At 44.6% G+C, this 108723-nt stretch overlaps 1 protein-coding gene across 1 annotated transcript; it reads left to right on the forward strand.

The window, feature by feature from the left end:
- The first annotated feature begins 1386 nt into the window (after positions 1 to 1386).
- Positions 1387 to 75546, forward strand: LOC140491830 (sialoadhesin-like). Its single transcript, XM_072590225.1, has 10 exons — positions 1387 to 1462; positions 19196 to 19552; positions 21614 to 21898; positions 36919 to 37200; positions 51584 to 51865; positions 55170 to 55451; positions 64953 to 65054; positions 67854 to 67903; positions 70581 to 70772; positions 74449 to 75546. The coding sequence occupies exons 1-10, from the start codon at positions 1387 to 1389 to the stop codon at positions 74617 to 74619; spliced, it is 2079 nt and encodes a 692-aa protein (XP_072446326.1). The 3' UTR covers positions 74620 to 75546.
- Positions 75547 to 108723: the final 33177 nt, after the last annotated feature.

Below are 108723 nucleotides of genomic sequence, written 5' to 3' on the forward strand. Positions count from 1 at the left end.
AAGAAATGTGGTGCTGGAAAAGCACAGCAGGTCAGGCAGCATCCGAGGAGCAGGAGAGTCGATGTTTTGAGCATAAACATTCCTGATGAAGAGCTTATGTCAACTCTCCTGCTCCTCGGATGCTGCCTCACTGGCTATGCTTCTCCAACACCACACCTTTTTGACAGCTTCCATTCACTGTCAGGCCTACCTGCCAATGCCCCAAGTGTGCATCCTCCTTCATGCTTTACTTGCAGCATTGAGTATATCGACACACTGGGGCTATGGAGCAGGAGACATTGCTCTCAAGGTGTGAATGAGCCTCCCTCCCTCCTACTACAGATCATAGACTCACAGAGTCAGACAGCACAGAAACAGACCCTTCGGTCTCACCAGTCTATACCGACCATAACCCCAAACTAAACCAATCCCCCCGCCTCTGCTTAGCCCATATCCCTCTAAACATTGCTTATTCTGCCATGTTTGTTTGAGCTTACACTTGGAGACTTCAGTCCATGACCTCCCGCCCTTTGAGCATCTGACAGCCTTTATTCCATCATCTCCGATATTTCGATGATCAGTTTATAAAAGTGAATGAAGAATGTTTTGTAATGCATCATTTCTTGCATACAGCGGTGAAATTTCCTCTTGGATTCTTCCCTGCACGATCCAGATTTTTAACCCTTTGCTGGATACTTGATTCATCCTCTCCAGGCACTGAATTAATTGCTTGCAGAGGTTTTAGATTTAGATTTAGATTTTATTGTTCAGTATTACTCAGGTGCAGAAGTACAGGAGTACAGTGATAAGTGTGTAATGTCACCACACAAGGTGCCATCATAAGTACCAAGGTACCTAGGTATGAAAAGACTTAGCTACAAAGTAGTAAGAGGAACAGAGTTAAAAAGTTAAGCGTTACTTCAGAGAATAAGTAGAAAATAAAGAAATAAGGTAATAGTTAACATTAAAGTTTTTCTTAATTACAATAGTCACTTAATTATTGTAATATCCTGAAGGAGGTGTAGACAGGGTGAGAGTCCACAAGTACAATGAGAGATCAGTTCCTGTTCTGATATGTGTAGCAGTTCACTCAGCGTCCATTGTTCACCCGGTTGTAAATCATCTCTTTGTTCACTGTGGTCCCTTGTCTATTGTGCAGGTGTCAATGAGTCTGATTGTCACCATCTGCTGCATGTACATGTCCCATCGAGGGTGAGATCTGCACCATGAGCACATCACACTGGACCCTGGCACTTATAGTTCTATGTCTCATCCAGGGTGAGTATCCAATTCCACAGAGCATTATATCAAAACATTAATTTGTGTTTGTATTTTTTCCAGTGTTTTTTTCCCTGTCTTCTAATGAATCTTTTGACAACATGATAATTTACTGACTTGATGCAAATTATGGGCAGCACAGTGGCTCAGTGGTTAGCACAGTCGCCACATAGTGCCAGGGACCCAGGCTTGATTCCAGCCTCAGGTAAGTGGGATATTAAAGCTATTACAGAAACACAGCTGAGGGAAGGACAGGGCTGGCCCCTCAATGTTCTGGGGTACAGATGCTGTGGAGGGGGAGTTGTATTTTTGATTAGGGAGTATATCACAGCACTACTGAGAAAACGTTCTTGAGGATTCGTTCACTGAGTCTATGTGGGTAGAACTGAGAGATTAAAAGGGGGAGATCAGTTTGATAGCATTGTACTGTAAGCCCTTCAGTAATCAGCTGGAGTTTGAAGACTGAATATGTAGGGAGATTGCAGATAGCTCAAGAATAAGAAGATTGTAATAGTTGGGATTTTAACTTTCCTAACATTGACTGGGACTTGAATTGTTGGGCTCCTAGCGGAGATATTTGTATCATCGTCAGCTTCAGGAGGAGTACACAAAGATTGGAAAGTGGCCAATGTTGTGCCATTTTTTAAAGAAAGGCTGCAGGGAAATACTGGGGGATTACAGGCCGGTAAGCTTAATGTCTCTGTAGGTTAGATGTTAGAGAGAGTTCTAAGAGACAAGACTTACAGGCATTTAGGGAGGCAAGAAATCATTTGGGATAGTCACAATGTGCTCTTTCAACATAGGTTTTAGCAAAACCTTTAACAAGGTACATATGGTGGTTTGTGAGTAAGACTAAATCTCACAGGATCCAGAGAGAGTTAGCCAATTGGATACAAAATTGGTTTGAGGGTAAAAGACAGAGTATGGTGGTAGAGGGTTGTTTTACAAACTGGAGGCCCTATGACCAATGGTGTGCCACAGGGATTGATGCTAGATCCACTATTATTCATCATTTATATCAATGGTTTGGATGAGAATTTAGGAAGTATGGTTAGTAAGTTTGCAGATGACACCAACATTAGTGCTACAGTGGACAGTGAAGAAGGTTATCTGGGAATACAGCGAGATCTTGATCAACTGGGCCAATGGGCTGAGGTTTAATTTAGATAAATACAAGGTGCGGTACTTTGGTGGTTCAGACCTGGGTAGGACTTACAGAGACAATGGTCGGGCTCTGGGGAGTGTTATAGAACAAAGTGATCCAAGGGTACAGGTTCATAGCTCCTTGAAAGTGGAATCACAGGTAGACAGGACGGTGAAGAAGGCTTTCAGTATGCTTGCTTTCATTGGTCAGAGCACTGAGTGAAGGAGTTGGGATGTCTTGTTACAGCTGTACCAAGACGTTGGTGGGGCCACATTTGGAGTATTGTGTATAGTTCTGGTCGCCCTGCTATAGAAAGGATATTATTAAACTCAAAAGAGTGCAAAAAAGCTTTATTAGGATGCTAACTGGACTGAAAGGTTAGCATTTGGATAGTCTGAGACTCTTCTCCCTGCTGTGCAGAAAACCGAGGGATGATCTTATATCAGTCTACAAAATCATGAGGAGCATAGATAAGGCGATAGCCAACAGCTTTTCCCCAAGGTAAGGAAGTCTACACTGAGAGGAGAGATACAAAAGAGCCCAGAGGGGCAATTTCTTCCCACAGAGGGTGGCGAGTGTCTGGAATGGGAAACTGGAGGTAGTGATGGAGGTGAGTACAATTTTGTCATTAAAGAGACATTTGGAGTTACATGGATGGGATAGGTATGGAGGGATATGGACCAAGCGCAGGCAAATGGGACTAGATTAATTGTGAAAACTGGGCAACATGGACTAGTTGGGCCGAAGTGTCTGTTTCCATACTATAAACCTCTATGACTCGATGACAGTGTTTCTCAAGGGAGTTGAATAGTAAGACCTCCATAAAAGACTGTTGTGTTCACTTCCGGCCATCACACATCAAGAAGGAAACATTAACCTTTGAACGACTGCAGGGCAGACTTGATGTGTCAAACCAAGAGTTAGAGAGTTGGTGATGGACTGTTTCTTAGACCAACGTGTCACTGGAGCCAACCCAAGAACTGGTTATTTTAGGTTTGGTATTATTAGATTAGATTACTTACAGTGTGGAAACAGGCCCTTCGGCCCAACAAGTCCACACCTATCCGCTAAATTGCAACCCACCCAGACCCAGTCCCTTACATTTACCCCTTCACCTAACACTACAGGCAATTTAGCATGGCCAATTCACCTGACCTGCACATTTTTGGAGTGTGGGAGGAAACCGGAGCAAACCCATGCAGACACGGGGAGAATGTGCAAACTCCACACAGAGAGTCGCCTGAGGCGGGAATTGAACCCGGGTCTCTGGTGCTGTGAGGTAGCAGTGCTAACCACTGTGCCAACGTAATGAGGAAGGATTGGTAAATGGTCTTGTTGCTAAAGATCCTCTTGGAGGGAGTGATCACAATGTGTTCTACTTTCACATTCAGACTGAAAGAGTGAGGACAGAGTTATCACACTGATCCCAGGGGTGAAAGGGCTGTCATATGAGTTGCAGGTGAACAGCTTGGGCTTGTACTTGCTGGAGTTCAGCAGAATGGGGGAGAATCTATTGAGGTACATAAGATGCTGAAGGGGATTGATAAAGTGGACATTGAACAGATGTCCCCCTTACACTCTCCTGTGGGCAGCATGGTGGCTCAGTGGTTAGCACTGCTGCCTCACAGCGCCAGGGAGCCAGGTTTGATTCCAGCCTCTGGTGACCGTGTGAGTCTGCACATTCTCCCGGTGTCTGTATGGGTTTCCTCTGGGTGCTCTGGTTTCCTCCCACAGTCCTAAGATGTGCAAGTTAGGTGGATTGGCCGTGGTTATTACAGGGTTAGCAAAGGGTAGTAGGTCCGGATGGGATGCTCCTCAGAGAGTTAGCGTGGATTGGCTGGGCAGAATGGGCTGCTCCCATACTGTAGGGATTCTATGATTCTTATGGGACAGTCCTGAACAAGAGATCACAAAAATAGAGAGGAAGGAGAAGCTACTTCTCCCAGAGGGCTATGAATCTGTGGAACTCAGTGCCTCAGAGCGCAGTGGAGGCAGAATCAATCAACAGATTCGAGAAAGAAATCGATATGTTTCTGATGAAAATTGGCCGAAAGGAATGGAATCATGGATATCATCAGCTGGGATCATGGCGGAGAGGGCTCAAAGGGCTGATTGCCTACCCCAGCTCCTAATTCCAATGTTCCTATAATTGTCTAGCTGCCAGAACAAGGTTTATATTCTGTTGAATGCAGAAGCTGATGTGATTAAGGATTTTGATAGGTTAGAAGCACATTAAGGAGGAGAAAGTGAGGACTGCAGATGCAGAAGGGCTGATGCCCGAAACGTCGATTCTCCTGTTCCTTGGATGCTGCCTGACCTGCTGCGCTTTTCCAGCAACACATTTTCAGCTTAGAAGCACACTAACTACACACTCCAGAATGAGGAAGAAAAATTGGCGGATTTTTGTCAGGGGACCACAACCGTCTAAAGATAACATAGTTCACGGTGTTTGGTTGTAAAACTGCCCAGAGTTTATCACAAAACTCTAACTTTAGATCTAAGTTTGCACTTAGTGAATATAGAGTTAACACTCTGACAATAGTTCATCCTTCCACACCAGTCTGATATTGAAATAATGTTGCAAAGCATAACTTCAAGTAATTTATTTAGTCCTGTATCTAGCTATAACAGGGTGAGTGCCAAGCCTCAGGCATATGTTTCCCTTTAGTAACGCTCTACTGACCAAGTAGCAAATCTCCTGGTACAACATGCTTTCAAAATGAAATAGAAGTGTCTGTTTTGAATATGCAAGTATTTCCCAGCTCTTCAATTGATGCAAGCAACCATACTATCTCTATATTAATGAAAGAGAAAGCCAGAACTCAAAGCTGCTATTTCAATAAAGAAACTCTGATCTCAGCTGCAGTTTACTTCACAGCAATGAGGCTGTGGTGGTCTTGAAGTGAAACTTTCAGAGGAGAATAATCAACATTGTCAGAGAAGGTTTAAAGGGTGCAGAGGAGATAGCATGAGTAAGGTGCACAAATTGAGGGCGTAGAAAAGGACAGAGTACAATATCTGAAAGGGGCAGACGATAGAAGATTATGATGAAAATTAAGAGAGGCTTTGAATTCACGGGATGATCTTAATATAATGAGAGGACACCTGGCCAAGGTAAAATAGAAACAAGCACGGACAGGAACACTGGAATGAAACAGCGGATGGCTTTTAAGAAGATACTTGAAGTTTTGGGCATAATTCTACAAGGGAGAAATATATTGGAAGCAGAGTCAGGATTTCTCAGATAATAAGAGAGATGGAGGACATAGGTATGACAACAAAACAGAGGGTGAATGTCAGATGAATTCCAAATGTAAGAGCCCCGGACCAAATGCAATAAGTTGGGAAGGGGAAGTGAGAAGGAAAATGAAAGGTTGGATATAAGGAAAGAATGTCAAGCAACATAAAGGGAACTCAAAACTCAGCGACTAGCCTGGGAATGGTAAGAGGTGGGATGGGTCCTTTCAGGGATTAAGTGGGTTTAATATATTCAGGCGTGCAAATAGCGAAAGGGTTTGCCGTAAATTTCAAAGCATCTCCATATGTGGAGGAGATGCCAGAAAATTACACACAACATTTTGGTTCAAGGCGAGTGGAAAGACATTTCTGTTAGCTCCAGGTCAATCAGTTTGCTAAATGCTTGCAAACAATGATGGGAGTGATATTCACCACCCATCTGAGCAGCAATGAATTGAAGAGGAACAACATGGATTTGTAAGAGGCAGATTGTGCTTAACTTCATGGGAGTTTTTGATGAAATAATGAAGTAGGTTTTTGTCAGGAACGCGGTGGATTTTGTGTCTAGGGGTTTTAAGAAACGTGTGACATAGTCATGTCATAGAGTCATAAAGCTGTACAGCACAGAAAAAGACCCTACAGTCCAACTCGTCCATGCTGACCAGATATCCTCAATTAATTTAGCCCTATTTGCCAGCATTTGGTCCTTATCTCCCTTGACCCTTTCTATTCATGTACCCATCCAGATGCCTTTTAAGTGTTGTACCACTTTCTCTGGCAGCTCATTCCTCTGTGTGAAAAAAATTGCCTTTTAGATCCCTTTTAAATTTTTCCCCTCTTACCTTAAACCTATGCCCTCTAGTTTTAGACTCCCCTACCCTTGGGGAAATACCTTGATTCTTCACCCTATCCATTGCCTCTTATGATTTTATAAACCTCTATACTGTCACCTCTCAATTTCCAACGCTCCAGGGAAAACAGCCCCAGCGTGTTCAGCCTCTCCCAATAGCTCAAACCCTCCAACCCCGGTGCCATCCTTGTAAATCTTTTCTGAACCCTTTCAAGTTTAATATCATCTTTCCTACAGCAGGGAGTCTAGAACTGAACACAGGATTCCAAAAGTGGCCTAAACAATGCCCTGTACAGCCACAACATGACATCCCAACTCCTATACTCAATATTCTGACCAGAAAAAGCGAACATACTAAATGCCTTCTTCACTACCCTGTCTACCTGTTACTCTACAGTCAAGGAAATATGAATCAGTACCCCAAGGTCTCTTCGTTCAGCACCATCCCTCAGAACCTTACCATTGGGTGTATAAGTCCTGACATGGTTTGCCTTCCTAAATAGCAGCACCTCATGTTTATCTAAATTGAACTCTACCTGCCCTCCTCGGCCCTTCAGCCCATCTGATCATGGTCCCATTGTACTCTGATATAATCTTTTTTCACTGTCCACTACACCAACAATTTTGGTGTCATCTGTAAACTTATTAACTATACCTCCTATATTCACATCCAAATCTATATAAATGGCAAAACGTAATGGAGCCAGCACTGATCTTTGTGGCACTCTACTGGTCACAAGCCTCCAGTCTGAAAAGCAACCCTCCATCACCACTCTCTCCTACCTTCAAGCCAAGCAGCTAGCTGCCCTGGATTCCATATGATCAAACCTTGCTAACCAGTTTACCACGTGGAGCATTGTCGAACACCTTACTGAAGACCATATAGCCCATCTTACTGAAGACCATCACTTTGCCTTCATCAATCTTGTTTGCAACTCCTTCAAAAACCTAAATTAAGTTAGTGAGACATGATTTACCACACACAAAACCACATTGACTATCCTTAATCAGCCCTTGACTTTCCAAATATATCTAAATCCTGTCCTTCAGGATCCCCTCCAACATCTTGCCCACCATTGATGTCAAGATCACTGGTCTATAGTTCCCTGGCTTTTCCTTTCCACCTTTCTGAAATAGTGGCCAACCTCCAGTCTTCCAGCACCTCATCTGTGACTATCAATGACACAAATACCTCGTCAATGGGCCCAGCAATCACTTTCCTAGCTTTCCACAAAGTTTGGGATACATCTCATCAGTTCCTGCGGATTTATCCACCTTTATGTGTTTTAAGATATCCAACATCTCGTCCTTTGTAATACGGACACTTTTCAAGATATCACTGTCTATTTCTTCAAATTCTCCAACTTCCAAATCCTTCTCCATGGTAAATATAGATGTTAAATACTCATTTAGTATCTCATTCATTACCTGCGGTTCCACACCTGGATGGCCTTGTTGATCTTTAAGGGGTCCTATTCTGTCCATAATGTCCATAATGTATTGTCCATAATGTCTTTTGTCCATAATGTATTGCAGAGCTTCTTTGGATTCTCCTTAACGCTGTTTGCCAAAGCTATCTCATGTCCCCTTTTGGCCCTCCTGATTTCCCTCTTAAGTGTACGCCTACTCCCCTTATATTCCTCTTGGGATTCACTCAATCCCAATTGTCTATACCTGACATATGCCTCCTTTTTCTTAAACAGAGCCTCAATTTCTCTTGTCATCCAGTATTCCCTAAACCTACCAGTCTAGCCCTTCACACTAACAGGAACATATTACGTCTGAACTCACATTACCTCATTTTTGAAGGCCTCCCACTTTCCAACCATCCCTTTATCCTGAATAGCCTCACAATCAACTTTTGAAAGTTATTGCCTAATACCATCCTAGCTGGCTTGTTTAACAAAATTTGATGTCATGGAATAGGGAGCAAGTCCTCTCTTCAAGAAAGGAAATAGGGAAATCCCCAGCAATTACAGACCAGTAAGTCTCACGTCTGTCATCTGCAAGGTGTTAGAAAGGATTCTGAGGGATAGGATTTATGACCATCTGGAAGAGCATGGCTTGATTAATTGCAGTCAGCATGGTTTTGTGAGGGGCAGGTCATGCCTCACAAACCTTATTGAGTTCTTTGAGGATGTTGCAAGACAAGTTGATGAGGGTCGAGTGGTGGATGTGGTGTATATGGACTTCAGCAAGGCATTTGATAAGGTTCCACATGGTAGGCTCGTTCAGAAGGTCAGGAGGAATGGGATACAGGGACATTTAGCTGTCTGGATACAGAATTGGCTGGTCGACAGAAGACAGCGAGTGGTAGTGGAAGGAAAGTATTCTGCCTGGAAGTCAGTGTTGAGTGGTGTTCCACAGGGCTCTGTTCTTGGGCCTCTACTCTTTGTAATTTTTATCAATGATTTGGATGAGGAGATTGAGGATGGGTTAGCAAGGTTGCAGATGACACAAAGGTTGGATGTGTTGTTGACAGTATAGAGGACTGTTGTAGGCTGCAGCGGGACATTGACAGGATGCAGAGATGGGCTGAGAGGTGGCAGATGGTGTTCAACCTGGATAAATGCGAAGTGATGCATTTTGGAAGGTCAAACTTGAAAGTTGAGTACAGGATTAAAGACAAGATTCTTGGCAGTGTGGAGGAACAGAGGGATTTTGGTGTGCAGGTACATAGATCCCTTAAAATGGCCACCCAACGTGGACAGGGTTGTTAAGAAAGCATACGGTGTTTTGGCTTTCATTAACAGGGGATTGAGTTTAAGAGTCGTGAGATCTTGTTGCAGTTCTATAAAACTTTGGTTAGACCGCACTTGGAATACTGTGTCCAGTTCTGGTCGCCCTATTATAGGAAAGATGTGGATGCTTTGGAGAGGGTTCAGAGGAGGTTTACCAGAATGCTGCCTGCAATGGAGGGCTTATCTTACGAAGAGAGGTTGACGAAGCTCGGACTTCTTTCATTGGAAAAAAGAAGGAAGAGAGGGGACCTAATTGAGGTGTACAAGATAATGAGAGGCATAGGTAGAGTTGATAGCAAGAGACATTTTCACAGGGCAGAAATTGTTAACACGAGGGGTCATAGTTTTAAGCTGTTTGGCGGAAAGTATAGAGGGGATGTCAGAGACGGGTTCTTTACGCAGAGAGTTGTGAGAGCATGGAATGCGTTGCCAGCAGCAGTTGTGGAAGTGAGGTCATTGGGGATATTTAAGAGACTGCTGGACATGCATATGGTCATAGAAATTTGAGAGTTTGTACATTAGGTTTACCTTACATGAGGATCAATGGTCGGCACAACATCGTGGGCTGAAGGGTCTGTTCTGTGCTGTGCTATTCTATGTTCTATGTTCTAAGTTTCAGCTTGGTATAATAAAGTTAGCTAAAATCCAGAAACAAATACATCACCACAAATGTTTACTCTTCCAGACTGGAGGATAATGTTTCCAAAGGCACGAGGAACACTATATATATATATATGATTGGACATTGCAATCAGAGTAAAATTTCAAAATTTGCCAATTATGCTAAAATTGAATGTGGAAATACTGATTTTGGATCGGGGTGGACAAAGTTAAAAATCACACAACACCAGGTTATAGTCCAACAGGTTTATTTTGGAAGCACTAGCTTTTGAAGTGCTGCTCCTTCATCAAGTAGCTGTGGAAGAGGATCATTAGACACAGAATTTATTGCAAAAGATTACAGTGTCATGCAACTGAAATGATATGTTGAACAAACCTAGACAGAAATCTAGTGCTCCCAAATAAACTGTTGAACTATAACTTGGTGTTGTGTGATTTTTGCCTAAACTTGAAGGTATTGCTGACAGTAAGGATGATATGAATAAACCGCAAAATAATAGCAGAATGTACAGGCAAGTGACAGATAGAACCTGATAAGGTAATTGTGTTGTGATGCAATTTGGCAGAAGTAACAGAGGGTCAGAATATAGATTGGCTAGACTTCAACTGGAATGTTGTACCTAGTTATGGCCACTACATGCTAGAAAGGATGAGAGAGTCTGTGAGAAAGTGGGGAGCTTCATGAAGCCAATGGTAAGAGATTTTAGCTACAAGTTTGGGTTGGAGAATTTAGGGATGTTCTCCACTGAAGAAAAGGGGATGAAAGAGATTTAATGGATGCATACAAGATTATGACAGACTTCAATAAGGCAGACAAAGAAAAGCTGAAACAAAAAAACCCAGAAATTGATGGATAAGCAGGTCTGGCAGTATCTGTGGAGAGAAACTGTGGAGTTAACATTTCAGGCTGAGTGGTTCGTCTTCAGGACAACTGTTTTCATATGTTAATGTTCAAAGAGCAGGGGACTCACGTTTAAGGTGATTTCTGCAGTGGGATGGGAGAGGAGAAAACCCAGAACAGATGGGCTGAATGGCCTGTTCCTGTGCCAGAATGACTCTTTAACTCACAGTGCATTCATGTAATTAATGCAGTTTTGTAGAATTATTTTAAGAGTTGGCTTGAGCAATGCAAAGGGATCTCTTTCAATATAGAAAATGGAATATAGAAATAGAAAATATTTGCATAAATTTCCTGCTTTCTGTCACATTTGTCTTGCTAATGTTTCAGGTGAATGACTTTTCATCACAACAAGCAGAGATTAGAAATGAACAGTTTTTGAATAAGTATAGACACAAGGGAAGGATTGTTTGCATAGAAATAGCAGAGGACAGGTTTGGAGGCCAGGAGTGATTAAATGATGAAAGGGGATTGTGGGAAAAGACAGTGAGAATAGATCAGACGTTGAAGCAGCGAAGATAGAAAACAGTTACGGAAGAGTTGCCCCCACCCCCATAACTGAAACAACATCAGAACTTTTCAATATTCATAAAAAGGATCTAAGATTTACTTGAGGGCACCACTCTGAAATGTTTGCCTTGGGCAGCCAGTACCACTGTGGATCCACTCATATCTAGGAATCTTCTGTCAACCACAAAGTTAGTAACTTTCCTGAACTGTGCTGTGCTGCTGACGTTGACCGAGTTCCTGCTGGTAATTCATTTTGCAATGCTCAGTGTGAAAAGCCTCTGTGCTTAACTGTAGCTCACAGTGTACAATACTGGTTATCACACATCCAAATTTACTCATATTTATCACTCATGTTTAGCTGAAGATTTGTACTTCCCATATTGTGTGCTTTGTTATTGTCCTTTGCAATTAGTTCTCGGTGTGAATTTACATTACATTTGCACTTGACCTTTTTCTGAGACCATGAATGTTGATTATTCAGCTCAGAGCATGTGAACAATGACAGCTCTTGATGGAGACTGCAGACTCCATTAGAAACATAGAAAATAGGTGCAGGATTAGGCCGCTTGGCCCTTTGAGCCTGCCCCACCATTCAATATGATCATATTGGATCATGCAATCTCAATATCATATTCCCACCCACTCCTTTGATCCCTTTAACTATAAGGGCCACATCCAGCTCTTTCTTGAATATATCTAAAAAATAATGGCCCCAACAGCTTCCTGTGGATGAGAATCCCACAGGTTCACAACTCTCTGAGTGAAGACATTCTTCCTCACTTCAGTCCTGAACAGCTTACCGCTTACTCTTAGACTGTGACCCTGATAGTACAGCAAAAAAGCCGGTTCCTATCACCAAGTCACCCTTTACTTACCTGTGCACAGTACATTGGATGTGACCAGACAGCTCGGAGTCAGACCTCAACTGAGAAGATTCTAATCTTGTGTTTATGACATACTTTAAAATCCCGATACGGTCTCCCCGGCTCCCCAACTCCCAGAAGACGGGTGCAAGTGAGAGTTCTTCAGGCAAGTCCAGCTTTCTCCAATCGCCACTAAAATAACTCCTCAGAGGCCCAATCCTATCAAAACATCACCCTTTTTTTAAGAGTGCATGGTCCATTAGCTGTGGCCAGGTAGCTCAGAATCAGTTTTTGAATTGAGATTCTCATCTCCTCGTTATACTTTTATTTTCTGTATCGGAAACTTCAGCTTGAGGCCTATACACAAAGATCTCGACTACACACAGAAAGCTGGTCCACATACAAGGGTCAACCCAGGGCCTACACACGAAGACTGAGCACTGCGCCTACACACAAAGGCCCAGGCATGGCCTTTACACAAAGGCTCAGTCTGAGGCCCACATATAAAGGTTCAGTTTTTGGCCTACATACAAAGGCTCAGTCTGGGACCTATACACAAAGGATCAGTTGAGGCCTACAGAGAAAAGTTCAGCCTGGGGCCTACACACAAATGCTCAGCTCAGGGCCGACACACAAAGACTCAGCCTGAGGCCTACATACTGAAATAACAGCACAGAGGCCAAGTCCTATCACCAAGTCACCCTTTTTTTTGTGCACAGTACACTGGCTGTGCCAATGAACTCGGAGTCACTCCTCAGTTGAGGAGATAAACTCGATTGGTTATCGTGGTCAATCAAGGCATTCCTGATTGGCGCAGGTTATCAACCCCAATGAAGGATCTTATAGTCAACATGGCCCACCTGGTCCCAATCACTACAGACCCCTAGTCTGGGCTTCCCCAACATGGGGAAGATTCTTCTCACATCTAACCAGTCCACTCCCATCAGGGTGTTTCTGTGGTAACCTCCCTCCACTTTCTTCGAAATTACAGTGAGTACAAGCCCAGTCGATCCAGTACATCAGTCCTGCCATCTCAGGAATCAGTCTAATCAACATTCACTGGACTCCCTCAAAGTCGAGTGTCCTTCCTCAGACCAGGATAGCAAAGATGTGGCCTCACCCAGTCTAACTCCAGCAAGACATCCTTACTCTGATACTCAAATCTTCTTGCTATGAAGGCCAGCATGCCATTAGCTTTCCTCACTGCCTGCTGTATCTGCAACACAACCGTCAGCGACTGTTCCACCGTGACACCCAGGTCTTGTTGTATCTCACCTTTTCCTAAACTGCCACCATTCAGATAATAATCTGCCTTCCTGTTCTTGCCACCAAAGTGGATAACGCTACATTTATCAACATTATCTTGCATTTGCCGCACATGTGCCCACTCAGCCAGCCTGTGGTTGGCTGTTCCCAATTAGCACACCACTTGATCAGGAGGGGAAAGCAATCAACCTGAAGTCAGCAACATTCCAAAATGAATATCAAGGAATGAGTCAAGAGTGTGGTGTTGGAAAGCACAGCCGGTCAGCAGCATCCGAGGAGCAAGATAATCAACATTTCGGGCATAAACCCTTCATCAGGAATGTCGATTCTCCTGCTCCTCAGATGCTGCCCGACCAGCTGTGCTTTTCCAGCACCACACTCTTCAACTCTGATCTCCAGCATCTGCATTCCTCACTTTCTCCTAGCAAGAAATGACCCTTGACTCTATCTAACCCCACAGCCACGATATCTGCATCATACATAAGCTCCCCCTTCTAGTCAAAAATCATATGACCATCTGAGGAAGAACAAATTAAAACTTGAGTCAGGTCGGAGTGAAAATAAATGACGAAATCTCTTCTGAACTCCATTAGACAATGAACATTTGACCACTGTGCAAGTTCTATGCAGCGATCAGCACCCCAGTCAGATATAGGTCAAACTTTCCACTTAAAAGAATATAGTGCATCAGTGTAACTGGCCAAACTATAGGTCCACTCTTCTCAAATAAAAACCATATCTTGATTTCTAACCTAGTTCCAGCCTTACATTACTTCATATCATGATGGTCCCGAAACTATTCAGTTAAAACAAACCATCAAGAGGGACACAACTTTATCCCTTCATCATCTTAGAAAAGTCGATCAAGTCACCCTTCAGTGTACTAAAAGCAAAATACGCTGTAGATTTCAAATAAAAACAGAAAGTGCTGAAGTCAATCAGCAGGTCTGGCGAAAGATTTACGAACAAAAGGATTAAACAGGATTTGAAATGCTAGTGTTGTTTCTCTGCACAGATGCTGCCGGATCTGCCAAATTCTCTCCAGTATTTCCTGTTCCTAATCAACCTTTGAGTACATTTGTCTCCATGGTATTGAAGAAAGAAGCATATTTATTACAGTTTACTGTTATGAGCATGCATTATATACACAGGCATATAAATCTGCAGGATAACATTACACTTTGAGATTACAACAGAGACTCAGAGCAGCACCTCACAAAAAATAGAGTATGAGATCTTTATGCCTTGGCTCCACAGGCTATGATAGAGTGAAAATATCATGACCATGTCTCTTAAACGGATACTGACATATTGGCTCTGAGCCACCACACACCAACCAGAATATACATTCAATAGACTATCTTCCACCATTCCAAAAAGATGCAGCATGACGTTATCACCAAATTCACCTTCCCTTCTCTTCAGTTTTGGTATTTCAAAAGAACTATTCAGAGTCAAGAGTGTAGTGCTGGAAAAGCAGAGCAGGTCAGGAAGCAACCAAGGTGCAGGACTGTCGATTTTCAGGCATATGCCTTTCATCAGGAATGATCTTTCATAGATCTTTGAAGGTTGCCACTCAGGTGGATAGAGTTTGTAAGAAGGCCTATGGAGTATTATCGTTCATTAGCAGAGGGATTGAATTCAAGAGTCGTGAAGTGATGTTGCAGCTGTACAGGACTTTGGTTAGGCCACAGTTGGAGTACTGTGTGCAGTTCTGGTCGCCTCACTTTAGGAAAGATGTGGAAGCTTTGGAGAGGGTGCAGAGAAGATTTACCAGGATGTTGCCTGGAATGGAGAGTAGGTCGTACGAGGATAGGTTGAGAGTTCTCGGCCTTTTCTCGTTGGAACGGCGAAGGATGAGGGGTGACTTGATCGAGGTTTATAAGATGATCAGAGGAATAGATAGAGTAGACAGTCAGAAACTTTTTCCCCGGGTACAACAGAGTGTTACAAGGGGACATAAATTTAAGGTGAAGGGTGGAAGGTATAGGGGAGATGTCAGGGGTGGGTTCTTTACCCAGAGAGTGGTGGGGGCATGGAATGCGCTGCCCGTGGGAGTGGTAGAGTCAGAATCATTAGCGACCTTTAAGCGGCATTTGGATAGGTACATGGATGGGTGCTTAATCTAGGATAGAAGTTCGGCACAACATCGTGGGCCGAAGGGCCTGTTCTGTGCTGTATTGTTCTATGTTCTATGTTCTATGTTCTATGAGCTTTCTGCTCAAAGGAGCTATTCACACAGTAATACCTTATCCCACTTCTCAATCGCTCAAATCTCAGTCACCGCTGCAATAGCACCAATTACGCCTCATCTTGACTTGCGCAAGAATTTGCAACTCCTGTCCCTTTATCTCCTCCTTTCACACACCGCAAGGTGTGGACTCTAATTTCAGGTCAAAGAGTGATTTCCTTACACTTGTTTGTATTTGGTATGATGTATTCACTGCTCACAGTGCAATTTCCTCCATAATGTTGTGAATGCATGGAATGTGTTGCCAGCTGTGGTGGTGGAAGCAGAGTCACTGGGGACATTTAAGCACTTCTGGACATGCACATGGAGAGCAGTGAGTTGAGGGGTGCGTAGGTTAAGTTAGTATATTTTACATTAGGATTAAATCTCGGCACAACATCGTGGGCCAAAGGACCAGTTCTGTGCTGTACGTTTCCATGTTCTATGTCTATGTTTTAGATTAGATTAGATTAGATTACTTACAGTGTGGAAACAGGCCCTTCGGCCCAACAAGTCCACACCGCCCCGCCAAAGCGCAACCCACCCATACCCATACATCTACCCCTTACCTAACACTTCGGGCAATTTAGCATGGCCAATTCACCTGACCTGCACTGTGGGAGGAAACCGGAGCACCCGGAGGAAACCCACGCAGACACGGGGAGAATGTGCAAACTCCACACAGTCAGTTGCCTGAGGCGGGAATTGAACCCCGGTCTCTGGCGCTGTGAGGCAGCAGTGCTAACCACGGTGCCACCGTGCCGCCCACGTTCTATAATATGTGACCAAATGGTAGTGTTCTGTGGCAAAATGGTAGTGTTCCCTACTTCTGAAGTAGGCAGACTGGGTTCAAGTTCTTCAGAGGTGTGCAGTGATATTTCTGAACAGATTGCTTAGAAATATCTCTTAAGTTGCAAGGGCATGCTAAAACCATTCAGAATATGGAAGCAGTTCATGAATGTAGCTGATTATTGTTTACACAAGGGCACTTGGGGATGAGCGATAAATACTGGCCTGGTCAAGCTCACTCAAATCCCACAGAGTAATATTAAAAGGGCAATTGGTCCATCATACTAGAGTATAATGATCTTGTCCTCATCTTACATGAGGTATGACTTCACTGATGTAATCTCATATCAAAGTATTACGGGCAATATTCCAGCGGACAGCTGGAACTGACAACCGGAAGCGGCAGGTACAAGTCACTATAAATGCTGGAGGAAACAGCACAGAAGCGCTTCACAGGAGGCTCCCAAGCACTGAGGATGTCACCTAGACAGGGGACGAAACGTCTGCAACACAAATTCCCGGCTCGACGAACAGAACCACAACAATGAACACCCGAGCTACAAATCTTCTCACAGACTTTGAGCAGTATTAAAGCAATACCTGAGAAAATTGATTGATTTGACCATACAGAGTCAAGCCTGGCATAAAATAACAGGTCTGAAAAATGTGTTGCTGGAAAAATGCAGCAGGTCAGGCAGCATCCAAGGAGCAGGAGACTCGACGTTTTGGGCATAAGCCCTTCTTCAGATTCCTTACCTGACCTGCTGCACTCTTCCAGCACCACATTTTTCAGCTCTGATCTCCAGCATCTGCAGTCCTCACTTTCTCCTAGTTGACATAACAATAGGTCATTTACAAGGGAAAAGCAAAACCAAATGCATTATATCATAATACCATGTTGGCCCAGGAACACAAAAGCATTGAATGCATAATGTGGCCTGAATGCTATTGGGTCTGCATGCAGCCAGACGAGTGGAGAGTATTCCATCAAACTCATGGTTTGTGCCTTGCAGATGGTGGATAACCTTTGGGGAGACAGGAGGCGAGACTAATTTTATTTATTCATTTGTGGGATATGGGAGTCACTGGTTGGACCCAGCATTTATTGCCCATCCCCAGTTGCCCCTTAAGAAGGTGGGGGTGAACTGCCTTCTGACCCACAATGCCATTAGGGAGGGAATTCCAAATTTTAGATCCAGCAATAGTAAAGGAAGAGTGATACATTTCCATGTCAAGACAGTCAGTGGCTTGGAGGAGCACTTGAATGTGGTCGTGTTCCTACGTATCTGCTCCCCTTGTCCTTCTCGATGGAAGTAATCATAGTTTGGAAGTTGCTGCCTGAGGATCTTTGGTGAATTTCCACAGTGTATCTCTTAGATAGTAAACACTGCAGCTACTGATCATTGGTGATGGAGGGTGGATGCTTGTGGATGTGGTGCCAATCAAGCGGCTGCTTTGTCCTGGATGGTGATAAGCATCTTGAGTATTGTTGGAGCTGCACCCATCCAGGCCAGCGGGGAGTATTCCATCACACTCCTGACTTGTGCATTGTAGATGGTGGCCAGGCTTTGGGGAGTCAGGAGGTGAGTTACCTGCCATAAGTATTCCCAACCTCTGACCTGCTCTAGGAGCCACAGTTATTCACCACAAAATTTCAATTCTCTGACCCTCTTTTGGAGCCAATGTTTACATGGCTGGTCTAATTCAGTTTCTGAAATATGGTAACTGACAAGACATTGATCGAGTGATTCGAATTCACTGATAAGGTACAGTCTTTTGCTTTGCAATTATGTTCCCATATGAGATACCTTTTCTGTGGAAGAGTTCAAAGTCAATGGAAATGACCGAGAAGCAAGATTAAGCAATAAAGCTTACTACCGACATAATGTCTTGATCTAAATTTACAGTTTTACCCATCTCCAGTAGCTAACTCTTAACAGGAAGTACTGGTGAGCTGGTGGGGACTGGATTCCTGACCCAATTCTCAATAAGGACATAACGACCAACACATCAGTTCTAGGGTCTATTGAGTGATCCAGGACACCAAGTAGAGATCCCTTCTCCTCTTCAAAACGTCATATACTCCTAGAAATGTACAGCACGGAAACAGATCCTTCAGTACAATTCATCCATACTGACCAGATATCCTAAATTAATCTAGTCCCATTTGCCAGCATTTGGCCCATATTGCTCTAAACCCTTCCTATTCATATACCCATCCAGATGCCTTTTAAATGGTGGAATTGTATTGGCCTCCACCACTACTTCTGGCATGTCATTCCATTTGTGCACCACCCTCTGCGTGAAAACATTGCCCCTTAGGTCCCTTTTAAACTTTTCCTCTCTCACCTTTAACCTATGCCCTCTAGTTTGGGACTCCCCTGGTTATTTACTTTATCTATGCCCCTCATGATTTTATAAACCTCTATAAGGAAACAGCTCAGCCTCCCACGCTCCAGGGAAAGTAACTGTTGTGAGACTTTTTTTAAGTCTAACTGAGGGCTTAGCCCTCATTCAAAAAACTGCACCTACAACAATGTAGCACTTGTATAAATGGGGCATTTTTGCTCAAATCTTTCTCAGATCTTTGTCGTGACCTTCTGTTGGAATGAGGTAAGAGCACTACCATTGAGCTTCAATTTCCTTGGTCTTTATCTTTGAATTAAATGCACCATAAAATTGTGGAAAATGATTAAATGATGTAAAGCCAATTGGATTTAATGCTGACAGTGGGTTTGAGTTCAGTGATATCAATATTTTCTTTTTTCTTTTATCCACTCCCTACCCAGGATGTTTGTCTGTGGATCAATGGGGTGTTTCAGTTCCAGGATCTCTTTCTGCATTGGAAGGGTCATCTGTGATCTTTAAATGTTCTTTCTGGTATCCTGAAAAACAGCAGCCTGTACACAAAATAACTGCCATTTGGTTAAAAGACCCATGCCTCGTTCATTCTGAAGAACTATACAACAGTAACAATCCGAATCGGAACCCTGGGATAGAATGGATTGGAAATCTGGGTCAGAAAAACTGTTCTCTTCGAATTAATGCTGTTCAGAAAAAGCACAATCACAGTTTCTGCTTCAGATTTATAATAGTAGGTGAAGACAAATGGACAGGAATGCCAGGCTTGCAGCTCATTGTTTACGGTAATTATTCCTGCCTGAGAGGTATTTTCATAGAATCATAGAATCATATAGAGTGCAGGAGAGGTTCTTCGGCCCATCGAGTCTGCGCTGACATGTGAGAAACACCTGACCTCCAACCTAGTCCCGTTTACCAGCGTGTGACCCATACCCTTGAACTTTATGGTGTGCCAAGTATTCAGCCAGGTACTTTTTAAAGGGTGTGGGGGAACTCCCCTCTACCACCTTCCCAGGCAGCACATTCCAAACCATTGCCAGCCTCTGGGTAAAAAGGTCTTTCCCCACCCCCCCCAAAACCTGCTGCCCCTCACCTTGACCCTGTGTCCCCTCATGACAGAGCCTTCAACTGAGGGGAACAGCTACTCCTTATTCACTCTGTCAATATCCTTCAAAATCTTCTACACCTCAATCAGATCCCTTCTTAGTCTTCTCTGCTCCAATGAAAACAACCCAAACCTGTCCAGTCTCTCCTCATACCTTAGATCTCCATCCCAGGCAGCATCCTGGTGAGTGCCCTCTGCACTCCCTCCAGTTCAATCACAAAGCCCCTGTCATGTAGCAACCAGAGGTACACACAGTACTCTAGCGGTGGTCTCACTAATGCTCTGGGGTAGGACACTCCAGCCAGAGACGATCCACTCTGCCTGTTTTTCTTCACCTTTTCTTCTTTCTTGTCTCTTTTTTTATCCTCCTAGTGCTTTTCTTTCTTCCTCTCCTTTTTTTCTTCTTTGATTCCTGGCATCCCTGATGATTCCTGACCTTCCCAGCCTGGTGCTGTGGCCTCCCTGTGTGGCATGGTGGCAGCCCTGGCCTCGCAGCATGGGCGTGGCAACCTCCCGGCATTCCAGAGTTGGCGTAGTAACTTCCCGGTCTCCCAGCATTGCTGTGGTAACTTCCCAGCCTCCCAGAATTGGTGTGTCAATCTCCTGGCTTCCCAGAGTTGGCGTGGTGACTTCCCGATCTTCTGGCCTCCCAGTGTTGGTACAGTGGCCTCTCAGCCTCTCAGAGTTGGCGTAGTGACCTCCTGGCCTCCCAGCATTGGCATAGCGACATCCCAGCCTGGTGCTGAAGCCTCTTCCTGCAGGGGTCTCTCAGCATTGCAATCTTCCCCCCTCCTGCAGTGGCCTTTCAGTGTGGCATGTGGTGTGGAGCCAGGACGAGGTTCGGATTGGAAGCTAGTGCCAGCGTGGTCTGCTGTACTGAACTCTTTTCTGGAATGCTGGGCATATTTATTTCTGTAACAAATCTTGAACTTTGTCTCTGTACTTTTGTATCTAAATCACCACTGTAGTTGGTGACATACAAACATTTCACTGTATTCATTGGGTACAAGTGACAACAAACACTATTCTATTCTATTCTATTCTATAGCTGGATTGATAAAGATAAGTCTCCCTTATGCCTTTTCTCACCACCCTCCTGACATACCCTTCCAACTTCAGAGACCTGTGGGCAAACATACTGAGGCCTCTTTGTTCCTCAGAACTTCCTCATGTCATGCCATTCATTGAATACCTTCTTGACAAATTAATCCTTCCAAAGTGGATCACTTCACATCTTTCACTCCATCTGCCACTTACCTTCCCAATTGACCACCCTGTTTTTAACTTCTCCTTACCCAACACACTCAACCTCATTGTTAACTGCCCAACCAATCTTTGTGTCATCTGTAAACATACTGATTGAACCCCCAAACAGCCAACTATGTAATTTCTGGATTAGTGGTGCTGGAAGAGCACAGCAGTTCAGGCAGCATCCAACGAGCAGCGAAATCGACGTTTCGGGCAAAAGCCCTTCATCAGGAAACGTTGATTTCGCTGCTCGTTGGATGCTGCCTGAACTGCTGTGCTCTTCCAGCACCACTAATCCAGTATTTGGTTTTCAGTATCTGCAGTCATTGTTTTTACCTACTATGTAATTTCTGTCAATGATGACTAATAGGAGACCCAGCACAGATCCCAGTCTTGTACAAATGTCACCTGCCAATGTTCATCACTTATTTCATAATCGAGGAGGCATGAACTAACTTGAAAGTCTGTCACTTATCTTTCTATTATCCTGCAGCCCGTCCAAGAACACCCGTCATCTCACTCTCAGAGTTGGTTGAAGGGGTCAAGACCAATTTGAAGTGTTCCTCCTCTAATATTGATGAAAAGACAAAAACCAGTCTAAAGTGGTATGGTCTACCTGACCAGCCAGCAGAACAATGCAGTGATGATCCAACAGTACTCAGCAGCTGTCTCCGTTTCATCCCTTCGTATCAGGATCACAACAAGATCATCAAATGCTCAGTCACCTACAGTGCGTTCGCATATTCTGATAAAGCCAGCATCACTCTCAATGTATCATGTAAGTTCCTCGCTCGAAACAAACTCAACTGTTACAATAACCACACTGACGTGTCTCCAGTCAGAGATCGCCTCTGGCATTTTCTGCAGGTGAAAGAAAAGTTTGGTTGTTGGGTCAAAGGAGATGCGAGAGAGAGAGTGGTCAAAGATTTGAGCAAAGTTTGTTTTTCAAGAAGGTCATGTAGCCAAGCAAACCTCATCTTTATAAATCACACATTCCACAACCTCAAGGTGTTCCAACAAATTCCACAACTGATTCACCATTTTGAATTAAGAGTTTTCAACAGTTGTGAGATGAAGTCTAGATTAGAGTGGTGCTGGAAAAGCACAGCAGGTCAGGCAGCATCCGAGCAGCATGAAAGCGTCAATTTTCCTGCTCCTTGGCAGACTCTGATCTCCAGCAACTGCAGTCCTCAATTTTGCCTAGTTGTGAGATGGAGACATACAAGTGCCCCACAAAAAGCAGTGTGACAGTTGAAGAGATCATTTGTGTTATGTGTTGGGTAAATGTTGGTCAGGATACTCAGAGAAACTCCCCGCTCCAATTACATTTACTGAGACTTGTAGTCCATGGTTTCACTCAAATGAAGAGACAGGTAGAGGAACTTAACGGAGGAATCATATTAATGGTGGACCAATGGGAGTGAGAGGTGCAAGAGAGTGTCATGTGAGAAAAGGAGGGAGTTCAAATCATTGCATTATTGCTTATACTTTGCAGCACCTTCATTTCCCTGTGTAGAAATGAATATAGGGGTTGGGAGGTCATGTTGCAGCTGTACAGGACATAGGATTACCCTCTTTTCCCTTGTAAGGAATTAAGATCTCATGGATTGAGACTGCACCTATTAGATAAATTCCGTTATGAAGCCATTGAGGTAAGGTATCTCTCAAGGGTTGCCTTGAGGAGACAGTGGTTGGATCTACTCAGCATTTACAGCACTCTGTTTTACTTCCAATTTGCAGGAGTAATTTGCTGTTATTTCTAATCATCTTCTGAAACTTATTTTTACAGATAATTGCAGGGAAGTAAATGAGGGTGGGGTTGGTTCTGAAATATGCTGAAAAGTGCATTTTTGGTTGGAGCTGTTAGAAATCAGCAATATCCTTGGCCAAGCAATAGGTCTTCTTTAACCTTCTGTCCTACGTCTCTGTCCATGTGAGGGATGATTGAATACAAGAGCAGGGTCTGCCTGAGCAGCAAGTCTGAGGGTCAAGGATGCAGGCAAGTTGCAAAGGAGAAGTGAAGGTTCATTCAGTGGGCACTAATATGGAAAATGGAAGATAAAATGGGGAAATGCAAACTTCTCCACTTTGGAAGGAAAAAGGAAAAAGAAACAGAATACTTTTAACATTGTGAGAGTTCAGGAAATGTCACTCAGAGGGAAGTGGGTGCTCTCACACAAGAATCACTGAATGTTCGAGGAGAAAGTGAGGACTGTAGATGCTGGAGATCAGAGCTGAAAATGTGTCACTGGAAAAGAGCAGCAGGTCAGGCAGCATCCAAGGAGCAGGAGAATCCACGTTTCTTCCTGAAGAAGGGCTCATGCCCGAAACGTCGATTCTCCTGCTCCTTGGATGCTGCCTGACCTGCTGCGCCTTTCCAGCAACACATTTTCAGCTCAATCACTGAATGTTTGCATGTGACTACAGTATAAGGATAAATTAGGATAATAATTGATGGGTTAGTGTTTATTCTGTCCTTTGTAAATTTGGGGCCATCTGATGCTACCAATGATACAACTCATATCAAATGTCACTCACCAAACCCCTTCCCCCGTACTCACTGAGCTACATCAACTTACTTTGGTTTATAAATTCTCATCTTTATTTGCAACGCCCTCCATAACCACACTGCTCCTACCTCATGTATCTCTCCCAGCCGACATGTGGCTCAGTGATTACCTCCTGTGTGGTTCAGTGATTCGTCCTGCTGCCTCACAATACCAGGAACCCAGGTTCAATTCCAGCCTCGGGTGACTGTCTGTGTGAAGTTTGTACATTCTCCCTGTCTCTGTGTAGGTTTTCTCCCCCAGTCCAAAAGTGTGGTGGTGAGGTAAATTGGCCATGCTAAATTTTCCAGGGATGTGCAAACTAATTGGATTAACCATGGGAAATGCAGGGATAGCAGTGGACCTGGTTGTGATGCCCTTTGGAGGATTGGTATGGACTTGATGTGTCAAATGACCTGGTTTCACTCTGTAATCATTCTATGAGGTTAGCAAACTTCAGTTATGGCTTTTATCATCCACTGTTTTAATGACTATATCTTTGGTAGCTGTGTTTTCAGATACTAGAGTCCTAAGATATAGAATTCAATTAGTAAACCTCATCTTATCCCTTGTAACTCGCTCTTTGACCAATCTTCTGGTCATCTGATGTGTGGAGCGCTTTTCACATTTGGTTTTATTATGTTCTTGAGTAGCACCTTGGGAGATTTTCACTGTGCTAACTTCCGTATATAGGAGCAAATTGTTCTTTTAATGGATGTAATTTCCATTTCAATAAGGAAAGAAGCGTTGTTGTAACTAATTCTGTGGAAGGACATGGAGAAAGAGCTTTCAGACAGAAGTATTTGGAGGTATTGATCAGAGAGGGTTCAATCCTGCTTTCCCTTGGTCAAGTTGGAGTTGTGTTGATTTTTTAGGAGGGTTTTTCACTGTAAGACCCAGAGAGGTTTCTCACTGCATCTTACTAAGTTCACTTTCCGTGGTACCTATCCTGCTCCCATGGCACATCTTTTTCACGATTCCATTCCCATCTTACTGCGCATCGATCACCAATCACCTTGACACTCATGGGATAGCCACCAAAAGACCAAAATGCTTTGCACCAGTCTGGTATTGTGCCTCACTGGTAACATAATGGCACAGCATAACCACACTGCTCCTGCCATGTGACTAGAATGGCTGACTTTGTCTTCACATTCAACCACATCTCTCACCCGATTCACAGCTTAATGGCCAGGTCACACTGTTTACTTCTCTGTATGCTGCAATATCCTTCCTAAATACCCTCTCTAAGTCATCGTGATGCTGTCCCCATTTCCCACTGTATACCTGTGTTTGTCATTCAGCAGGAGGGGAACACCACATAAAGGTGAGCAATTGGGAAATTCCAGCTTTCATTGGCAACCAACAAAAGGGAATATAATCAACACCCCCCTCACACACTCACACACACACACACACACACATACACACACACACACACACACACACACACTCACAAACATACACGCACATGCGCACGTGCACGCACACACACAAAAACACAGATACAGACACGCATACGCACACCCACATACACGCACTCACTCCCACACCCACATACATTCCCACCCCCACACACACAGATATACTCCACACACACACACACACACACACACACACACACACACACACACACAATCAGCAAATCCTTGGCTGACCAAACACTGGCATTGTGACCATCACTGATTTTATATTCCATGGTCATCTGCTACATACAGCTCTCATCAGATGGGTGTCAGTCAGGGTCTGTCTGGCTTGTAGTGCCCAACTCAGCTGTGTTTGTTATAGACATCATCAGCTTCCTCTTCCCCAACGTCCTCACCTTCCTCTTTCCAAAACTGTTTCCTTCCCCACAACCTCCCCGCCCCATGATCTATTACATTGCCCCATTACTTGCTCCAATTGTGCAGAGGGTAATGTGCCAGGACAATGCAGTGCTGTCTGTGCAGACTGTACTGGAGGATGGCCCACCCCAGATTGGGCCAAGCCACAGGACTAGAGCCCCATCACCTGCTCCACCATACCGCCTGGTGGAAACATAGGCAGCATTGTTTCGGTGCTCTGTATCTGACAGGGGGTTCCACAATTCTCACAATGGGTAGGCCTTGTCCCCCAGTAACCAGCCTTGTAAGGCACCCAGACCCTCAAACACAGTAGGTATACAGAGTGCCCCAGGGTGTTGGAGTCATGCCAGCTGCTTGGGTAGAGGGGCCATAGTTAGGAAGTGAGCTCAGCGCACCTGGACACCAATGGAGTGGGACTCCTTCTTGTTGGGGAATCCCACTGTGTTGTGACACAGCTCTCTTAGCCCTATTTGTGTATACAGTCGATGGTAACCTGCCCCTGGGGATCTCGGCTATATTCCTGAATCTTATACGGCCCGGGGCTGCAGCACTGACCCTGTCACAGGGGAACAAATTGAACCAGTATGACCCTGAACAGAGACCCATCGGTCACTGTCCTGCTGCACCTGTGGGGGTACGACTGAGAGATCCCACACAGGTCACCCATCCCACACTGGAAGGAACCAGTCACAGGGAGTGTCAGAGTAACAGTGACCTACCCAGGCACAGGGAGAGGCTGTCTTCCCTCCCCCTGCAGCCCTCAGCACCCACTCTAGCATCCGGCAGAGTTCCATCACAGTGCCCTGGGACACACAGAGCCTATGTTGAGACTATACTCCAGGAAGCAGAGCTAGGATGGGAAGCCTCTGGTCCTCCTGTAACCCCCACATATCCAGAGGAGCTCTGAAGGTATCACCTTTATGTGAGACCTCCTGAAACTCCAGTATGGCTCGTTGCTGATCCTGGGTTATATAGGCCCGAGTCCGACTGTATTCACCTTAAACTTTAGCATAAAGTTCAACCACATAATTAAATAGTCGAGGAAGCAAATAAAGAAGTGAGGCTAAACTTGTAGCTAGTTTCAAGATTGACAGCAACACCTTCTGTAAATATATATAAGGGAAGAAAGAGCCTCAGTGACTTGGGTCACTTCGAGAATAAGGCTGGGGAAACAATAATGGGAACCAGATGTTAAGGGCCAGACAAGATCCCTCAAAATACATTAAGATGGCGGCCTAGACCCTGACTTCCTTTTATTTTAAAGGCAAATGTGAAGTGCTGTGTTCCAGATACAATGCAACTGGTCAAACTACTCGACAATAGGCAAAATACAATTAATTTAAACACTGCTCAGAGAGTAGTCTTCTGTCAGAGAGTAGTAGGGGTGTGGAATGACTTGCCTGCAACTGTAGAAGACTCACCAGTTTTAAGGGCATTTAAATGGTCATGGAACAAATGGATGAAAATGGAATAATGTAGTTTAATTGGGCTTCAGATTGGTTCCACAGGTTGGCGCAACATCGAGGGCTGAAGGGCCTGTACTGCGCTGTAATGTTCTATGCTTTATGTACGAGCTAAAATGAACCCAAATAAAGAGGGACTTAGACTAACTTAAATCTATTGGAAGCTTAACAGAATAATAGACATATTACCTATTCCTAATAAACTCTTCCAATATAGGAACATCCCATGATCACACCCCCTTGCTAATAAAGGGACATTCAGATACAGATTCTCACTTGCAGCTCTCCCATCCAGGAGGAGAAAACATCAAGAGGAAATTCAAGAGAGTAACAGCCTAGTGACATTCACTGAAGGTCTGTTGTGACCCCAATATCTTCTAATGCTACTGAAAATACCAAAACTCAGAACTATAGATCTGTAAGAGCTGGCCACACCCATTCAGGGTGGATTGACAAAAAAACCATGGCCTCCCAAGCTGTTTACTCAAGTGATCTTCAGGAGATGGATTGTAACCTGTACCTTACAACCTTTTCAAAATAAAACAAAACAAAATAACCTCTTAAATTGACAACATTGTAACACAGGCTAAGCAGCAGAGATGAATAAATACTTTCCATCAGTCTTCACTGTAGAAGATACTAATAGTATTCCAAAGTTACTAAATTGTCAAGGAGAGGACAGGAAACAAATAAAATAACCATCACAGGAGACAAAGTGCTCAGAAAACTAATAGAGTTAAAGACAAGTAAGTCCATTGATCTATCTAGACAGATACATGAATGTGCAGGGAGCAGAGGGATACAGATTAGATTCCCTACAGTGTGGAAACAGGCCCTTTGGCCCAACTAGTCCACACTGACCCTCTGAAGAGTAACACACCCAGGCCCATTCCCCCTAACTAATGCACCTAACTCTACAGGCAATTTAGCATGACCAATTTACCTAACCTGTACATTTTTGGGAGAAAACCGGAGGAAACCCACGCAGACACGGGGAGAATGTGCAACTCCACACAGACAGTCACCTGAGGCTGGAATCGAATCCAGGTCCCAGGCACTATGAGTCAACAGTGTGAACAACTGACCCACTGATCCTTGGGAAATAGGCAACAGGTTTAGATAGAGGATCTGGATCAGTGCAGACTTGGAGGGCCGAAGGGCCTGTTCCAGTGCTGCAATTTTTTTTTGTTCTTTGATCCTGAACAGATGCGTTCCAGGACACTAAAGAGCAGAGATGGTGAATGTTCCAGTAGTAAACTTCCAGGAATCCATAGGTTCTGGGACAGTCCCAGAAGATTGAAATACTGTCATTGTAACACATTGAGTAAATAAGGGAAGGAGACAATACACAGGTACCTGCAGGCCAATTAGTTTAACATCAGTTATTGGAATATTGTGAGAGCCTGTCATAAAGGATGTAATTGCAGATCATTTAGAAATGGATAATATGATCAAGCAGAGTCAGGATTGGCTCACGAAAGGGAAATCATGACTGACAAATTTACCAGAATACTTTGAGAAGGTAACAAGAGGGCTAGATACAGGGGAAATAATCATTGTTGTTCTCCAGAAGGTGTTTGATAAGATATCACACATTGGGCTACTTAATAGGAGCCCATGGTGTTGGAGTTCGTGGATGAGGATTGGTTTACTCATAAAAGACAGAGAGTTGGAACAAGGTGGGGGGGGGATGCATTTTCAAGATGGCAACCAATAACTGGTGGTATGCTATAGGGATGAGTTCTAGGGCTATTAATCGCTTACAACAACATATATTCATGACTTGGATGAAAAAGTGAAGGTATTGAAGCTAAGTTTGTAGATGACACAATAATAGATGGGAAGGCAGGTGGTGAGGATGACACAAAGAGTGAGCGGGTAAAAACTGGACAGTTCCAGGCCAGAGGGATTTGGGAATCCTGCTCCATGAATCACAAAAAGCTAACATCCAAGCTGCACAGGAAGTAGGGAAGGCAAATGGAATGTTGGTCTTCATTTCAAAGGAAATGGAGTATAAATGTACAGAGGTTTGGCTAAATTATACAAAACATTAGTCAAACCATAACTGGATACGCTGAATCAATTTGGCCCCTTCTGTAAGGTAAGACATAAGGCAATCCAGAAAAGGTTCACTTGGCAGATACTGGGTCTGGAGGGACTGCCCTATGAGGAAAGCTTGAATAGGTTGGGCCTGTACGGGAATTGGGATATAGAAGCAAGAGAGGCGATCTGATAAACATACAAGGTTTTAGTTTTGTCATTCACAGGATGTAGGTTTCAGCCACTAGGCACAGCATTTATTACCCATCTCTAATGCCCTGAGGGGCAGTTAAGAGTCAACCACATTCCTGTGGGTCTGGAGTCACATGTAGGCCAGACCAGATTTCCTTTATTGAAGGAGATGAGTGAAATAGATGGGTTTTTCTGACAGTAAACAATGGTTTCATGAGCATCATTAGAATCTTGATTCAGAATTAAAACAAAATTAAATTCAAACTCCGCCTTAGCAGAATTTGAACCTAAGTGCCCAATGCATTATCTGGGTCTCTGGATAAATTGCCTTGCAATGATACTACTAGACCATCACATCCAGCTCAGAGTCTGAACAGGGGAGTTGCAGAGAGACTGTTTTCCCTTGTGGCAGAGTCTAGGACCAGAAGGCGTAATCTCAGAATAAGGGGTCGTACAATTAAGACAAAGATGAGGGGGAATGTCTTCTCTCATAGGATAGTAAATGTGTGGAGTTCTTTCCCACAGAGGGCTGTGAAAACTGTGCTATTAAATATATTCAAGGCTGAGGTCGACAGATTTTTAATCACTGAAGGATAAAGGGTTATGGTGAAAAAGGCAAGAGAACGGAGTTGAAGGTGATCAGATCAGCGTCGATCTCACTGAATGGTGGAGCAGACTTGATGGGCTGAATGGCCTACTCCTGCTGCTGTGTATTCTGGTCTTCGGAGCGTAAGCCTGTTTGTAAGCAGGACACTGTTAGCACGCTTGGGATGACTCAGCTTAAAGATCATAGAGTGACAGCTCAAGTCGCATAAACCAATAGAGCTCAGAATAAAGCAGGGTCCCTCCGGCCCCATTACAAAAGCATTGGACACCATTGGTCACAGTGAGAGAATAGGAGTTACTGAGGCCACATAGCTGGCATGGGTGTAACATCATTGCAAATAACATGCTGCATTTGTAAGTTTATGTTCACTTGCACTGTTTGAAATCCTACTGTCTATAATCTTCGGACAGTTGTACCTGGTTAGCTCAGACTTATATACAAGTTGAGAAGTCTCTTCAGACCTCCAACAGAAAGTACAATGGCCAAATGTGGCTCATCTTCCACAAGCAACTGACCCCTTGACTGCAGATAGCTCAGATGTCAGGGATCCTGAGGTTGAGACTGCAGCCAAGGTGTTGCAACTTAATGTGACATGGAGGTGCCGGTGTTGGACTGGAGTGGACAAAGTTAAAACTTACACAACACCAGGTTTTAGTCCAACAGGTTTATTTGGAAGTACTAGCTTTTGGAGCACGGCTCCTTTAGCCGGTAGCTAGTGGGGCAGGTATATAGGACACAGGATTTATAGCAATAGATCAAAGTATCATACAATGGATGTGATGTATGAGATAAAACTAGAATGTGCTGTTTGGTCTTTAATCACTTAGAACAAGGGTGCAGGTTTCAGTTGATTAATATGAAAATTCCAGAATTACTTTCATGTCATATTCCCAAGATGACTTAAGGTTTTATCAGTGGATAAAAATGATGACATCTCAGCTCAGATAATACAGCAAAGGTGTGAGGTTAGAGTCTGTCTGTATCCCAACCTGGAGTCACACTGATTTTATTTCCAAAGTAGAAATTTATAAAATGTTACATGGACTGACTGCTGACAGATTGTTTGCTTTTTGAACAAAATAGAAAGCATCTACAAATACAAATCTGCAAATGCACATTCACCCCATGGACATATATGTGTGCATGTAAGAGTGTGTGTGTGTGTGTGTGTGTGTGGGCCACAGTGTGTACATTTGTGTGTGTGTGAAATTGCGTGTTTGCATGTGTGCGTGCTTGATAGAGTGTGTGCATGGGTGTGACGGTGTACATGCCTGTGTGTGTGTGAGAGTGTATATTGTGGTGGAGAGCACTGGTATTAGACACAGTACACAGGAAATATGCTCAGGTCTGGCCTGCACACATCATTCCGCAGCCTGACTGCTTCTTAAAGATGTCGTCAGCCATGTTTAGAGAGGGGAGCCATTGAACACAGCTCCTCAGAGCATTAGTCTTTGGATTAGCAATCCATTGTTAATGCCATTAGTCCATTGCCTCTCCTCAAGCTTGTAATGCTGAAGCTTGACATCTATATTGTTGTCTGCCAGTGATCCTGCTATGAGGGCATTGTATTCTATTAGCCTTTTTGATTAGTTTCTGCACCACTTTGTGACAGTTTAATGACTTATGTTCCTGCACTTCCAAGTCACTTTGAACCACTGTTTCTAGATTTTTACCACATTGGCTCAAAACTGCACAGCATCCTTTCTCTGAACAGAAATCCAAAGAAAAGTCACCAATTCCAGCTGAGATAAACCCTTAGTTCTTATTTATGTCAGGGTAAACATTATCCCAGAATTTCCAACCACCCTTGCATATGGGACAGGTGTCAGAGGATTGAATGGTTAGAAATGGTTCCTCCCATTTCAGAAGGAGGACAGCTACCAAATACAAGTCAGTCAGTTTGCAGGGATTTCTCAGAGATAATAATCCAGAAAAAAATGATAGACTAAGAAATGAATAAATGGCAATCAGCCTGGAATTTTTAATTGCAATCTTGCTTCATTGGGTTGAATGAGATTGTTTTTAAAATGCTGATGAAGTGCATTGATGTAATGTGATTGGATGAGCCAGTGTTGGGATCGGGGTGGACAAAGTTAAAAATCGCACAACACCAGATTATAGCCCAACAGTCCTGTTAGACTATAACCTGGTGTTGTGTGATTTTTCACTTTGATACAGAGTGATAAAGAAAAGGAGAACTAAAATAAATTACTCTTCCTGTCCTCCTTTCTGTGGCAGGAGTTGAATTTACAAACTTTACTTATTTACTTGCTTTTCCCGTTGAAGAATTGTTTGTGGTGGGTATCCCTACAACACGGGGAGTCTAATTTAACATGGAGTCATTGAATCATAGAGCTGTACAGCACGGAAATAGACCCTTCAGTCCAACCTGATGATTGACAGCAAACTATTGAGGGTGAAAATGATGCAAGGTTTATTTCTGCAACAAAACCCAAGGAAAGTGGTTCGCAACACATTCACACAGACACGCATTCAACAAAGAAAGGAAAGAGGAAGGAAAGAAGAGTTGTTACAGATTATTTAAAGTAAAGATATCAGAACGAGTTCAACTGAGTGAGAAAGCCCAGAAAGTCAGTGTCCAGTGATGGTCTTTCTTTCTTTTTCATTGGAGCTGAGACATAGTTGAATTGTTGGCAAAAGTGTTATCGTGATAAACTGGAAATTAAGACACTGTGCAAGTGAAATAGTTTTCATTTCAGAAATCAACATTTAAAAGATACTGGAATCATGATTTTTGTTAATTTTGCTTACTCTTATGCCCGAAACGTTGACTCTCTTGTTCCTCAGATACTGCCTGACCTACCGGCTTTCCCAACGCCACACTTTTCAACTCTGCTTAATCATTAGATGTTTTGAGCTTGACTGAGCCCCAAAAGTCAAAGCTGTGTAGTTAAAAGCAATTCAAACAAACCAACACTTTCAGTCATGTAACTGCAGCCTTATGGGGAGATACATAATCAGTGACATGGTTTTAATGTTCCCACATGAGAAGCCATTGATGTACAGAAATAGCTAAGGCGATATCTACATTAATTTAAACACTGATAGGGTTTGATGGTCCCCTTTGTTTGGGATTGGCTGGGGTAGACATCACACCGATAAGCCATTTATGTTGGACTAGTCATACAATACAAAGAGGGTCACATTCCCTGGATGGTTAGTTCATGTTTGTTGTCGTGGTAATTGCAGGTCGGAGCTTTCCAGAAATTGTAGTCAACTGGCATCATGTGATCAGTGGCTCCATATTGTTGGCCAAGAAAGTGTGCAGTTTTAAAGAAAATTTTAGAGGATATTGTTTTAATTAAATGATTTCAGATCACTCACTGCCTGCCTTCACGGCATGACATGTGTAAAACGGATTTGGTAGAAGCACTTTCCAAACATGAGACCTCGATTGAAAAGACAACCAAGGGCAGATGAACTGTAACAAAAGCAAAAATTGCTGGAAAATCTCAGCAAGTCTGGCAGCATCTACAGAGAGAAATCAGAGTTAACATTTGGATCCTCAGAACACAGATGAGCTGAAACACTGCCAATCGCAAGTTCCCCTCCATTTCCCACAGCAGCCTGACGTGAGTCCTCACAGTCACTTTGCAAAAATCCTTGAACTTCTTGCTTTGTAGATGAGCTCCAATTGTTGAAGATACTCGATTGAGCCAATTAGGGATGGACAATTAATGCTGCCCTGTGACCTTTATATGCCAACAGTGGTGACTACTTTTGTGGTGTGGTGGCAGTGTTCCTACCTCTGCGTCAGGAACCCAGGTTTAATTCCTATCGGCTCCAGAGGTGTGTAATAATATCGCTGATTTGAAAAACAGGTTAAATTTTAAAAAGGGCCTTCTTACAATGCAGTAGTAGTGTCCCTCCCCCTAAACCAAAGAGACCTGTGTTCAAGTCCCAGCTGCTCCAGCGGTGTGTAACAACATCACTGAATGGGTAGATTAGATAAATATATGCAACACAGTGGAATGAAGTGCTGTTTCTCAGAGTGCACAGGGGTGTGCGTTTAATCTTTCATGGGATGACAGGATAGCTGCTCCTTTGAAATACTTTAATGACCTCGATAAAGATAGACAGGGTTAGAGATAAATTGAATTCTGGAACAAGGCAAAAGATTTTGGAGCTGTAGTCATAGAGTCACAGAGTCATAGAGATGTACAGCATGGAACCAGACACTTCAGTCCAACTCGTCCATACCGACCAGATATCCCAACCCAAACTAGTCCCACCTGCCAGCACCCGGACCGTATCCCTCCAAACCCTTCCTATTCATATACCCATCCAAATGCCTCTTAAATGTTGCAATTGTTCCAGCTCCCACCACATCCTCTGGCAGCTCATTCCATGCACGTACCATCCTCTGTGTAAAAACGTTGCCCCTTAGGTCTCTTTTATATCTTTCCCCTCTCACCCTAAACCTATGCCCTCTAGTTCTGGACTGCCCCACCCCAGGGAAAAAGACTTTGTCTATTTATCCTATCCATGCCCCTCATAATTTTGTAAACCTCTATAAGGTCACCCCTCAGCCTCAGATATTCCAGGGAAAAAAGCCCCACCCTGTTCAGCCTCTCCCTGTAGCTCAGATCCTCCAACCCTGGCAACATCCTGGTAAATCTTTTCTGAACCCTTTCAAGTTTCACAACATCTTTCCGATAGGAAGGAGACCAGAATTGCACACAATATTCCAACAGTGGCCTAACCAATGTCCTGTACAGCAGCAATATGACCTCGCAACCCCTGTACTCAATACTCTGACCAATAAAGGAAAGCATATCAAATGCTTTCTTCACTATCCTATCTGCCTACGACTCCACTTTCAAGGAGCTATGAACCTGCACTCCAAGGTCTCTTTGTTCAGCAACACTCCCTAATACCTTACCATTAAGTGTATAAGTCCTACTAAGATTTGCTTTCCCAAAATGCAGTACCTCGCATTTATCTGAATTAAACTCCATTTGCCATTTCTCATCCCATTGGCCCATCTGGTCTAGATCCTGTTGTAATCTGAGTTAACCCTCTTCGCTGTCCACTACACCTCCAATTTTGGTGTCATCTACAAACTTACTAACTGTACCTCTTATGCTCACATCCAAATCATTTATATAAATGACAAAAAGTAGAGGGCCCAGCACCGATCCTTGTGGCACTCCACTGGTCACAGGCCTCTAGTCGGAAAAACAACCCTCCAACACCCTCCTCTGTCTTCTACCTTTGACCCAGTTCTGTATCCAAGTGGCTAGTTCTCCCGGTATTCCATGAGATCTAACCTTGCTAATCAATCTCCCATGGGAAACCTTGTCGAACGCCTTACTGAAGTCCATATAGATCACATCTACTGCTCTGCCCTCATCAATCTTCTGTGTTTCTTCTTCAAAAAACTCAAGCAAGTTTGTGAGACATGATTTCCCATGCACAAAGCCATGTTGACTATCCCTAATCAGTCCTTGCCTTTCCAAATACATGTACATCCTGTCCCTCAGGATTCCCTCCAACAACTTGCCCACCACCGAGGTCAGGCTCACTGGTCTATAGTTCTCTGGCTTGTCCTTACCACCCTTCTTAAACAGTGGCACCACGTTTGCCAACCTCCAGTCTTCCGGGACCTCACCTGTGACTATCGATGATACAAATATCTCAGCAAGAGCCCCAGCAATCACTTCTCCAGCTTCCCACAGAGTTCTCGAGGTACACCTGATCAGGTCCTGGGGATTTTTCCACTTTTAACCATTTCAAGACATCCAGCACTTCCTCCTCTGTAATCTGGACAGTTTGCAAGATGTCACCATCTATTTCCCTACAGTCTATAGCTTCCGTATCCTTTTCCACAGTAAATACTGATGCAAAATATTCATTTAGTATCTCCCCCATTTTCTGAGGCTCCACATTAAGGCTGCTTTGCTGACCTTTGAGGGACCCTATTCTCTCCCTAGTTACCCTTTTTTCCTTAATATATTTGTAAAAACCCGTTGGACCAAAGTCCTTACACTAAAGAACATTGAGGCGAGATTTGAGAGAAATATTCAAGATCATGAAGGATTTCGTAGAGCCCGTGGCAGAAGAATTGGTAAATAAAAAAAATACGGATTTACAGGGTGGCACGGTGGCTGGGCAGCATGGTGATTGAGTGGGTGGCACTGGCTGCCTCACAGCACCAGAGATCCAGGTTCGATTCCCCCCTCAGTGACTGTCAATGTGGAGTTTGCACATTCTCCTAATGTCTGCGTGGGTTTCCTCCCACAGTCCAAAGATGTGCAGGTTGGGGTGATTCGGCCATGCTAAAATACCCATAATGTCCAGGGGTGTACGGGCTAGGTGTGTTAGTCAGGGCAAAAACAATGACTGCAGATGCTGAAAATCAAATACTGGATTCGTGGTGCTGGAAGAGCACAGCAGTTCAGGCAGCATCCAACGAGCAGCGAAATCGACGTTTCGGGCAAAAGCCCTTATTCCTGAAACGTCGATTTCAAAGCTACTTGGATGCTGCCTGAACTGCTGTGCTCTTCCAGCACCACTAATCCAGTGTTAGTCAGGGGTCAATGCAGAGAAATGGATCTGTGTGAGTTACTCTTCGGAGGGTCTTGCTGAGAAATTTGTCTCATCGATAGTCACAGGTGAGGTGCCGGAAGACTGGAGGTTGGCAAACGCATACTGTAGGGAATCTAATCTAATCTGAAAAGAGCAGGAATATGCAGACACTCCCACTTACACAGCAAGTTATTATGATCTGAAATGCCTGTAGAAGAGGTTCACCAGAAAAGGTTAAAAATAACTCAACAAATTTTGTAGATCAGAAAGGATTGGTAAGTTTAAATGGAATGAGCAGTGCAGTGAGATTGATTCCGCAGATCGAGCAGCACGGGGTTCATGGCGATAGCTGAGCTACATCAACCTATAATTCTATCAACCTATATGTAAGATACGATTGAACATCCTAATTCCAACATAAACAAGTCAAGGTTGACCCACTTCCTGTGGGGATTATGAAATATGGCAGACAACATGTGAATTAGGAATGGCCAATCCTATTTGTGCTGTTTTCCATAACATATGTTATAAGTCCACAAATTATCTTTCACTTTCAGATGCACCCAAAAATGTAACAATCCAAGTGGATAAGGGATCAGAATTAACAATCAGAGAAGGTGATAAGCTCTCCTTGATATGCACCAGTAACAGTAATCCTGAAGCTATGTACAGCTGGCATAAGAGGGAGGAAGAAAGCGGTGAGACAAGACTTATTAATGGCTCAAAAGGAACTCTATCCTTCCAGAATATTACAAGCAGCGACTCTGGGTTCTACAGTTGTACAGCAACAAATCATGTTGGAAGTAACAAGTCAAATACTTTGGAAATTCATGTCCAATGTGAGTAACGATGTGTTTTTTTCAAAATATTGTTTTGATTGAGTTTGTTCTGTGATTACCTCATTGCCCCTGAGAGATGTTCACCCTCTCCTTTCTCAAACTTTGTCTACACACCTTTCCCTAATTCACCTTTTCTCACCCTTCCCCATGGGCTTTGCTAATTGAATCAGAGGATGAAAGAGAGAGGTGGGGGAGGATTATAGTGAGTGAAACAAGGTCAGCCTGGTGAACCTCATAGAATCTGAGTTCCCTGATTGGGGTTGTTAACCTGGTCTAATTAGGGAGCCTTGGCTGACAGATATAAACATGAGTGTCAGAGGTTCTGTTCACTCTGAGAGCTGGCTCTGAGGGAGCTGGACCAGTGTCAAGGACTCTCCAAGTGTAAATACAGGGTGACTTGGTGTTGGGATACTGGCCTGTGTGGAGTTTTTGCAGTGGTGATGAGAGAGAAAACGATACGATGTTGAAGAAGATTGCTCGCAACAGTCGTCTCTGTGTTGGGATAAGCATTTCTGGCATCACACTGTTGTTTGGGAAGCTTGACTTGTTCCATCCTGCTCTCGAAGTATGTGGAAAGAACATGTTTTTTTTTATTCCAGGCAAATCACATTGGGGCAGATGAAAAACAATGAGTAATTCTGCTGACAGCTTGTGGACCTGCAGCCTTTTCAGTTTTTAGGAGCCTTACTTTCCCTGAGGCATCAGACACTAAAACCTTTCAAGAGTTGATAGATTTAGCTAAGGAATATTATGACCCCAAGCCTCCTCTAATTCGGTCATGTTATCAGTTTTATTCGGCTGTTTGAGAACTGGGGGACTTGCATCGCGATTTTTGATGAGGCCAAGAGGACTGGCAGAGCCTTGTGAATTTGGTTTAACACTTAGTGAGTCGCCGAGAGACCATTTGGTTTGTGGACTTAATGATGTAATTATTAGCTGAAGCCCAACTGGACTTCGGACAGGCACGACAACTGGCTTTATAATTGGAAACTGCAGCAAGTGGAGTGTATGTGTTACAGGGTATGTCGGTGGAAATGGTCACCCTCACCAGTCTGACTGAGCTTGGAGAACACTTCCTGAGTGAAGGCAGTTGTACAGTCTCCCTCACGACTTATCTTGAACAGAGGGACTCGAGATCAGCCCACAGCAACGCCCCAAAACAAAGGCAAGGTTCAGCCAAATGGTTAAAATTTGCTTCAGGATCTGGGCTGGCAAACCATATTTGCTGCCAGAATGCAGACTTGAGACAGCAAAAGAACCCAACTAGACCTGAATGGAATAAGGGAACTCACAGGGCAGTACACAGGAGAGTGCACACCCTGGAAAATATCTACATAAGGTTTGGAACAGTTAAACTGCTCAGCAACATCCAAACCAGAACCAATCAAAATAAATATCTGGTTAAATGGTCCCCAGTACGAATGGAGATTGTATCAGTGATCACAAAACCAATCTTGAACAAAATTTGCTCTGGGCTCCAACCCTTACATTTGCACAAGACCTCAGCTCGTCTGTGGACCTTTATTGAGGAACCTCAACAGACTCAGGACACACCTTCAGTTCCGGTCTCTTGGGAGAAGCAGCTGTGTTAGATCGAACTGATTACACTAAAAGCTTCAGCCCAAGCCTGATGGAGTGAAATTGATTGAGAAAGATTCATCTTGATTGACTCAACATGTTTTGATTAGAAAATGGCTGCCTGAGTGAAGTCCTAAATAAATATCCGGAAGATTTTCAGGAGGGTGTAGGAACTATCAAAGGAGCCAAGGCCAACTTGCACGTTGACCAGGAGCAATCCCATGATTCTCCAAGGCCCACCCAGAGCCATTTGCCTTCGGGGCAAAAGGAGAGACAGATGTCAGGAGGCTGGAATGTGAAGGAATCATCAAACCAGTCCAGTTTGAGGATTGGACAGCACTGGTCCCATCGATTGTGAAGCCTGATGGGTCAGTTCGACTTGGAAGGGATTTTAAAACAAATGTTGAATCATTTCTCACAGCTGGATCAATACCCAATTTCTCATATAGAGGGGTTACACACAATGGGGTTGGCTGGGGGGTGTCAGTGAGGTGGGGGGTCATGGGTCCTGTCCTTCCTGAAGCTAGGCGTGAGCTGGGTATATGTGCAGTTGCGGTTAGATGAGGATTCCCAGAAGTGCGCTACAATTAATACCCAGGAGGGTTTGTACCAATGCACAAGGCTGTCATTTGGGGTATCACCCGCCTGTGCCCTTTTCCAGTGGTTGATGGAGAACATTTTAGAAGGGCTACCCCATTTACCCAGATGACCTGCCAATAACAGGGAAGACTAACAAAGAGCACATGGAAATTGAACATTCTGGTTCGATGTTTCTCCAAGGTGGGCTTACAGATTAGAAGGGAACAATGAGTGCTCCAGGCACTGGAAGTGATCTGCGTGGGCTACAGAGTTGATAAGATCAGGTTACATCCGTTGGAAGATAAAGTGAGGACGATGAAAGGTGTCCCAGCTCCCACAGCTGTAACGCAGCTGAGGCCTTTCCTTGGATTGATGAATTATTACGGAAAATTCATTACATAGCCTTGCCTCCATCCTGACACCCTTACACTTGCAATTGAAAAAGGGTCAGCCTTAGAAATGTTCTCATGGTCAAGACATAGCCTTTAGGGAAGTGAAAAAGCAGGAATAATTGTCTAAGGTGGTGGTTCTTTATGATCCCAAGCGAGATGCTGTGCTGACATGCGATGCCTCCCTTCACCTCACCTCACAGATGGCCCAACAAAGAGGAACACCCAATAGTGCTTGCTTCCAGCTCTTTGGCTGATGCAGAGTGCAAATATGCCCAGGTAGAGAAGGAAGAGTTGGCTGTGAGAAAGTTCCATCAGTAACTTAATGAACGTAAGTCTGTAATAGCGACTGAACACAAATCCCTGCCAGGGTGACACCAAGAGGACAAGGCAGTGCCACCCATAGCTTCAGGTCAAATTCAGCATTGGCTCTCATTCTAAGTGTGTACAATTACTGGTTGGAATGCCCTCTAGTATTCAAGACCAAGTGGCGAATGCAGAAGCCTTTAGCTGCCTTCTGCTGGTGGAGACATCACTGGTGATCCCTCCCCTGGAAGAGTCCATTCTGGTCTTAAACTTCCCTATGCCCAGAGTGATAACAAGGACAGAAACTGACTGCCAGAAGCTTCCTCACATTCATAGGGATGGCTGGGCAAACCCTGGACTTGGAAATACGTTGACTATGCCAGCACATCTATGGGCTCAATGTTCTGAATCATTGTGGATGTCCACTCATTGTGGTTGGAAGTGCATAGAGTTCATTCATCAAACTCTAGGTTGGTGATAAGAAAAATGCTGTGAGTATCTTTTGCAATACGTGCGGTCCCAAAAGTGATGGACAATGGGCCAACATTTACCAGTAAAGAAGTTGAGTATTTCCTAAAGTTGAATGGTACCTGATATGTAAAGACAGCTCCATACCATCCATCATCCAATGAGCTGTCAGAAAGAGTCGTCCAAACTTTGAAAGCAGGCTTAAAGAAACAGCCGACAGCTTCACTCGAAACTGCAGCACAGTGGCTCAATGGTTAGTACTGCTGCCTTACCGCATCAGGGACCTGGGTTCAATTCCAGACTCGGGCGACTGTCTGTGTGGAGTTTGCACATTCTCTCCGTGTCTGTGTGGGTTTCCTCCAGGTGCTCCGGTTTTCTCCCACAATCCAAACATGTGCAGGTTCGGGTGGATTGGCCATGCTAAATTGCCAATAGTATTTGGTGAATTAGTCAGGGGTAAATATAGGATAGGGGAATGGGTCTGGATGTGTTACTGTTCGGAGGGTCGGTGTGGACTTGTTGGGCTGAAGGGCCTGTTTCCCCACTGTAGGGATTCTAATCAAACTGTCCAGGTTCCTATTTGATTATTGTACCATGCAACTACAGGGATAGCTCCAGCAGAGTTACCAATTGGGAGGAGAGTGAGGTTAAATCTGATTTTCCCAGACCTGGAGAGGAGGGTGAAATAGCATCAGGAATGTCAGCATCGGACACAAGATCCCTCTAAACTCGAAAGAGGCAGTTTACTTCAGCGGATGAAGTTTGGTGCTGAAACCGTGGAAATGGCCCGACATGGAGAAGAGGATGGTCAGCATGAGGTCAGGCCCCGTGACATATCAAGTTCGGGTCGGTGAGGTGGGCCTGAATAAACATATGGACCAGGTGAAAGCTGCAAACTCACAAACAGGGCAGGAGGAAACATACCCGGCCCCTCAGAACAGCCAGAAAGGTTGTCAGAACCCATGTGCTTAACCATCTGTCCAAAGATACCTTGGCGTCTGAGATAGAAACAGCAGCTGTCTCAGTCTCAATGCGTTTACCAACTGAAGCAGAGGATGAATTTCTTCCGAGATGCTCTGGGCACAAGAGAAAAGCCACAGTCTGGTACACATTGCCCAGATCTGAGGCGAGTGACAGGAACCACCGGACCCAGTGTGAAAATGCTCCAAGTGAGACTAGAGGGGGAGGGGGCAGTGATTGTAACGAGGTCAACCAGTTGGACCTTATAGAATATGAGATCCCTGACGGGGGCTGTTAACCTGGTCCAATCAGGGAGCCCTGGCTGACAGATATGAGCAGAAGTGCCAGAGGTTCTGTTCACTCTGAGCTGTCTCTGAGGAAGATAGACCAGCGCCCAGTACGATGCACCTGGAAATAAAGGGTGACTTGGTGACGGGATACTGACCCCTGTGGTGTTATTTCAAGTTGGAGAGAATCGGAATGAGAGAGAGAGAAAGAACATATGGTGTGGTAAGTCTTAATCTAACATCAATAATTCTGTATTAGCTGTCATTAAAAAGACAGTTCATTTGCAATATTCGCATACTTCTAATAGGATAATCATTAATGCAGAAAAATGAATTGGAGGTGTACTGAGGATTGTAATGTATTACTGATGTGATCAGTTGTAACGTCGAATGTATTTGTATATGAGACAAGAGAGAGGAAAATACCCATGTTGCGTTGGTGCACAGAGCCCAGAAAGAGCAGTATTTCTCTAAGACAGTTAGGTGATATCACAACGTGTTATTCCATTATAAGGGGTCAATGCAGTGTGTTGTCTGTCAGTCTGCTGTGTGCAGTGCACCTGGAGATTGCACATTCTCCCCGTGACTGTGTGAGTTTCCTCTGGGTGCTCCGGTTTCCTCCCACAGTCCAAAGATGTACAGGTTAGGTGGATCGGCCAAGATTTTTTTTATTTGGTTATTCATTTGTAAGGATGTGGGCTGCGCTGGCTGGGCCAGCATTTATTGCCCATCCCTAGTTGCCCCTTGAGTAGGTGGGAGTGAGCTGCCTTCTAGAAGCGCTGCAGTCCACCTGCTGTGGGTTGACCCACAATACTGATGGGAGGGAATTCCAGGATTTTGACCCAGTGACAGTGATGGAACAGCGATATATTTCCAAGCCAGGATGGTGAGTGGCTTGGAGGGGAACTTGAAGGTGGTGGTATTCCCATATATGCCCTTGTCCTTCTAGATTGAAGTAATCGTGGGTCTGGAAGATGCTGTCAGAGGGTTATTGGTGGCTTTCTGAAGTGCATCTTGTAGACAGTACACACTGCTGCTACTGAGTATCGGTGATAGAGGGAGTGGATGCTTGTGGGTGTGGAGCCACTGAAACAGGCTTCTTTGTCCTAGATGGTCTCAAGTTTCTTGAATGTTTTTGGAGTTGCAGTCATCTAGGCAAGTGGGGAGTATTCCATCACACTCCTGACTTGTGTCTTGTAGATGGTGGACAGGCTTTGAGGAGTCAGGAAGCCTGTTTCTCGCTGACGTATTCCTAGCCTCAACCCATAGTGTCCAGGATATGCAGGGTGGGTGGATTAGCCATGGGAAACGCAGGGTCACAGGCTTGAAGGGCGCATCTGAGTGGGAAGCTGTTTGGAGGATTGGTGTGGACTCGATGGACCAAATAGCCTGCTTCCACATTGTAGGATTTAATAATTCCCACCAACTCTCTCATAAATCCGGATAGTCGATGCACACTGTATTTGGAACTAGGGGGCATAGCCTCAAAATGAGGGGAAGCAGATTGAGGACTGAGTTGAGGAGGAACTTCTTCACCCAAAGGGTTGTGAATCTGTGGAATTCCCTGCCCAGTGAAGCAGTTGAGGTTACCTCATTGAATGTTTTAAGGCAAAGATAGATAGATATTTGAACAGTAAAGGAATTAAGGGTTCTGGTGAGTGAGGGGGTAAGTGGAGCTGAGGCCATGAAAAGATCAGCCATGATCTTATTGAATGGCGGAGGCAGGTTCGAAGGGGGATACGCCTGCTCCAATTTCTAACCTTTTATGTTCTTATGGCTCGCAAACTTGGGTGGAAGCAAGATCCTATGAGTTGTCCATTGTGTAAAAACTACAGCCGCTCCCAGGCACAGATTCAGCATTGATGGTCACAAATCACTTGCACATTTATTGAGTGGAAGGCTTTTCTGTTTATAAACTCTGTAGGTTGTTGATGGAGCAACAATACCACCCAATCCTTCTGAGCACAAGTCCTCCACCAGCAGATTGCAAAGTTCAGTGAAGGTGGGATGGGGCAGCCTTAATGTCTGATGTATTATGTTTCAGACAGTGATAGACCATAGAGCTCATCATTTCATTTTTTTTTGGCACTTGTCCTGTGTGACAGCTCTTGGATGTGGTGCTGGCAAAGTAGTGACAAGATTATAGTGGTGCTGGAAAAGCACAGGATGTCAGGCAGAATCAGAGGAGCAGGAAAATCAATGTTTTGGACAAAAGCACTTCATCGGGAATGAGCTCATTCATGATGAAGGGTTTTTCCCCAAAACATCAATTTTCCTGCTCCTCGGATGCTGCCTGACCTGCTGTGCTTTTCCAGCACCACTCTAATCTTGACTTTAATCTCCAGCATTTGCAGTACCTACTTTTGCTTGGCAAAGTAGCACAGAGGAACCACGATTATCTGGCATTCGATTAACTGAGCGAAATACTCCCCGCCTGTGTGCTTTGGATAATTGAGTTGCCTCTGTAATTACTGGCTACTTCTACACAGTCTTTAAATGAACAATGACTCCAGTGACAGTGTTCCCTGTGTGAAAGTTCTGAGCAGATAATCCATCAGGAAGATCAGAAAGATAACTCAGTCTGATTGAAGGTGTTCCTGTGTCCTCATATCCATCATAGTGAAGCCTCATGCTCTGCCCTCACACGTTGCAATGTGGAGTAAGGAACCCTGAGTAATGCGAATGGATCCGGGTACAAAGCCGGAGTGACAATACCACATTGTGAGTGGAGTTCTGCCAGTAAGCCACCACAAAACGTACCCCACTCCTCCAACACAAAAAAAAACTTCTCTCCCACATTACGGCTGACGTTCTCACACATTTACGTTTCAGTGTGAGAAATTGGCAGCTGCAAAGTACTCACTTTAAGAATTTACTATGGAATGTGGTTAGGAAATGGAAACTTCGTGTCATGCTGTTAAGTTCCTTATTTAGTGATAATTTGGTGGGAAATGCAACACTCTATGATTGCTTAAGGCAGTAATTTCCGGTCTGCATTCTTGGAAGGCAAATGACGTGTTGAGAAAGTGCAAATCGAAGGCATTACAGAATCAATGGGAGCAATGATTATTGCAATTGTCTCCAGCAAGGCTTCAAAATGAAAGATAATTGCTCCATTCTCAAAGAAAAGAATTGTGACCTATTCCATTCCTTTACCAGTTGACTCTCGACCTGACGAGGCAAGGTTTCAATTTTGTGTTAATGTGAGGGAGTCACTTGCAGGCTTTCCCTGTGATCCATGGATCACCCCCATCTCAGTCCTCACACTCCCATTCCTGTTCTTGTCACTGTGACACAGATGATCTTTCAAACTGCGACCCACACAGCTAATTTTTACTTGGTCTCTTTATATAAGAATTGATGTGTCCACTTTAGTCCCAGAGCCCATGACATTGTCTTTGCTCGCCCCTTCCTGAAGAAGGGCTTATGCCCGAAACGTCAATTCTCCTTCTCCTTTGATGCTGCCTGACTTGCTGTGCTTTTCCAGCAACACATTTTTAAGCTCTGATCTCCAGCATCTGCAGTCCTCACTTTCTCCTGATCACAGTAACAACAGTCTCAGTTATTATGGTCCCAGTTAGTGTTCGTACTAGACAAGACAGATGCTAGAGTGAGACCTGGCTTGACAGACCATTAAAAATATTGTGTCTTTTGGTAAAGGTGATGTTGTGAAACTTGAAAGGGATCAGAGAAAAGTTCCAAGGATGTTGCCAGGATTGGTGTGGTTGAGCAACAGGGAGAGGCTGAATAGGCTGGAGCTGTTTTCCCTGGAGTGTCGGAGGCTGGGGTGACCTTATAGAGGTTTATAAAATCACGAGAGGCATAGAAAGGGTCAATACCCAAGGTCTTTTCCACAGGGTAGGAGAGTCCTAAACTAGATGGCGTAAGTTTAAGGTGAGCGGGGAAACATTTAAAAGGGACCTAAGGGGCTACTTTTTCACACAAGGGATGGTGCGTGTATGGAATGAGCTGCCAGAGGAAGTGGTGGAGGCTGGTACAATGACAACATTTAAAAGGCATCTGGATGTGTACATGGTCAGGAAGGGCTTAGAGGGATATGGGCCAAATGCTGGCAAATGGGACTAGATTGGGTTGGGATATCTGGTTGGCAGGGACGAGTTGGAGTGAAGGGTCTCTTTTCATGCTATACAACTCTTTGACTACAATGGTCAGTTACTGATTATATTCATAAGAGGCAGCCAACATACTTTTAAGAAAAGTGTATAAAGTTTATTACGTGAGAGAGAAACTAAACCTATGTTACACGATGCATGAACTATTGGGAGCAGTCTGAATCCATACACCAGTAAGATGATCTTCAGCCACAGCCTCAGAGATACTCAAAGCTCTGTGACTGGAGACTCCCATCTCCAATTAAAAGCTTGTTCTTTAGTTGGCATGACAACAATCTCGCTCCCTTTCAGCTGAGTTCTGCAATCTCTAAATGCTACTTTGTCTTCCTGAAACTTGGAAAACAAAAACTGCTAAAACTGCCAATTTCTTGCATAATATTAGGTACTTTCCTTAATCTTCCCTTTCATTGCCTTCAGATCTGTACCTCTGTTTATGATTCTGACCTCCTCTGAGCTATTCCAACATAACTCTCCCTGTCTTCAAGTAAGGGAACCAGACTTGTGCACAGAACTCAAGGTGTGGTCTCTCTAATGCCTTGTGCTATTACAGTAGCTCTTCCCTACTTTTATCCTCTATCCTTTCAGCAATAAATACCAAAGTTTGCCTTCCTGATTAGTCTCAGGTGTCTGTTGAGGTGATGAAGAGCTGAATGGTGTCTAAGTTGGTCTGAAAGCAGCCATGAGGATGCGCTGAGGCTGGTGGTTTACAAATGCTGACTTGTATTGATGAGGATAGTGGCCATGGAACATAAGGGGACAATGTTACGGAGAAGCAGTTGGATGCTGACCAGGATCAGCACTCAGTGGGCTATAGGCACGAGGTACCCAGACTGTTCACCTGTGAGGAATTGGTGGGGTCTGGTCTCCCAATAAAGAGACAAACTGGAAATGGGATGTAAACAGGGAAGGGAATAAGTTGGCTGGAATGAGTTACAAAAGCATAAGGAATGGGAACAAGTAATTGTCACTCAAAAGTGAGATCCCGAAATTGCCATTTAAGGCTTGAGGGGAAAAGATCAGGAAATCTTTTCTCAATGTTGACAATCTGGTTCTTTTTCAAATCTCACTGTTATCACCATACCTGCCATTGCTCTTGTCACACTGGGTGGGGGGATAGTTCTGCCCTCCCTCTTGATAAGGTGAGATTAGATTCCCTACAGTGTGGAAACGGGCCCTTCAGCCCAACAAGTCCACACCGACCCTCCGAAGAGTAACCCACCCAGACCCATTTCCCTCTGACTAATGCACCTAACACTATGGGAAATTTAGCATGGCCAATTCACCCTAACCTGTATATCTTTGGACTGGGCCACATTTTAAACTTTAACCCCCAGTCCAATATTCCTCAAGTAACAGGATTAGTTCCTATCTCCCCTATCTATTCGTCTTAATGGCATGGAATCTTCAATCGTATCACGCAGATTGTTTTTTTATATTCAGTTAGAGGATGAGGATGTCACGCAGCAGACCAACATTCATTGCCCATCCCTAATTGCCCAGAGGGCAGTTGAGAGTCAACCAAGTGATTGAAGTGAATTAAATTTTAGAGAAAGTGATGTTAGTTTGCATAATCTTATCCGATAGCCCTTGGAGTCCAGGTGCTATTCTGAATGCATCAGAGGTGCACTCCCTCTGAAGTCTTAATGTCATTGCAAAGGTTGTAGCAAGTCCTGCTCAGTGTATTGTAGCTTTTGTTTAAAAATAACCACAGGACACAAGCATTGCTGGCTAGACCAGACATCAGTTAAGAGTCAACCGTGTTGCTGTGTGTTTGGGGTCATATGGAGGCCAGAAGCTTCCTTCTTTCAAGAACATTGGTGACCCAGATGGGATTTTCCTGCCAATCAGCAATGGCTTCACAGTCATCATTGGACTGGCATCTCCTAGATTATTGTTAAAAATCAAATCCAACCATCTACCACAGCTAGGTTAGAACACTGGTCCTCAGAACATTACCTCAGGTCAGCAATCTAGTGTTAAAGGCTCTTCCATTGCCTCTTGTCAAACTTGCAATGCTGAAGCTTGACTTCTATGTTTTTGCCTTCCAGTTACCTGGGTAAGAGGGCCTTGTATTCTATTAGTCTTTTTGATTAGTTTCTGCACCACTTTGTGACAGTTTAATGATTCAACTACCAGGACCTCCAAGTCACTTTGAACCACTGTTTCTAGCTATTTGCCATATTGGCTCAAAACATTGTCTAAACAGAAATCCAAAGAAAAGTCACCAATTCCAGCTGAGATACACCCTTAGTTATTATTTATGTCAGGGTAAACATTATCCCAGAATTTCCAACCACCCTTGCATATGGGACAGGTGTCAGAGGATTGAATGGTTAGAAATGGTTCCTCCCATTTCAGAAGGAGGACAGCTGCCAAATACAAGTCAGTCAGTTTGCAGGGATTTCTCAGAGATAATAATCCAGAAAAACTGATAGACGAAGAAATGAATAAATGACAATCAGCTTGGATTTTTTATTGTAATCTTGCTTCATTGGGTTGAATCAGGTTGTTTATAAAATGCTGATGAAAGGCATTGATTGGAGGAGCCGGTCTTGGACTGGGATGGACAAAGTTAAATATCGCACAACACCAGATTATAGTCCAACAGTCCTGTTAGACTATAACCTGTTGTTGTGTGATTTTTAACTTTGGTCTTGTGTGACAGAGCAAAGAGAGAGAGCTTAAATAAATTACTCTTCCTGTCCTCCTTTCTGTGGCAGGAATTGACTTTACAAACTTTATTTGCTTATTTCCTTTTCCCGTTGAAGAATTGTTTGTGGTGGGTATCCCTACAACACGGGGAGTCTAATTTAACATGGAGTCATTGAATCATAGAGCTGTACAGCACGGAAATAGACCCTTCAGTCCAACCTGATAACTGACAGCAAACTATTGAGGGTGAAAATGATGCAAGGTTTATTTCTGCAACAAAACCCAAGGAAAGTGGTTCGCAGCACATTCACACATACACGCATTCAACAAAGAAAGGAAAGAGGAAGGAAAGAAGAGTTGTTACAAATTATTTAAAGTAAACATATCAGAACGAGTTCAACTAAGTTAGAAAGCCCAAAAAGTCAGTGATGGTTTTTCTGTCTTTTCCATTGGAGCTGAGATGTAGTTGAATTGTTGGTAACAGAGTTATCATGGGAAACTGGAAATTAATCCACTGTGCAATTGAAACATAGTTTTCTTTTCAGAAATCAAACTTTAAGGAACACTGGGATCAAGAATTTCTGTTAATTCTGGAACTGCTTACTCTTATGCCTGAAACGTTGACCCCCCACCGCACCCCCCCCACCTTCCCCCCCCCCCCCACCGCCACCCCCCCCTTCCCCCCCCCCCCCATCGCCCCCCCCCTCCCCCCATCCCCACCCCACCCCCCCACCCCTCGGCTCCTTGGATGCTGCCTGACCTACTGTGCTTTCCCAACACCACACTTTTCAACTCTGCTTAATCTTTAGATGTTTCGAGCTTGACTGAGCCCCAAAAGTCAAAGCTGTGTAGTTAAAAGCAATTCAAACAAACCAACACTGTCAGCCATGTGGCTGAAGCTTAATGAGGAGATACATAATCAGTGAGATGGTTTTAATGTTCCCTCATGAGGAACCACTGATTTACAGAAATAGCCGTGGTGATATCTACATTAATGTAAACTCTGATGGGGTTTGATGGTCCCCTTTCCTCAGAATTGGCTGGGGTAGACATCACATCTACAAGCCATTTGTGTTGGACTAGTCATACAATACAAAGAGGGTCACATTCCCTGGATGGTTAGTTCATGTTTGTTGTCGTGCTAATTGCAGATCAGAGCTTTCCAGAAATTGTAGTCAACTGGCATCATGTGATCAGTGGCTCCATATTGTTGGCCAAGAAAGTGTGCAGTTTTAAAGAAAATTTTAGAGGATATTGTTTTAATTAAATGATTTCGGATCACTCACTGCCTGCCTCCACGGCATGACATGTGTTAAACGGATTTGGTAAAAGCACTTTCCAAACATGAGACCGCGATTGAAAAGATAACCAAGGGCAGATGAACAGAAACAAAAACAGAAATTGCTGGAAAATCTCAGCAAGCCTGGCAGCATCTACAGAGAGAAATCAGAGTTAACATTTGGATCCTCAGAACACAGATGAGCTGAAACACTGCCAATCGCAAGTTCCCCTCCATTTCGCACAGCAGCCTGACGTGTCCCTTCACAGTCACTTTGCAAAAATCCTTGAACTTCTTGCTGTGTAGATGAGCTCCAGTTGATGAAGAGACTCAATTGAGCCAATTAGGGATGGACAATTAATGCTGCCCTGTGACCTTTATATGCCAACAGTGGTTACTCCTTTTGTTGTGTGATGGCAGTGTCCTTACCTCTGCATCAGGAGCCCCAGGATTAAGCCCTATTGGCTCCAGAGGTGTGTAATAGTATCTCTGATAAGGTTGATTTGGAAAATAAGCTAAATTAAAAAAGTGGCCTTCTTGCAGTTCAGTGGGAGTGTCCCTCCCCCTAGACCAGAGAGACCTGTGTTCAAGTCCCAGCTGCTCCAGCGGTGTGTAACAACATCACTGAATGGGTAGATTAGATAAATATATACAACACAGTGGCATGAAGTGCTGTTTCTCAGACTGCACAGGGGTGTGCGTTTAATCTTTCATGGGATGATAGGATATCTGCTCCTTTGAAATACTTTAATGACCTCGATAAAGATAGACAGGGTTGGAGATAATCTTATTTATGGAAAAAAGCAAGAGATGTTGGAGCTGTAATCCTCAGACCAAAGAACATTGAGGCGAGATTTGAGAGAAATATTCAAGATCATGAAGGATTTGGTAGAGTGAACACATTGTGTTCCCCATGGCAGAAGGATTGGTAAATAAAAAAATACGGATTTACAGGATGGTATGGTGGCTTGGCGGCATGGTGATTGAGTGGGTGGTATTGCTGCCTCACAGCACTAGGGTCCCAGGTTTGATTCCTGCCTTAGTGACGGGGATCGAGTCCCACCTCGGGCGACTGTCTGTATGGAGTTTGCACATTCTCCTCATGTCTGTGCAGGTTTCCTCCGGGTGCTCCGATTTCCTCCCACAATCCAAGATTATGCAGGTTAGGGTGAAATGGCCATGCTAAATTGCCCATGATGGCCAGGGATGTGTGGGTTAGGTGCGTTTGTCAGGGGTAAACGCAGAGAAATAGGTCTGGGTGGGCTACTCTTCAGAGGGTCAGTGTGGACTTGTTGGGCCAAATGGCCATTTTCCACTGTAGGGAATCTAATCTAACCTAAAAAGACCAGGAACATCCAGACACTCCCACTTACACAGTAAGTTATTATGATCTGAAATGCCTGTAGAAGCAGGTTCACCAGAAAAGGTTCAAAAAATAACTCAACAAATGTTGTAGATGAGAAAGGATTGGTAGGTTTAAATGGAATGAGCAGTGCAGTGAGATTGGTAACACAGATCCAGCAGCACAGGGTTCCTGGCTGTAGCTGAGCTACATCAACCTATAATTCTATCAACCTATATGTAAGATACGATTGAACACCCTAATTCCAACATAAACAGGTAAAGGTTGACCCACTTCCTGTGGAGATTATGAAATATGGCAGACAGCATGTGACTTAGGAATGGCCAATCCTAATTGTGCTGTTCTCCATAATATATGTTATAAGTCCACAAATTATCTTTCACTTTCAGATGCACCCAAAAATGTAACAATCCGAGTGGATAAGGGATCAGAATTAACAATCAGAGAAGGTGATAAGCTCTCCTTGATGTGCACCAGTAACAGTAATCCTGAAGCTATGTACAGCTGGCATAAGAGGGAGGAAGAAAGCGGTGAGGCAAGACTTATTAATGGCTCAAAAGGAACTCTATCCTTCCAGAGTATTACAAGCAGCGACTCTGGGTTCTACAGTTGTACAGCAACAAATCATGTTGGAAGTAACAAGTCAAATACTTTGGAAATTCGTGTCCAATGTGAGCAATGATGTGTTTTTTTCAAAATATTGTTTTGATTGAGTTTGTTCTGTGATTACCTCACTGCCCCTGAGAGACGTTCACCCTCTCCTTTCTCAAACCTTGTCTACACTCCCCCCTCCCAAACCCCAATTCACCTTTTCCCACCCTTCCCCATGGGCTTTGATCATTGAATCAGAAGATGGAAGACAAAGGTGGGGGAGGGATGCAGTGATTGAAACAAGGTCAGCCAGGTGACCACACAGAATATGAGTTCCCTGATTGGGGCTGTTAACCTGGTCCAATCAGGGAGCCCTGGCTGACAGATGGAAACAGGAGTGTCAGAGGGTCTGTTCACTCTGAGAGCTGGCTCTGAGAGAGATGGATACGGTCAAGGACTGTCCATGTGTAAACACGGGGTGACTTGGTGATGGGATACTGGCCTCTGTGGAGTTACTTCAGTGGCTAAAAAAAATTGATAAAGAAGATTGCTCGCAACAGTCATCTCTGAGTTGGGATAAACATTTCTGGCATCACACTGTTATTTGAGAAGTTTGACTTGTTCAATCCTGCTCTCAAAGTATGTGGCGAGAATGTGCTTTTTTTTCCTGGGCAAATCACATTTGGGCAGATGAAAAGCAAAGAGTAATTCTCCTGACAGTACTGCTGGTTAGTCCTGCTGCCTTACCGCATCAGGGACCTGGGTTCGATTCCAGCTTCAGGCGACTGTTTGTGTGAAGTTTGTACATTCTCCCTGTGTTTGTGTGGGTTTCCTCCAGGTGCTCCTGTTTTCTCCCACAATCCAAAGATGTAGAGGTTAGGATAGATTGGCCATGCTAAATTTCCCGTAGTGTGAGGTGCATTAGTCAGGGGTAAATATAAGATAGGGGAATGGGTTTGGGTGTGTTATTGTTCGGAGGGTCAATGTGAACTTGTTGGGCTGAAGGGTCTACTTCCATACTGTAGGATATCTAATCAAACTGTCCAGGTTCCTATTTGATTATTGTACCATGCGACTACAGGAATAGCTCCAGCAGAGTTGTCAATGGGGAGAAGACTCAGGTTAAATCTGATTTTCCCAGACCTGGAGGGGAGGGCCAAATAGCATCAGGAATGTCAAAGCCGGACACAAGATTCCTCTAAACTCGAAAGAGGCAGTTTACTTCAGCGGATGAAGTTTGGTGCTGAAACCGTGGAAATGGCCCGACATGGAGAAGAGGGTGGTCAGCATGAGGTCATATCAAGTTCGGGTCGGTGAGGTGAGCCTGAATAAACATATGGACCAGGTGAAAGCTGCAAACTCACAAACATGGCAGGAGGAAACATACCCGGCCCCTCAGAACAGCCAGAAAGGTTGTCAGAACCCATGTGCTTAACCATCTGTCCAAAGATACCTTGGCGTCTGAGATAGACACGGCAGCTGTCTCAGTCTCAATGCTTTTACCACCTGAAGAAGAGAATGAATTTCTTCCGAGATGCTCTGGGCGCAAGAGAAAAGCCACAGTCTGGTACACATTGCCCAGATCTGAGGCAGAGTGACAGGAACCACCGGACCCAGTGTGAAAATGCTCCAAGTGAGACTAGAGGGGGAGGGGGCAGTGATTGTAACGAGGTCAGCCAGGTGGACCTTATAGAATATGAGATCCCTGACTGGGGCTGTTAACCTGGTCCAATCAGGGAGCCCTGGCTGACAGATATGAGTAGAAGTGCCAGAGGTTCTGTTCACTCTGAGCTGTCTCTGAGGAAGATAGACCAGCTCCAAGTACGATGCACCTGTAAATAAAGGGTGACTTGGTGATGGGATACTGACCCCTGTGGAGTTATTTCAAGTTGGACAGAATTGGGAAGAGAAAGAGAGAAAGAACATATGGCGTGGTAAGTCTTGATCTAACATCAATAATTCTGTATTAGCTGTCATTAAAAAAAGACAATTCATTTGCAATATTCACATGCTTCTAAAAGTATAATCATTCATGCAGAAAAATGAATTGGAGGTGTACTGAGGATTGTAATGTATTACTGATGTGATCAGTTGTAACGTTGAATGTATTTGTATATGAGACAAGAGAGAGGAAAACACCCGTGTTGCGTTGGTGCACAGAGCCCAGAAAGGGCAGTATTTCTCTAAGACAGTTAGGTGATATCGCAACGTGTTATTCCATTATACGGAGTCAATGCAGTGTGTTGTCTGTCAGTCTGCTGTGTGCAGTGCACCTGGAGTTTGCACATTCTCCCCGTGACTGTGGATTTCCTCCGGGTGCTCCGGTTTCCTCCCACAGTCCAAAGATGTACAGGTTAGGTGGCTCGGCCAAGTTTTTTTTATTTGTTTATTCATTTGTAGGATGTGGGCTGCGCTGGCTGGGCCAGCATTTATTGCCCATCCCTAGTTGCCCCTTGAGAAGGTGGGAGTGAGCTGCCTTCTTGAACCGCTGCCGTCCACCTGCTGTGGGTTGACCCACAATACTGGTAGGGAGGGAATTCCAGGATTTTGACCCAGTGACAGTGATGGAACAGCGATATATTTCCAAGCCAGGATGGTGAGTGGCTTGGAGGGGAACTTGAAGGTGGTGGTATTCCCATATATACCCTTATCCTTCTAGATGGGAGGAGTTGTGGGTCTGAAGATGCTGTCAGAGGGTCATTGGCAGCTTTCTGTAGTGCATCTTGTAGACAGTGCACACTGCTGCTACTGAGTATCGGTAATAGAGGGAGTGGATACTTGTGGATGCAGTCCCAATCCAGCAGGCTGCTTTGTCCTAGATGGTGTCAACCTTCTTAAATGTTGTTGGAGCTGCAGTCATCCAGACATGTGGGGAGTATTCCATCACACTCCTGTCTTGTGTCTTGTAGATGGTGGACAGGCTTTGAGGAGTCAGAAAGCCTGTTTCTCGTGGACGTATTCCTAGCCTCTACCCATAGTGTCCAGGATATGCAGGGTGGGTGGATTAGCCATGGGAAACGCAGGGTTACAGGGTTGAAGGGCGCATCTGAGTGGGAAGCTATTTGGAGGATTGGTGTGGACTCGATGGACCAAATAGCCTGCTTCCACATTGTAGGGTTTAATAATTCCCACCACTTCCCTCATAAATCCGGGTAGTAGATGCACACTGTATTTTTTGCAGAGGATCCTTATTTACTAAAAAATGAACAACCGAAAATCTATTCTATTTCTCTTTCTTCGTCATTTAAATTCTTGCCTGCTGATCATCCTAATCTATCAACTGGATTAACTGATCAATAAATGCACTATCCAAACCTTTCACTATTTTGTAAACTCTGCCAAACTGTCTGTGGAACTTTAGACATCAATGTATTTTACTTTCAGATGCACCAAAAAACGTAACCATTCAAGTAGTTCATGGATCACACTTGGAGATTAAAGAGGGTGACACGCTCTCCTTGATGTGCACCAGTAATAGCAATCCTGAAGCTACCTATACCTTGTACAAGAGGGAGGAAAGCAATGATCAAACAAGAGCTCTTAGTAATGTGAAAGGAACTCTGACCTTCCAACATATTTCTAGAAGTGATTCTGGTTTTTACAGCTGTACAGCAACAAATTACATTGGGAATGTGACTTCGAATGATTTGGAAATCTACGTCCAATGTAAGCAAACATATGTTATTAGCATTTTTTTTGGATTGTGTTCACTCAGTTTTAAGCTATATGATGCTATAATTGCTTACCTCAGACTTTACCAATTCTTAATCCTCTTCTGACACAGTTAAAACTAACACCAGGTTACAGTCCAACAGGTTTATTTGGAAGTACAAGCTTTTGGAGCACTGCTCCTTTGTCAGATAGCTGGTGGGGCAGGATCATAGGACACGGAATGTATAGTAATAAATGATGCAATGTACTGCTGTTATATTTTTAATCATTTAGAATGGGTTGCAGGTTTTGATTCATTAATATGTAAATCCCAGAACTACTTTCAAGTCACATTCCTGAGATAATTTAAGGTTTTATAAAAAAATGTGACATCTCAGCTTAGACAATGCATTAAAGGTGTGAGGTTAGAGTCTGTCTGTATTCCAACCTTGAGTCAGGCTGGTTTTATTGCCAAATTAGGAATTTATGAAATGTCTGCCGACAGATTGTGTGCTTTTTGACAATATAGAATGTATTTGTAAACACATGGACGTGTGTGTGTGTGTGTGTGTGTGTATGTGTGAGGGTGTGACACTGCAGTCATACTGCTGTGCGACATGATAAGCAGAAGCGAGATTTCTGGATAATCTTTTCACTTCTCTCACTCGGAGGTTCAATGATTAATTAGAAAGATTTTACCATTAAGGACTATCAAGCGATATTAAGGATGAAATATTTTAAAATTCGTGTTATGACATTCTCAGGAGGGGTTCTACTGATTGCAAATGGACAGGTCTACTTCAGAGCCATGTGAGGAAGCCAATGGTTTCTATTGTCAAATGACCACAATAGAACAAATGGAGTCCTTCATGTATAATTATGAATAATGTATAGTCACATAGACTATTAATATGGAGAAAGCTTTACCAAGAGTTTTTGGGGTAGCACGGTGCTTCAATGGTTAGCACTGCTGCCTCACAGCGCCAGGGAGCAGGGTTCAAGTCCCACCTCGAGCAACTGTCCATGTGGAGTTTGCACATTCTCCTTGTGTCAATGTAGGTTTCCGCTGGGTGATCCAGTTTCCTCCCACATTCCAAAGGTTAGGTGCATTGGCCACGCTTAATTGTCCCATAGTGTGAGGTGGGGAATGGGTCTGTGGCTTGGTTGCTCTTCGGAGGGTCAGTGTGGACTTGTTGGGCTGACGTGCCTGTTTCCTGTGAGGGATCTAATCTAGAGTCATAACTGGACAAACGTTCCCTCCAGCATGATGAAGAAGTTGGTGACAATAGACTTTGTCAAAGGAATGGGGTTTAAGATGCAGCCTTGGAAGGGAAATGATGTGGAGAGTTTCCGCACAGTATCTCAGAACGTAGGGCCTGGGCAGTTGAAAATGTAGCTGCCGGGTGGAGGGTGAAAGGAAGGGGAGGAATGAACAAGAGAAAGGTTTGGAGCATCTCAAAGATCTTGGAGCATTCTAGAAATGGAAGGTATTCCAGACCATAGAGTGAATTGAACATTTGTAGAGGAGAACTGTTTAACAAGGAACCAATTTACAAGAGACAGTGTTTGATATAGTCTTTAGTATAAATGCTGACCTGATAATGTTAGAAGTTTACCAGCAGCTGTAATGTGCTGGAGGTTAAAACAGTCCCTTTCGCTTATACTGGGAAAGTTTACACCTCCCGTCACCATCTTTAATTACACTTTAGCATCTCTCATGATGTTATTCACCATTGAACACTTTGAGCAACACTTCCTCCAAAAACGCGAAGATATTCATCAAACCTGAAAAGATCAAAGGTTCCTCTTTAGCCTCAGTGATCGAAAATAGCACACAGACCTCAGAATGTCCACACTGCACAGTTCTAGCATGTATCACCTTGCAAGTGAGATAAAACTGGTTTTGTCAGACGGATACAATTTAAAATTATGCCCACTTCAACTTATCAGATTATTCCCATTCAAGGGGACTGTTCAGTTTTGCTTTTTAATAACTGATCCAGTTGTGAATGCAAAATAAAGTATGTTACATGCACCTTTTCCTGATTCCTTGGTCAGTCTGAGGAGAATCCACTTGTAGATGTATGGATACACCAGTTGAAGAAAAATCAATCTTTCACATAGAAAAGGGAAGTCAGTGCATTTATAAGTTGGAGCTACTGATTAGAACCGTACTTTTCTACAGATGCTCTTACTTCTGAAAACTATTTCAGTAAAGTACAATAGCTCAGTCCAGAATGTGAAATAAATTGGAGATGTGGAGAGCTATTATTCTTTTCTGGGATGTAAGCCTTACTGGGAAAGTGGGCATATGTTGCTCATCCTTAATTGCCACTTATTAAGCTGTTTCAGAGGGCAATTAAGAGTCAGCCACATTGCTGCAGGTCTAAAGTCATATATAGGCCAGAGCAGGTGATTTGATTTGATTTATTGTAGTCATGTGTACCTACGTACAGTGAAAACCTTTGTTTGTGAGGACAGCAGATTTCCTTCCCCGAAGGCAGTATTGAATCAGGTGGGTTTTTATTACAAGCAATGATTGTTTCATGGCCACTATTAGTGTAATTAGTTTTCAAATCTGGATTAACTTAATTCAAATTCCATTTGCTGTCCTGATTATTCATTACAGTTACTAACGGCTCAGTGACTCAGTGGTTGGCACTGCTGTCTCACAGTGCCAAGGAACCTGGTTCAATTCCAGCCTCAGGTGACTGACTGTGTGGAGTTTGCACATTCTCCCTGTGTCTGCATGAGTTTCCTCCGGGTGCTCTGGTTTCCTCCCACAGTCCAAAGATGTGCAGGTCAGGTGAATTGGCTGTGCAAAAATGCCCACAGTGTTCAAGGATGTGCAGATTAGGTGGGTTAGCCATGGGAAGTACAGGGTTACAGGGTTTTGGGTGGGATACTGTTTGGAGGATCAGTGTGGACTTGATGGGCTGAATGTCCTGCTTCCACACTGTAGGGGTTCTATGAGCCTCTGTATTATTAGTCCAGTTGACATTAGAACTATATCACTATCCCCCCTTCAAATCAATTAGTATCGTCATGAACCTTTACCATCAGACTCTGAGTGGTGCCAAGGTAGAGTTGCAAGCAACTTCCTTTTCTGCACCATTGTTTCCTGGATGTGACCCAAGCTTTCTTGTCTTACACTTATCAAGACAATTTGCAAGAAAAAATAAAGTAAAAGGAAAACAACATTTATACAGTATGGAAGGAGAGTGCTGTTTGTTGGGCAAGTGGACTCTGACTGGTAGAAATGTTGCCATGGGGAATGCACCAGTTTATGAAGACTGGAAGTTAACTGCCAAGCTTTGTTTAAATTTTAAGCAAAGAAAATTAATTCTGAGAAGTGAGCTTGAGAATGGCTGAAACCTGTTTTGCTAAATTGAGAGTGTGCACATGTTCTTCCTGTCCCCATAGAGCAGGGCCCAGTGTATTAATGTAGGTAGCTTAGAATGCATGCATGTGCACTACACTGAGAGGTCAATCGACAACGACTAAATTATGTAGTTCTTTACACACTTAGGATTAGGCTGAAGTTGTTGTGAAATTGCTAATCACATCTAATGTTGGACTCTGTGTTATGAGTTTTGAAATCATAGGTGAGTTAAGTACAGTCAGCACATTGTCTGTTTGTAAACAGCTGAAAGGATAAGATCTTACTTCTCAACCAATCGATACTTTCCTCCCATTCAATATAACTGCTGTTTTCCCTTTACTTTGGTATTTCTTGCAGATTGTCCTGATGAGTGTAAGTTGAGAAGTTTTGAAAGAAGGGGCCAGATTGTGTTATAGCCAGACAGTTGTTTTCCTCATGTAGATGGGAGCTGTGTTGGGTTTCTCTGCATTGTCTCCATTGTAGTAGACTCCAGCGGAGGTCTCTGGGAAATTGAAGATTCTGCTCAGCAATCCCCCTATGTCTGGAACCCCCTGAAAATTGTCAATTCAATCAGACTAGAACTTACATCCTGGTACCTTAGCCACTTGCCACCCTATGTTCTTCTCATTTAGTACTGACCTGGCATCCAACCCCTACTCAGCTGGCACTGTATCCACCTGGCACCCTACTCTTCGGGATCAACACCCCATCTGGCAGCCTACCCTCCCAGCACCTGTAGTCAGGGTTTGACTGCAGCTGCCAAAGTTGCTATCAGAACCTTTTCACAGTCAGTGTACTGCAACTGCCTGTTGGAAAAAGGGCACGTGGTTTCTCTTCCTCTGACTGCTGTGTGTAACGATAGGCTTGTCCGAATGGAAGCACAGCTCCATGTTTCCTGAAGGTGCCCTGAGCGGAATCTCCTCCCAGAAATATGGACCTCTTTTCTTTTCTGTAAAAGAGGGGCTGGCCTGGCCATCTGAGGGGGTCACAATGCCTCAGAAAATGTGGCCAATGTTTCATTTTGAAGGCAAACTCAATCTCTGTACTATTTAGGAACTATCCTTATATTTGCACTCATAGTCATCGAGTCAATCCAACAGCTTCAATCCAACAAGTCCATGCTGACTATAATGCCAAAATATATTATACCCATCTGCCTGCTCCCAACCCATATCCCTCCAAATCTTCCCTATTCATGCAGTCATCCAAATGTCCTTTAAACGTTGTAATTCTAACCACACCCGCGAGAGTCATCGAGTCATAGAGATGTACAGCACAAAAACAGACCCTTTGGACCATCTCGTCCATGCCGACCAGATATCCCAACCCAATCTAGTCCCGCCTTCCAGCACCCAGCCCCTATCCCTCCAAACCCTTCCTATTCATATACCTATCCAAATGGCTTTTAAATGTTGTAATTATGCGAGCCTCCACCACTTCCTTTAACAGCTCACTCCATACACGTACCACCCTCTGCGTGAAAAAGTTGCCCCGTAGGTCTCTTTTATATCTTTCCCCTCTCACTCTAAACCTATGCCCTCTAGTTCTGGACTCCTCCACCCGAGGGAAGAGACTTTATCTATTTACCCCATCCATGCCCCTCATGATTTTATAAAACTCTATAAGGTCACCCCTCAGCCTCCAATGCTCCAGGGAAAACAGCCCCAGGCTATTAAACCTCTCCATATCGCTCAAATCCTCCAGTCCTGGCAGCATCCTTGCAAATCTTTTCTGAACCCTTTCAAGTTTCACAACTTCCTCAGAAAATTCATTCCACATGCAAACCACCCTCTGTGTAAAAAAAAAATTTTTTTAAATCTCTCTCCGCCCACCTTAAAAATGTGTCCCCTACTTTTGAAATCTCCCATCCTGGGGAAGAGACAACCAACATTAACCCTATCTGTACCCCTCATGATTTTATGAATTTCTATAAGGTCGCCTCTCAACCTCCTGCACTGCAATGAAAGAAGTCCCAGTCTCTCAAGCCTTTCTTCATAATGCAATCCTGCTATACCCAGCAACACACTGGTAAATTTCTTCTGAACTTTCTCCAGCTTATGAGCATCTTTCCTATAACTGGGCAACCAAAACTGGACACAGTATGCTAGAAGAGGCCTCACCAATGTCCTAGGCAAAAATGAAGACTGCAGACGCTGGAGATCAGAGTCTAGATTAGTGTGGTGCTGGAAAAGCACAGCAGGTCAGGCAGCATCCAAGGAGCAGAAAAATCAATGTTTCGGGCAAAAGCCCTTCATCATGAATGTTCCTTCAACAGGATTCCTGATGAAGGGCTTTTGCTCGAAACATCAATTTTCCTGCTCCTCGGATGCTGCCTGACCTGCTGTGCTTTTCCAGCATCACTCTGATCTAAACTCACCAATATCCTGCACAACCTCAACAAGGCTTCCCAGCTCCTACACTCAAAGGACTGAGAGTTGAAGGCAAACATTCTGAATGTCTTTGTGTGGGTGATTTTGAGTAATTGGAGATTCAATTTTATCGTTATTCAAGAGCAGGTTTTACTGCACTAATTTTTCCCATAAACACAAGCCATTCTGAACCTTCTGAAGTCTAATTTGAAGCTGTGATTGTTTTTTTCCAGAGTTCCAGATGCCAAGTAATTGTCCATTAGAAGTTTCAACACCTTGACTAATTTTGATGTTTTCAGTGCTTCGGGACGTATGTGTGATCCCGAAGAACATTTTCTGAACTCTCTAGAGAACCTGCATGTTAGTATTGAATAAAGTATTGGAGGAATGTCAGTTCACATAGTACGCAGGGCCTATGAAACTTGTTCCTTTGACTGAGAGGAAAGGTACGTAAAAGGGAGAAAGCCAATGATCTGCAATTTACTGCGGTTCAACTTCTTCCCACAGACAAACCTGTTGAAGTAAATGTCAGTCGAGTTGGGATGAATTTTAGTTGTATGGCCAAGGCCAATCCCCTGGCACAGATTACATGGAACTACACAGGTAACATCAAACCAGTGATCACTGGCAACTTGACCACCAGCACGCTGACTCTGCGAACAATGTCAAGGATTTGTGTTTCATGTCAAGCTCGAAATAAACATGGCCTTGTCTATTCAAATGAACAGTGTACCAATGTAAAAGAGTGTAAGTATGTATAATTATAGATATTCATGCAAAGTGAAGAGGAAGGAAAAGTATTGTAAGCAAAGTCCAAATTAAAGTTGAACAACTCTGGAATAATTATTGTCACACCATGTCAGAGCTAATGAATTGAATGTGATGTTTCCAATTGGATGTGCACCTTGCCTTTCAGACAGTTTTCCACTAGCTGTCCGCATTTTCTGTGTACACAATGTTGAGCTCCTGCCAGAGCATCAGTTAGCTCAGTTGGTTTGCAATGCAGAGTGACACCAACAGTGTGGGTTCAATTCTTGCACTGGTTGAGGTTGCCATGGATTCTCAAGCATGTCCCTCACCTGAGGCAAGGTGACACTCAAGTTAAACCATCATCACTCATTTCTCTCTGATGAAAGAACAGAATGATGGCAACTTTGTGTTGTAACTCTGCCTGCCAGCTTTGTGTTTGCAGGTACAGAAATCAGATGGTTGCTGTAATGTCAGCTTTATTACTTATAATGTGTCTTCCTATTTTAAGTAAATGAACCCACGGAATTAATCAGCCTCTGATGATCATGATACGGTGTTCAGCGGTGGAAACATTGCACTGATGAGGTGAAGTTTGCTTGCGCAATCTTCAGTGTCGAAAAAATGTGGTGCTGGAAAAGCACAGCAGGTCAGGAAGCATCCGAGAATCAGGAGGGTCGGCATTTTAAGCACGAGCTCTTAGAGTCGTAGAGATGTGCAGCATGGAAACAGACCCTTCAGTCCAACCCATCCCATGCTGACCAGATATCCCAACCCAATCATTCCCACTTGCCAGCACCTAGCCCATATCCCTCTAAACCCTTCCTCTTCATATACCCATCCAGATGCCTTTTAAATGCTGTAATTGTCCCAGCCTCCACCACTTCCTCTAACAGCGCATTCCTACACGCACCACCCTTTGTGTGAAAAAGTTGCTCCTTAGGTCTCTTTTATATCTTTCCCTTCTCACCCTAAACCTATGCCCCCTGGTTCTGGACTCTTCCAACCCAGGGAAAAGATTTTGCCTATTTATTCTATCCGTGCCCCTCATGATTTTATAAATATCTATAAGGTCACTCTTCAGGCATCAACAGTGCAGGGGAAAAGGGCCCAGGCTATTAAACCTCTCCTCATAGCTCAAATCTTCCAACACTGGCAAATCTACAAATAGCTTATGCTCGAAAAATCGATTCTGCTCCTCGGATGCTGCATGACCTGCTGTGCTTTTCCAGCACCACACTTTTTGACTCTGATCTCCAGCATCTGCAGACCTCACTTTCTCCTTCCACAATCTTTAAGCAAGTTAATCTAGAAATGAAACGCATGGCTGATAGATTAGGCTTAGAATGAATGTGTACAGAAACGTTGACAGAAACTCAAAAATGTTGGAGGAAAGGACAGGTCTGAACAAAAACAAAAACAAGCTGAAAATCACAGCTTTCAGACAAAAAAATGTCTGTAATGATGCTGTCGTGAAAGAACAGAAGTGGGACACAGAGAAAACCAAACAATGCACTGAAATACCACTGAATCCACTGAAGAGGTCTAACCATCAAATCAAATTAAAAGAAAAATATAGTTGAAACGGTGGATCATTGTTATAGAACTTTATGAAAGAGTAAATGTAGGAGACTAACAGAAGGCTGAATGTTTAATAGAATCCAGGATGTAAAATCAAAGTGAACTGGAAACACTGAAGGAACAAAGCAAGAAACACCAGGAGGATGTGAATCACTTGAAACAGCCTGAAGAACAAAATCAGTCAGTGGTTAATCTGGAGCCAAACAGATTCTGAAACTGGAAATGCAGCCCATGGAAATTAATCATTGCCAATGAAGACAAGAATGACAGACAATATCATGTCTGACTGTGGAAATGGATGGCACCTCTACACAAAGACTCATAGGCTCTCTTGGTATCATAAATAGCTAAACCATCCTTTTGGAAAGGTGGGGGACGTTGCATGTGTACCTAGACTTTAGGAGACTCATTGTCTTTCAGAACTCAATATGTCGTGTGTATAGAGTGTTGTGACTCTGCCTGATAACTTGTCTGCTTTTTAGTTGGTTGCTGGGATAAGAGTATATCAGACAATCTTTCAAATGTGCCCTGATGTTCAATTAGATTACGGTTGATCGAAATCGTAAATATTTCTACCTAACGTACTTTTGCAATCCTCAATGTCAATGTCTCTTAGAAAATCTATCCCAGTGGTGAAATTTTAAACTCACCTCCCCCCTCCCCCACCTCTTCACTTTAATTAATTTTTTGGATAAAGAATTCTCGGTTTTCATCGCCTGTTGTGCCAGTGAGTACTTTTGGATTATAACCCTGAACAGCCTCATGTTTAAAGTCATAACCTTTGCTCTGTGGTTCTTCATCAAAGGAAATATGGTACACAGATAGAAAATAAACAATCATCCAGTTTAATCATTTAATCACGCCAATCAGATTGCTCCCAACTTTTATATTCTGTAGTAACGTAAGATTAAAAGTAAGTCTTTTAGACAGAGAGCAGGGGAAAATGTTCTAGACAGGACAAGACTGGAATGCATTGGTAGAGCTAGTTAAAAATCACACAACACCAGGTTATAGTCCAACAGGTTTAGTTGGAAGCACTAGCTTTCAGAGCACTGCTCCTTCATCAGGTAGCTGATTTTTAAATTTGTCCACCCTCGTCCAACACCGGCTTCTCCACATCATTGGCAGAGTTAGCAACTGAAGCTCAGACCATGTCAACATTGAAGAATAGATTAGATAGGTGTAGAGAAAAGGGAGCCAGAAGGCTGTGGAACCAGGAGTGTTGACCCCATGAGATTATTGTTCTTGCTGATGTATGGGATAAAATGCTTTCATTGAGTCAAACAGCCCATTCCAGTTTGATTCGAACCTCTATGCAATATCCAATGTGAGTCGGTTATCTCCAAAACGAGAGAGGGGAAACGGGAGAGAGAGATTTTAGTAAAGATTTAATTTACCTTTTACAATTGCAACTAACGAACGATGTGTCATTTGCAGCATCAGCACACATCCTGAAATTCGCAATTGCAGGATCCCTTGTTTCGATTGGACTTGTCCTGGCTGCTGTGCTATGGATACGAAGGAAAGACTTGTTCAAAGGTAAGATCCCTGTTAGTTGCTGCTCTTTCACATGGCTATGAGCCCAGCCATGATCATCGCTCCATAGTGGAATCATACAACATCAGGAGACAGAGGCTCATTGTATGTGTATCAGCTGCTCGAAAGATTATTTCCATGCCTCTGTCCTTCCTACCCGGTGCCTTTAAGCCTAATCATTGAAATTGTTGCCCCTGCCACTATCTTGCTGGACAACTCCATCACTACAGCTGCTCAACAACCTTCCAATTCTTCTCCGTGAGAATAAAGGATATTCTCTTCTACTTCCTCAGTCCTTTGGTGACCTTTGCCATTTATTTGTTATTCAGCTAATTGTCTTTCCCAGTTAGTTCTCCTTAACCAATTATGTTTCTCTTGGGCAGTTTCTTTTGAGTCAAATGGGTGAGTGCACAAACCTTTCTCCGATGCACTATCCCCCAGTGTATTTGCTGGCATCTGGTGGGCCAGCTGTTGACTCTGTCACTGTACCTAGAGTCAGTCAGTTGTTGGAACTGTTTCCTTCACACCACCTTCCAAACCGAGAGCCTCTCATTTCAGAAGGAAAAGGGCATTAGGCTAAACACTTATCAAGAGTTCTTTCCAAATCACACATCATCGTGGCTGATGAGGATGAGAGCACACACTTGAGAGCAGGCTAGTATTGTACATTAAAGGCAGTTTCATAATATCATGATACATGATGGTCCAGTCTAAAAGGTCTGTGCTTTCAGTCGCTCAGACTCTGTGCAATCGAGTTGGGTTAATCTGTTCAGTCAGTAAGCTATGTGTGTGCAGTAACTTCAGTAAGCACAGAAAATTCAATTCTAAAAATGATAAGCTTAAAAATCACACAACACCAGGTTATAGTCCAACAGGTTTATTTGGAAGCACTAGCTTTCAGAGCAGCCTGATGAAGGAGCGTCGCTCCGAAAGCTAGTGCTTCCAAATAAACCTGTTGGACTATAACCTGGTGTTGTGTGATTTTTAACTTTGTCCACCCCAATCTGACACTGGTGTCTTCAAATCAAAAATGATATGGACTTTGATTCCTGTGCTTCATTGAATAGAATCCCGACTGTATGGAAACAAGTCATTCAGCCCATTAAGTCCACACTGATGCTCTGAAGAACATTCCCCCACTAACCTATCCCAGTAACCTTACATTTCCCATGGCGAACCCACATATCCCTGGACACTATGGGCAACGTACCAATCCACCTAACCTGCACATCCTTAGACTGTGCTTGGAAGGTAGAGCACCCAGAGGAAACCTACAGAGAAACAAGAAGAATGTGCAAACTCCACACAGTCACCTGAAGCCAGAATCAAACCCAAATCCCTGGCGCTGTGAGCCACCATGCCACCCTGGTGTCATCTTTTTTCATCACATAACTCAGTTACATTCTAGTGATTGATTATTGCAGAAATTCCTTTTGGAATTAAAAACCAGAAGTCCTTCCACAAACACATATTTATCTGAAAACCACAAACCCTTTATATTGGGTCTTGGCTCAAATTGAGATCACTGTCTGCATGCTTTTTGATCATGTTCTTGTATCCTTCATTCCAACCCTGTGTCATGTACCTGTGGCTGGATGGTGAGAGTGTAGGAAGGAAGAGGTATGTGACTCCGTCTCTTAGAGCAACTAAGGAGGGTATCCTACTGCCTTCTGGGGTGGCACGCAGATTTAATGTAACCATCCAAAAGTCTTGGCAAGCTGCTTTGCATTTGACTATTGTGGATTTTACAGTTTGACCAGTGCGTACTGTGAGGCTGAGGGTAGTGAGGAGAAATGCATTGGATGCCCCATTTTCTGCACATGCTTTGTCACTCATGTACTGCAGACTCATTCTTGTACAGTATCGAACAGACTGAATATGGCAGTCAATGTGTCAACAACAGATTCACGGGCGGTAACTTTGATTTGTCATGCCAAAGGGAACTTCGTGAAAAAGTCAGTCCCCAGAATGTCATCACCTCCTTGGATGTGGAAAACATCGGTTGCAAACTGAAAGAATCTCGTCTGAGGCCAGCGGTGTTTCTGATTGTTGATGTTGATGTTGGAACTGAAGGGTTTGTTATCTGGTGGATCACATTAATATGTCCATCTGCACATGCTTGTACACCAATAGGTAGCTGGACCCACTGTCTTTGCCTCAGTAAAGGGTCACAGTGTCCACTGGAATGAGCTGTGGATAACATCAACACAAAAGAGGCTGCGCCATCATACAACAGACAGAATACCCCAGAATGAAGCTAAATTATGATGACCTTATAAGGACTGTTTGGTCCTCAATATATATCTATTCAGGGATTATTTAAATGCATAGTGATAGTATTTGTATATGCATCCTTGTATATGTTACTGGACAAGATTTCCATTCTTTAAAGGGAAAGAGCACAGAGTGCAGAGAAAACACTAATTGTACGTTTTAGATAGTTGCTTGACATCATTACATGTGATGCCCCCAATTTAAAAAGGTCCTTGTTTTCAGTTGCTCTCTCTCTGTGCAAAGGAGTCGGTGTTGTGTGTTAGTCAGTCCTTCTTGGGTGCACAACATGACAGCAATAGTCCGAGCACAGAAATCAGACTATGTTTATATCTGACATTTTATAACAATGTAAATAGTTAGTGATGTTAATAAACTTCAAGATATCTGTCTCAGCCATAGCCTAGCCTTTGTTTGATGTGAACTAACAGTGAGGACAGCTCTCGGAGTATGTCATACAGCAATAGTGTTGGACACAAGAAACCAGATGGGTCTAAAATAAAGCTGACAGATTCATTCTCCTTTTTTCAGGAAAAAAGTCAGAAAATAATTCACAACACGAAATGCTGGACTTGCAACAGGTTTGTGAAGGTTTCAGTATATTCCTAAATGTTCAGTCTGAGAAAGATAAATGTTTTCATGCAAAGGATTTTAAGTGATATGGGCCAAAGTTTGTATATGAAGTTAAGCTACAAATCAGCCATGATCTCATTGAATGCCAGAACAGATTCAAGGGACCACATGGCCCTTCTCCTGTTCATGTGTTCCTCTATTCTGAAATTGGATACATACTTCCCCAGTAACATACTTTACATTTCAGAAAGAATTATTGAGAGAAGACTTGTATGATTGTATAGAGGGGAACATGCATAGCTCAGTTTAGTTTTACCTATTAACCCTCCTGCTACATCCATTTGCTCACACCTTGATTCCAGATCATTTCATACTGTTCTATCTCCTTCTGTTGCTGTTCAATGGTCTACCTAGTGACCATCAACAAAAATCCGATGCTGATCGCCAAGTGCAACAAATGACCGGCTCAGTGATGCAGTGTGTCACTGTCTCCTTCACGAATGTGTAAACCCCCCCCCATCATTTAGTTTCTGCCACCTCCCGTCGGAACTCTTGCACACCAGAGGACAGTGTGTTGGTGAATATAATGCAAGGCTTGGGTGATGTGGCCAGCACGGTTGAACAGTTGCTTTGCCAGGCTGGGAGAGAGGGTGGAAAAGGGGGCAGAGTAAGGAGTGTGCATGGGGGATGTGCCCATATGAGACTGAGAACTGATTGCAGGTTTTGGGGTATACAGAGGTGAGCAGTTATGTGTGAAAGTAGTTGTGCAGTTGGTGAAATATGATATTTAAAACAGGAGTTTAATAATCCTAGAATCCCTACATTGTGGAAAGAGTCATACAGTCATAGCACGGAAATAGACCCTTTAGTCCAGCTCCTTCCTGCCGACAAGATATTCTAATGTAGTCCCATTTGCCAGCACTTGGTCCATATCCCTCTAAACTCTTTCTATTCATATACCCATCCAGATGCCTTTTAAATGTTGTAATTGTACTAGCCTCCCCCACCACTTCCTCTGGCAGCTCATTCCATACACACACTACCCTCTGCGTGAAAAAGCTGCCCCTTAGTACCCTTTTAAATCTTTCCTCTCTCACTTTAAACCTGTGCCCTTTAGTTCTGGTCTCCCCCCACCCACGTGAAAAGACCTTCTCTATTCACCCATTCAGCCCATCGTGTTGACACCGCCCCTCCAAGGAGCATCCCACATAGACCAAATCCCCCTCCCCTATCCCCACAACCCCGCACATCGTGGGTAACCTAGCATGGCCAATCCACCCCTAACCTTCTTTGGATTGTGGGAGGAAGCCAGAGCATCCAGAGGAAACCCACACAGACACGGGGAGAATGTGCAAATTCCACACAGACACAGTTGGAATCGAGTCAAGAGTGTGGTGCTGGAAAAGCATAGCAGGTCAGGCAGCAGCTGAGGAGCATGAAAGATAAACCTGTTGCACTGCTCTCAAGACCTGTCCAACATGTCCATCTTCCTTCCCACTTATCCGCTCCACCCTCCCCTCCGACCTATCACCTCCACCCCCACCTCCACCCACCCATTGCACTCTCAGCTACCTCGCCCCCAGCCCCATCTCCCACCCATTTACCTCTCCACCCCAGAGACTCCCAGCCTCATTACTGATGAAGTGCTCTGGCCCGAAATGTTGATTTTCCTGCTCCTCGGATGCTGCCTGACCTGATGTGCTTTTCCAGCACCACGTTCTTGACTCTAATCTCCAGCATCTGCAGCACTCACTTTCACACAGTTAGAATCGAACCCAGGTCCCTGATGCTGTGGGGCAGCAGTGCTAACCACTGAGCCACTGTGCCACTCTGATAGTGATGATGCATGTGATGTCATTGAAATTCTTGGGGCTAGATTCCCGCTGTGGAGTGACCTAGCTATTAGCTCACACTACCTTCACACAGTTTCTTTCAAAGCAAACCTTGGCACTTAATGCAGAAAGCATCTCTCTGATCCAGTGCTGCTGATTCAGCTATGTCTTCTGTACATTGGCAGAGAACATTTGAGCCCAATTCAAGTCCTGTAGCACCATAATTGAGAATTTTATTTGCTCACATCTTCAGTGACCATTGCTATCTATCACCTGCTCCAACCAGAATAGATCCCTGTTCTGTGTTGGATGCAGAGACTATTTTAGAGATGCCGGTGTTGGACTGGGGTGTACAACGTTAAAAATCACACAACACCAGGTTATAGTCCAACAGGTTTAATTGGAAGCACACTAGCTTTCGGAGCGACGCTCCTTCATCAGGTGGTTGTGTGCTTCCAATTAAACCTGTTGGACTATAAGCTGGAGTTGTGTGATTTTTAGCAGAGAATATTAGTGGCACTAATCTCAAATGAACTTGCAGTCTTCTGCTGAGGTGTGTAGTTACTCATCGGTTTGTTTAACATTGGCTGCACAACACTGATGCAAATCAGAAGCAAGTGTTGACTGTGAATTGCACATTGAGATATTGAGGCCTTTTTTCTGTTTCATGACCAAAGACTCAAAACTAATTCTCTGATGCTGTTGAACCAATGTACACCCCTTAAAATACCTTAACTTGTTTGAAATAAATTAAGTAAGACTAATCAAAATTTCTAATTGAATGAGTCCTTTCAAGTAAACATGATCTATTTCAACAACAAAAAATGAGTTGTGACTATGATCTCATTGGCAGGGCAACGAGACCACCATTTCCAACAGCAACATTATATATGACAACACGTGGATAAACAAGAGTCAAGGTGATGCACCCAGCAAGAAACCTGCTGATACATTGGTGTATGCCTCCATACAGTTTAACAACAAGTCTAAAGGCTCGGATTCCGAAAATCCCCAACTCGGACAAATCAAACCGGGCAGCAAACAGGTAAATTCACTTACGAAGAAAATTGCAATACTGAAACTTATATAGAACTTAGTACAATGTGGAAACAGGCCCTTCAGCCCAACAGGCCCATACTGACCCAGACCCATTCCCTGACGACTCTACATTTGCCCCAGACTTATGCACCTAAGTTACACATTCCTGAACACTGTGGGAAATTTAGCATGGCCAATCCACCTAATCTGCATATCTTTGGACTGTGGAATGAAACTGGAACACCAGAGGAAGCCCACACAGACACGGGGAGAACGTGCAGGCTCCACAAGACAGTCACCCAAGAGTGGAAACAAAGCCAAGGTCCCTGGTGCTGGGAGGCAGCTGGGCTAATTACTGAGCCACCAAGCTGCCCCAAAAACAGGCCATTCAATCCAACAGATCTATCCCAAGTCTACTCCTATGGTACTTCATCTCATCCTGTCATCATGTACTTCTTCCATTTCATGTACCTTTTCCAACTTCCCTTAAAGGCTCGTTGCTTTAACCCGTCCAGGGTGTTAGCAATTTCCATGTTCTCTGTATAGCAAAGATATTTCTCCTCGATTTCTTATTGAATTTGCTAGTGACTAGCTAAAATTTATGAACACAATTTTTTGGATGACTCTTACAAAAAAAAACCCACAAAAACAACTTATCTACGTCTACTGGGCAATTAGGGATTGGCACTAAATGCTGGCTCAGCCAGCAACCCCTCATCCCATGAGGGAATTTAAAAAGACTTGCATCAAAATTCTTAATTATTTTGAGTCACAGTTTTGAAATTCTTTTAATAATCACCTCTTAATTTTCCCGGAGTTTTGCTGCTGTGTTCATTCATAACTAACATTTATGACCTCTCAGTTCTGGTATCGTTCCTGTCAATCAAGTTTGCATCTTCCCCACTGTTTTACATCCTCTTCCCAAGTCTAGAATTTCCTACTTTAGAAGTGTGCATGCACTTCTCAGTGACGATATGGAGGAGCCGGTGTTGGAACAAGGTGGACAAAGTTAAAAATTACAGAACCTTCCAACAGGTTTATTTGGAAGCACTAGCTTTCGGAGTGCTGCTCCTTCCTAGCAACCTAATAAAGGGGCAGATGCTGGAGATTAGAGTCATGAATGTGGTGCTGGAAAAACACAGCAGGTCAGGCAGCATCCGAGAAGCAGGAAAATTGACGTTTCAGGCAAAAGCCCTTCATCAGGAATGAGGCTGGGTGCCTCGGGGGTGGAGAGACAAATGAGGTTGGGGGGGGGGGGCTATGGGGCTATTGCTGGGGGGAAGCTTAGTCTGGCTTTGGGTACAGGAACTAATGAGAGAAGCTTGACCCTGACTCAAGTTTGATGGTGATGTCCTGTGATTGCATGTGGTCTTCAGCAGGGAGACTGGTTCGGAAACTTGATTTTAAAACAGTGACAACAGCTTCTGTTCCGAAAGCCATGTAAAAGAAGAAGGTATCTCCTCTGCTGACAAAACAATGTGTGTGAATTGCTTGCTTAGCACATCTTTAATGAGTGTTAACATGTGTAAATCAGCATTCCCAAATCAATTTTGAGAACGCATGCTAATGCATCATATTAATTTATGTTAATGCAAAAATAAAAATCACACAACACCAGGTTATAGTCCAACAGGTTTATTTGGAAGAACTAGCTTTTGGAGCTGTGACAGCTACCTGATGAAGGAGCAGCACTCTGAAAGCTTGTACTTCCAAATAAACCTGATGGACTCTAACTGGTGTGGTGTGATTTTTAACTTCTAAGGAAAAGCTGATCAGAATTTGACGCAAGTTGAACATAAACTTGCTGGTTTTGAATTCTGCTTCTTTGGAAATGAACCTTGGTGGCTTTCTTTTTGTAGGTTTATGTGTCTTTATTAATTCAGTTTGTTATTATTTATGAATATGTACCACCACCAAACAGTCCCCAGTAGATCACTCTGTTTTGGTTCTGAATTTTTCATGCAGATGAAAACTTAAAGCATTAAAAACTTTAATTCTGATCCTCCAGCTGGAACGCAGACACTGTTGAAAATTATTAGTCATTTATAGACCCAGGTCTTAGACCTTTCCTCTTCAGTGTTAACTAAATTGCGTCACCACTTTCCACGCATTTCTTCTGATTCCTGAGTGCAAATCTTTCAGGAAATCACTTTTATTATCCATAACTTAATGTCTGGTATTTTTTACCCTTATTTGTTCATTCATTCAAGAAGTTTCATCAACGGCTCATTTACATTTTGATTTTTATGAAAACAGGTAAATAGACAAGGTATTTTCCCCAAAGTTTGGTAGTCCAGAACAAGAGGGCATTGGTTTAAGGTGAGAGAGGAAAGGTTTAAAAGGGATCTAAGGAGCAACATTTTCATGCAGAGGGTGGTACGTGGATGGAATGAGCTGCCAGAGGAAGAGGTGGAGGCTGGTACAATTACAACATTTAAGAGGCATCTGGATGGGTATATGAATAGGAAGGGTTGAGACAAATATGGGCCAAGTGCTGGCAAATGGAACTAGATTGGTTTTGAATATCTGGTTGGCATGGAGGAGTTGGACTAAAGGGTCTGTTTCCGTGCTGTACATCTCTATGACTCTACTACTGTATATTTCACCTGAACCCTGTTGATCATTGTTTTAAACATGTCATTTTGCTTTTCAGAGGCAAATTTAATTTGTTTTAAGCTATGTTCCTGAGAATTTCATTCTGTCTGTGAGAAGAGGGTTGTAATTTGTGTATTTAATGAGAAAATGGGACAAGCACAGAGTGAATGGCAGTAACAGAGAGGCACACAGAAGAGTCAGCACTGTCTGAAGGGAATGCCTATTGCTGACACATCCCTCTTGGAGCCAGTACAAAATGCTAGCTTTTAAGGAAGGTCAAAGACAGAGGTAGAAGGACAGTGTTTGAGGGAATTTCAGATCTCAGGATACATAGGTAGCTGAGGAATGTCCACCACTTGGTGGGTTTAGGAAGAGGGAGTTCACACAATGCAGAAACCTTCCAGAGAATTGTAGGGCTGGAAACAGTCATGGAGATAGGGAGGGGCAAGGTTGCTGTGGAATTGGAACATGCGGGGTAATCACCTTGAAGTCACCAGGAGCTCATGGATAAGGGGTGGATGGGACTTGATATGAGTTGGAATGTAGGCAGTAGAGTTTTGGGTGGGCATGGGTTACAGAGAGTGGAAGATGGAAGGCCAGTCAGGAGTACATGCACATTCAGATTGAGAGGTGACACAAGAATTGATGAGGGTTTCAGATGTCACTGGGCCATGCCAAGGGCAGAGACTGAGGATGACTTGATGGAAGTTTATAAAATAATGAGGGGTATAATTAGAGTTAGTGGTGGTTGTCTTTTCCTTGGGTGGGGGATTTCAAGATGAGGGGAAAGATTTTAAAATGACATAAATGGAAAATTATGTGCACAGAGGGTGGTTCATGTGTGGAATGAACTTCCTGAGGAAGTGGTGGAGGCCAGTATAATTACAACATTTAAAAGGCATCTGGATGGGTATATGAATCGGAAAGGTTTAGAGGGATATGGGCCAAGTGCTGGCAAATGGGACTAGATTGGGTTAGGATATCTGGTCAGCATGGATGAGTTGGACCAAAGGGTCTGTTTCCGTGCTGTATGACTTTATGTCTCTTCATTTCTGCACATCTAACTAATTTTATCGTTCCACCCACAGCAAAACCATGTTGATCAATCCATCGATGGTGCTGTGTATGAGAATATGGACAAGTACAAACAATCTGGTGAGGAAACAAACATCATCAGAAGATATCCAGAAGACGCCGTTGAATATGCCTGTGTAGTGTTTAAGAACAAGACTCTTGATTCAAAAGCAGCAAACCACTGAGCAGAATAAACTATGTTGGCGTCATTTGGGAAAGCTCAATTCTGAAATGAAGGATATTGTTTGAGTAGGATAATTGGATTTTCATTCATGTGGTTTTGCTTTTTCAGTTCCTGGGTTGTGAATGTCGCTGGCTGGGCCAGCATTTATTGCCCATCCCTAGTAGGCTTTCTTATTCAAGATGGCCGTCTTCATCTTTCATCTTTATCTTCCCAGCGATGGCGTAGGGAGGTGGAGTCAGTGGGAATGGTGTCCATGTTGGCAGCAAGGCAGTGGCTGCAGAGTGGTGAGCACGGAGCAGGACTCTACCTTTTCACACTCTGCTCCTGGGCCTGGCCAAGATGGCCATTAACAGGCCCAGGCAACGGGTCACGTAGGGGCTCATTGTTCCTGACTGTCTGACACTCTCTCGCGGCCGAGATATCGGCATGCTAATTTAGCAAGCTTTTGTTCTGTCGTATACATTTTCATTTGGCTTTTTGAATTTGTGTTTGCTTTTGGTTTGGTGCCCAGGCAAGGGCTGTTCCATTTTGCCACAATATTGTTTTGCAAGGACCAAGGCAGCTTTTATTTTAACCCCTTGTTGCCCCTGCCCCAGGAGTGTTCAATGGGAACAGAGCTGAGGGGAATTTTCTTTCCAGTTACATCTCATTGTCCCTATCCCAAGATGGGGATGGAAATGAGGTAACATCTTTTATCATTTTCTGAACCAGAGGAACTTTATTTTGTGCTAAAAGACTCTGGCGGAGGTATCGAGAAGGTGGCTATCGGTGGTGATAAGGCGGTCCTAACAGGAGCGACGGCAGGGGAGAGATACATGAAGGAGAAAGACGGACTCTCTTTAAGTTATATTTTTGACCTTATTTTTAAGTTAATGGTGCCTGAGTGTGGCGACAGTGAAGCTTTCCTCTGTATTTTATCTCAAGTGCATGTGACAATAAACAATTCAATTCAGAAGTTGGTGGTGAACTGCATACTTGATACACTGCTGTAGGTAGACCCATAGCATCAAATGGGAATGGGTTCCATGATTTTGACCCAGTGGCACCATAGAAACAGCAACGGATTTCCAAGTGAGAATGTTGCATGGCCTGGAGGTGATATGATATTGCCATGACAACTGAAACTGTTATGGACAGATTAAAATTTTCAGTAAGATAGTTTCTGTTTTGTAAAAATGTTTATAATGACACTGAAGCCAATCAGGGAGCCCTGGCTGACAGATACATACAGATGTGTCAGACATACTGCCCACTCTGAGAGTTAGCACTGAGGGAGCTGGATCAGTGTCAAGAACCCTCCATAAAGGGTGATGGGACATCGGCCTCTGTGGAGTTATTTCAGATATATTTATAGATTCGCTTGGGGTTCTCCTTAATCTTTCCCACCATCATTTTCTCATGCCCCCTCTTTGCTCTCCTAATTGTTTTCTTGTTACCCCCTGCACTCCCTATACTCGGCAGGGGCCTCAATATTTTTTTTCCTTTGCACCTGTCACATGTCTCTCTTTTCCTTTTTACTCAGTTCGAAATATTCCAAGATGTCCAGAATTCTCTGGGCTTGTTACTCCTACATTTTACACTCAAGTAACATACTGGTCCCAATAACCTCCTACTCACCAGCACCTTTCTGAATACCTCCCACTGTTCAGCTGTAAAGGGACTGCTCCCAATCTATTCTGATCAGGTCCTGCATATTTTTAATAAAATCTGTCTTCCTCCAATCTAAAGCCCTTTCTTCCAGACCATCTTGCTCCTTTTCCACAGCAAATTTAAAATAAACTGTGTTCTCGTCACTATCACTGAATCGTTACCCCCACTGTCACCTTGACCTCCTGCCTGACTTCATTCCTGCGAATTAGGACCAGCTTTGCACTGGGAAGACCTCCCATCGATGGTAGCACATACTGTCACAGGCAATAAATGTAAAGATGGGGAGATAAGTACTCAACAACCACGATATTGCAAATGGAGATGAACTATTGGCATTGTTGCTTTTTCAAGGTGAATCTCTGAAACAAACTGAGTGGTGCATACCAAGTAGTTAGAAGGTTAAAGAAGTGACTTATCGGATTAACACTCCCGATCGTGGGAAGGAGATTGGCTGTGTCATATAAAGATGTTGAAAAGGGACTGTCACAGGGAAGATGATGATGAAGAACAAATATGTCAGGTGTTAAGGGTCGTGGAAGTTGACAGAGATAATAACAGTGAGGTGGAAGGAGAAATAGCCAGTTCTCAAAACAAACGTCCTACAAATGGATCAGCTAACACAGAAATACTGAAACAATTTAACACTGTATTCACATTCTGAGAGAAAGAAGAATGAAGGGATTTTGTAAGACCACTCAGCAAGTACAAATTAATCCAGGATACACTTGGACGTACTCCACTAGTTAAGTGTAATGTGGATGAGGCAGGGTCAATACTGAGTAAACAACATCCCTGTAGTTGAACCCAGAGAAACAAGCTCAGGTGGAGACACAGATTGGACACATGCTGGAAAACCACTCGACTACACCCAACCAATGCGGCTGGAGCTCACCATTAGTGTTAGATCCCAAACTGGATGGATCAGCAAAGGTCTGAATGTGGATAAATCACCCAATCAGGACGATTACACCTCAGAGTCCTGAGGGAGATAGCTGAGGGATTTGGAGAGTGATGATAATCAGGAATCACTTAATTCAGGGAGGTTCCAGGGGGACGAGAAGATGGCAAACCCCTCCCCCCCTGATTAATAAGGGAGGAAGGCAGAATGCAAACAACTATAGGCCAATTAGCCTGACCTTAGTTGTTGATAAGATTTAAAGATTATATTAATAAGGATGAGATTGCAGAATTAACTAGATCAGGATTTTAAAAATTTCTCATTAAAAGGAATACAAAAGATGCAATGATAAGACGGTAATTTTTACTGTATGAAACTGGTTTGAATTTTTTTAGTACATTACAGATTGCGCAGTTAAATAAGGCTGAGTCCCCATGGCTTTGTCAGGGGCAGGCCATGCCTGACAACTCTTAGAATTTTATAATTAGCAAGTTAGGTATTGGAGTGCCATTGGGACATGACCTATTTGGATTTCCAGAAGGCCTTTGAGAAGGTGCAAAATAGGATGCTAATGGGTGGCAGAGAGAAGGGAATATAAAGGTCTTTTTCAGAATGGCAGCTGGTGACTCACGGAGTTCCATAGGGGTCAATGTTGGGCCCAGAACTATTCACGTTATTCATGAACAATTTGGGTGAACAAACTGAGTCGTTTCTTGCTCAGTGTGCATATAACATAAAGATAGGTGGAGGGACGGGTAATGTTGAGGAAACAGGAAGGCTGCAGAAGGAGCCTTGGTGAGGCGAGGAGAATGGGCAAAGAAACGGCGTGTGGAATTCAGTTCCTAAAAATGTAAGATTATTCACTTTGGTAGGAAGAGTAGAGGTGTGTACTATTTTTTAAAAGGGGAAAGGCTTTGGAAATATGAAGCATAAAGGAACTTGGGAGTCATAGTACATGGTTCTCTCAGTTAATATGCAGTTTCAGTTGGCAGTTAAAAAGGCAAATACAATGTTAGCATTAATTGCAAGAGTGCTATAATTGAAGAGCAGAAATGCACTGCTGAGGTTGTATGAGGCTCTGGTCAGACCACATTTGGAATATTGTGAGCAGTTTTGGGCCCCATATCTGAGGAAAGATGTGCTGGCCTTGGAGAGGGATCCAGAGAAGAATGATGCTAGGGATGAAGGGGTTGTCAGACAAGGAACTGTTGAGGTCTCTGGGTCTGTCTGTGGAGTTTAGAAGGAGGTGGTGGGATCTGATTGAAACTTACAGGTTACTGAGAGGCCTGGATTGAGTGGACATGGAGAAGATGTTTCCGCTTATAGGCGAGACTGGGAATCCGCGAGTGCAGCTTCAGAGTGAAGGGAATAACTCTTTCGTACTGAGATGAAGAATAATTTCTTCATCCAAAGGGTGTTAAATCTATGGGACTCATAGCCACAGAGGGCTGTGGAGGTCAAGTCATTGAGTGGATTTAAGACAGAGATCAATAGATTACTGATTGGTAAGGGGATCAAGGCAAGAGGATGGGCTTGTGAGACATGTCAGCTCTGATCGTACAGCAGCGCAGACTCGATGGGCTGAATGGCCTAATTGTGCTTCATTGTCTTCTAGTCTTTTGTATTTTGTACAGATTGAGAAATGTTAGTATAATCACAAAGGTAGATTCATAGCCAGTTCTGCAGTTAGTAGGCTGTATTGGTAGGGTTAGCAGTGCCTTAGCCCATTCTAAGATTGATCTATTGAAGGGATACTGACAAGCACTACTGACATTGAGTACTACAAAGACATTAACTTTAGCACACCAAATAGATTATATCAAAGTCGAGTAATGCAATCTGGGTTAAAGAACTCCCCAACTATATTCTAGAGGCTATTAGGTCAAAATGTAGCTGAGGTCAATGCCTGTGTATTATATTTAGATGTCATGGTATATTGTAACACATGGGAAAAAGACAATTGGAAGACCTGGTTAAACAATTACAATTGAGTAACTCCGTAATAAATTCAGCCAAATATGAATCTGTGAAAGCAAGTGTACCTTACATGGAGTATATCACAAGGTGAAGACATCAAAAGTTAAAATGATAGAATACTCTTAAAACGAAATGAAAATTGTAGGTTTTTATTAGGGACATATAAATTTTACCAAAGATGCGTACATGATTCCAGTACAAAGCAGTACCTTCAACAAAGTTATTAAGCAAGATTGGCATTGTCAGTCAAATGCCAAATGCATTTAAGAAGGTGAAGGCAAACCTAATAAACAAATCAGTGTTGGCCTTCCCTGATTTTTCCAACCCTTTCAAAACAGTGACTGATGCTAGTGACTTGTTACAGGATGATGAACTGTGGATAGGGAAGTCAGTGGGGCATTTCTCCACAAAACTAAATTAGGAGAAAGTGAGGGCTGGAGAGTCAGAGTCGAAGAGTGTGATGCTGGAAAAGCACAGCTGGTCAGGCAGCATCCGAGGAGCAGGAGAGTCCACATTTCGGGCATAAGCCCTTCTTCAGGAATGAGGCTGGTGTGCCAAGCGGGCTGAGATAAAAGGTGGGGGTGGAGGGGGGGGGGGGGGAATTTGGGGGAGGAGTGCTGGGAATACAATAGGTGGAAGGAGGTGAGGGTGATGACCTCTCTGCCCCCACCCCCTCTCCGGCCTATCACCCTCACCCTCACCCTCACCTCCTTCCACCTATTGTATTCCCAGCACCCCTCCCCCAAATTTCCCCCCCGCCCCCCCCCCCCACCTACCTTTTATCTCAGCCCCCTTGGCACACCAGTCTCATTCCTGAAGATGGGCTTATGCCTGAAACGTCGATTCTCACATTTTTTTACAACCAAGCCATTTTCTGAATGGCTATCTAAATGGAGACTTTGGGATTATGATTGGCTGTTCCGAGTCCATATCAAGTCCATATTAATTTACACTGAACGCAATCCATTGGAATTGACTGAATAATTTAAATGTCAAATTTTATATCTTCAGATGAAGTCTTTCATTTAAGTTATTTAAATGTAAAGATTATTCAAATTTCTGCAAAAGATAACACAGTTTTCCTGAATAAAAAGAATGGAATATATTAAAGGATTAAGAGTGGCTAAATCTGTATAAGTTGGGGAAGGTGGGGATAGGTGGATGAAGAGGGTGTGGTGAGAAAAGATGCATGGATGTTAATGGACAAAAAGAACATAGAACAGTACAGGACAGGAACGGGCTATTTGTGTTGTACAGAACGTGACGCCAGATTAAATGAATCCCTTCTGCCTGCCCTTGGTCCATATCCCTCCAGTCCTTGTATATTTATGTGCTTATCTAAAAGCCCCTTAAACACCCCTAAAGTACCTGTCTCCAACATCAGCCCAGCAGCACATTCCAGACTCCTACCACTCTTTACATAGAAAACTCACCCCTCACATGTCCTTTTAACTTTCCCCCTTTCACTTTAAATGCATGCCCTCTAGTATTAATCATTTCAACTCTGGGAAAAAGGTTCCAACTGTCACTCCTATCTAAACACCTCATAATTTAATAAACTTCTATTATGTCTCCCCTCAGCCTCCAGAGAGAACAACCCGAGTTTTTCTAGCCTCTCCTTATAGCTCATACCCTCTAATCCAGGTAGCACCCTGGTAAACCTCTTCTGCACCCTGTCCAAAGCCTCCACATCCTTCCTGTGATATGGCAAGCAGAATTGAACACAGTACTTCACATGCGGCCTAACCAAAATCTTGTAAAGCTGCCACATGACATTCTGCCTCTTATACTCAATTCCACGATCAATAAAGACAAGCATGCCATACACCATCTTTACCACTCTGTCTACTTCTGTGGGCACTTTCAGGGACGGTTTTGTGTTGCTTGTATATCACACATCTTGTGTTGAAACTGATTACGAAATGGACCAAAATGGGGACGTGACTGTTTCCAAGAGCAAGGATTTTGTAAGATCCTTCTGCAAATTATTGAAAATCATTGCGGTGTTCGTGCAAATGCTTTGCTCAACTACTGGGGAAGGCTGGTTGCAGACAGACCAACATCAGGGGATGTATATGAAGTGAGACTCAGCCAACAACACTAATTGGTTTGCAAGTAGCCATTTGGCAAAGCCATCACCAAAAGATAATGAGCTGCGAAATCAGAAATTGTTTGAAAATCTTGCCACGTCTGGCAGCATCTATGGAGTGAAATCACAGCTAACGGTTGAGGGTAACAGTTCAGGCTTTTCCCTCCAGGCTAATGCCTCCAGGTTGGGCACTGAAGCATGTTCTTTTTTAGGTAATGTATCCCCTACATTAATATCATGTCTAACCAAATCACTTTGCTTTTCCCAGCCTGTGCATATGAAAAAGAATTATGTATGGGCTTTATATGTCACTATGCATAGGCTTCTGTAAACTGACATATCTCTCTTCCACCCTATTCTGTTGGGCATAGATATAAAATTTCTGTACGAACAGAGTTAAGAACAGCTTCTTCCTCATATTTGAAATAGACCTCTCGAATGTTAATTCTGATCTCTCTGTCTCTGCACCTTCTCTGCAGCTGTAACACTGATTTCTGCACTATGTTCTGCTACCCTGATCTGCCTGTATAGTAGGCAAAACAACACTGTATCTTGGTACACGTGACTCCTGTTCCTACCCTGACTCCACTTGCATGGAACAGTGGATGCTTGTTAATGCCAGGTAACAGATTGCACTTTCAAGGTCAGGTTGAGGAAGGGGGAGATTAGCTTGTATTCATTGTACAGTGATTTTCTGAACCAAACCAGGATCTGTAATTGATGTTACGGGGACAGGGGAGGGGGATACTCAGCAGGTCTGACAGCAGAGTTAATATTTCGAATCCAGTGACCCAGGTTCAGACAAGATTCTAATTTCCAGCATCTGCAGTTCTTTCTGTAATTTGATAGTAAGGATAGGGGTGAGGTCATTCGGCTTCTGCATTGAACTTTCCTGAATGAGTTGCAGTATATTAATATCTTTAAATATGTTTCCTGTAATAGTTCAGTTTGTACTTCAATGGACTGGTATTATAGTGACAGTATCTGCGTTGTTCCCTTTTTTTAATGCATGAATGTTTTGGGGAGAGTAAACCACCCTTAAATAAAACAAGACACTTTGCGTGGGCCTGGGATGCTGGCTGGGAGTGTTTTTGAATTATGTGATGGGAGGAAGCAATTGGGCAAGTCAGCATGAGAGGAGGAATCTTGGTGTGATTCTGGTAACCAAAGGGGTGAAATGGATTTGTTTACAGTAGTTTTTCAAAATGTACAGTTTTTCATCGAATCCCTACAGAGTCGGAATAGGCCTATCAGCTCAACAAGTCCACACTGACCCTCTGAAGAGTAATCTACCCAGACCGTTCCCCTACCTTATTGTCCTATATTTATCCCTGACTAATGCACCTAGCGTTAAACATCCCTGAATGCTATGGGCAATTTAGCATGGTCAATTCACCTAACCTGAACATCTTTGGATGGTGGGAGGAAACCCCCACAGACACGGGGAGAATGCACAAACTCCACACCGGCAGTTGTCAGAAGTTGGAATCGAACCCAGATCCCTGGTTCTGTGAGGCAGCAGTGCTAACCACTGAACCACTGTGCTATCCTTTTTATTGGGGAGTCACCATCCTCTCTCTGCTGGGTGACACTGAATCTTTGAGGTCCACTCAAATCATTCACTAAGACTCCTACACACAGTCATAGAGTCACTGAGGTGTACAACACTGAAACAGACCTTTCGGTTTAACTTGTCCATGCCGACCAGATATACTAACCTAATCTAGTCCCATTTGCCAGCATTTGACCCATATCCCTTTAAACCCTTCCTTTTCACGTGTGCCTCGGTACACGTGACAACAAATTCAAATTCAAAATTCAATAGAGAAGCTATTACTTAAACAGAGAATGCTCCAACACAGAGGATTTTGGGAGTCCTCACCCATAAATAAACACGGGGAGGCAAAGGATTGGTGACATTATCATTGGACCATTAATCTAGAGACCCAAGTAAGTTCGAGGGTTCAAACCCCACCACGGCAGATGATGAAGTTTGAATATAATTCCAGATAAAATCTAGATAGATAACCATGCATCTATTGTCAGTTGCTGGAAAAAACCCATCTGGTTCACTAATGTCCTTTAGGGAAGGAAACAGCCATCCTTACCTGGTCTGGACCTACATGTGACTCCAGACCCACAGCAATGTGGTTGACTCTTAACTGGTCTCTGGGCAATTAGGGATGGGCAATAAATGCGGATTTAGTGAGCAATGCCCTCATCCTCTGAATAATTTTTTTTTAAATTACAAAAGACGAGAATTCAAGTTCAGGAGACACTAAAAATGGAAGGTAAATGAAATGTTGGCCCTTATTTCAAAAGATTTGGAAGAGGCGGTATTGGACTGGGGTGGACAAAGTTAAGAATCACACATTACCAGGTTATAGTCCAACAGGTTTATTTGGAAGCACTAGCTTTTGGAGCTCTACTCCTTCATCAGGTAGCAACAGTAGTAGACTCATAGACTTGCCAACTTTAAGGGCATTTAAATAGCCATTGAATAGGCAAATGGACGAGAATGGAATGGCGTAGGTTAGATGGGGCTTCAGATTGGTTTCACAGGTTGGCGCAACATCGAGCGATGAAGGGCTGGTACTACGCTGTATTGTTCTATGTTCTATGTTCTAGGTGGTTGTAAAGGACCATAAGACACAGAATTTATATCAAGTGATTACAGTCTCATGCAGCTGAAATGATATAGTGAACAAACCTAATAGATTGCATGGAGCTGAAATGGTTTATTGAACAAATATAAAAGTAGGAAAATTTTGCTAAAATTAACCAAGGCACTATTCAGACAATACCATGAACAGTCTTGCACCTTTTGTCTCAGTAAAGATAAAATGGAATTGGATGCATAGAGTCATAGAGGCATAGAGATGTACAGCACAACTACAGACCCTTCAGTCCAACCCATTCATGCCGTCCAGATATCCCAACCCAATCTAGTCCCACCTGCCAACACCCGGCCCATATCCCTCCAAACCCTTCCTATTCATATACCCATCCAAATGCCTCTTAAATGTTGCAATTATACCAGCCTCCACTACTTCCTCTGGCAGCTCATTCCATACACGTACCACCCTCTGCTTGAAAAAGTTGCCCCTGAGGTCTCTTTTATATCTTTCCCCTCTCACCCTAAACCTATGGTCTCTAGTTCTGGACTTCCCCACCCCAGGGAAAAGACTTTGTCTATTTATGCTATCCATGCCCCTCATAATTTTGTAAACCTCTATAAGGTCACTCCTCAGCCTCCGACACTCCAGGGAAAACAGCCCCAGCCTGTTCAGCCTCTCCCTATAGCTCAGATCCTCCAACCCTGGCAACATCCTTGTAAATCTTTTCTGAACCCTTTCAAGTTTCACAACATCTTTCCAATAGGAAGGAGACCAGAATTGCACACAATATTCCAACAGTGGCCTAACCAATATCCTGTACAGCCGCAAAATGACCTCCCAACTCCTGTACTTCATACTCTGACCAATAACGGAAAGCATACCAAATGCCTTCTTCACTATCCTATCTACCTGTGACTCCACCTTCTAGGAGCTATGAACCTGCACTCCAAGGTCTCTTTGTTCAGCAACACTCCCTAGGACCTTACCATTCAGTGTATAAGTCCTGCTAAGATTTGCTTTCCCAAAATGCAGCACCTCGCATTTATCTGAATTAAACTCCATTTGCCATTTCTCAGCCCATTGGTCCATCCGGTCCAGATCCTGTTGTAATCTGAGGTAACCCTCTTCACTTTCCACTACACCTCCAATTTTGGTGTCATCTGCAAACTTACTACCTCGTATGCTCACATCCAAATCATTTATGTAAATGACAAAAAGGAGAGGGCCCAGCACTGATCCTTATGGCACTCCACTGGTCACAGGCCTCCAGTATGAAAAACAACCCTCCACCACCACCCTCTGTCTTCTACCTTTGAGCCAGTTCTGTATCCAAATGGCTAGTTCTCTCTGTATTCCGTGAGACCTAACCTTGCTAATCCGTTGCTAATACTGTTGGATGTGAATCTTTAGGTTGCAGTCCAGAGAATTTTGAATAGGCTTATAAATTTGGAAGGGTTGTCTTATGAGGAGCAGTTGAGTTGGGTTGGTCCTGCACTCTTTGAAGTTCAGAAGAATGAGAAGCGACCTTATTGAAACATAAAATATTCTTAGAGGCATTGACAGGATGGATGCGGGGAAAGGTTATTTTCCCTTCATGGAGAGTCTAGGACTATAAGGCAGAATCTCAGAATGAAGGGTAGTTCATTTGAAACAGAGACGAGGAGGAATGTTTCACCCAGAGAGTAGCAAATCTGTGGAACCCTTTACCACAGAAGGCTGAATAGGATGAGTCTTTAAGCATATTCAAGGCTGAGGTAGGCAGATTTTTAATCAGTAAAGGAAACAAGGCTTATTCAGCACGGTCAGGGAAGTAAGGATGAAGGTGATCAGATCAGCCAAGGTCTAACTGAGTGGCAGAGCAAATTTGATGGGCAGAATGGCCTACTTCATCTGATGGTGTCATCTGGACCCTCAGAGGCAGCAGGACCATGAGAGTTCTTATGGATAAAGACATCATGGCAATTCCCAGGACCTTGGGTGCATATTCCAAGGAATTAGAACTAATCTGAATGGCGATGGAATGAAACCCTTTTCTATTAATGAGGTCAGCCATGTCATGATATGGTCCACTCAGAGTGATGAGTCAAGAGTGTGGTGCTAGAAAAGCACAGCAGATCAGGCAGCATCTGAGGAGCAGGAGACTTGACGTTTCGGGCATCAGCCCTTCATCAGAAATTTATCAGAAACGTTGATTCTCCTCGGATGCTGCCTGATCCAGCACCACACTCTCAATCCTGATCTCCAGCGTATGCAGCCCTCACTTTCTCCTCAGAGCAATGTGTGTCCTGTCTATATTGTCCTGCACTTGGGGGATGTCAGTAATATGGCTAAATCCTCCTGTTCGGAATACACCATCGACCCTGTCATGGGGTAACAAGGTGGGGAAGTGATGTCTGCCATAAATGACATTGGTCACAGCCTCAGTGTGTCTGTGGATGGATGAATGAGAGATTGCACACAGGTCTCCAGCTTTTCCTTGGAAAGAGTCGGTCACATAAAACTTCACCTCGATGGTCACCAAGATTGGACATCTGAACACATTCTGTTTGCGGGTCTCATTTCAGCTATTGACATTGTTCTGTGACATTGTCCTGAGGCATCTTGAGTCTGTGCCAACTTCACAACTTATACATCTACAGGCAATGGCAGCACGGATGATAGTCTCTGGCCTCCCGAGGGGAACCTCAGCTCTGACCTCTTCATATAGACGCTGCTGGGTATTCACTGGTGGTTGCTGTTGGTAACGGGCTTGCTGTCCCTCTAACATTTCCCTCTGCCTTTGTTGCATCACAGCAACAGTGACAATACCCCCTGCTATGGCTGGATGCATCAGTCACAATAGTGATGAACCTGTGTGGGGACCAGAGGGAACAGAACAGTTCCTTATCAGGGTGAGCAGTCGGCATTCACATCACGAACATGTGACGGTTTGAACATTCACCTCTATGCAGTGGGAACATGAGGGATTCAGATTCAACATGGGACTTTGAAATTGGACTGATTCTAACGAATACGCCATCAGTCACATGGCAAGGAGGTAACAAGTGAGTGTAAGTGCAGCATAAAGACTGAGTCCTTCTCCTCCCAGCCCCACATCAACCACAATAGGGTCACAATGTTTATGAGAGAGTCTTGTATACAGTTCGAACTAAGAGTCCCCTTGTGCATCCTAGGAGGTCTTGCATGTATTTTGTGCTCTGTGACTTGTAGGTGTCTCCTTTAAAGTTATCTGCGATTATTTCTGCTTTACTGGGTGGAGTGGCAGTGACCCTACCTTGGAACCAGAAGCCCTGGGACCAGTCCCACCTGTTGCAGAAGTGCGTGTATTAACATCTCTGAACAGGTGGATTGGAAAATACCAATTAATCTGCCTAGCAGAGAATCTGTCTTCAATTTGCAGGAATCCAATGATTCACCTGTGACTAGTACTCACAAACTTGTACACTGCATACATTACACATGCATGATGACCTGATTGTAAATGATCACACCCTCCAATGTGTAAACACATGATTGATGTAATTGCCCCTGAAATTGCTCCTATTGCTGAAAGATGGAGTTTGTGCTTTTGGTTAGCAGAAAGACAATGTCTCCACCCACTCTGCGTATGGTCGCAGCCTGTTTCCATTGCATTTAGCAATCGAATGATCATGGAGAACACTGAACTCAGTGAGTCCCAGAGTCTTCCTCAATGCGAGGACAAACCCATCCTCAACCTGGCTTCCCCTTGCACTAAACCCATCTCCAACCTCGCATCCCCAACACCAAACCTATCCCCAACCCCGTATCCCCACAACAAAACCATCCCCAACCCTGCTTCAACCACACCAAACACACCTCCAACCCCGCTCCCTCACACCAAACACACCTCCAACCCCGCTCCCTCAAACCAAACACATCTCCAACCCCCCTCCCTCAAACCAAACACATCTCCAACCCCGCTTCCCCCACATCAAACCCATCCTCAACCCCGCTCACCCCACACCAAATTCATCTTCAACCACGCTCCCCCCACACCAAATCCATCCTCAATCCCACTTGCCCCATACCAAACCCATCCTCAACCCCGTTCCCCCCACACCAACCCATCCTCAACCCCCCTCCGCCCACACCAAACCCATCCTCAACCCCGCTTCCCCCACACCAAACCCATCCTCAACCCCATTCCCCCACACCATACCCATCCTCAACCCCATTACCCCCACACACAACACGTTCTCTACCCTGCTCCCCCCACACTAAACCCATCCTCAACCCCGTTCCCCCCACACCAAACCCATCCTCAAACCCGCTCCCCCCACAAGAAAACCATCCACAACACCACGTCCCCCACACCAAACGCATCCTCAACACAGGTTCACCCACACCAAAACCCATACCCAACCACTTCCCACACACCAAACCCATCCTCAAACCCATTCCCCCCACACGGAAACCATCCACAACACCACGTCCCCACACCAAACGCATCCTCAACCCTGCTTCCCCCACACCAAACACGTCCTCAACGCCAGTTCCCCCACACCAAACCCATTCTCAACCCCGCTTCCACTACCCCAAACCCATACCCAACCCCACTTCCACAACACCAAACCCATCCTCAACACCACTCCCCCACATCAAACGCGTCCTCAACCACGCTTCCTCCACACCAAACCCATCCCCAACCCCGCACTCCCCACAACAAATCCCAGTCTCAACTCCACTCCCTCCATGCTAAACGCATCCTCAATCCCGTTCTCCCGACATCAATACCATCCTCAACCCCGCTCCGCCACACCAAAGCCATCCCCAAACCCGCTTCCCCCACACCAAACACATCCTCACCCCACTTCCACCACACCAAACGCATCCTAAACCCCGCTTCCACCACACCAAACCCATACACAACCCTACTTCCCCCGCACCAAACCCATCCCCAACCCTGTTCTCCCCTCACCAAACCCATCCACAGCCCCATTTCCCCCACACCAAACCCATCCTCAACCCCGTAGCCCGACACCAAATGCATCCTCAACCCCTTCCCCCACGTAAAAACCCATTCCCAACACCAAAGTCATCCCCCGCACCAAACCCATCCCAAACCCCAATTCCCATGCACCAAAACCATCCGCAGCCCCATTCCCCCCACACCCAAACCTATCCTCAACCCCGCTTCCCCCACACAAAACTCATCCTCAACCCCACTTCCCCCACACCAAACCCCTCCTCAACCACACTCTCCCACACCAACCCAACCTCAACCCCATTCCCCCACTCCTCACCCATCCTTAACCCCGCACCCCCACACCAAACCCATCCTCAACTCTGGTCCCCCACACCAAACCCATCCTCAACCCCGCTCTCCCCTCACCAAACCCCCTTTGCACAGACCAAATCCATCTCCAACCCTGTTTCCCCCACACCAAAGTTATCTCCAGCCCCGCTTCCCCCACACCAAAGCCATCCCCAAACCCGCTTCCCCCACACCGAACACAGCCTCAACCCCGCTTCCCCCACACCAAACCCATCCTCAACCCCACTTCCCCCACAGCAAAACCATCTTCAACCCTGCTTCCCCCACACCAAACCCATTCTCAACAACACTTCCCCCACACCAAACCCATCCTCAACCCAGCTTCCCCCACACCAAATCCATACCCAACCCCGCTTCCCCCGCACCAAAGTCATCCGCAACCCCAATGCCCCACACCAAACCCATCCCCAACCCCGTTTCTCCCACACCAAACCCATACCAAACCCCGCTTCCCCCACACCAAACCCATCCGCAACCCCATTCCCCCACACCAAACACATCCTCAACCCGACCTCCCCTGCACCAAATCCATCCTCAACCCCGCTCCCCCACACCAAATCCATCCTCAACCCTGCTCCCCCACACCAAACCCATCCTCAACCCCGCTTTCCCCACACCAAACCCATCCTCAACCCCGTTCCCCCACACCAAACCCATCCCGATACCTGCTTTCCCACACTGATCCCGTCCTCAATCCTGCTTCCCCCACACCAAACCCAACCTCAACCCCACTCTGCCCACACCAATCCCATCCCCAACCCCATTTTCCACAGACCAAATCCATATCCAACCCCGCTTCACCCACACAAATGTCATCTCCAGCCCCGCTTCCCCCACACCAAACCCATCCTCATCTCTGCTCCCCCACAACTAACCCATCCTCAACCCAGCTTCCCCCACACCAAATCCATACCCAACCCCGCTTCCCCCGCACCAAAGTCATCCGCAACCCCAATGCCCCACACCAAACCCATCCCCAACCCCGTTTCTCCCACACCAAACCCATACCAAACCCCGCTTCCCCCACACCAAACCCATCCGCAACCCCATTCCCCCACACCAAACACATCCTCAACCCGACCTCCCCTGCACCAAATCCATCCTCAACCCCGCTCCCCCACACCAAATCCATCCTCAACCCTGCTCCCCCACACCAAACCCATCCTCAACCCCGCTTTCCCCACACCAAACCCATCCTCAACCCCGTTCCCCCACACCAAACCCATCCCGATACCTGCTTTCCCACACTGATCCCGTCCTCAATCCTGCTTCCCCCACACCAAACCCAACCTCAACCCCACTCTGCCCACACCAATCCCATCCCCAACCCCATTTTCCACAGACCAAATCCATATCCAACCCCGCTTCACCCACACAAATGTCATCTCCAGCCCCGCTTCCCCCACACCAAACCCATCCTCATCTCTGCTCCCCCACAACTAACCCATCCTCAACCCAGCTCTCCCCTCACCAAACTCACTTTGCACAGACCAAATCCATCTCCAACCCCATTTCCCCCACACCAAAGCTATCTCCAGCCCCACTTCCCCCACACCAAAGCCATCCCCAAACCCGCTTCCCCCACACCAAACCCATCCTCAATACCGTTCTCCCACACCAAACCCATCCTCAACACCATTCCCCCACACGAAACTTATCCTCAACACCGTTCCCCCACACCAAGCCATCCCCAACCCTACTACCACCACACCAAACGTGTCCTCAACCCCGCTGTCTTCACACCATATCCATCTCCAAACCCGGTTCCCCCACAACAAACCCACCTCCAAACCCGCTTCCCCCACAACAAAACTGTCCTCATCCCTGCTTCCCCCACAAAAAAGCCCACCCTCAACCCGGTTCACTCCAGGCCAAGCACATCCCCACACCCGCTCTCTCCACATCAAACCCGTCCTCAATCCTGCTTCCCCCATACCAAACCCAACCTCAACCCAGTTCTCCCCATACCAAAAATATCCCCAACTCCACTTTCCACAGACCAAACCCATCTCCAAACCCGCTTCCCCCACACCAAAGCCATCTCCAGCCCTGCTACCCCCGCATTAAACCCATCCTCAACCCCACTAACCCCACACCAAACACATTCTCAAACCCACTTCCCCTACACCAAACGCATCCCTAACCCCGCTTTTGCAACACCAAACCCATCCTCAACCCCACTTCCCCCACACCATCCCATCCTCAACCCCGCTTCCCCACACCAACCCCATCCTCAACCCCATTCCCTACACCAAACCCATCCTCAACCCCGCTCCACCACACCAAACCCATTGTCAACCCCGTTTCCCCCACACCAAACCCATTGTCAACCCCATTTCCCCACACCAAACCCATCCTCAACAGCGTTTCCCCACACCAAACCCAACCTCACCCCTGCTCTCCCCACACCAAACCCATCCACAACCCCACTTACACCACACCAAACCCATCCAATCCTGCTACCCCCACAACAAACCCATCCTCAACCCCACTCTCCCACACTGAAGCCATCCTCAACCCCGCTCCCCAACACCACACACATCCTCAACCCCGCTACCCCGCACCAAACCCATCGTCGAGCCTGCTCCCCCTCACCAAACCCAACCTCAAACCTGCTCCCCCACACCAACTCCATCCTCCACCCCGCTCCCCCACACCAAAGCTATCCTCAACCCTGCTCCCCCACACCAAACACATCCCCAACCCCACTTTCCACAGACTAAATCCATCTCCAACCATGCTTCTCCCACACAAAAGCCATCTTCAGCCCCGCTTCCCCACACCAAACCCATCCTCAACCCCGCTTCCCCCACACTAAACTCATCCTCAACCACGCTTCTCCAACTCAAAACCCATCCTCAACCCCGCTTCTCCAACTCAAAACCCATCCTCAACCACGCTTCTCCAACTCAAAACCCATCCTCAACCACGCTTCCCCAACTCAAAACCCATCCTCAACCCCGCTTCCCCCACGCCAAACCCATCCTCAACCTCACTTCCCCTACACAAAACTCATCCTCAAGCCCACTTCCCCCACACCAAACCCATCCTCAACCCCGCTCCCCCCACACAAAACCCCGCCCTGAATCCTGCTTCCCCCACACTAAACCCAACCTCACCCCCGCTCTCCACACAACAAACACCTCCCCAACTCCACTTTCCACAGACCAAATCCATCTCTAACCCCGCTTCCCCCACACAAAAGCCATTCTCAACCCCACTTTCGCCACACCAAACTCATCCTCTCCCCCGCTTCCCCCACTCAAAACCCATCCTCAACCCCGCTTCCCCCACACAAAACTGATCCTCAACCCCACTTCCCCCACAACAAACCCATCCTCAAACCTGCTCCCACACACCAAACCCCTCCTGAACCACGCTCTCCCACACCAACCCAACCTCAACCCCGTTCCCCCCACTCCTCACCCATCCTTAACCCCGCACCCCCACACCAAACCCATCCTCAACTCTGTTCCCCCACACCAAACCCATCCTCAACCCTGCTCTGCCCTCACCAAACCCACTTTGCACAGACCAAATCCATCTCCTACCCTCTTTCCCCCACACCAAAGCTATCACCAGCCTCACTTCCCCCATACCAAAACTATCCTCAAACCCGTTCCTCCACTCCAAACCCATCCCCAAACCCACTTCCCCACACCAAAACTATCCTCAACCCTACTCTCCCCACACCAAACCCATCCTCAACCCCGCTCCCCCACACCAAACTCCTCCTCAACCCCGCTTCACCCACACCAAACCCATCCGCAACCCCGTTCCCCCACACCAAAATCATCCTCAACCCCGCTCCCCCCACACAAAACCCCGCCCTGAATCCTGATTACCCCACACCAAACCCAACCTCACCCCCGCTCTCCACACAACAAACACATCCCCAACTCCACTTTGCACAGACCAAATCCATCTCCAACCCCGCTTCCCCCACACAAAAGCCATCCTCAACCCCGCTTCCCCCACACAAAAATGATCCTCAACCCCGCTTCCCCCACACCAAACCCATCCTCAACTCTGCTGCCCCACACCAAAACCATCCTCAACCCCGCTCTCCCCTCACCAAACCCACTTTGCACAGACCAAATCAATCTCCAACCCTCTTTTCCCCACACCAAAGCTATCACCAGCCTCACTTCCCCCACACGCCATCCTCAAACCCGTTCCCCGTTCCCCCACACCAAACCCATCTCCAAACCTGCTTCCCCACACCAAAACCGTCCTCAAACCTGTTCCCCCACACCAAACCCATCCTCAACCCTCCTCCCCCACACCAAACTCATCCTCAACCCCGCTCCCCCACACAAAACCCATCCTCAACCCCATTTCCGCCACACCAAACCCAACCTCAACAGCGTTTCCCCACACCAAACCCAACCTCACCCCCGCTCTCCCCACACCAAACCAATCCCCAACCCCGTTTTCCACAGACCAAATCCATCTCCAACCCCGCTTCACCCACACAAATGTTATCTCCAGCCTCGCTTCCCGCACACCAAACCCATCCTCAACCCTGCTTCCCCTACACCAAACCCATCCCCATACCCACTTCCCCCGCACCAAACACATCCTCAACCCTGCTTCCCCCACACCAAACCCAATCTCAACCCCGCTTCAACCACACCAAAACCATCCTCAACCCCACTTCCTTCACACCATATCCATCCCCAAATCCGGTTCCCCCACAACAAACCCACCCCCAAACCCTCTTCCCCCACACCAAACCTGTCCTCAACTTCGCTTTCCCCACAAAAAATTTTCAACCCGGCCCACTCCAAACCAAGCACATCTCCACACCCACTCTCCCCACATCAAACCCATCCTCAATCCTGCTTCACCCACACCAAACCCAATCTCAACTCCTCTCTCACCACAGCAAACCCATCCTCAAACCCGCTCTCCTATCATAAAACCCATCCTCAAACCCGCTCTCCCCACATAAAACCCATCCTCAATCCCACTCCCCTACACCAAACCCATCCTCAACCCCGCTCCCCCACATGAAACCCATCCTCAACCCCACTTCCCCCACACCAAACACATCCCTACACCTGCTCTCCCCACATCAAACCCATCCTCAATCCTGCTTCGCCCACACCAAACCCAACCTCAACCATTCTCTCACCCACTCTCACCACACCAAACCCATCCCCAACCCCACTTTCCACAGACCAAATCCATCTCCACCCCGTCTTCTCCCACACAAATGCCATCTCCAGCCCCGCTTCCCACACACCAAACCCATCCTCAACCCCGCTTACCCCACACCAAACCCATCCTCAACCCTGCTCCCCCACACCAAACTCATCCTCAACCCCACTTCCCCCACACCAGACTCATCCTCAACCCCGCTCCCCCACACCAAAACCAACCCCAACCCCGCTCCCCCACACCAAACCCATCCTTAACCCCGCACCCCCACACCAAACCCATCCTCAACTTTGCTCCCCCATACCAAGCCCATCCTCCAACCCGGCTCATCCCACACCAAACCCCACTTTGCATAGACCAAATTCATCTCCAGCCCCGTTTCCCCCACACCAAACCCATCCTCAGACCGCCTCCCCCACACCAAACCCATCCTCAACCCCGCTCCCCCCACACCAAACCCATCCCCAGACCCACTTCCCCACACCAAACTATCTTGTCCCTTTCTAACCGGCCCTACTCCCTGGTCAGCCCATCGTTCATGATACCCCCACATGCTCCCCCGCCACCCGAACTGCGGCTCTCATCCTTCCCACCATCATGTACAGGTTGGTCAAGCCCACTATTAGGCTGTACAGTTTTCCTGTCAACTGTGGTGACAGTTTATCAGCCCCCTCCCAGATCATTCACATCCTCCCAACCATAACCTGCTCCCGCCACCTACCCCCACTTGTGTATCGAAGCTCCCCTCAGTCAATGTCCAGTCCTGTCTACATCCCAGGTTTATGTTTCCAAGCCCCAGCTTTGAATGCCCATTGCGCCTCCACAATGCAGCAATATATCCGGATGCACATTAAAGTCCAAAGATGTGCAGGCCAGGTGAATTGGCCATGCTAAGTTGCCCATAGTGTTAGGTAAGGGGTAAATGTAGGGGTATGGGTGGGTTGCGCTTCGGCGGGGCGGTGTGGACTTGTTGGGCCGAAGGGCCTGTTTCCACACTGCAAGTAATCTAAAAAAAAAGACATTCACTGACATCCCAGCACTGACCATGTTCCAACAATCCCCCCAATGCACCCCCCCACCTCCCACCCCATGAGTGTAAGTTTAATGTAGCAGCAACATCTCTTGACTGATCAACTGCTGACAAGTACGATATGTTGCCTGGCTCTCTCTGGGCCAAGTGCTGGAAAATGGGATGGTGTATCTTGGTGTTTGTTAACTAGCACGGGCACAATGGGGATTGCTGTACAATGCTATGACTAGTGCAGCACTAGCAGCACACGAATAATGCAGGATTAATGCAGCACTAATACAGCACGATTGTTAAAATAACACCAATACAGGATTAGCATCCCTCTAACAAAGTGCTTCACAACAACAGTGAAGTTGCAAAACCACCAATCGCCCACATTAACACCACAACATTGCAGCGTGAATGCAAGAGGAATATAGCAAAAATGGAACATTGATGGAGTAATCAGACAAGATTATCCCTAGATGAATATTTCATGAATGCAGTGCTCATGTAAAGCAACCTTAAATCAGAACTAACACAACTGAAGCACAGTTTGTATGAACACCCATCCAGACTCGAAATGTCAGCTTGCTCTCTCCCTCTGGACTCGCTGTGATCTCGAGCATTTTCTGTTTTCAGTACAGGTCTAACACTACTCAAGTACCTGATGAACAGAAGACACACATAGTGCTAACGGTGTGCTAGCATATGAATAACACTGAACTAACAGACTAACTGTCGGACAAACTAAACAGATCACAAATACATTGTTGGTATTCAGTTGGAGGCACATCTACTTATTCACTTGCAATCCATTGATGGGATGTGGGCGTCACTGGCTGGGCCAGCATTTATTGCATTCCTAGCGGACTCGTGAGCCAGGAACAATCCACACAGGGATACACGCGTGGGAATTCCAGCTGTGTCTCAGGCATCTAGGTCTAATTTACAACGCCCCTCAGAATTCTGGGATGGTGCCATTTGAAAATGAGTCTTTGGGATGCAGAAAATGTAAGGAATTCTGTCACTTGTGTTAACTATTTCAGCCGTGTAAATCACCAACTGGCCTTTCACAGGCAGGAAAGGAGCATCAGTCATGGAAAATCACAGGGGGAAATGCCACGAGGTCATTCTGATCAAACACTCAAGGCATTAGCTGTTTTCTTTACAGATGCTGTTGTTCTGCAAATCCTCCTTCAAATTTCTAAGAGATTATTTTTAAAAAGTGACTTTTTGTTTAAGGCATCTATGCTCTCTGTTCCATTAAAACAACACATTAAAGGACATGGTGACCCACAGTGTCCCAGTGTTAGGCCTTTGTGTCCACTTAGGTGTGTACAATGGAGCTTTTAGGTGGGTTACAGCATGGAAGCAGGCCATTCTGCCCAACTATTCCATGCCAGTATTCATGTCCCATACCTGTCTTTCCCACCAACCCCATTCACTTTGCCCTATCAGTTTAGAATCAATTCATTTCTCCCTCATAATCCAGCTTCTCCTTAAAGAGAGTGATGGATTCACCTGATCTCCAACCTGAGTCAGCAAGTTTCACATTTCAATTCTTAGAAAGGAACTTCCCTGTAGTTCTCAGTCGATTTAGTAATAGCAATTTCACTTTGATGACTCGCCCTTGTTACATTTAATCACCCAGTGTGCCATCCTACTCAAAAAATGAATCATTTCCCTGTTTTGTCAGTTACAAAAGCACCACCCCTGTTCAAATGCTGCTGAATCGAGCTGAAGTCTATCAATCCTAGCTGAAAACAAAAAGTGCTGGAGATCACAGTGGGTCAGGCAGCATCCATGGAGAGAGAGTAAGGTGACATTTCGAGTCTAGATACTCTTCATGAAATTAGTGCAATCTCACATTCTGATGGGCTATCACTTTGATTTCCCTAATCTTGCAGACCTTCAAACATTTGACTGTGGAGGAAATCCGGAGTTAAGTACCTGTGAATTTCTGCTCCTTAAACTCCCATTTTGGTCTCCTAATTCCACCCAACATGGTTTCAGATTTTTAGTTCTCTCATTAAACAGCACGTGCATCAGTGATGATCCCTTACAATTGCAAAATCATTTGCTGATTTTGTGATATCTGGTTTCACAATGGAGCCAGTTTTGTTTTGATAATTTAACGCAAGAGCCATGACCATAGCTATTGGACATGAGGAAGTGAATTACAGTAGACAGGACGCGATAAATAGGCAAAACTAAGAAATCCTGACATTTACCTGTCACAACCTCAGATTATGCTAAAGCTAATTAAATGCTTTTCATGTGTAGCCATGATTTTGGCAACGAGATTTGGCAAAGTAAGATCCCACAAACATAGCAACTAAGAGCAGGAGTAGGTAATTTGCCCTTTGACCTGTTCCACTATTGAATATGATCATGGCTGATCTCCATCCCACTTATTACCAACTTATTTCTCCCCATGCCCCTGTTAATATCTAAAAAAAACATTAGCTTCTTTCTTGCGTATACTCAGGGACCTGAGACTTCTGTGCCCAAGATTTCCACAGACTGACCAATGCCTGGGTGAAGAAATGTTTCCTCATCTCAGCCCGAAATGGCCTCCCCTGTATCCTGAGGCTGTGTCCCCTTTCAACTGCAGTGAGATCCTGACCAGGTTTCGTTTCAATGAAGTTGATTCTTGCTCCGTATTTTGTGGATCCTGCTTTTTACTGAATCCAAGGAATCTTCAGCTGAGGGGAAGGACATGATCTCAGTTTATTTAACCTCTCCGAATGACAGCACCCTGGGATCCTGCTGCACTCCCTCAGTGGTGCACCAGGGTATCTGCCTCTGAAATACAGCAGCTGCCCCATGACTGGCTTCAGGGCCAGTACAGGAAGGGCTGGCCTTGTTGATGATCTTGGATGAATCCTGTGAACATTCCTATATGTCCCGCACAAACAAAACTCGCTTTCTGTACCAGCAAGCAATTTGTTTTCTGTATCTGCTTTTCTGTGCTGGCTGTTTGTTACACTATAAGAGAGAGAGAGAGTGAGAGAGAGATTCCCCTCAGCCCGGGATCATGAGCAGTGTCAGGGATAAACCGAAGTCCCCAGACCAGCCGTTGATCGAGGGGTCCCCGACCTGCAGGAGGGTGTGAGAATCATTGTCTTCTCTCCTTTGTTGTCTTCATCTTTTGAATTAATTAACAAATGTTCATATTTCCGCAAATTGCTCTGATTGAGTATACTCTTAACGACATTTAACCCAATCCGATACACCTGGTGATCCAACACAGTTTCAGCGATGGGGATAGGATTGGGGAAAATGTTTAAGAGAAGGGAAAGGCAAACTGATGCTCCAGAGACCTTCCGTATTCCAGGATGGAATGTGGCCGGCTCTGGATTTGGGTCTGCAGCTGTTATGGAGTTTTCTGTTAATGACCCTGAACTGGACCTGAAAAGAACAGCTCGGATACTCCCTATGATCCAAGACCAGTTCCCCAGGGTGAAGGAGTGAGATTAGAGGGGGGGAATCATCCAGGGTCCTTGCATGTTTCCACCACCCCACTCACACTCACACCCATACACAGACACACGCTCTGTCACAGACACTCATAGCTCTCCCCCCACCTCACCCCCGTACACACACACATACACCCCCACATGCTCACACACACATATAAGTTTGTGGAGTGAATTTGTATTTGCAGAATTACATTTTATTTTGTTCAAAAACTGCATGAATCCATGTAAGATTCTGTAAATCTCTTTTTTAGAAATAGAATCAGTCTGAGCATTGGGGCACAGACAGCCCCACGCAGGGCACCTCACTCACACCTTCAATGCATTATCTGGGCTGACATAGCACCTATTGCTAAAGTTTACTTGAGAATGTCATTTTAAAAAATATTCTGGGGTTTACATATGAAAGAACTGAAACCAACATGGGCACTCGATAAGATGAGAGACTGAACAAACAATCCAGGCCTTCCAATGCATAATTGCAATAGCATCACACTGTAAACTTTTGCTATAAATTCTGTGTCTTACAATCTTATACTCCACAACCACCTGATGAAGGAGCAGGGCTCCGAAAGCTAGTGCTTCCAAATAAACCTGTTGGACTATAACCTGGAGTTGCATGATTTTTAACTTTGTCCAAACATCGGCTCCTCCAAATCATGTCAACCCACTGCACCACATTCTCTACAGAAACACAATGTATGCAGGAGGATGTTGAGGGCAGATTTGAACTCAGTTGTGATGTTTTCTGTGGTTGAAGGGCTTTCGCTTCTCCAGCCTTGAACTACTGATCAAAATCACGGCCTTCGACAGTCATCTGAAATCCAACATGATGCACCAGTAATCCACGAACTAGACACAAACCCTTCAATAAAACCAACACAGACACCATGATTTCCAAGTCTTGGCTCAGTTGATAGATCTCTTACCCTAAACATTCCAGGCTTAGGTCACACCCAGGGTTTGAGTGCAACCCCTTTTCGGTCAAAAGGTTTTGGCCCAGCTATCAATGGCACCCAGCGATTTGAATGCGAGTTCACTAAATTTACTACACATTTAATCAACTGCGAAGCCATAACACATACTGGGCATGGGTGGCACAGTGGCTCAGTGGTCAGCATTGTTGTATCACAGCGCCAGGGACCAGGGTTTGATTCCAACCTTGGGTGATTGTCTACGTGAAGGTTGTGCATTCTTCCTGTGGCTGTGTAAGTTTCCACTGGGTGCTTGGGTTTCTTTCCACTGTCCAAAAATGTGCAGCTTTCTGTTTCTTTATTGGTTCCTGGGATAATGGCATCACTGGCCAGGTCAGCATTTACTGTCTGCCCCTAATTGCCCAAAGGACACTTAAGAGTCAGCCACATTGCTGTGGGTCTGGAGTCACATATAGGCCAGATCAGATACGGAAGGCAATTTCCTTCCCTGAAGGACATTAGTGAACACAGATGGGTTTTGTCGACAATCAATAATGGATTTACAGTCCCCATCAGTTTCTTAATTCCATATCAAATTTAAATTCCACCACCTGCTGTGACAGGATTTGAACCTGGGCCCCAAGGACAGATCTGGGCCTTTGGATTAACAGACCAGTGATAATGCCACTTGACCACCACCTCCCCCATTTAGGTCCAGTGGATTGGCCATGCTAAATTGCCCATAGTGTCCAGGGAGGTGCAGGCTAGGTGGATTAACTGTGGGAAACTCAAGGATAGGATAGGGCATTCAGAGGGTCTGTGTTGATCCAATGGGCTGAATGGCCCATTGTAGGGATTCTATGATTCCACATAGAGTCATAGAGTCATAGAGATGTACAACACGGAAACAGACCTTTCAGTCCAACTTGTCCAGATATCCCAACCCAATCTAGTCCCACCTACCAGCACCCAGCCCATATCCGTCCAATTCATATACCCATCCAAATGCCTTTTAAATGTTGCAATTGTACTGTCCTCCACCAATTCCTCTGGCAGCTCATTCCATACACGTACCATCCTCTGAGTGAAAAAGTTGCCTCTTAGGTCTCTTTTATATCTTTCCCCCCTCACTCTAAACCTATGCCCTCTAGTTCTGGACTCCCCCACCTCAGGAAAAAAACTTTGTCTATTTATCCTATCCATGTCCCTCATAATTTTATAAACCTGTATAAGGTCACCCCTCAGCCTCCGACACTCCAAGGAAAACAGCCTGAGCCTATTCAACCTCTCCCTACAGCTCAAATCCTCCAACCCTGGCAACACCCTTATAATTCTTTTCTGAACCCTTTCAAACTTTACAACATCTTTCCGATAGAAGGGAGACCAGAATTGCACGCAGTATTCCAACAGTGGCCTAACCAATGTCCTGTACAGCCACAACATGACCTCCCAGCTCCTGACTCAATACTCTGACCAATAAAGGAAAGCATACCAAACACCTTCTTCACTATCCTATCTACCTGTGACTCCACTTTCAAGGAGCTATGAACCTGCACTCCAAGGTCTCTTTGTTCAGCAACACTCCCTAGGACCTTACCATTAAGTATATAAGTCCTGCTAAGATTTGCTTTCCCAAAATGCAGCACCTCGCATTTATCCGAATTAAACTCCATCTGCCACTTCTCAGCCCATTAGCCCATCTGGTCCAGATCCTGTTGTAATCTGAGGTAGCCTTTATCGCTATCCACTGTACCTTCAGTTTTGGTGTAATCTGCAAACTTACTAACTGTACCTCTTATGCTCACATTCAAATCATTTATATAAATGATGAAAAGTTTGGACCCAGCACCGATCCTGGTCACTGGTCACTCCACTGGTCACAGGCCTCCAGTCTGAAAAACAACCCTCCACCACCACCCTCTGTCTCCTACCTTTGAGCCAGTTCTGTATTCAAATGGTGAGTTCTACTTATATTCCATGAGATCTAACCTTGCTAATCAGTCTCCCATGGGGAACCTTGTCGAATGCCTTACTGAAGTCCATATAGATCATATCTACTGCTCTGCCCTCATCAATCTTCTTTATTACTTCTTCAAAAAACTCAATCAAGTTTGTAAGACATGATTTCCCACACACAAAGCTATGTTGACTACCCTTAATCAGTCCTTGCCTTTCCAAATACATGTACATCCTGTCCCTCAGGATTCCCTCCAACAACTTGCCCACCATCGCCATCAGGCTCACCGGTCTATAGTTCCCTGGCTTGTCTTTACTGTCCTTCTTAAACAGTGGCACCACATTAGCCAATCGCCAGTCTTGCAGCACCTCACCTGTGACTATCGATGATGCAAATATCTCAGTAAGAGGCCCAGCAATCACTACCCTAGCTTCCCACAGAGTTCCAGGGTACACCTGATCAGGTCCTGGGGATTTATCCGTTTCAAGACATCCAGCACCTCCTCCTCTGTAATATGGACATACTGATGCAAAATACTAGTTCAGTATCTGCCCCATCTCCTGTGGCTCCTCCCAAAGGTTGCCTTGCTGATCTTTGAGGGGCCCTATTCTCTCCCTAGTTACCCTTTTGTCCTTAACGTATTTGTAAAAATCCTTTGGATTCTCCTTAACTCTATTTGCCAAAGCTATCTCCTGTTCCTTTTTTGCTTTCCTGATTTCTCTCTTAAGTAAACTCTTACTGCCTTTATATTCTTCTAAGGATTCGCTCAAACCTGACAATGAGACTGGCTGCTTCGAAAGCCCAGCAGTTGGGTCCGTCTCATGCTCACTAATCCATCTGCAGATTTCCAAGCACATCGCTGGAATGGTTGGTCAAAGCATTAAATCCATTGCAGCCACAAATCATTTTTCAGCAGTTTGCTTAATGTCTCTTTCTTCCTACGGCAGTGTGCCATACCTGTTTAGTTGCTTTTAATTGCATCACTGCTCTGTTGGAAGCCCCCTACAAGATGTACTCCCTCTGGGTCTCTGAGTAAACAGAGGCAGTTATCTAGAATGTTACCTCTTGACGTTTTTATGTAAATATCTAAAGTTGAAGTGAAAGAAACATTTTCATAGACATATGAAGGGGAGCATGTATTTTTAAAAACACCAACAGTGTTTATTATCAGTTTGCACATTGCTAATCCAAACAATCAATGCATTGACTGAATTTCCCACCAGTCTTCCTGCTCTCAAACCCACAAAGCAACTCTTCAGTCAAAGTTGCAGTTCTCCACTAATGTTCCATTGCATTACCATTAGATCAACTCAAGATCCTTCACAACCAGTTTACCCTCATTAATATGAAAGAAAGAAAATCATCGACATGATTCAAAAAGTACTAATAAACCCCAAAACTAAATAAGACATTGGTTTACATTCCGATGCAAAGCTGAGGACTTGCTGCAATTACTGTATTAAAGAGGTTCTTTTAAGAATAGATAGTCAATGTCAGGCTCATATGCTTACACAAGTGGATGCACATTTTGAGAGAGAGCAGGGGGGGGTTATTCACTGCATTTTGGCCACTATTAGTCCCTCAGTCACAGAGGGACAGATTATCTGGTCATTATCACATCGCTGTTTCTAAGACTTCACCATGTGTGTGTTGACTGTTGTAAATCCTGCCTTACAATAGTGACTGCACTTTAAAATGTACTCCATTGGCTACAAAGCACTTTGTGACACCTAGTGGTTGTGACAGGTTCTGGCGTGAGTTAAAAAATGAGACAGCTCACTGGATAATTTGAGGCTTCGTTCTATATGAAGGATGTTGTGAAACTTAAAAATCACACAACACCAGGTTATAGTCCAACAGGTTTAATTGGAAGCACACTAGCTTTCGGAGCGATGCTCCTTCATCAGGTGATTGTGGAGGGCTTGATCGTAACACAGAATTTATAGTAAAAATTTACAGTGTGATGTAACTGAAATTATACATTGAAAAATTGATTGTCTGTTAAGCCTTTCATCTGTTAGAATACAGTGATAGTTTCACTTCTTTCATCTGTAAATCACAAAACCCTTTTTTTAAAGTGGCATTTAAAAACCCTTTAAAAAAAGGGTTTTATGATTTACACATGAAAGAAGTGAAACTATCACTGTATTCTAACAGATGAAAGGCTTAACAGACAATTAATTTTTCAATGTACAATTTCAGTTACATTACACTGTAAATTTTTGCTATAAATTCTGTGTTACAATCGAGTCCTCCACAATCACCTGATGAAGGAGCGTCGCTCCGAGAGCTCGTGTGCTTCCAATTAAACCTGTTGGACTATAACCTGGTGTTGTGTGATTTTTAACTTTGTACACCCCAGTCCAACACCGGCATCTCCAAGTTGTGAAACTTGAAAGGGCTCCGAAAAGATTTTCAAGGATGTTGCCAGGGTTGGAGGATTTGAGCTACAGGGAGAGGCTGAATAAGGCTGGCCCTGTTTTCCCTGGAGCGTCGGAGGCTGAGGGCAACCAGTCCCATTGTCAGTATGTGGACTCATAGAATCCTTACAGTGTGGAAGCAGGTCATTCAGCCCATTGAATCGACACAGGCCCTCCAAAGAGCATCCCACCCACACCCAACTCCCTACCCTATCCCCACAACCCTGCATTTCCCACAGCTAACCCACCTAGCATGCACCTCCCTGGACATGAGGGAAATGGATAAGATAAATAGACAAGGACTTTTTCCTGGGGTGGGGGAATCCAAAAAAAAGGCATAGGTTTATGGTGACAGTGAAAGATTTAAAAGGGACCTAAGGAACAGCTTTTTCACATAGAGGTTGGTGCATGTTTGGAACGAGCTGCCAGAGGAAGTGGTTGAGACTGCTACAATGACAACATTTAAAAGACATCTGGATGGGTATATGAACAGAAAGGGTTTAGAGGGATATGGCCATATGCTGGCAAATGGGCTTAGATTTATTTAGGATATCTGGTCCACATGGACGAGTTTGACCCAAGGGTCTGTTTCCGTGCTGTACATTTCTATGACTCTATGACTGTAAATAGCTGTTTAGAAATGATCAAAGTTACTTGTGGATGACTGTTATTTATGATTCAGAATTAAATGAGTACTCAAATAGATTTGGACTCTGTAATAAAGTAGTTAAAAATTGCAAACCATTAACTTTTTGATTAATTTTAGCACTAACAAAAATTATTTTAAAATCAAAATAGCATATTTTAAATGCTTGTTTCCTATTTGCAACCAAATGTTAATGTCATATACTTGAAAAGAAACACAAATGCAGAGTTTTGGAAAAAACAGAGAGTGGGGCTATTGAGATATTCTCCTGCTCCTTGGATGCTGCCTGCCCTGCTGCACTTTTCCAGCAACACATTTCCAGCTCTATTGAGATATTATCCAGCAGAGGCACAGTGGGGCTAATAGACGAATAACACAAGCAATTGTGGGGAGGCAATGGCCTGGTAGTGTTATTGCTGCACTGCTACTGTAAAAACACAACTCATGTTCAAATCCTGCTGTGGTAGATGGCGGAATTTGAATTCAATTCCAAATCTGGAATTAAGACTCTAATGGTGACTATTGTCAATTGTCAGGAAAAAATTTCCATGTGGCTTATTAATGTACTTTAGGGAAGGAAATCTGCCATCCTTGCCTGGTCTGGCTGTTCTACAGTCACTCCCTGCTCACAGATGTGCAATGAAGTCCTTACCAAAATTAAAAATCACACAACGCCAGGTTATAGTCCAACAGGTTTACCAAAATTGCTTGCATCTTGATTCCCAATTTCAAGTAGGCAGTACATTAGTTCAATCTAAACATGTGGACTTGGCCAAACATCCAAACAGTCAAAACTTATCGGAACTGAGTCATAAATGTCATGAAAAAGTATAGAACTGGAAATACGCATGTGACCTTGTCAGTGGATAACACCAGCACAAATCTCACTGCATGACACAGAAATTCCAAATAAAGTCAAGGGATCATGCTTGGACATGTTGTTGATACTGTGCTCAAACTTTAAGGGACACAATCCTGGTGGATATCGGGAGGACTCTAACTTTTAAAAAAATGTGTTTTCTTTTCAAATGTTCATTTATTGTGTAGATGGATCTACTGAACACTGGCTTGTGTTTACCTGTGTTCAGATATAATGCCTTTTCAGCACAGTATCAAGTTCTGTGAGAGAGATGTTTGGTTTATAATAGAATCAGTCAATAGTTAAGACAGAAGAAGGTTACAAGATATGAAGAAGGCTTTGTGTTGTTTTAATCAGAAAACTAGAGACCGAGAAAAAGAGAAGCTTAAGACATTTCATTGCTATTGTAATATGATAAGATGTTTCTTTCAACTACCAGAACCAATATATATGTGGATGGGTTCTGGATTAGTGGTGCTGGAAGAGCACAGCAGTTCAGGCAGCATCCAAGGAGCTTCGAAATCGACGTTTCGGGCAAAAGCCCTTCATTAGGAATAAAGGCAGTGAGCCTGAAGCATGGAGAGATAAGCTAGAGGAGGGTGGGAGTGGGGAGAAAGTAGCATAGAGTACAATGGGTGAGTGGGGGAGGGGATGAAGGTGATAGGTCAGGGAGGAGAGGGTGGAGTGGATAGGTGGAAAAGAAGATAGGCAGGTCAGACAAGTCCGGACAAGTCATGGGGACAGTGCTGAGCTGGAACTTTAGAACTAGGATGAGGTGGGGGAAGGGGAAATGAGGAAGCTGTTGAAGTCCACATTGATGCCCTGGGGTTGAAGTGTTCCGAGGCGGAAGATGAGGCGTTCTTCCTCCAGGCGTCTGGTGGTGAGGGAGTGGCGGTGAAAGAGGCCCAGGACCTCCATGTCCTCGGCAGAGTGGGAGGGGGAGTTGAAATGTTGGGCCACGGGTGCCGATGTGGTTGATTGGTGCGGGTATCCTGGAGATGTTCCCTAAAGTGCACTGCTAGGAGGTGCACAGTCTCCCCAATGTAGAGGAGACCGCATCGGGCCCCAGTGTAGAGGAGACCATATTATTTTTGCGAATTGAAGTGTCTGCTCCCAAGGTTTTTTTTTTAAGACGTTTGTGTAAAGGAGTGAGGAAGTCATGTTGAGCTTGTTACAAGACATTAGTGAGGCCCCTTCTGGAGTACTGTGTCTAGTTTTGGTCATCCTGTAATAGGAAGGATATTATTAAACCAGAAAGGGTGCAGAAAAGATTTACCAGGATGTTGGCAGGAATGGAATATTTGAGTTATAAGGAGAGACTAGATTGGCTGGGTCTTTCCTCGCTGGGTCTTTCCTCACTGGGGCGTAGGAGTGAGGGGCGACCTTGTAGAGGTTTATAAAATCATGAGGGATATATGGTCAGGTAAATGGCATGTGTCTTTTTCCAGGGTGGGGGTTTCAAGACTTGAGGCATATTTTTAAGGTGAGAGCAGAAAGATTTCAAAAAGGGCATAAGGGACAACATTTTTTACACAGACGGTGTGCGTGTGTGGATTGAACTCCCAGAGGAAGTTGTGGATGTGGGTATACTTACAGGATCTAATAGACATTTAGATAAATACATGAATAAGTAATGTTTGGAGGGATATGGGCCAAGTGCAGGCAGGTGGGACTAGGTTAGTTTGGGATTATGGTCAGCATGGACTGGTTGGACCAAAGGGTCTGTTTCCATGCTGTATAACTCTGTGACTTTATGACCTCAGATTGATGAGGTGGGTGAGCTACAGCAGATGAAATATCGACACATATCAATTCAGAAACTTGCTCTGTTTGATGGGATAACTATTTTCAATGGGTTTATGACGATTTAGAAGGATGAGATGTCATTTCATTGAATGTTAGGAAGGACGGTGCACACTGAGGTATTTCCTACACTGTCTGGGACATTTCGAAGCGGGGGGATTTTCCCAAATTTCCATTTGAGACTGAGATGAGGAGGAAGTTTTTTTATTCAAAGGGTTCAAAATCTTTGCAATTCTCGACCCCAGAGGTTTGTGAATGCTCCATCTTCAATATATTTAAGGTTGGAACAGACAAAGTTTTGGGTTTTAGGCACTTACTGAATGTGGAGTTCTACTGACATCAAGATCAGCCATCATCATGCTGAAAGGTGGACCATGTAGTCTACTCCTGTATCATCATATGGCTCTCTAACAGTTAAACAATGTAAATAGAATGGGAGAGCCATAAAACTCATGCTGGAGGATAGTTTTGACTTGGAGGTGATGTTCTGAATATTTATTAGATTGATTCTAGGGATGGGGCATGGGGCTGTCCATTGTTAAGAGACTGAGACTAGGGCAACACAGTGGCTCAGTGGTTAGCACTATTGTCTCACTGTGCCAGGGACCCAGGTTCGATTGCAGCCTTGGGCGACTGCTTGTGTGGAGTTTGCACATTTTTCCGTGTCTGCGTGGGTTTCCTCTGGATGCTCCAGTTTCCTCTGGGTGCTGCAGATTAGGCAAATTGGCCGTGCTAAATTGCCCACAGTATTCAGGGATGTGTAGGTTAGGTGCATTAGCCGGGGGAAACGTAGAATAATAGGGGAATGGGTCTGGGTGGGATACTCTTAGCAGGGTTGGTGTAGACTGGTTTGGGCCGAAGGGCCTGTTAGTGCACTATAGAGTTTCTATGATTCTGTGAGTAACATTGGAGCATAGTCTCTGGATAATGGAAGAGATGATTGCTTGGAAACATACAAACGTTCAAGGTGTTGAAGAAGATTGATTGGCTGGTGAGCTGGACTTTACCCCAGGACTTCACAGACTTGAATAAAAGTCAGAGTGATCCCAGCTTGATTCCACACCCCCACCCCTTACCCCTCACCCCCACCCCCTACCCCTCACCCTCACCCCTCACCCTCACCCCCACCCCCCCTTACCCAGCAGCGTGAAACTGGCAACGGCCAATTTAATTCTCTAGACGTGGGATTACCATCCCTCACCACAGTGCAATCCCACTTCGGAGAGCTGCTGGCCAATTGGAATACCGGGAGTTCTCCTTACCCAGCACTAGAAGGAGCAGCTCCCTCTGCTTAAACTGTAGCAAGGTTGAGAGGAAGGTGTTC

Source organism: Chiloscyllium punctatum, chromosome 20, assembly GCF_047496795.1.
Source record: "Chiloscyllium punctatum isolate Juve2018m chromosome 20, sChiPun1.3, whole genome shotgun sequence".
NCBI lineage: Eukaryota > Metazoa > Chordata > Chondrichthyes > Orectolobiformes > Hemiscylliidae > Chiloscyllium > Chiloscyllium punctatum.

Coding starts and splice junctions, on each gene's coding strand:
- LOC140491830 (XM_072590225.1), top strand. CDS start 1,387: ATGGGCAGCACAGTGGCTCAGTGGTTAGCACAGTCGCCACATAGTGCC. Junction 1,463..19,195: donor AGGCTTGATTCCAGCCTCAG/GTAAGTGGGATA, acceptor CTCCCTACCCAG/GATGTTTGTCTGTGGATCAA. Junction 67,904..70,580: donor AAATGCTGGACTTGCAACAG/GTTTGTGAAGGT, acceptor TCTCATTGGCAG/GGCAACGAGACCACCATTTC.